The sequence below is a fragment of the Leopardus geoffroyi genome, chromosome B1 (genome assembly GCF_018350155.1).
Source record: "Leopardus geoffroyi isolate Oge1 chromosome B1, O.geoffroyi_Oge1_pat1.0, whole genome shotgun sequence".
Classification (NCBI taxonomy): domain Eukaryota; kingdom Metazoa; phylum Chordata; class Mammalia; order Carnivora; family Felidae; genus Leopardus; species Leopardus geoffroyi.
Window position 1 is genome coordinate 81340402 of NC_059327.1, and position 144179 is coordinate 81484580.

At 39.4% G+C, this 144179-nt stretch overlaps 1 protein-coding gene across 1 annotated transcript; it reads right to left on the minus strand.

Annotated features, from left to right (window-relative positions):
• Positions 1-19764: 19764 nt before the first annotated feature.
• On the minus strand, positions 19765-98257 carry SMAD1 (SMAD family member 1). The gene is made up of 7 exons (XM_045466511.1): positions 98242-98257; positions 66644-67226; positions 36921-37178; positions 34285-34401; positions 30911-31132; positions 25203-25459; positions 19765-21146 (listed from the first exon to the last, which is right to left on the minus strand). Exons 2-7 carry the CDS (start codon positions 67041-67043, stop codon positions 21003-21005), a joined length of 1398 nt encoding a protein of 465 aa, XP_045322467.1. The 5' UTR covers positions 67044-67226; positions 98242-98257; the 3' UTR covers positions 19765-21002.
• Between the last annotated feature and the right edge of the window lie 45922 nt (positions 98258-144179).

Consider the following 144179-nt stretch of genomic DNA (forward strand, 5'->3'; position numbering starts at 1 on the left):
TTATGCATTGACTGTCATCTCATTGCATACTCTGGACTACCAATGGTAGTTAGCAACAGAAAAGCAAAGTTTAAGTTAGGGAATGGGAAAAATGGAAACTTTCTTCTAGGAAAGGAATTTGGCTTTTGAATTGAAATCTATAGAGAAATCACCATCTTTTCCAAAGATGATGCTACCTAAGTATTTCCATGTGCCACCCAAAACCTTACGTGTAATTATGTTCATATTTCAAAGGCCCTCGGAGATCAAAAGGGATTGAGGACTGCATTCTGCTGGCGGAGCCACTGTTTTCAGGAAGGAAAGGATATGTCGGTGAAAGGGATAGCCTTTTTCAACAACTCCAGTAAGGCCCCTCCCCACCATGTCCTCATGTCTCCTTTCTGACTGCCTCAACACCACCCAAAGAAGTCATAGTACAGCAAAGTTTTCTGTGAGCTTAACTATCCCACACCTGAGTTCCCTGTCTATGATGAGAAGGACTGGTTCTCTGGTGAAATAAGAAACTCTCTTAAATCTGAGGACCAAGTGGGTCACTGACTTGAAGATCCTGAATGCTAGAGGTTTACTCCAAAGTAAGAATCAAAATTATGAACACAATCAGGGACACTTTGAAATTAAATTCAAAGATGGAAGTGTAGATCTTTATTTTAAAAATACATGAAATTATTGTTTCTAAACCATAAGAAATTTTTTTTAATGTTCATTTTTCATGTTTGAGAAAAAGAGAGAGAGAGAGACAGCACGAGTAGGGGAGGGGAAGAGAGAAGGGGGACAGAGGGTCCAAAGTGGGTTCTGTGCTGACAGCAGAGTGTGGAACGTAGGGCTCCAACTCACGTATTGTGAGATCATGACCTGAGCCTTAGTGGGACACTCAACCGACTGAGTCACCCAAGCGCCCCTGAACCATAAACATTTCTAATCAAGTATAAGAATAAGCACAAACTAATAAGAGAATTAAAGATCACACCCTTGGTTTATTGATCACATACAAGTATTCCCTTTCAATTTGCCAAATCACTCAGGCCATTTCTAAGGATATTTCTATGGACCTAGAAAATAGATCTTGTGTTTCTGCCAAGGAGGGCTTTTATTACCAATAAATAAACTACGTACACATGCACACATGCACATGGACCAAGCTTCCATCTAGTTTCATAAATAATATTTCAAGAGCAGTAAACACTATTGTATATTAGTGTTTATATATTATATAACATATATAAGATACTACTGTATATTAGTTCTAGAAACTTTTTCAATTTAAAATGAAGCCAGGAGCAAAGTCCCAAAGAATCCTTAATTAATGCTCAAAAAATAATTGTTGATTGAAACTCTGTTCAGTCAACATGCCTCTAAGAAAGAAAATATATATTTGCTGACATAGAAATATATTTCTATTTTCACTTAAAATGACTCATCTTACTTGCCTGTGCTTAGTTTTTCTCTTGTCTTTTCTCTACACACACACACGCACACACACACACAATTAGATAATAAGTACTCAAAAGATATTTCTTGAACCAATGATCCTTAGAATTGGAAAGTATATGTAGATGACCTGAGCAGAATTATTTGTTAAGTCAAGACACTCAAGGGAGACAAAACTCTTAATGAAATGTATATATTTTGAGAGACTTTTAGATCTGAAAATGACCTAACAGATCTTTCCATCCAACCCCTTTATTTTACTGATAAAGGGACTCCCACCCTGGGAAGTGAGGTCCAGCCATCCAAGGCCAGAGAGCCATCTGTTGGCAAAGCTGATCGTCAAAGACGCCAGGACTCCCAGGTCTCCCGATACTTAGGCCAAATACTTTTCACTCCTACTGTATCATTTCTCACCTGGTGTGTACTTGATGAAATCTACACATGTAATAATAATATACATACATGTTTATAAACTATACACTGGCATTTATTGAAAGTTATGCTACTCATAAATCAATTCCTCACAGAAACCTTCACCTATCCCTCAGACTTGTCAAAGCCCCCATTCACTCTCATAGACTAATGTCCCACTCATTCAAAGCACTAACTCCAGGCATAATCTTACGTTTACTTGTGTGATCACAAGACTGTTAACTCTGTGAGGGTAGGAAATACATCTATTTTTGCTCACTGTCATATCCCAAGCATCTAGCACAGCGTCTGGCACTAAACAGATGCTTAGTTAAGGGGCACCTGGATGGCTCAGTCGGTTAAGCGTCCGACTTTGGCTCAGGCCATGATCTCACCCTTTGTGGGTTTGAGCCCTGTGTCGGGATCTGTGCTGACAGCTCAGAGCCTGGAGCCTGCTTCAGATTCTGTGTCTCTGTCTCTCCCTGCCCCTCCCCTGCTTGCACTCCGTCTCTCAAAAATAAATAAATAAATGTTAAAAAAAAAAAAAACACCAGATGTTTAATTAACTACTTATTGAGTGAATGGTGATCATTGGTGCTAATGACTGAAAAAAATGGGGAGTTAGTGTACATATGCATGTGAGTGTGTGTATATATATATACACACACACACACAATTATATATCTACCTATATGTATATAATTTATTATAGGAATTGGGTGACATTGTGGAGGTCGAGAAGAGAGATGTGAGATGGAGAACCAGGAAAGCCAGGGATATGATTTGGTCCAAATCCAAAGGCCTGAGAACCAGGAGCACCAGTGTCAGGCAGGAGAAAATGGAGGTCCTACATCAGGCAAAACAAACAAATTCATCCTGTTGTTGTTGTTGTTGTTGTCGTTGTATTTAGGTCCTCAACACATTGGATGGTGCCCACCCACATTGGTGAGGATGATCTTCTTTACTTAGTCTATGGATTCAAACAATAACCTCTTCTGGAAACATCCTCACAGACACACCCTGAAATAATGTTTTACCAGCTCTCTGGGCATCCTTTAGTCCAGTCAAGATAACACATAAAACAAACCATGATCATGATGCATGTCAACACGGGGGGTGCTTCTAACTCCCTTGTCATTCATGGGCCACTTAAAACTGTTCTTTTATTTTAAGTTAATTCATTTATTTTGAAAGAGAGGCAGAGAGAAAGGGAGAGAGAATTCCAAGCAGGCTCTATGCTGTCAGCGCAGAGCCCAGTGCAGGGCTCAGTCTCATGAACCGTGAGATCATGACCTGAAGTAAAATCAAGACCCAGACGCTCAACTGACTGAGCCACCCAGGTGCCCCAAAACTGTTCTTAATATTTCATATGTATAGGAACCTCATGTTATTTTGTCTGTGGTTATATTTCCTGTCCTTCAAGGCACAATCAAGCCCATTTGCCTCAAGTTATGCTTTTGTGGATTTTCCTTTGACCACATTCTGGCCCACTTTTTGATGTGTGAGAATTCCACAGGAGACCTTATTCAAGATGGCAGACCAAAGCACACACATGGAGCTCCACTCTCCCTTCAGATACCATTAATATTGTCATAAAGTAACCTAGAATTAAAAATAAAATCTCAGCAATAAAAAAACAAATGCAAGGGATCCATCAGCAGATAAGAGAGCTCAACCCATTTCTGGAATTTGTGGGAGAGGATGAAGACGGTGACCATGAGGCTGAGAGGAAGCAGCAGCTGCCTAGAACATAAAAGGTGAGAGAGCTGTAGCTATGGGAAGAGACTGGCAATGACAGACATCACAGCACAAGGAAGAGAAGTGAGGTAGAGAACAGAAGGACTAATATTTAGAAGAGTTCTGTCATCTCCCTCTCCAACTTTTGCTTGCAGAACTGCTTCAGCCTGGCCATTACTCTAAGACAAAGAAATTGGAAGATTGTTCCCCCAGCAAACTCTCTGGGAAGAACTGGGGTAGCCACTATGGTCTTGGACTCCAGAATAAAACCCTGCTAATTTTGGCATTTAGGATGCTGCTAACATACAGCTATGAAGGATACCTGCTGAGCAACAAGCCCCTTGCTAACACTCAGAGGGTGTTAGGCTTCTAATTGGCCTTTTTATTGCCTTTTTCGTCAGGATGAATGGAGAATAAGAGGTCAACATTCATTGGAGAAAAGCAAGCACCATGATGTAGAGAGTCCAAGATTAAAAATCCACAGCAACAACAATGAAAACCCAGAAAAATCTATAGCAGGAAAACATTAAACAAGATATTTAAAATTTTTTCAGAAAAAAAAAAAAGATATTTTGGAAAATAAAAGGTATTTCAGATTCACTTTGAGATAATCTACATGAAAAAAGATACATGTTCTTAAAATAAAAGTATATCCATAAAATAAGAATAGGATCCTAGTGAAGAGAAACAATCAAGAAACAATAGGTCTTGAGGGGCGCCTAGGTGGCTCAGTCTGTTAAGCGTCCAACTTCGGCTCAGGTCATGATCTCACGGTCTGTGAGTTCGAGCCCCGCGTCGGGCTCTGTGCTGACATCTCAGAGCCTGGAGCCTGCTTCCGATTGTGTGCCTCTATCTCTCTCTCCCTTCCCCACTCATGTTCTGTCTCTTTCTCTCTCTCAAAAATAAATAAACATTAAAAAAAAAAAAGAAATTTATGGTCCAAATAAAAAGTACGCTAAAATCAAATGTTATTTTGATTACACAAAAGGAGAACCCATTTGAAGTTGACTCTAGAAACATTTCCCTCCAAGGGATGAGGTTGTTGTGATGTTAGAACCACAAAGTCACTTGGCTCTGGATGGATACTTTCTATGCAGTTATGATAATGTTAATGCTGTTTATTGGTTTGGAACATTTAGAATCAACCTGTGTGCAAATCACAGCAGACTTGACTCTGTTTAAGGAACACAGTGTAAACGCCATCAACCTTGACATTGTACAAATAGAGGTTCTGGTTACAAAGCCAGGAGGAGAAGCTGAGGGCAAAATGAAGGAAACAAGAATCATGAAATTGCTACCCTGGGCGGAGGCAGGAAGGGGATGTGGGAGCCGTAGAAGCTAGCTACGTCATCTATCACAGGGCAGAATCAATAAAAGAGGTCTAGAATCGATAAATCAAGAAATAGAAGTAGAAGCTTATTATTTAGAGCTGCAGAGATGGCAACCAAAAGAAAAACAATAGCAGATGACAATGGGTGCCTCAGGGCAGCCCAACCGAGAAAGGGGAGAGCAGAGGGGATTGTTGTTTTGCAAGAAGTCTTCTGTACTATTTGTTAATTAATCACAGGAACGTCACCTTTATGAAAAATTTAAACAATCATATTTGTAAACAAAATCTCAAACAAAAACGAAAGGCTGCATGAGCTACGTAAAAGATGCAAGTTGGACAGAGGGCACTGTAGTAATCGTATTTACAACAGAAATTCAAGATTACAATCCAGCCTCCTTCTCCTGCCTACGGCCTCAGTAAGGCCTCCTGAGATTTGTGTTTGGGGGTCAACATTCAGCACCGCGCACACAGCTGGCCTGGCGACTGGGGAAGAATGCTGGAGGACAAGTCAAGTATCATGTGGTAATAACATCTGACCCCTAATCAATAGCACAGGGCATTTCTCCAACTTGCCTGACTTCTCAGGCCATCTGCCTTTTGGCCACTCACACGTAGTCAGCTCCCATCAAACAGTGGCTTGGCCACTATGTGAAGGAACCCGGAGGGAGGAGACTGTTCTGCCAGTGACCCCAATTCTATTAGAGTGTCACCACACACTGCAGGTGATTAAGGCTTGTGTTGGAACTGTCCCAGGTTTTTTTACTTCCTCGTCGCAATTTCCTGGCAGCTGTGCTCCAAGGCTAGATGAAATCTTGACTCTTACCAGAAGCCACTCTCAATAAACATTTGCTGAATAAATGCTTGCATACATGAATGAATGATTAGAAGCCAGAGGAAAAAGCCTCCAAGAGAGGCTTGGGGCGAGCAGGACAGCAAGCGGGTACTCGGGATCTTTGCAGGTGGGGAAGAGGGGTGGGCATGCCAGGTGGCATGTGGGGGATGTGGGGGCGAGAGCAGACCACGGACAGCTGGCTTTTCCTATTAGCTTTCTCTTTGTGCCGTTTGCTCTGAACTCTTCTTTCTCTCCTGCCTTGTGCCACTTGACCCCGGGACCTGGGCTTTCATGTGTCCTCCTGGCCACCCTTTGGTTCTGTTCAGCATCTGCAATGCGCAATAGAATTATGCACATAATTCTAATACTTGGCTTCTCCACATTCACAGAATGTTCCTATCATTTCCCTTCTTGCGTTTCTTCCTGCATAGTGTCTAGCCTTTTTTAGGAACTACAACAGAGGGAGGACAGGTTACCCCCTACACACCACTCGCCCCCCAGCTGACTCTTTCATGCTAGATGCACCTCATTGAGCTGTTCTGCATTTGGGAGCCTTCTCTCCCTCCCTCCCCCGGTAAGCAACTCTGAATGAGACTTTTTCAGCAGTAGTTCCAAGCTTCAAGGATAATCACCACAGGCAGTCGTGCAACCTGGGAAAGACCTCCTGTTCTTCAGTATTTAAAAGCCGGGAAAATGGATACACCATAATAGACTGTTCTTGTCACTCTCCACAGCCATTGCATCAAGGCAATAATACTTTCTTTTTTTAAATTTTAAAGCTTGTTTATTTTTTAGAGAGAGAAGGAGAGAGACAGAGTGCAAGCAAGGTTAAGGACAGGGAGACACAGAATCCAAAGCAGTTTCCAGGCTTCGAGCTATCAGCATAGAGCCCGACACGGGGCTCGAGCGCACGAACCGTGAGGACGCTTAACTGACTGAGCCACAGGCGCCCCAAGGCAGTAATTCTAAAGAATTTTCCATGAGAAAAAAATAATCTTTTTTAAAAATTTTTTTACCATTCCAAACCAAAGTCCTGTAATGCTTCTCTTCTAAAAGCACAAAAATGGAGTTGAAACCATAATTTTCAAGGGAACTTCTAGTTGTCATTCCCTATAGGGAACGCGAAGTAACAAAACATTGTCCCTGTAAAATATTTAAATAACTTGGCCCATGTATAAATAAAGCAAGGCATCACAATTTTAGAAACTAAGAGCCTATGAAACTGCAATTTCAGGAGCTCCAACACAGCTCAGTAATTTTATTATAGAATTTGCATTCTGACCTGCAGTACCAATTTGAACAAAATTTAAAAGTATCTCCAAAGGGTGTGTGTTGCGGGGGACAAATGAAAGTATCAAATAGAGCTCAGTCGTAGTAGTTACACAATCTGGTGTAAAACAGAGATCAAGTGCAGTAAGTATATGCCTTAGCCCTAGTTTTAAAGTGGTACCCACCGATATTGCATTCAATTTAGGACAACTGGGATACTGCCATCAGTTTAAGAAGCCTTTCTAAGAAAACTGCCGGAAGCATCAGCCCTCTCTGATGGGAAGGCAACATGGGCAAGCAATGGAAACTTGCATGGGCAAGCAGTGGAAACAAGCAGTGGAGACTGGGTTCCAGGCACAGCTAGGACACTGAGGTGCCACGTAGCCTTGGACAACTCACCCAACCTCCCAGGCCGGAGTTTTCTTTATTGAGGGAGGAAAGTTCATATTGGGCTACTTTTATTTTATTTTATTTTATTTTATTTTAATTCTATTTTATATTTTATCTTACTGTAGTTTTGTTTTTAAGTGAGCTCTCTATGCCCCCCCCATGACCCCAAGATCAAGAGTCATATGCTCTACCGACTGAGCCAGCCAGACACCCCAATATTGGGCTAGATCTTAACCTTTCATTGGTCACAGATGGTTTTGAGAATGGAGTGGGCCCATCCACCCACAGGGAAAATATACCTCGCTACATACACAAAACATTTTACATGCAGTTTTAGGGGCTCATCGCACCCCCAACCTCTCCATCCCCCTGCCCCATGCACATGGATGTATGAGGGCATGTGGGCTATATGTTCTCCCTGGTTCTTCAAGCTCTCTCCTTCTTGAGGCTGCTGTGCTGCCTCCCCTTAGTTATTCACCAAGCTGGGCCACATCTTCCACTCTTAGAACCCCCTATTGTAGTCTTACAGTTAACAAATGCCCTTGATGAAAGACTATTGAATTTCACATCTGTAAATATTCACCTGCCTTCCTGAATCCCCTGTGTTGCTACTGAACACTATTCTGAAGAGGTAGAATATAAGAATCCCAAGGAAAGGAAGCTCAGATCTCACATTCAGACTCAGGGTGAGCCTTCCCTATGGAAAGAGCAAATCATGTTCAACTGTGAAAAGATAAAAATCATATTTAGAATAGCAGTTTCTGAAATATCAGATCATTATCAGCTTATTCCACCAAAAGATCATTAAATTTTTAGGTAAATTCATTGTTTTTTTTTCAGACCAAAGTACACTGTCTATCGTGCTCCGAGCCTCGGGTAGTGCGGGAGAGACTAAGATAAGTGAGATACAGTCCTGCATTCAAACAGCAGCTAGTCCAGTGGAAGAATAGGAAGAGAAAATTACACTAGGAACATGCATCACTCTAAATGGGAATAAGATGAGGGTGCTACGGTAGCATAATGGCGGAGATGGGGGGGTTCCACCACTGCCCAGGGTGAGGACAACAAATTTTCCAGAGTGACTGGAGCTTAGGGCCTGCGAGGGGACAGGCTAGCAGGTGGGAGCAGTCAGACTATGCTCTGCAAGTAGGTGGCACTTCTCTGATCTCATTATTATACATGCCATATATGGTGATAAAAACTTACCAGAGGATTTTCATCAGAGTAGAGTGATAACCCTGGAATTTTAGCAAGCGCGTGTAGTGGATGGATTAAAGATGGGGGAACCTGAGGCAGGTTAGTTAACGCTCTTTACACACATCTCTCTTTGGATGCTTTCCTGATGAGAGTTTTATTCGCCTAAGCCCCATGCTTATATGCCAGTTTTTGGTAAACATTTCTCCTTGCTCAATTGGTCATCAAGGTTTGCTGGGAGACGTTTGACCCCATGTTCCTCCATCATGATTTTGTTTTTAACCTCAGTTTGAACAAGAAATCACTTATATGGGCTCGTATACCCTGCATATGTGACCACAGATATATTTTAACTGAGAAATACCACACCTAAGTAGAAAGAGCTCACAAATCTATTGTGAATGTACTTGCAGTTGGCACTAATTTGCAGTCTTTGAAACGGTGAGCATGGGTGCCGGCAATGCCACCGTATTGGTTCAGATGTCTTAACATTTTCTTTTAGAATGCAAACATTTACAGTTTTATATGTTCAGAATTATGAATGCTATTCATATGTTACCACCAAGATGCTTTACCTTGCCTCCCTCTACTCATGCTTTAATTCTACAAACATTTTCTAGGCCCCTACCATATTCTCAGGTAATGTTCAATGTTCTGTTGTGTAAGACAGAGAAGGTCCCCGATCAGGTGGTGATCTCTGGCGATGTGATGGAGAGTGCCTCGGGCCAGCAAGGATCCAAGGAGGTAATACCCAAGCAGAAGCCATTGTGCAAACAGCAGGGAGAGGAGCACTGGAGGGAGGGAGAATTAGTGGCTGGTGCAGAGGTGCTCAGACGGGTAAGAACTTGGTGTGTCTGAGAATTTGGATTGGGGTGGGAGGAGGTCAGACAGGAGAGGTAAGCCAGAACCAGAGAGCATGGGACACCGACCGAATCTCAAACCTAAGACCCAATGCCTCTTTAAAAAAGAATTGTAGTGCCCCTCCTGCGGCTCAAAAAAGAAATTCTTTTCTATGTTAATTTCACCTTCACTGTTTTAAAATTTAAAAACATATTAAGACTACAAAAGCTATCAAATTTCCCTAGGAACAATAAGAATGGTATTAAACCATGAATTCCTGCCCCTAGTTTGTAGGTGGCCAATGAATTGATGGACCTCATCTGCAATTTTTCCCATGAGAAGAGTGAGACCTCTCCTCCATGGCCCATGTTGATTATTACTTATTTTGTTGTAAGATTGTCATGGTAACCATAGCCTATCATTGGGAAATAATTTTTGCTTCGTATAGAAGTTCCCTCATCTCATCTTTCAACAGATGAGTATCATTAGTTCAAAATTTTTGCTCGTAAGTCCAAACTGGTATCATCAATCAACCATTAATTCCTGTTAAAGGAGTAATTTTAAAAAGCAATTTATAATAAAGTGCTTTACATTTCAACATGTAAATGTTTAGGCACAACTCTGCTGGAAGATAGAAGAAGCAGATAACGGCCCACTTAGGGCGAATCAACGTGCATGTGAAGGGATGTTGCAGTAATGATTCAAACATGGTCAGTGGCTCCTTCAGCAGTGAGGGGATCTTCCAAAATGGTGAACATTTCTAGATAAAATTTGGAACAAAACACAGCACATCCTTTTCTATTTTGTACTTAATATGTAATATCAAGCCTGGATCCAGGCTCAGGTAATGATCAACAGGCAGAATGAAGGCTCATCCTGGGGTGCCTGGGGGGCTGAATCAGTTAAGGGTGGGACTCTTGGTTTCAGTTCAGGTCATTGATCTCCTGGTTCCTGAGTTTAAGTCTTGTGTCGGGCTCCATACTGGCAATGCAGAGCCTGCTTGGGATTCTCTCTCCCTCCCCCGCTCATTCTCTCTCTCTTAAAATACATAAATAAGTTAAAAAAGAAAGAAGAAAGAAAGAAAGGAAGAAAGAAGGCTCATCCTGTAGCTGCAGGACATCTAGCATTCCTCACCACGCCCACTAAATGCCAGTCGCAGCACCCCCTCCCAATCACTATGATATCATAATCCCATAAAACTCTAATCACCCCCTAGGAATGAGAACCACTGAGGCAGTGCCTCATGAGCCACAGGAGGGTTTGAAATTGATGCTAAGCACCTGTGGGAACTCAGTGAAAGCTTTTGTGCTAGGAAGTGACATAAACTGATTTGCATGTTTATTTTATCTCTTTAATTTTTTTAACGTTTATTTATTTTTTTTTTTAAATTTTTTTTTTTTCAACGTTTATTTATTTTTGGGACAGAGAGAGACAGAGCACGAACGGGGGAGGGGCAGAGAGAGAGGGAGACACAGAATCGGAAACAGGCTCCAGGCTCTGAGCCATCAGCCCAGAGCCTGACGTGGGGCTCGAACTCACGGACCGCAAGATCGTGACCTGGCTGAAGTCGGACGCTTAACCGACTGCGCCACCCAGGCGCCCCTAACGTTTATTTATTTTTGAGACAGAAACAGAGCATGAACAGGGGAGGGACAGAGAGAGAGGGAGACACAGAATCTGAAACGGGCTCCAGGCTCTGAGCTGTCAGCACAGAGCCCGACACGGGGCTCGAACTCACGGACCGTGAGATCATGACCTGAGCCAAAGTCTGACGCTTAAGCGACTGAGCCACCCAGGCGCCCCCGATTTGCATTTTTAAAGGTTTTCCCTGGTGCCATGTGGAGAGTCAATTGTAGCAAGAGCAAGGTTAGTGACCCGGGAGACCAACCAGAAAGTGATGGTTGTGGTCCAGGCAAGAGATGATGGTGCCTTAGGCTAGGAAGGAAGGAGCAGAGATGGAAAGAAGTGGAGAAAGATGTGTTTTGAGGGTAGAGGCAATGGGATCTATGGATGGGATGGATGTGGGATGAGAAAAGATTTGTGGCTTTAGCAACTGCGTGAATGATGGTGGTCTTTACCAAGAAGGGGAAGAGCATGTGGGGGTGTGGCATGGGATCAAGTTCAGTTTTGGCCATGTTAAGTTTGAGATGACACCCATGTGGAGATGTCAAGCAGGCACTTGGATGTCTGAGTTCCCAAGGGATGCCCCGGCTGGAGACACATCTGTGAATCAATGGTATACAGAAGGTAATCAAAGCCATGGGATTGGAGAGTGGAAGAAGTCACCTTGGGAGGGAGGTGTATAAAGAGGAGAAGGACAGCTAGGACAGAGCCTTGGGGCCCTCCAACACCATTAAATGAGGCCTCTACTCTATTAATTATTCCATTAAGAGCAACACTGAAGTTTTTACATTAATTTTAATGGGAATATTTAATGATTAATGACACCAGTTTTGGCTTATGAACAAAAATTTTGGAACTAATTATACTCATTTATCAAAGCATGGAGATGTACTTCTTCATGAATTTCAAATTATTTCCCAATGCATAGAGTATGATTATCATAACAGTCTTGTGATACAAAAGTAGTAATTAATGTTTGGATTAAGGGCAGTCTACATAAGGGAGAACTTGGGCTTGCCTTCTCATGAAAAACTACAGATGAAGTCTATTAATCAATATTTATTGGCCCCCTACAGAATAGGCACTGAGGTTTTTCAGCTTAAAAATCACTTATATATTCTCTAAGGGAATTTGATGGATTCCTTTTTTTTTAATTTTAAAAATCTTCCTTTTTTATAGCTTTATTAAGATATAACTTTCATATCATGCAACTTTATCGTTTTTTAATTTGAAGGCAGTGAAGGTGAACTTTCAAATAGACACATATAGATTAAAAAATAAATCACCCTGGCAGCCTAACCAAACATAAGTATGGCAACTCCTGTTTATTGGGCACCAACTCAGGTACCGATATGACAAGCAGACTTGTCCCTCTTCTTCACACATTCACTGAAGGGTGTGACTCCCATTTTACAGAGAGAAACCCAGGGTCAAAGGACTGGAGAACTTCACAAGGATCACCAGAGATCACCAAGAGCCAGAGTCTGGATATAGGTCTCTGACTTGGACCCTTTCTCTCTCCCTTACTTCCTCTTGCTCCAGTCTCCCAAAAGACAGAAGCTCCAGTCTGGAATATATATGGGAACCCTCCATCCATTTTAAAGATAGATCAGGACGCCTGGGTGGCTCAGTCAGTTAAGCATCTGACTCTTGACTTCTGCTCAGGGCATGATCTCAAAGTTCATGAGTTCAAGCCCCATTTGGGCTCTGTGCTTGAGATTCTCTCTCTTCCTGCCCCCCCCCACTCCGCTGCTGCACCCCTGCTTGAACTTTCTCTCTCAAAATAAATAAATGAACTTAAAAAAAAAAATAAAGGTTGACCAGTGTCACAACCCATTTGGATTGGTGTCTCAATCATTGAAATTTTAAAGCATTTTACTGTCACATAGGGGCACCTGGGTGTTTCAGTTGGTTAAGCGTCTGACTTTGGCTCAGGTCATGATCTCATGGCTCATGAGTTTGAGCCCCGTGTCAGGCTCTGTGCTGACAGCTCAGAGCCTGAAACCTGCTTTGGATTCTGTCTCCCTCTCTCTCTGCCCCTCTCCCACTCATTCTCTCTCTCTCTCTCTCTCTCTCTCAAAAATAAACATAAAAAAAAAAATAAAGGCTCTTTACTGTCACATGAGGATTAGCTTTAGAGACATTTCTTAGTGGTGTTACAGTTAATGCCTTATGCTTAAGTAGAATTACATATCCTATAAAGGTTAAATGGGTTTATCTTGTCTCCTTCCTCTCAAAAGGACCTATGCAAATTTAAATTTCTAAATATACTTAGTCAAGTGAGGGGATGGAGCTGGAAAATTGGTAGGAACATGAGTTAATGGATTTTACTAGATACGAGTGGGTTATTAATATACGATGACTGGTAACTGGTAGAATCTGCTGTGTATTTAGGCAGACACCCAGGGCACAGTGACTGCCAGTTCACCCAGTTAGGAATCATACGCTTCCAGAAGTAGAATAGGAGGCTTCCATGTCCTGACCAGAGGAGACAGAATTACACTACCAAAATAAATCCTTGCCTACACAGGGATAAACAAGAATTTGGAATGTTGGAACGACACAGAAAAAGAATGGCTAAGGTTGTGGGGAAGGCATACGCTGGATGTAAATTTCCAGTGGGGTGGCCTCTCAGCAGATGGAGGAGACTCTGGGTCAGAACTCTAGCTGGGGCGCCTGGGTGGCTCAGCCGGTTAAGCGGCCGACTTCAGCCCAGGTCACGATCTCGAGGTCCGTGAGTTCGAGCCCGCGTCGGGCTCTGTGCTGATGGCTCAGAGCTCAGAGCCCGAAGCCTGCTTCCGATTCTGTGTCTCCCTCTCTCTCTGCCCCTCCCCCGTTCATGCTCTGTCTCTCTCTGTCTCAAAAATAAATAAACGTAAAAAAAAAAAAAAAAAAAAAAGAACTCTAGAGAAGCCCGAATCCTTTGGGATTAGTGACACTCTAAAGCGGGTGGCGGGAGTTACGATTCTGAGACTGGGTTTGGCAAATATTCAAGGTAGAATAACCTAGGATGGAACCAGGAATAAAGACATTATTTTAATACTGGAAAACACAAGGGTAAGAGGTATCCTAATAAGTGGCTAGTCTATAAATTAAGGGTGGATTAAGGAGTAATGTAAATCAATATTTGTAAGTACTCTGAAAGCAGTTATTTAGTAAATAGAATAAAACTGGCAATAGTGTTACATCAAGAATCTTCTGTCAAGAATCTATAGGTGGGATTCTCGTTGGAAGCAGCAGGAGAAAATGGACAAGATTTATGTTTTTTTTTTTTTTTTAATTTTTTTTTTTTTCAACGTTTATTTATTTTTGGGACAGAGAGAGAGACAGAGCATGAACGGGGGAGGGGCAGAGAGAGAGGGAGACACAGAATCGGAAACAGGCTCCAGGCTCTGAGCCATCAGCCCAGAGCCTGACGCGGGGCTCGAACTCACGGACCGCGAGATCGTGACCTGGCTGAAGTCGGACGCTTAACCGACTGCGCCACCCAGGCGCCCCAAGATTTATGTTTTATTAACATTAGCTGTGCTATCACACTGGCCACTGCTTTTTTTTTTTTCTTTAATGTTTATTATTGTTGTGGGGATTTAAAAAATTCTTAATGGGTTTCAAATCATCTACGATATCCCAGAGATAAGAGTTCATTCATTAGGCCTGGGGCACATGGGTGGCTCAGTTGGTTAAGCATCTGACTTTGGCTCAGGTCACGATCTCACGGTTTGTGAGTTTGAGCCCCGTGTCAGGCTCTGTGCTGACAGCTCCGAGCTTGGAGCCTGCTTCGGATTCTGTGTCTCCCTCTCTCTCTGACCCTCCCCACTCATGCTATGTCTCTGTATATTTATTTTTATTTTTTTTTAACATTTATTTTTGAGAGAGAGAAAGAGAGAGAGAGAGAGACAGAGTATGAGCAAGTGAGGGGCAGAAAGAGAGGGAGAATCAGAATTCGAAGTAGGCTCCAGGCTCCAAGCTGTCAGCACAGAGCCCAATACAGGGCTCGAACCCACTAACTGCGAGATCATGACCTGAGCCGAAGTCAGACCCTCAACTGACTGGGCTACCCAGGTGCCCCAAACATTAAAAATTAAAAAAAAAAAAAAAAAAAAAGGAGTTTATTAGGCCTGTATTGATGAAGCCCTCTAGGTCATCGTCACCATTGTACCCAAGCCACTATTCAGAGCTTACTGTGTGCCTGCTTCTGTGCCAAGTATTTAGTGCACATCACAGCATCACACAACCTGTGAGAGTGTGACTATTATTCTTCCATTTACAGATGATGAGACTGAAGCTCATACATTAATTCGCTTGCCTGAGATGACACAGCTGGAAGGTGACAGAGTCAGCATTAAAAAAAAATGTCTATAATAATTCATGTGCCCAGACTCTTTATCACATCTGCAACATAACTATACATCCATGCAATGGAAATCCATGCAATGGAAATATGGTGGAGGTGAATTTATTCTTTTGTCTCCATCTGACCCAAGACTAGAGGAAAAAACAAAATTTTCTCTCATGTTCTCACAAAATATCTAGTCTTAAGGAATAACAGCAGCTTGATTTCAATGTTTTTTTTTAACCTTTTAAAAACTTACTCTCCAAGGCTATCTTACTTTGATTTACTTGTCTTTGAGATCAAGGCAGGGGAGGGGGTAATTTACACATTGTCAGCTTTTCACAAAGTCTTCCTTAAAGCCATTCCTAAGCTTTTAAATATAACAGGACCCTGCCTTTTAAACTGCGAATTGCATCTCGGTGAGAATGTATTATGGCTTTTCAGTTGCTAGCACTGAGCTTCCAGATCTTCCGTGAAGAGATTTTCAGTTCCAGTGCTTGGAAACTGTAGGCCTGAGAATTCCCTCCAGCACCATCCTTGGGGACCACTGCCTTAAAAACCACTTAAGAATTGTGCGGATTTTAAAATTACAGTCAACAGACTCAATTAAAAAAAAGAGTTTCCAGTAAACTGCCTACAATCCCAATTCTCCCAGAAAAATAAGAAATGTGTATGTAACAAAGAAATCATGGCACATTGAGACCAAACAGCTCGTCTTCTGCGTTGGGTGAAGCCTGAGTTATGAGATCTAAATCTGGTACGGTAATGTGCCGGGCATTTAGCACCGTCCCCTCTGAGAAGTCTTCCCTGAGTCTTCTGGTCCAGTTTATATTCCCTTCTGTGCCCTCTGCTGTCACAGCACAATGTTACTGTGTCACTTATCTTCCTTTCTCATTAGAGTGCAAGCTGCGCAGGTAGGGCGGGGGATTTATTCGCTTTTATCACTCAGCACAATGGTTGGCACAGGGTTGGTGCCGATAACTGCTTAACAAATGGAGCCAATCACCTGGATGCTAGTGACTAACCTTTAGACCTGAATTTCCTATAGCATGCCGAATATCTCTATGCCGGGTTGTCATAACCACCTGGTTCAAGGATAAAGTAATTTAATCACCAACGGTTAGTACAGGTGATTTTCAGTTTCTTCCTTTTGTTTTTCTTAGACTTTAAAAATCTTTAGCGAACCAGTATTGTTTGGTTAAAAGAAAATTACCTATAGAAATGGTGTATCTTTAAAAAAGTCAGGTATGGGGCTCCTGGGTAGCTCAGTTGGTTAAGTGTCTGACTCTTGATTTCAGCTCAGATCATGATCTCATGGTCCTGCAGAGCCTGCTTGGGATTCTCTCTCTCTCTCTCTCTCTCTCTCTCTCTGCTCCTCTGCCACTCCTGCTTACTTGCACTCTCTTTCTCAAAATAAATAAGCAAGCATTTTTTAAAAAGTCAAGTATGTTCAGGGTGCCTGGGTGGCCCAGTCGGTTGAGCGTCCGACTTCAGCCCAGGTCATGATCTCGTGGTCTGTGGGCTCGAGCCCTGCATCCGGCTCTGTGCTGAGAGCTCAGAGCCTGGAGCCTGCTTCGGATTCTGTGTCTCCCTCCCTCTGTCCCTCCCCCGCTCACGCTTGGTCTCCCTCTCTCTGTCAAAAATAAACATTAAAAAATATAAAAATAAAATTTTAAAAATAAAAAAATAAAAATTCAAGTATGTTCATACCATATTGCTTAAACCACGTATTCTTGCAGGCTGACAAAAACTCAAACTACATGAAGCGAAAGAGCGGATTAGCCATAAAGATTCTGGTGTCGCAGGATAACCATTAACAGGAATGTGGCAGCGCTTGGTAAGTCCTACACCCTACAGTCTGGATGCCCTTAAAACTCTCTCTTATGTTCTCATCCCCAGCCCATAGAGCCAAAGAGATGGTAGGGACAATCCCAAGGTTTACCTTAGCTTCAGCCAGACACAGAAAAACTCTTCTAGTCTCAGCATTCCTACAGAACAGGTCCCTACGGAGACCACCTAATAGTGGCCAGAAGGACTGTTTGATAAATCCCACGGTAATCCTGTAGGTTGGAGGAATGTCTTCAGAAACTGGTGGGCAGATGCCGGGGTGGACCAAGCAACAGGTTATCTGTCACGTATATTTCTACTCAGACTGTTCTCTTGCCCAGAAGTTTCTCCAATTATGAAAATGCTTCCAACCTTCAAAGCTCAACCTTAAATACCACTTCCTCTGTAAAACCTTTATGGATCTCTTTACTCACTGAAGTCTGAACTGTATCTTCTTTCCTTTGTGCTTTTCCTTCTGCCTTATTTTATACTGTTTATGTCTGCAAAACAACAACAGAAACATATATAATGGAATTAACTCTAAATTTTTAAGTCCTACCCGAATTGAAATTCTGATTCCCAGACTAACTAGCTAGGTGACTTTGGGCAAGTTATTTAGCTTCTGGGCTAGTTTCCTCATTTATAAGAAAAATGACAGGAGTTGAGGATAGAGTATTCTCTCTTATGTTCTTGTGTGGAAACTGCTTCACAGTGCTTGGCGTGGGAAGCCTTCACAGATCGCTAGCTTTCCTCCGTTGGGTTTCTCTTATCACTAGACTACATACTCCCTGAGGTCAGTCAGGATTCCCCACCGTGCTTCTTACATATTTTAAAGGTAAGTAGTCTTCATCAAATGTTTGTTGATTTGAACTCTTTTCTGATTGCTTTCCCAGACAGTGTGAATTGGTCGTATTAATATCTATTGAGAAGTTCTAAGTGCTTTGCGTGTATTGACTTAATTTCCATGGTAACTCCATGAGATAGGCTTTGTTGCTTCTATTTTATGGGTGATTAAACAGGTGCAGGAAACTTAAGGAACTCACTGGATGTCGGAAACGAGGGAGTGAGGAGCTCTAGGCCCTCCACTTCTAATCATCCCCGTTCGTGGTTTCTTGGTGGCAGGAAATAGGTCTACTGTGAAACAGCTCGCATTGCTTTTTGTTTGAATTTGTTGAATTTAAAGTAATCCTAACAGTTGCTCTTTTTCCCCTTAATCCGAAACTTCCAGGAGACTCAATAGTCTCCTATGACGACAATGACCTCTATCAAGATTTTACCAAAAACACAAATGATTGCACTTGAGCAGGAAGGACTCATTTACCATGCCGCAAATTCCTAGGGTCCCCCCTTCCAGTAGGTTTCAATCTTCTGGATTATTTTGGAGTTTGACCCAGTCTATCTCCAAGCTGCCTACTAGAGTGCTACACCCAGTTAACAATTTGCATAACTGTACCAGCAAGCAGCCATGGGAACTGGGGGAAAGCAAAAAATAGCTAACTGCTAGGAAGAGGGTGAGAAATCCTGACCCTGGCTCTTTATTGTTGGACAATTTTCAGCGACACTTCGTTGTTGAAGCTCAATAGTTTTAATTTATTCATCTTCTCTAACTTTATTGTATCACACTAATCCCCATCATCACTCCTGATCACCCGTGAGAGGAATGACTTAGGGAAATGGGAAAATAGCACACAGGGGAGGGTTTAACAGTGACTCCCGTACTCACATGCAGTAATGTTTCCAGGGCATTTTCACACCTTTTTCTTCCAAAAGAGCTTCACCTCAACTTTGTGATAAGGAAACAGTGTCTCCTTTTTACAAGTGAGGGACCAGAGGTTCACTGAAGTTAAGTGACCCAGCAGATGCCCATAAACGTGTGCACTAATATAGGTATTCTATCCAGGGCTTTCTCTACTGGCACAATGTTTTTGGAGACAGCAAGATGCAGCAGAAGTTTCTATTTGGTCACAGTTCGGGGCAGAAACGGGGCCATGGTAAACAACTGTGGGAAGGACGTATCAAAAGAAGAAGGGGTGGCATCGATGTGGCCAAGGGAAGAATCTAAGTCTTCTCAAGTCTGTGTCCTTCATGGGCAAACTGTCTGGGGTTGGGGTGGGGGATGGGAGAGAGGACAGAGGATTCCCATAGGAGGTGGATGGGCAAGCGAACACCGTCTGGCTGCAGTTTTGAGCTCTCCTTCCGGGCCAACGTTACACTTGCTTTTTTGTGTGAAGCTGAGATGCTGTAAAGTGTTGTCCATCTAGAACTGTTGGTGCTGCAATTCCTCACATAAACGAGTTTATACGGTTAGGTCTAAAATTCCAAATTTTGCTCCTTTTTTCTTAATTTCCAAAGTTCCACACGTCCTTTTCTGATTTATAGGGATGCTGCCCTCTTCATGATTCAGTTTCCCTGTCTCTGTATTAGTAACTTAGTTTGTTATGTTTGGCAAAGAATTATTTGAGAGAAATCGCTCCGAAGATTCAGAAGTAAATCTGATTGATCCTAAAATCTAGCAAGTAAAATAAGGAAACGACAAATTTTTAATCAAAGTAAGCAATAATGACAGGTTTATTTAAAATTTCCAGTAGAGAAAACCCACTAGTTTTGGAATAAAAGTACTCAATGTACGAGAGCATAAGTGAATATAAAAGATTAGCAGAAGAAAAATAAAACCAAACACAGTACAAAAAAAATCCTTAAAAGTTTGAAATGGATTTAAACAGGGATGTTCTTTAAATCCTCCAAATATTTAACAGTTGGTGAACAATTCACTTGAAAATTAAAGCCAGTTTCTGTAAACTCCATAAAAAACTGCTTATCAAATTGAAGCACTCCATACAGTTGGTATTGAGACATATAGGCAGTCGATTTCAGAGTAGCAGGAATTACTCATTTGCTCTCACAGTTACATGAATTAACCAGCTGCACAACTGTTTTTTGGAGAGGCTGGGATAGAAGGCGCCCAAAAAAAAAAAAAAAAAGAAAAGAAAAGAAAAGAAAAGGATAAAATGTCTAAAAAATGGAAACACAGCAAAATTCAGGCATCAGTTTGTTTCCTGAAAGTCACAAACTGACTTTTTACAGTATATTCTACATTTGCAGTTGTCATTTCCCTCTCCCCCACCCCCTCAAATACTAAGTCCACTAGTCTAATCCATTCTTAACTTCCAAATATTCTGTACATATATATTTAGCAAAGAGCATATACCTAACATTATTCTGACAGCAGTATGGTCAGAATTTTAGAAAGATTACTATGTATATCATCAGATTAAACTTTACTTAAAAAACAAACAAAACCCATTACTAAACAAATAGTTTTAAAATATTATGAAAACCCATGAAAATAAGACTCAACATGGGTTCTAAACCTGATAAAAACACACTTCAGAAAGACTATTAATGCTAAACTTCTGCCAAACGATGACCTTAAAGTGCCAAACACAAAAGAATCTCTTAGGACCATTTCTCTTAGGACCAAATAGATAATTTGTCCCTGGCTTGGCCATCTCTCCTTTAACTATACACGAAGTCCTGCTAAAAGTATGCATTTTAGTTGATTTTACAATAGAATGTTACAATGTAAACTAAACAGGTTCTTGATATCGACAGTATGTTACCAAGGTTTTTGTTTTTTTTTATTTTTTTAATTTCTGAATCCAACAGTTGGTCACAGAGGTCAAGTATTATCAAGGCTCCTTTGTCAGTTCTTGATCGTGTCTGACTCATCCATCCTTCAAGTACATGCAAGGCTCAATAGTTTTCAAGAGGCAGAAGCCTGAGGCTGTTTAAGACACAGATGAAATAGGATTGTGAGGTGAACCCATCTGAGTAAGAACTTTATCCAGCCACTGGAGGGGGCCATGCAGGTGGATCTCAATCCAGCAGGGGGTGCTAGTAACATCCTGGCGGTGATATTCTGCTCCCCAACCCTAGAAGACACAGTGGAGGTCATTTAACTTGCTTCACTCCGTGATTAAACTTTTTAAGTAAGAAGAATTCAAGTAATCAGACACTCTTGATTAAAGACACAGATGCCTTCCATAAGACAGATGCTTGTGTGCACAAACACATACAGTATGGCAGGCAGTTTCAGGTGATGGGTGTGTTCTAGGCTCCCTAAGTTTCCTCCACAGAATCAAAGTTAAGAAGCACTGGTCTTGGGGAATGAAAGTTTCAAATATATTATAAGGCTGTTTCATTTAACGAAGGCACCTTTTAACTTTTTATCATCAAGAAAATAAAGAAAAAGTCATGTTAGCCAAACTGACTTTCTGCTTCTTCCCTCCTCAGCCACTGAAGGTCCTACTACCAACAAAGAGCTCTTGATCTTTCAGTCTCTAAGCAAACGGGCAGAGGCACATACATATCCAGAAAGCTATTACGGACACCGAAGCATTGCTTTGAATCAATAGATTCCATTATACATTTGTACAAGAAAGTAGTCTGCCAGACATCTTCAGTATGACTGAATCGGGACACTAAAGTTGCAAAAGACAAAGGTAATTTTGCAACTGCAATGATCAAAAACTCACTAGTGTGGTGGGCAATGGAATATAAAGCTCTCATAAACCCTTGTTTCATGAGGAATGTCAGAGAAGGCTGGGTTCTATTTATCTGATACCTATCTACTCCAGGAATTTCAAGAATTACATATAAATATCAGAACTCTCAGGAAGAAGGTGTGATATATGAAGTGCATATGTATATACATTCATACATTTGTACAAATATCAATACACTGCTATGTTTAATTTAAAGGTATGTGTGCCTGTTTCCCCCATTAGACAGTAAGTTCTTTGAAGGCAGGGATCAGATCTTATTTATCTCCATCTCAAACATCTAGCACAGTGATTGGCACAAAGCAGAAGCTCTAGAAATACGTGTTCAGCTGAATGGACTTGGATTTTTCAGATATATGGGGAATTTACTGTGCAAATAATTTAGAAAATGTATGTTTTAAAGTCCAAGATGATCATCTTCAAAATGGCAAGAAGACTGGCTATTAAAATTAGCAAAATGACCTATATAATTTCTCTAAGATGCTAAGTGTGCAAGGGCAAGGTATAAAACCCTTATGGTTTTAATAAAGAACAATACCATATAAACACTATGCAAACTTGTTGTTGCAAATGTATGATAAGCAGCTGCCCTTCATCATGTCAGCAGTTTTAAAACAAAATTTGTTCACCCTTAGCTTTCCAAATCCAGCTTCCCAGCTATGTCTATTATATCTTATATTACCCTCCATTCCAGTATATATCACGTTATTTTATAATTAAGCATATACTAGGCTGTAAGCATTTGTGAAGCTAGAAACTTTAAGGTGCTTTTTTTCATCTTTGTATTAATTCTCTGGAATAGTGCTAAAAATATTTGCCGAATGAATGAAATCCAATACATTTTTAATGCATATCCTCGTATCATAAACACTTTTTATTAGTGTAAAGTTTGCTTTTACTTGTGTGTAAATAATTAAAAATCTATAAAAGTAAAACAATTAAAAGTGACAGGGTAAACAATATGAAATGAGTTTGAAGAGAAATTCAACCGGAGCAGTAGAGTCATAGATTCTTCTTGAGTGGCCCTTCAAGAATAATAGACTCATCAAGGGAACTCTGTAATGATTACCACAGTTCCCAACTCTATCCACCCATTTTAAAGATGAACATGAGGAAGGGCAAAAGATCCCTGTGCCTTAATCACACAGTTAAAATGGCAGCTAAGGGGCGCCTGGGTGGCTCAGTTGGTTAAACGTCCGACTTCAGCTCCTGTCATGATGTCACGGTTCGGGAGTTTGAGTCCCGAGTGGGGCTCTATGCTGACAGCTCAGAGCCTGGAGCTGCTTTGGATTCTAGGTCTCCCTCTCTCTCCGCCCCTCCCCTCACTCATGCTCTTTCTCGCTCTCTCAAAAATAAATAAATGTTAAAAAATAAATAAAATAAAATAAAATAAAATAAAATAAAATAAAATGGCAGATAAAACTAGAACCTGGGTTTCCTGACTCTTAATAGTTATTCTTGGGCGCCTGGGTGGCTAAGTTGGCTAAATGCCAGACTTCAGCTGAGGTCATGATCTCATGATTCGTGCCCTGTGTCGGGCTCTGTGCTGACAGCTCAGAGCCTGGAGCCTGCTTCAGATTCTGTGTCTCCCTCTCTCTGTCCTTCCCTCGCTCACACTTTGTCTCTCTCTCTTTCAAAAATAAATAAACATTAAAAAAAAAATAGGTATTCTTTCCTCAATACCAATAAAACAACAAATAAGGGGCACCTTGGTGGCTCAGTCAGTTAAGGGTCCAACTCTTGATCTCAGCTCAGGGCACGATCTCATGGTTTGTGAGACAGAGCCCTGAGCTGGGCTCTGTGGTGACAGCGCAAAGCCTGTTCGGGATTCTCTCTCTGCCTCTTCCCGGCTTGTGCGAGCACACACCCTCTCTCCCTCAAAATAAATCAACTGTAAAAAAAAAATTAAAAAAAAAAAAAAAAACCCAACAAACAAAAACCATCGTTGGCAAGTCAGAGTCTTCATTTTAAAATTCATTTTAGCCAGGGGCGCCTGGGTGGCTCAGTCGGTTAAGCGGCTGACTTCGGCTCAAGTCATGATCTCACGGTCCATGAGTTCAAGCCCCGCATCGGGCTCTGTGCTGACAGCTCAGAGCCCGGAGCCTGTTTCAGATTCTGTGTCTCCCTCTCTCTCTGACCGTCCCCCGTTCATGCTCTGTCTCTCCCTGTCTCAAAAATAAATAAACGTTAAAAAATAAATAAATAAATAAAATAAAATTCATTTTAGCCAAATGCAAAGTCAAAAATTAAACCGTGAATGTTCATAGTGCATGAGAAAGATCTTTCCAGTCCCATAGGTACACAGCATATTGGTAAACTTCTTTAAAAGGTAAAAACCCTCCTTTAATACTAACAAGGTACCATACTCACCCACACACACACATCACAAAACTGGTGAATTATGTTTCAAGAAAACCAACACCAGGAGAAAAAACTCAGAATCTGCTAATATGATTCAAGAAGTAAGAAAAAAATGATATTCAGGGAAAGGCATCTTTGATCTAAAGGATGATTAACAAAGTAAGGTTCCAAAATTACCCTCTGTAATACATACATTACAAAACAGGTTTCACAACAAGTTGGGTGAGCTTCTGAAGAGAGGACATAAAAGGTGATTGCCTCACCCAAATATATAATTAGTTTTGTTTCTCAAGGTAACAGAGGATGAAAATTTATCTTTGAGTATTTAGAGACAAGTCAGTTACTAGAATAAGTTATAACTCATGAAATCTAGTCAGATATTTGATATTTAATTTTGACATCTTAAAATTTTTTTATTTCTTGGAGGTGGAAGAGAAGGGAGAAAGAGATCAATTATTGTGAGCAATGTCTTTAACCTTCTCCATCCTCAACCCTAACAACAGTCTTAGAACAAAGGTATCTACTGATCTTTGGGCAAGGGTCTTACTAACTTCTGAATTATAGGAAAATCATGAGGTTTTACTGGAACCATTAAAAAAACCTGACCTATCACAAATAAACCCCAGCATGGTGAACTTTTATTTAAAAAAGATCACTCATTTATTGCTGAAACAAAAGCAACAAATGTTATCATCATAAAGGTACTAAAAACGCAGAATGAAAAGGAAGGGGGGTTTGTTTACTGAATTAATCTTTTAAGAAAATCGTGCATTTAAATTATATATGTTAAATATGCAACAAAACATACTCTTATGGTATTACAGTAGCTAAAATAGTGCTTATTTGAAGAGGAAAAAGTTATTAAAGCCTGCTACACTGTTGACATTTAAATACAAACACTCCTATATTCTAATTGTATCCTAATAACCGACATCCTCACTAAAGTTTAAAAAATGCCTAGGTAATAATGTTGGCTTCTGTGGACATATATCAAGAGGATATAGATTTATATACTGCGAGAAAGCACAGCAAACATGGTAAAGCCTAAGCAGAGGACTTACTTACTTTTACAAAGCTCATGCGGATAGTACACATTTTAGTGAGCTCATAGACTGTCTCGAAGCCATGGTTCACAGACTGTGCCAATAACTGAGCAAATTCTTGGTTATTAAAAATTTTCAAACTACACCCACTAGGGATCTTGCAAACAGTAGTGGGGTGAAATCCATGATGGTAGTTGCAGTTCCGACTTTGCACAAAGATGCTGCTGTCGCTGAGGCATTCGGCATACACTTCCCCTCCCACATAGTAAAGATGCACTCCTGTAGGAAGACAAGGGACGTATCATATTCATTATCATTTCTCACAGCTGAAAGGCATCTGTGTCTCATCAATATATGAATTCGCATGGATTTAAACTTTGGTTTTTCTCTAAATCTTGTACAGCTGATAAAATCTTAGTTAACCATATTAGCTAATACAATGTCCTTTTGTTAACGTGTATGTCTAAGAGGTTTCTAAGAAATAATATAACAACACAGTCTCGTAAAAATTAGTAGTGAGATACAGCAAGTTCATTTTGATAAGAGTCTAATGCCCTATTTGGCCATGGATTGAAAGCATATTCTCACTCTAAAAATACAGCACAATAAAGCCGGACTTATTGGATTCTACATATACTCATCATATGAGCTCTCTTTCCTGCATTTATTTTGTAGCTCAGCTCTTTGAAAATGTTAGGGTAGGAGAAGGGAGAATCAAAAGTAAAAGGGCTAGAAAACCACATGGAGGAAGTAGTGCTGAGAGCTAGAAGATGAAGGTCTGGGGGGTGGGGGGGGGAACTATAAAAATAATTCATACTGTGTGGAATCTGATCTCCCTGAACTACCATCTGCTCCAAACTTCTTCCTGTGACATCTTAGAGTGCCAGGAGTGTAGGAAATTGATCCTACCCAGCCTTTAAAAGAAGGAAACGTGGGGGGGGGGGGGGGGGGGGGGAGGGGGGGACACGTTCTGACAAAGCCCTACACCATTAAGGGAGATTATTATAGGCCACGCAGCAAACAGAGTCCCATGCCATGTGGCTTTAAACAATCCACCTTGCAGGCAACTCCAGCATGGCTCAGCCAATGCTAAAACTACGGTCTCCAATCCAATCCAAAATATTATGTGTTGTGTTTACATGTACACACAACGTCTACGACTTCTGTGGCAATTAAATAGCTGCTGGAGCAGAAGTCCATTTTCCTGCTTGATGTAGAGAAAACAATTTGAGAGAGAGAGAGAGAGAGAGAGCGCACGCACGAGAAACTGTGTGTGTGTGCGTACACACACGTGTTTACTTTTTCTCCTGATTATAAAAATGAGGAATTTTCATTTTCAAAAATTTAGAACGTAAAACAAAATATAAAGAATAAGAAAATATCATCACTTGTTTAGTGATGTAGAGGCAAAAATTAATAGTTTGATGTGTTGTATTTGGTTCTGACTATTACTAAACTTTCTCTGTAAACATTTAAAGTTATCTACACGATTATATGGATACAACAATTTACTTTAGCGATTCTCCCGTTACTGGACCATAGTGTTGACACTAATTTTCTTCTGTTGTAACAATGCCAGGATAAATGTCTCTGGATAATTTTTGATAATATCCTTAGGAGAGATTCCTGGAAGTTAAATCACTGGATCGAAAGCTCTTGATTCACTTTGCCAAACGACTTTCCAGAATGCTTATATCAATTTACACCCTACCGGCAGTATATGAGTGACTTTATCATTTTGCCCATGCCAGTATTGAGTGAGTTTAAGACAAAAACAAATAAATTAAAATAAATTTTCGCTGAAAAACAATATTGTTTTCATTTACATGTGAGACTGGATATGCTCTCATATGTTTATTAGCCATCTGTGTTTCTCTTACGAACTTACTGTTCATATTTCTTACCTATGTATCCTACTGGGGTTCTAATATTTTTATTATTTTTTTATGAGCTGCAAGTAAGAAATAAATAATTTATTTCCTATTTGTTTCCCTATCAGTCCTTTGTCTTTTAATTTTGTTCTTGGTGTTTGGTTTTTTTTTTAACCTACAGAAGTTTGAAAGCTTTGAGTAGTCAAATTCTCTTGTGATCTTTTCTATTGCTTTTTATGCTTAGAAAATTTCTGTCTCCGATAAAATGTATTTTTCTTGCTTTTTACCAGCTTGCCATTAAAAAAAACCCCTCAATTCACTAATCTATTTGCATATGTGAAATGAGGTCAGGGTTCCTCCCTACAGCCTCAACTAAAAACTAACTTTGTTACTGCAGGACCATTAGAAGACTACTGATTTGTTATGCTTCACTTAACATACATTAATTTTGAAATACAACATAGTCTGAGTTTAATTTATTCTACCATTTTGTCTATACCCTGACTTAACTGTAGTTTCATAATTAACCTAACATCAAGAATTTTTTCTTTACTCTTCCATTAAAAAAATCAGCTATTTTCACTTGTTTAACCTGCCAGGTAATATTCAGATCATATTTTCCGACTTTCAAAAAATAACACATTGTGATTCTGGCATGGATTATTTTAAACCATAAACTGAATTAGGAAGAAAGGATATCCTTAAAATATTCTCACAATATTAAGCCTTCTCTTTAAGGAACACAGACTGCTTATTTACATATCTAAATTTTCTCTCTCAGTAAAATTTGGTTTTCTTTACCTAATTCTCATGTATTGCTCATTCATATTATTTCCAAAATTTTACGTTTTCTGTTGATATTAGAAGCATGATTTTCCTCTACATTATATTTTCTAACTGGTTATTGCCAGATTAAAGAAAACTGACATAAAATCTCTAAAACTAAATTCTTTAAAGGTTTCTAGATAAACAACCATAACTTCTGAATAAACACAACGACCACGAGTATTACTATGTCAGTAATACCTACATCAGTGAAAGAAGAAAGGCACTCATCCGTAGACTTATGGTATAAGTGGAAATTAATAAAAGCTTTCTGGAAAGTAATTGGCATAATATATCAAGACCCTTGACCTACTAACTTCAGTTCAAGAATCTCTCCCAAAAATATTATCAATTAATCATATCATCTGCAATAATTACAATTTTGGCTTATTTCCATTATCAATAATTCTACATTTGAATACGCTAGTCAAGATATCTGGAACAATGTTAAGTATCAGCATTCCCAGAATCCGTATTTTCTTCCTAATTTTTAATAGAAATATTCTAGAGTGCAATGGCTTTTTACTACTTTGGGGTAACGGTCAACTTTAGAACTTAATGAAAAATTTCTCCCTTGATCCCAAATATATGCAATATTGTGTTTATGTACAATTTTTAGGGTTTACAGATCATGGAAAGAGATCTATATGTTATGAACCTAGGTTCAAGCATTTCATCATTAAATGCGGAGTTTAGGATTTGGTTTTTTTCCCCCTTAATCACATTAAGGAACTATCAAGTCCTGTTTTAGGAGGTTTTTTTTTGTTTGTTTGTTTGTTTTTTCCAGGATCGAGTATTGAACTTTACCTCAAATGCCTTTTAAGCATTTACTAAATGACCTCTTAATTTGGTCCACTGTTCTAAATTTTATAGTAGGTCATTTAAAAAAAAATGTTTACTCTGGAAATAATTTCAAATGTACAGAAACAGAACAAACAGCCAAGAAAAACAAAAGAAGACCCACGTACCCACTATCCTGATTCATTTATTGTGACAATTCTGTATTTTTTATCATTCGCACCTCCTTCCCCTCTATTTTTTTCACACACACTCTTATATGCATATATGTGTATACGTATATACATACATATGTGTATATGTATACATACACATATACACACATATACATCCATATATATATTCTGACACAGATTTGTTTTAGATGGATAGACATTTGTATATATGCATATATGTGTGTATTTCCTAAGAACAGGCATACTCTCTTACATAGTGACAATATAGTTAGCAATGCCAGTATATGTAACATTGATATAATACTCTCATCCAATCTACCACTCATATTTTAACTTTGCCTGCTGATCCCAATAAGGTCCTCTGTGGTATTTTTCCTGTCTGGCACAGATCATGCCCAGGGTCAGCTTATTACCTAGTTGTCATATCACTTTAATCTCTTTTAATTTGGAACATTTCACACCTTTGTCTCTTGACATTGATATTTTAGAAGAATACAGTTCCTCTTCACCCTTTTTAATAGAATGTTCCTCATTTTGGATTTGTCTGAAGTTTCCCCATGATTAGATTCAGATTTGCATTCTCAACTGGAATTCTGCACAGGTAATGTTACTTCTTTCTCAGGGCATCACATCTGGTGGTATATGGGATCCATCTGTCTCTCACTGGTGACGATAATTTTGATCTCCCAGTCAAGATGCTGTCCAATGTCTCCACTGTATAACTACTCATTTCTATTCTCTCTTGTTACTAATAGGCAGTCTGTGAGGAGACACTGTAAGACCATGCAAATATCCTGATTCTTGCAAAAAAATTCTCTCTTTAGTATTCACTGAGGATTCTTGCCTGATGGCTGCAAAATGATGACTTTCAAACTCTAGCACTCACTGCATATTTGTGAACCAGCTTTCCCCATTCATTCCTTATCCTTATCTATGTATTATTGGCACGAGCTTATAAATTACTATGGTTTTTCAGTGGCTTAAAATCCATGACCATACTTCATTATTTTGTTACTCAAACTGTCCCAGAAGTGGCCAGGGGAAGCACCTCCAAGATGGCTCCTGTGACACGCCCCCATCACTTTCATTGGCATCTCTTCACTTTCTGATATAACAAAATGTTCCAGGCTCAACTCTGTCTACCTGGTCCGGACTTGGGAGTCAGCCCTTTCCCTGAGGAGTCCTGACTCCTCTCAGTGGGAAATGGTGTTAGAGACGATGAGCTGAGAACCAGACGTGTTTATGGCTCCTGGGCATCTTTGCCTGCTGGCCCTTTCAGCAGACAGATCAGAAACTACATGCATGTATGAGCACATCTAAATATGCATACGCATACACACACACATCCACGTGTACACACATACGTACATGTATTATTAAGTCATGATTTCACCCTGATACCTCCACAGGGTGAATTTTTTGCCCTCCTCCATACTTGTATGTTTCTTACTCCACAGTGAAAATCCAGGCTCCCGGAAACATCCACATTCAGTCATTTGCTTAATCTTATAACTAAAAGTTCCATAACTTTTATTCATACTGCTACTAAGCAATCAAAGCCTACTAAAATGAGCTCGGGATTTGTTTACAAGCACTCTACCCTACCTGGCCCAGACTGAAGAAACATAGCCAAATACTATATTCCTAAGTTATTCTGGACTGGTTCTTTCTTTATTTTTCCCAGTGAGTTATGGTACTCATTTGAAACATATTAGGTTTACTTGTTTTAACATGCATTTAGTTTTAGGTTGTAAGTCACTCTTTAACAGCTATTTTATTCTGCAGCAAAACACAAGATGGAAGAGTGCCCCCCCTCCCCTCCCAGATCAATATTTCAGCTGGTTAATATCAATTCCTATGAGGTGGCAGGACACAAACACTGCTGACTGAAAAGTGAGTAGCGTCCTGATAATACAAACTGAAAAGCTATTTACAAACCGGAGCCAGTGTTTATTACCTGGTGTTTGCCCTGGTAGGCTGCTCCAGGAACAACTGCGTCAGTTCTAGGGGAACAGGGGCAAACAGACACACATGTGAAAGAGGTTCAAGTGAAAACTCACCTTTTCCAATATGCCGCCTGGTGTTTTCAATAGTGGAATTCCGGTTAACGTTGGAGAGCAGCCCAAGGCAGAAACGGTTCTTATTGTTGGAAGGATCGGTGAAACCATCCACCAACACACTTGTGGAGGAGGCATGGAACGCTTCGCCCACACGATTATTGAGCTCATAGTAGACAATAGAGCACCAGTGTTTTGGTTCCTCATAAGCGACCGCCTGAACATCTGTAAGAAAGAAAACCTTACAGTCAACCGCAGCGAGTGCCTCGGGCTCTCAAACACTGAAGCTGTGTTGTCAAACTGGCTCAGGACCCTGGAATGCAGGTACGGGACGGCAACTGCTATTAGAATGTATACGGTTTCTCTAGGATATCTGAAACAGGTACTCCTCACCTCACAAAGTGTGACGTCCTCCTTCAACTGGAAAATAATTTTCTCCAATTACTATCAGATAACCAAAACGCCAGCTAAGCAAGCATACCAACAGCATTTGCTGCACACTCACAATATGCTACTTGCTCCGTAATATGCCAAAATGGAAATTACCCCCACCACAGATGCTGGCTCACCATCTAAAGAAACACAAGTGGCAAGTGAAAAACAAATGGAAAGAGAACAATCGAGGACAGGAAATGTGCCAAAGGTGCTGGCAGAAAAAGGGTGACTTTCAACAAAGCCTTAGTAGGCCTATGCTTTTTCAAAGCAATGAAAATCGGTTTCTAATTATTGATAAGAAGTTCCCTTACTTCACATTAAGCTGCCAATAACTATCACAGCCACAGCTTTGCTCCAGTCCTTAAACTCAGGAAGAAATCTTGCCAGCTGGCCATTTTTACAGAATGAATCATATCTCTCTCATCCAGATTTCATGCTAACTTCCTTATATTTGCTTTAAGTCATGCAGAGCAGGTGTGTTTTGTCTCTCCATTCCCAGAATGGGCCAACAATGGAAATTACCCAACTTTACTGACAGGATGCAGCTTGTTAAGTCAAATCTCTTAAGACTAACAAATCTCCAAACAGAACATGCTTCTAAACATTTGCAACTAAAAGGTTCTAAAGATAAGTTCCTTCTGTAGTAAAACCTCTTTTACCACTGCTTTAGAGATTCCAGGAATATAAACCACGTATGCCCACTGTGCCAATATGTAATGATCTGAGGTTTATGAGGTCCTGAGCATACAAATGTACAAAGAGAAAGAATATCCACATTAGAAGCATAAACTGGACTGTTTAGGAAAAAGTACTTCTGTGTTCGTTTAACAACAACCTCCACAAATATCATAATGCACTTTATTTTAGAATTTGGTAAGGAAAACAGAACAATCCTTAAAAAAATCCACACACACATTAGCTGCTCTATATACTGGATCAGGTGAGCCAAAAACAAGCATACACTATCTTCCCTGCTAAGCAACTATCCCACATCAATTTACTGTATTTCAAAGAATGAAATTTTAGTGATTTACATAGTGCTAAATCTTAAAAGAAGACTGTAACATCATTATAGAAGGCTTTTATCAGCTATCAGGATTGTCCAAAATACTACTCATTTAGGTCAGAAGATGACAACATTTTTCTATAAAAGACCAGAAAGATTTTGTGGGGCATATGGTCTCTACTGTAACTATTCAACTGTGCCCTCGTAGTGCTAAAACTGCCACAGATAATGTGTAATGGCCATAGCTGTGTTCCCATAAAAATTTATTTACAAAAAACAGGCAGCAGGCTGAATTGGCCTGTGGGCTGTAGTGTGCTGACTCCTGCTTTAGGAAAACCACCAATGGTAAAACAGTAACAGAAAGGCCAACATTCTTTCCTCATGAAGATATTAACTGTGAACTTATTTCTAATGGGGAAATTTTTAAAAGCTATGTAAAGGAAAAATTTTAAAGCAATTTAAAGGCCTGTTTCCTGAAATCAGACATTTTAGGCTTAACAACAATAGCTACAGGGTCCACACGCTCATAGCTGTAGAGCAGTCCTGTGTCCATTCTCTCCTGCGATCCTTGTTCCCCAAATACCTATTCCAAAGATGTGTGAGACACAAGTCACTTTCCCCAACCAGAAGCTTTATCTGTTGGTTCATAATTATGTTTGGGAAGATGTTCTAGAGATTATCAGGAACCATCAGATGCAGAGCCAATAAAGATGTAAAAATATTTTACAGATGAAAAAGGTGTACATTCAGGGACACCTGGGTGGCTCAATCAGTTGAGCGTCAGACCTTGGCTCAGGTCGTGATCTCATGGTTTGTGGGTTTGAGCCCCGCATCGGGCTCCACGCTGACAGCACAGAGCCTGATTCAGATCCTCTGTCTCCTTCTCTCTCTCTACTTCTCCTCCCCTCCCCAAAATAAATAAACTTTAACAATAAACAAATAAAATAGGAAGGTGTACATTCCAGTTTACTACACTGCACATCTAAAAAAGGTTCTTTCATCATCAGATTTTAAGAACTTAAAAGATGTAAGCAACTCTGACAAAGTCTGAGATATCTCCAATTTTAATAAAGTCAGAATGAAATGAGACCTACACCTAGTAACTAGATTGCCTTAAAACTTCAATTTGCATAAAATTTACACAGTGAAGTTTCATGCCACGTGTTGAGTGCACCAGTGAAGCATCTTCCTCCACAAGAGGTTGTCTGAGAACAGTTTTCTTCCACCATTTGGTCATGACTTCCTACAGGTGTTCAGGGATTCTCCCGACACTCACTGCTCTCAGTTCTCTGCTCCATTAGGCCTACCCCGCTAGCCACTGCAGACCTCGAAACACACCCATCCTCCACCAGAAAGGGAAAGGAATGACCCGACCTGCTTATAGGTTCTGCTTCTAAGTTCTTCCAGGTGAGAACAGGAAAAACACATGCCTCAACCCCTTTCTGTAACAAGGTTAGAAACAAGTAAATATAGCAAGAAAAAAATGTTAGTAGTTCTTTCCAGTTGCAGCTGTGTATGGCTGAGGGCTAAGACTCTACCAACAAAGGAACCTTTGGGAAGCCTTGTTATATGAACTTCCAATTTTGGACATCACCAGTGACAGCCCCACTTCAGTAAAGTTATGCTCACTGTTTCTCAATACCTACCTTTGTCCTTCACTTAAAAATATTCTTTTATTGCCAATTTAAAATTATTAAGTATTGTGCTCAAAACAGATGACCACACAATTATACACAGGCCTTCATTAGTCAAATCAGTGTGTTTGTTCTTCATATAAAAGACTTACTTGTAATCCAAAAAATTCTATCCAGCTTCTCTTATTGTGCTTTCTCCAATAGCTATCTTTTTACAGACTAATAAACATTTGTGAGAGAAAGTAACATTTGGACAGATAAACTTTAGACACTAAAAAGGGATAAACAGCAATTCATTTTACCTCCTCTGTTGATTTCTGAGGGCAGTGAAGGTGCCATCATATTTGTGTCCATTGGCTGGGAGCCATCCTGGGTCATGGGGTCCTCAGGAGGCAGGTAAGCAGGCGGGGGCGTATCAGCTACAAAGTTTAAGAAAAAGAAAAGATTTCTTTATCTTTAAATAACCACACACACTTAAAACATAAATTCTGTGAAATTCCTGAGATTAAACTGCCATTTCAACCTCATCAGAAAATGGACGCTAGACACTGAACTCGGTGTCCACTTCCTGAAAATGACCGGCATCTCGTGATTTTGTACAACCGTAGAGAAGATTCAGGGGGAGGAAAAGCACTATATGCCAGTTCCAGAAGTCGTCTGCCTTTCCAGGATCATGCTGTCTTAAAACAATCAGGAGAGCATTTAAACATGTTTCATACAGTCCACTTTAAGAGGACCTCTGCATTTCATAGTTTCACTGGTGGATGGAAAACCTTTGAAAGCTACGTAGGATCTCTTAAGAAAAAGAGCTTCAGGGTTTCTTACTTTAAACCCACAGGCTTTTAGGAATTTACCAACGGAGTTTCATTATTGCCAATTAGTTTACGGATTTAAACTGTTAATTTCCCATGACTTCAAGCAATCTGTTAGGACTACCTTACCCCTACCTGCTTAAATAATCACTAGTTTTAAAACCCCTAGTAGCAGAATAACAGGAAATAAATCAGTTTATCACAGCCATCTTCTATTTCAGAATTTACATATGCTTCTTCTAGAAAGCTCAAAGTCAGCTGGCAATAAGAGGCAAACAACATGACTTGAAACAAAGAACACTAATATAGGTCTTTTGTGTTTTCTTAAATAAAATAAGGGGTATGGGTTCCCCACAAATAATCCTTTGTGATGAAAAAACAAGTTCCTCACTGGCTATTGTGAGCCCATCTAGCACACCAGACAGGGCAGGGAACAAAGTTTTACCTTAGGGAACCATGAATAACTTGGAGAAGTAGCCCAGATCACTCAGGGCAACTGCTGAACACAAATAGCTAATACTGCTGCTCCTTCACAGCTTTTCAGAGATTTCCAAAGACTGACTCTCCAGCTGACTTGCAACCCAGTAACTTCCACCATCCAGCGGCTAACAAGCAAGGACTCACGACACAACGACAGGACTATGGAGACCTTATCTGGATGCCTTTTTCACCCTTTCCTCCAGCTTATTTTAATTCAGCTTCTTCCCTGCAGCTATAACACTGACTCCGCTTTGCTTCCAGCCAGGAATGAAGACCTAGAGCATCCTCTGAGACCAAATCCGATAAATTTCCACAAACGAGCTGGTGAAAATGTCCTCAGCAGCCTGTGGCACCAGCAGCACTGAGAAAGTGCTACCAGCTACCTATGGGTGATGCTCTACTATGCCCACAAGTGCCTCCTCCCACCCTTGGTGGCTTTCTCTTTTCCACATCACCTTTGCTTGGCCTGCGTCTTAATCCCTGACAGCTGGGAACAAAGTGTAAACTCAAGCAATAATCTTCCCGTTTTTCACTCCGGGGGCCCACCCTGGGTTTGCTGCTGCTCCCAAGCTTCTGAAACCATCTCTTCACCACTAACCTCTTTATCAAACCCAACAGTTCCGGGTGAGGGTGGGGGCAATAGGAAATAACCAGATGATACTTAGTGTGATTTCTAAACTAATCTATATTTCCCCCTCCCCTGCCCTTCCCACACACCCACACTGCCCTGTTCTAAGGAGTTTTGGATTGCAAAACAAAACGATGCAAAAATAAAAGCCTGAAAACAAAAAAAGTAATAAAAGACAGCACTATCAAATGTGGACGCTTTTCAATTTTTGAGGACATAACCAGCCTGTTGTCAAATTCCCATTCACTTAAACCCATTTCAAGTTGCCTAATAAACTTGCTTGCCCACCCATTTTCCTTTCTTGAAATGTTAATCGATGTTAAGTACATCTTTGTTTACAGTATCCTCCTTGAGGTCTACTGGCAAGGAATTTGGCAGTCATCATTTTTTGTGAGATGCTTGCTTCCTAACCTATAATTTGAAAAATATAATGTCCTAATTAATCATTTATTTTGATAAACATTACACCATCAGTTAAGTCTAAAAAAGAAGGATAATTGTTTTTGTCTTTGCTAAGTTAAACAAGCAGATGGTCTCCAGTACTTCTGTTGCATTTCCTTTGTTGCTAAAGTATATGTTTCTTGGGATTACATCACCACTTAAATGAATTTAATTAAGTGTGGGGGGGTGTGATCCCTCAGGAAATATCTTTTCTGAGGCTGCACTTATAACAGTTTTTTTTTCACGGACAGCAAATGTGCGCAGCACATTATTTTTCTCTTCCTCTTTTATCAAGAGCGAAGACTGTAACAATTATGCCACTCCCAGAAGGATGCAGCTGTTTCAAAAACCCTTCAAAATCAGAAATAAAACTTATTCAAGCATCTGCGCCTGACAAACAGGACATTTGCTTCCTTGACTGTGAGGTCTCCCTTCGCCCAGGGCGGTACCCCCTTCTGAGAGCCAAGTGCCAGGTACCAGAGCCGAAGAGCTCTCTGCGCACAGGTCCGCTCAGAGTTCCCCCGACTCCGCAGCAGCAGGGCTACTTGCCAGAACATCACTGAACTTTCCGACCTACCTGGCATCTGGAAAGGGCTTCCTGGGTCTGAGCTGGTGGGGGAGCGCGGGTAGGTGCCACTGCTACTTCCAGGAGAGTTGGGGTAGCTGCTGCTGGGGGAGTGAGGGAACGGATGGCTATTGGGTTGCTGGAAAGAATCCGGAAAAGTTGCGTTGAGTGGCATGTGAGGCTCATTTTGTCCTAAGTTACGGAACTGAGCTAATAGGCTGTGTTGAGGATTATATTCACTGTGTCTTGGAACCAGCACTGGAGGAAGAACTAGAAAAGGGGGAAGAAAAGAGAGAGACGAAAATGAAAATGATGAAAATCTGTAATCACATCACAATGAAGTAGAAACATAATCTGTAAGTAACAACAAATTATCTGAACCCTGCCCCGCTGCCAACTCAAAAGCATCATGCAAATGAAGAGCCATTTTTCACTGAGGAATAAATGCAGTAACAAGTGGTCTCTTTAGAATCTGCCGTGACTTATGCCCCAGACCTGTAGCATTGACATACTGCCCAAGGAAAGTCTGCGAAACACCTTTTATGTTAAAAATGTCCACAAGGTTTCCCCATTCTTAATGTTTTCATTCACTAAAAACCAAAGCACAATTATGAACATGTACCACCACTGACAATTCCACTTTTCCAGCCCTGGTTGATAAGATGTTCCATTTAAGAGTTAATACTTATTGAATGGTATGAATTATTCACCATAAATGTTTTAAATGGACACATTAACTCACTGTGAAACAAAAGAAGGCACAGTAAATAACGTTCAGAGGATAAATACGGTGAGCAGCATAAAATCCAAATGCCATTAAAAGTAGTTAATTAGACAAAATATGATGTTTTGTGGGACAGACTTTATGTTGTGTCCAAGTCGTCCTACTTCACAAAACTCTGTTCTCTGATGATCTTCCTGCATTTAACCCACTTTTCAGTAATCCATATTTTGCCTGACAGGCAAAGGAGGAAACAGGTCATATAAACCACATTTTGCTGATTGGATACTCAAGGTTTAAAAGCCAAAAACATACACACCACTAGAGAATGAAAGAAAACAGCTCAGGTCATGCCTGAAAGCTCCATTAGGTACCTAAGGAGTTAATAATTAGCATGGTGTGCAACCTCCAGAAACCTCTAGAGGCAAAGCCACTATAAATTATGTTGCTAATCGAAGCGAAGGACTGGGTAGTAAACCCTAACAGGGTTAGATCCTCAACTTCCCACCATAGTCCCCAGACACCTCCTCTCCGGTAACACGGGCCCTTGGAACCCCTACTATGCTCACAGCCTTGGCTAGAAAAACCACCCATTTGGAAATCTGCTTGGAGGAGAGAGGAGGAGATTTAAAATCTTCTATTGTTGGGAGTTAGAACTCAAAATATATTCTCCCAAAGAAAATATTTAGTGGTATTAGGAATTAAGTAGATTTTTGAGGACTTTCCAGGGACTCTATCTATAATGTATACCATTTTTGCAGGAAAATGTGCCATGAACACTTGCATTATCACTTACTTATTCATAAGCTAAAAACTGTTTAAGTAAAAATAGGTTTCTGAAGGTCTTAAATGGTCTCTTATGCTATGATCTTAAATTGCTAATCTGTAGAAATAAGATCTACTAGTTTCTCGAAGCTGATCCCTTAGAAACAAGTCTTTTTAGTATAATAAACGTATTTCCTTTTCTGCACAGCGATGGAATCTGCCCAAATTAAGTCCCCAAAAGCATAATTCCTCCTTCTACCTTTCAATAGTCATCTGAAATGTAAATTATTTTGCTAAAGAAAAAGTTCCCAGTTGTCATAAGGCTCCACCAACGTCAACAGAAATCTATATTGCAAAATAAACAAAGGCTCTGAAATAGCACAATACCTTTGAATTACCTATGCAATCATTCTTTTTCTTTTAGCTGCTGCGGCTTGAGTTACTACTTCCCAACTTGCCTTTCATGGTCATCTAGCGATAGCCTCATTTCTGACTGGTGCCTTAAAAGGGGGGCAAATACTGGCCTCTAAACCCTGCCCCCAAAATGCAGCACCAGACATAGCACCTTGAATCAATCCTCCGTCTCAACCCTTTGGAGGACCCACCCCCTGCCCTGCCCCTCCCACACTCTCCTTAACCGAGTCCCTGTTTCAGCACCTCTCATTGTCTGTAATTTTATAACAGAGAATTTGTGGGGCGCCTGGGTGGCTCAGTCAGTTAAGCCTCCAACTTCGGCTCACATCATTGTCTCATGGTTCGTGGGTCTGAACCCCACATCAGGCTCTGTGCTGACAGCTCAGAGCCTGGAACCTGCTTTGGATTCTGTGTCTCCTTCTCTCTCTGCCCCTTCTCCGCTCCTGCTCTCTCTCTCTCTCTCTCTCTCTCAAAAATAATCATTAAAAAGAAAAATAACTTTTTCTTCACCTCTGATTATCAAGATAAGATGAATTCTGCCACTGCTGACATACGCACAAGTATCTTTTAATAAACTTAAAAAATTGTATTGAGTATCACACATCTATAATAAAATGCACAAGTCTTCATATACATGATATAATATGTACTCTTGTGCCTGGTTTCTTTAGTTCAACACTATGTGTGTAGGATTCATCCAATGTTATGTATACCATATACATATATATATATATGTGTATATATATATATATATGTATATATATATATATATGTATATGTATATATATGTATATATATATATATATATATATATATATATATATATATATAAAGATGTTTACTCAGTCCCCCCACCTAACCTCCTCAGAGGATAATCAATTTCTTTTGTTCCTCTGGTTTATCCTTGTATTTCTTCTTGAAAAAATTAAGCTGATAAATATGTGCTTTCTTACTTTGTCTTTATTACTAAAAAGGAAAGTAGCCCACTCTATAGACTCTCTTGCACTTTGTACAGCACCATAGTTTATTCAACCAATCTCTTATGTCTGAGTAGTTTACACTATTTTACCATCACATATAATACTGCAATGAATAACTCCATGTATATACACTACAGTATTGTTAAAGGATTATCTTCGGGGTAAATTCCTAGAAGTAGAGATACTGGGTTTTGAAAATGCAGATACAACTTTGTTATTGTCAAGTACGCATCATGTAAGAGAGCGATTTTCCCCCCACAACCCCACAACTATTTTGTCAAAGTTTTGATTTTTTGGACAACTGGATGGGTGAGAAATGATATTTTGGTGCAATTTTTTTTTAATGTTTATTTGAGAGAGTGAGAACGTGAACATGCAAGCGAGCAGGGGAGGGGAAGAGACAGCGGGAGACACAGAATCTGAAGCAGGCTCCAGGCTCCCAGCTGTGAGCACAGAGCCCTACCAGGGGCCTGAACTCACAGACCGCCAGATCATGACTTGAGCCAAAGTCGGACGCTTAACCGACTGAGCCATCCAGGCACCCTTCTGGTGCAATTTCAATTTATATTTCTCTTATTACGGTGAAAGTCCATCATTTTTTCATGTACTTCAGGGGACATTTTAATGTATTTTTCTGTAAATGGTCTTCTTGTGCCTTTTGCCCATTTTTTGGTCTTTTCATTATATATAGGGACTCCTGGGTGGCTTAGTCGGTTGAGCATCCGACTCTTGGTTTCTGCTCAGGTCATGATCTCACAGTTCCTGGGATTGAACCCTGCGTCAGGCTCTGTGCTGACAGCGGGGAGCCTGCTTGGGATTCTCTCTATCGCTCTCTCTCTGCCCCTCCACTGCTTGTAATGTCTCTCTCTCAAAATAAATATTTTAAAAAATATTTAAAATAACATTAAAAAGAAAAACATATATATTAGAGATATTAGCCTGTGTGACATTTTATATGTTACAAATATTTTATTGCAATGTGTCATTTGTCTTTTGACTTTCCTTATGTGAAGAAGCTTATTTTTTTATGTTTGGTAGTCAAATTTACCAATATTTTCCTTTATTGCGTATGCAGTTTGATCATAAAAAGGTTTCTCCTACACCCATAAGGAGGAATTCATCCATGCATTCTTCTAGTACATATAAAGTTTCCTATTTTATTTAGATCTCTGATCTGTTTGTAGCTCAGTTTTATTTATACTACAAGGAATAGATCTAATTTTATCTTTTTCCAAATGGTTGGCCAGTTGCCCCAACACCATTTATTAAAAAGCTCTTCTTTGTTCTAGTGATTGGATATACCACCTTTCTCATAAAGTTCCATATATGTTAGAGTCTATTTTTAGACATTCCATCCGATTCTATTCTAGTCTGTGCCCTGCTACCACTGTTTTAATTATAGAGGCTTTATGTTTTAATATCTGATAGGGCTAGTCCCCTCTCACAGTTGTTCTTTTTCAGTGTTCTGCTTGCATGCTTACTCCTCCATATGAACTTTAGTTATTATCTTGTCTACCTCCAGAATAAAGAGATTTGGTACCTTTACTGAGGGTCACATTATATTTACAAATTAACTTAGTAAGAAAATCTTGATGATGTCAGATGTCCTATTTAAAACCCAGGAAAGTTTCTTCAAGGCTACTTTTGCATCTTTTCAGAGTGTTCCATAGTTCTTGTATTAGCTCAGACCGCCATAAAAAAATATCACAGACTGGGTGGCTTCAACAACAGACATTTATTTACTCAAAGCTCTGGTGGCTGGAAGTCTGAGCTCAAGGTGTTGGCGGGCTCATGTCTCCTGAAGCTTCTCTTCTTACCTTGCAGATGGCTATTTTCTTGTGTTTTCTAACATCGCTTATTTCCCTGGTGTCTCTCTGTATGTCCTTATCCCTTCTTATAAGGACACCAGTCAGACTGGATCAGGGCCCTCCTCAATGGCCTTACTTAAAGGCCTATCTCCAAATTCAGTCATATTCTGAAGGACTTATGATTAGGGCTTTGACATACAAATTTGGGGTGGGGGTGGTGAACAATTCAATCTAAAACACTGCACTTGGTTTTATACATTTATTACATTTATAAGTATTTTATTTTTTCTGTTCCTATTTTAAATGAAAGTTTTCTCTTCCATTGTATCTTCTAGCTGGTAACTGTTTTTATATATGAAGGTTATTGATATTGCCATGCTTTTATATACTGCTACCTGGCTGGATTCTTTTGTTGTCTGAGTTAGTTTTATCATTGATCCTTACAGAGTTCTCCAGGTAAATGATCATGTCACTGAACAGTTAAAACACAATTTTCCTTTCCAATTGTTTTCTCTTGTCTAGTTGCATTGGCTAATAGTGCTAATATAATGTTAAAAAGTACTAGAGACCGTGAACTTTCTTGACTTATTCTTGACCTTAGTGGAAATGCCTCTAGTGTTTGCTTCCCCATTAAGATGCTGACTTTAAAACTCTGATACATATATATATTAATTAAGGACGTATTCATCCATTCCTGTAGTTCAGTGTTGTTATTAGGAACAGGTGTTAAATTTTCATTAGAGGATTTTATAGCATTTCTTAAGATAGTATTGATTTTTCTTCTTAGACCTAATTAATATGATTAATTATTATTCTTGCATTCCTGGCATAAAGCCTGCTTGGTCATGATATATTATTTTCTTAACGAGGGGTGTTTATAGTAATATTTAGGAATTTGAGGCCAATATTCATAAGTGATCGTGATCTAAGTTTCTTGGTATGTTATTTTTATCAGGTTTCGATGTCAATGTTGTACTTGTTTCATAACTGTTTCTGTGCTCAGAAGAGTTTATGTTGCTAACTAGTCTCTAAATGTTAGGTAGACTTCCCATTAAAATTATCTGGGCTTGCTGCTTTCTTGTGGAGCAGTTCCTTACTTTCTCTATTCATTGCATAGAAATAAATTTAAGCTTTCTATGCCTACTGAGGTTAATTCTGGTAAATTATACTCTCCCTCGAAAATATCCATTTTATGTGGTTTTAAAATTTACTTGCATAAAGTATGCAAAATAATCTTACAGTTAAGTTTCATATCTTCTGTATCAATAAGTATATCCCTCTTATTTCTTATTTTTTTATATTTGTGCTTTCTCCCCAGCTGACTTTTTTTTCTTTATTCAATTACCTGATCCTTGGCCTTTTTTCCCCCCTCCAAACCAGGAAAGATTTGTTGATCTTTTTTTTTTTTTTTTTTTACTTCATTATTTTTTGCTTTATTATCTCCTTCCTCATACTTCCTTTGATTTACTTTGTTGTTCTTTTCCTAGCCTTTTTGACTGGAAGTTTAAAATTAATCTGTTTTTATTCTTTCATTTTTACTGATATAAGTGTTCAAGGCTATGAATTTTCCTCTGGTCACTGGTTTAAATATATCCCATAGGTTGATATGTAGATTGTGATCGTTATTTTCCAAAAGTCATGTGATTTTTGTTTATATTTGCCCATCCACTTATGCGTAATTTTTTTTTTAAGTTTATTTATCCACCTTTTGAGAGAAAGAAAGACACAGAAATCCCAGGCAAGCTCTGTGCACTGTCAGCGCTCATGGGGCTCAAACTCATGAGTGAACTGTGAAATCATGACCTGAGCAAAAACCAAGAGTCGGATGTTCAACCTACTGAGCCACCGGGTGCTCCTCACCTATGAGTCACTTAATAGAATAGTTTTAAAGTTCCCAGGTAAAAGAGCTTATTTGCTTTCAATTTCTAGGTTTATGGTATTGTGATAAGACTGTCGGGGCGCCTGGGTGGCGCAGTCGGTTAAGCGTCCGACTTCAGCCAGGTCACGATCTCGCGGTCCGTGAGTTCGAGCCCCGCGTCAGGCTCTGGGCTGATGGCTCAGAGCCTGGAGCCTGTTTCTGATTCTGTGTCTCCCTCTCTCTCTGCCCCTCCCCCGTTCATGCTCTGTCTCTCTCTGTCCCAAAAAAAAAAAAAAAAAAAAAAAAATTAAAAAAAAAAAAAAAAAAGACTGCTGATTACACTATTTCTAACTTTTGTAACTTGATATTTTCTTTGCAACCTACAACAGAATACATTTTTGTGAATGTTCTTTGCACTAGAAAAGAAGATATGTTTTCTATCAATGTACACTGTTAAAAAGTATCTTTAAGAGCTAGGTTATTAATAATGCTGTTTAGGTCTCCTGTAAAAGGTCAGCAACCTTCCTCTACAAAGGATTAGAAAGTAAATATTTTAGGTTTTGTGGGCTATATGGCCTCTGTCACAGCTATTCGACTCCACTGTTGCAACAAGAAAGCCATAGATAATATGTAAAAAAAAACCAAAACTGGATGTAGCCGAGTTAGAAAGCTTCACATTTTTGGTTTCTTCACAGAAACAGGGAGAAGGGATTTGGCCTGTGGGCAGAGTCTGCATACCTCTTCTGACATCATTACTTATGTTTTTTTCTTCATGACCAGTCTTGTATTTAGACTGGTATGTTAAACTTCCTATTATTAGTGTGCTTCTATTTGTTTTTGCTGCCATATCCTATAGTTTCTGCTTTATACAGGAGGTTGCTATGTTGTTTGGTACATGTATGTTCATTATGAAGTGTTCTTTGTGTCAATACTTTCTGGTCTGAATTCTATTTTTTCTGATATCAGACTCACAACTCCTACTTCTTGTTTCAATCTGCCTGATATACCTTTGCCAATCCTTTATTTTTAGACTTTTTAATCACTTTTCTTATCTTTTGAAGAGATGGGTCTCTTGAATACAGCACTGACTTCTGCTTTATGAACCAATTTGAAAATCTCTTTAATTGTTCAGTTAAGCCCATTTGTTGATATGACTGATATGCTTGGTCTCAACTCTTGTCAGGTTATTGTATACAATAGTTACCGTCATATATTTACCATATTTCTCTATGTGATCTAATCCTTTGTCTTCTAGATTTTTACTTTTTAAATGTTTGTTTATTTTTGAGAGAGATAGAGGGAGACACAGAATCTGAAGCAGGTTCCAGGCTCTGAGCTGCTGGCAGAGCCTTATGCAGGGCCTGAACCTGAGCCACCCAGGTACCCCTGTCTTCTATATTTTTAAAGAAAGTTCTAAAGATGGCCTTGTATTTCTGTCGTAGGATTATTTTTGTATTTGTATTTCTGGTGTCTTCAACCTTTGTTCTTTCCTTACTTAACCATGTATTTTCTAGTTGGTCAGTTTTAAATGGTTATCTTTTGGTTCTCATCTATTATCTATACAATCAATGATCTTATTCTACTTTCCCTTTTTTCTATTCTTCTATTCCATTTTTAAAAAAATGCTTATTTATGTATTTTGAGAGCAAGTGAGGACGCAGGGAAGGGGCAGAGAGAGAGAATCCCAAGCAGTCTCCATGTTGTCAGCACAGAGCCCCATGTTGGCTCGAACCCACAAACCATGAGATCATGACCAGAGTCAAAACCAAGAGTCACATGCTTAACTGACTGAGCCACCCAGGTGCCCCATCTTCTATTCCGTTTTTAAATTTGCACTCTTTCTACTTCATCAGAACATCTTAGGTTTACATACTATCACCATTCTTACTTTTGCCTTATCTCTACAATTTCATTGACAATTTTTTTCCCAGTCATCTCTTAGTTGAATAAGGTTACTCCATTAGATTTCTCAGGAAAAGCTCACTGTAACAGTATTCCCTCTTGCATATTTAAAACTTTCTGTAGCTTTTTTTTTTTAATGTTTATTTATTTTTGAGAGAGAGAAAGGATGTGAGCAGGGGAGAAGCTGAAAGAGAAGGAGACACAGAATCTGAAGCAGGCTCTAGGCTCTGAGTTGTCACCACAGAGCTCAATGTGAGGGTTGAACTCACAAACTGCAAGATCATGACCAGCCGGTCAGACGCTTAACCTACTGAGCCACCTAGGCACCCCAAAACTTTCTGTAGTCTTGATACCTGAAGGAAAGCTTGGCTTGCCCTGGAATTCCTTAAGTTTTCTGAACTTTTTCCACTGTTGCCAATTTCTGTATGATGTTTTTGAGAAGTCTGAGTTCAGGACATTCTTGCCTTTACAAGCTATGTGCTCTTCTTATCTAGAAGCCCAGGGGACTTTTGTTTTGAAAGTCTAATATAGTTTTACTAAGGTATGTCTCAAAAGTTCATCATTCTAGGTGAATTTTCCCAAGTAGTTGGTGGGACCTTTCTATATATAAATTTAGGTTTTCTCTAATTTCTGTTCCATGGTCTCTGGGAACTTAGGAGATCCAATTATACATATATTGAATCTTCTTTGTTTTCCATTCCAATCGCTTTCTTTCAGACCTTTTTTACCTCTTTTCAAATCTCCCATTCATTATTTTCCTGCTTTCTTCAGTGAGTCTTATTACATTTTTAAAATTTTTGTTTATTTTTTTGAGAGAGCAAGTATGAGTGGGGGAGAGGTAGAGACAGAGAGGGAGAGAGAGAAAATCCCAAGCAGGTTCTGTGATGTCGGGGCAGAGTCCAACATAGAGCTCGATCTCAAGAACCATGAGATCACGACCTGAGCCCAAACTGATTAACTGCACCACCCAGGCACCCCTTATTACATTTTAATAAGAATCTATTCTCCCTTTGGCACACTATAATTTATTCTTTACTTATGAAATGTTTTTGTTTTAAAATTTATTTTCTGAGTTCTAGCAACTGTCATTGACTTTCTTCCAATTTTTGTCCATTTCTGTAGTTCCCAAATTTCTGATTTTTCCCCCAAATGCTTGTTGGAGGATATTTATTTTGAAGTGTTGTCTTATACATTCAAGCCACAGACTGAAAGAAAATATCTGCAAGTCACATAGGTGATAAAAGATTTTGTCCTGAATATATAAAGAACCTCAAAACTCATTAATAAAAAACCAAATAATCCAATTAAAAATTAGGCAAAAGATGTGAAAAGACTCTACACCAAAGAAGATGACCTTAAAATCATCATGTTTAGTGAAACAGGCCAGACACAAAAGGGCAAATATTTTGATTCTATTTATATGAGGGACTTAGAATAGGCAAATTCATAGATACAAAAAGTAGAACAGAGGATTACCAGGGGCATGGAGAAAGAAGGAAAAAGGAGTTATTGCTTAATGAGTATAGAGTTTTTGTTAGGATGAGAAAGTTTTGGGTATGGATAATGGTAACAGTTATACAACACTGTGACTTTATTTAATGCCATGGAATTGTAAATTTACGAATGGTTAAAGTAGTAAGTACTGTGTTATACACGACTTACCACAATACAGTTTTTTTTTTTTAAATAGGATCGACATACCAAGTGTTGGCAATAGGGATTCTCACACATTGCTAGCTGGAACGTAAAGTGGTATAACCACTTTCGTTAATATTTTGGCAGTTTCTTATAAAGTGAAACACACCTACCATATGACCCAGCCATTTTCCTTCTTGGTTTTTACCCAAGAAAAATGAAATACAGATGTGTGTGTTTTATTTGTGATAGCCAAAAACTGGCAACAAATGTCCACTGACAAACAAATGAAAAAACAAATTATGGTATATCAACACAGAATACTACTCAGCAATAAGAAGGTATGAAATACTGATTCATACAACATGGATGAATCTCCAAATATGCTGAGAGAGAGCAGACAGAAAAAGAGTGCATACCATATAATTCCATGCATATAAAATCTAGAATACGCAAGCCAATGTATGGTGACAGAATGGGATCACAGTAACGGCTGACGGGAGAGATTGCAAAGGTGCAGGAGTAAATTTTTGGAGGTGATGTGTATGTTCCTTGACTATCGTGATACTCTCATAGGTATATGTCAAAACTAATTATATCGTACTTTTTAAACATGTACAGTTTATTCTATGAGAATTATTCCTCAATAAAACTGTTCAAAAAGTAAATGTGAAGAGGCAATTTTAAATTGTCTTTTACCAATTTTTAAACATGGCTAAAATGTTCCATTATCTATTCCTTTTCCAATCCCATCTTCAAAGTTTGGAAACTATTAATCTAAGCTCTCAATAGTATATTAATACCCAACTAAAATGGCTTTACCCTAATATCTTTATTTCTTGAGACTATATAATGTGTATCTCCCAATGCAGAATCCTCATCCAGGAAAGGGATTCCAGTTGGTTATCACAGACATACCAGCTCTTACAGTGAAAACCAACTGAAGATATCAAAGGTAAGGAGCTGCAAGGAAGTTCCATGTTAAAGCGGTGATAACATTTAAGACATTCAATGTCTTGTATGGTCTGTTAGAAGTTAGTAAGAACTGCAAGGTAAAAAGTAAATGGATATCCTACGTACTCTTGAAAGATAACTTTTCTATCAAATTTATCTAAAGTTCCATTTAACTCTCTAACTAATGGCTGCCACCAGTGTTCCAGACTCTCTCACATTACCCTCAGAATCTCTGAGAGACATTTTCCCAGTGTTTCTTATTACCTTTCACCAAAGTAAACAGCAGTGACAGACAATGAATTCATCAGGGGTCCTGGCAGCTTCACTGGGATTGTGAAATTTCACTGAAAATTTTATCTTACCAAATTCAAACATATTTTATGCTCTACTCCTTAATACTTACCAAACATAAAGGTGATATTTTAAGTAATTTGGAATCAAGTAAAACTGATACTCCATGAAGATGTGCAGTTTAACCTCTGGCTCAGAGTGCCTGGAATGGCACACTGTGCTGGGGTGGGTTGTAGTACCTTACTTTGAACGTATAGATTTCCTCTTTACTCAGTGTGACAATTCTAACAAGTTATTAACTTCTCAGAAAACTTCAGCCAAAAAGTGACTGGTAACAGCAAGAAGGGAGACAAATAATGTACAAAATAGATTCCAGAACTAAGAGCATTTATGTAGAAACAAAGAGACACTCCTCAAATCAATTTTAGGTGATCACCATATACCACAGAATTTACATTAACACACCACTATCACCACAAATATTTGTTCTAAGCCTGGACCAATGCTGAGCATGTTCTATCCACTTTGGAAATAAGAGTGCTTAGAGGGGTAACTTACCTAAGGTCACACAAGAAGTATCAAGAATTAGGAAGGCACAGAGCACCCTCAACTATGATATTCTACTGCCTCAGTGAACCTAAGTCTCCAAGAATGTTAAATTATGTTCTATATAGTTTAAGAGATGGATAAGTAGAATAAATTCCAGAAGTGTTTCTGGACAAATTAAGGTCAATTTAAAGGGGAAAACTCTAGTCTAATTTAACAAGTTCAGTTATGGGAGACTTCTAACTCCCTGATGGTGCATAATAGATGATTATCAAACCCGATTTGTAGAGTTTGAAGACTTAGAAGTAGGATGTCTATATGTCCTGGCTTGCCTGGGACAAGTCCTGATTTGTATGGGCTTTCCAGTGGAATTATAATAGGTGACCCATGTCACTCTCAAAAGTGTCCTGCTTTGGACAACAAATTCTATGGGCATCCAAAGTATAAACAATAACTACTGAAATGCAGGAGGAGAAAGAGCTGGGTCTGGGATCTGAACAGGTGCTACCCCTAGGAAGAAGTGTTAATGGGGAAGAGACACGTGGGGGCTAGTGAGGCAGGGTCACGTCTACATGCACAAGCTCCTCTAGGATAACCAGGCCCAAGCCTCTGTGGCCTGGGTGGGCCCTAAAAGGATAATGCTGCTGCTCTTCTCTCTGATGTCTCTTCACTCCGCCACCCCCAGTCCTTGTTGCCTTCAGTCAGTAGTATTTCAGGTAAGGAATGATTAAGATATCAGTTTTCTTCTTCTTTTTTTTTTTAGTGTTTATTTTTGTGAGGGGGGAGGGAGAGGGAGAGGGAGAGAGAGAGAGAGAGAGAGAGAGAAAGAAAGAGGGAACGAGCAGGGAGGGGCAGAGAGAGAGGGGGACAGAGAATGCTAAGCAGACTCCTCGCTGACAGAAGGGAGCCCAGTGTAGGGCTGGAACCCATGAACTATGAGATCATGACCTGAGCTGAAGTCGAACGCTCAACCGACTGAGCCGCCCAGGTGCTACGTGATCTCTGTTTTCTATTGGGAGAAAAAGGAAAGAATGAACATGCAGGTGAATTATCCATGTGTAAAGGCCCCTTCTATGTACAATTTCTATTTCTTAGGTGAAGGCTGATCAACTAGCTGAAAGAACTAGGATTTGCAAACTCTAGGCCTGACTCAGGTCAGGAACAGGAAGGGAGACAATGAGGAGGGTCTTCCTTTTAATATTTCTTTCCATGTTTCAGGCTACTTCTATTTTATGGGAAACAAATATGCGAGCTCTGACTCTTCTGGGGAACCAAAGTTCTCTTCGGTGTACCAAAAAGGTTACTCCTACTTGGCATCTTCAAACAATGACTCACGTTTGCGGCTTCCCATCAAGAGCTGCTCCTTTGGCTAATTTGAATTTCAAGAATCTCCTTGGAAAGAGGAGCCCAATGGTAAAACACCCTTCCTTACACACACTAATTTTTGATTTGAATAATTTAAAAATCAGACTGTGTTGTGTCATTCCTATAACCCTTGTAAAAACCCTGCCTGGCTCCACACCACCTCCTCAGGTGCATTCGGGGTGGGGAGTAGGGGTGGGGGGAGATGCCTAGGCAATTTCACAATGCCTCCTTCCACCCACTTGAAAATCTCTAATTGCTGTAGATCTTTAAAAGAAGGAAGCTCTCTTCCCTTCTTTTCCTGACTAATCAAGGCGGAGAAAAGTCAGATTGCTGCCTTTTCTTAGAGATGTACCTCTGCTCTTCAAATTTTTAGATCTCTCCTTCAGTTAAAACCATAAAATCCCTTTCTCAGTCAACAGGGAAACCAAACTAAGAAAGTTTCAGGAGATATTTTCGTTTCGGGAGACAACTGTGATTCTGCTACTGGATTCAGCTTTTCTGTGTTGCCAAGACACAAGGAAAAGGAATAAGAAACACTAAAATTGGAAAAGAGGAGCTGAGCTCTGCTAAGCATTCATGCACACCCTCTAGATTTGTGAGCTTTTTCAAGATTTTGAAGTACTGTTTGAAATTCTATCATCAAATCAGTGGTAGCCTAGTAATGAGACTAAGGCTGACAAATCACTACCAAAGTTGTGACCCACTAAATGCTGGTGGTGAGTTTTTTTTAAAAACACAAAAGTTCTGGTAACAAAGCTGCCAGGCCCTTGCCTACATCTCTTCACATACACATAATGGCTAATAAGCTAGATGCTACCCAGTGGTATATAAACGTTTTTTTAGTTCTGAGGACTTGGAAAAGGCATTCAGGTAACAGTCAAGACATCCGAGTTCAGCCCTGGCTATGATAATAACTACTTTTGTGACTTTGAGCAAATCATTTAAACTTTTCAGAGTCTCAATTTCCTCATTCAAAGGCGCAAGGGATTTGAATTCCAAGGGATCTTCTGGCCCTAAATTCTGCAAGTCTTCTGACTGAAGATAATGCTGCTTTTTATATATCTGGAGCTTCACATGTATAACATTCAGTGCCAGACCCCATCTCAGTTGGGTCTCAGGACGCCTCAGTGAGGTCACCTAAGGGCAGGAAGGTGGCCCAGAGCTAATGGAAGAATGGCCCAAGAGCAAGTTCAGTGGCTGCAGCTCTCCTGTGAAAATGAGGGACAGCCAGGCTGCTGAAGCAGCTGTGCCCGCTATAATATCTATACTAGACAGATGTCCCTAGATACAGTGTGTGTTCAGTGACCTTCTAAACAGAAACATTTCAAGTAGACAGTGGCAGAGAGGGTAAGACCACTTAAAAGTTAATAGTGTATGCATTTATGAAATAGAATTCCTTACTTCAGGATGTGTCAGGGAAACTCTACACTGAAGAAAAGATTCTGAGAATCTTTAATCGAGGTTGAATTTTAATGAAAATATAGCTCCAAATCCCTGAGTGCTGACATTTTATCTTTGCTCAGTGGTAGACAGGCAACAGGAAGGAGGGTCTGAAACAATATTAATGTTCACCTAGCACTACATATATACCCAATACAAGCAAGCATACAAGCAAGGCCCTGCGTACGGTACTGTGGGTGCAGAAGTCAACAGGACAGCCACTGTCCCTGCGTATGTGGACTTCATGAGAGCTCACCGAGTCTTCACAACTGATGAGGGAGCAGGCTCAGCCTAGTTCAGTAATACATACAAGGTCACACCAGCTGCTAAATGGAGGGCCAGGCTTTGAATCAAGGCCTACTCATCACTACCAGACTGCATTGCTCAGTCCCATAAAGCTGGAAAGAGATCCTGGAAGTTGTTTCCGTTCTTCTGTTTAGTTTTTTGGGAGAACATTTTTTTCTAAAGTTACTATACTTTTACCTAAAAGTAGTAACTTGACAGTATTTATTTTCCAGGAATATATCAATTACCCTAAAGTACAAATACATTAACAGAAAACAAGTAGGTGAACACAATTTGAATATAAGCAGAGAAATGAATTGCATTCAATAACAGTATCCTCAAGCTTAAAACAAAACAAAACAAAAAAACAGGCTCAGGTGGTTGAGCATCTGACTCTTGATTTCAGCTCAGGTCATGATCCAGGGATTGTGAGATGGAGCCCTGTGTCAGGCTCCACACTGAGCGTGGAGAACCTGCGTAAGATTAAATTTACTTAAAAGTAGCCTAAATCTAACTCAACTTCTGAGAATGAAATTTCCCAGGTAATTCCAGGCCAGTGATTCCTTTTGTACACTACAGCTGCTTTCCTTGAAAGACATCTTCTCTGTGAGATTATGCACCCAGAATATATCTCCAGTAACCCCATGACCTAGTCCAGATTCCCGTTCCAACCTGTCTTTGGGGGTAGGTGTCCTCCCACACTCTCTTCGCCTAGCTGCCTCATGCTTCTTGCCATTTCCATCTGCTAGTTTCATACTTCTGTACCTTTTGTTTTTTTAAGTTCATTTATTTTGAGAGGGTGTGCGTGTGCACAAGTAGAGGAGGGGCAGAGAGAGGAAGAGAGAGTCCCAAACAGGTGCTGCCAGAGTGGAGGCATGAGATCATGGAGCTGTGAGATGATGACCTGAGCCAAAAACAAGAGTGGATGCTTAACCGACTGAGCCACCCGGGCGCCCCCATACCTCTGCACCTTGGCTCACTTGACCATATTTCCAAGTTTCAGTTCTCAGTGTCCTCTCCTTTATGGGGCCCTTCTTGGTTTTTCTACTCACCCCCAATAAAAATGAATTCCTCTTTTCTTTGTGCCCCACTGCTGCCTACGCAGACTTCCATCATAAGCATCTGTAACACTGTATTGCTAATTTGACTTTACCTCACTCAGACCCTAAAACCCTAGAGGATAGAACTAAGTTTTCTTTTCCTTCTGTATTATTCAGTGCACAGCATGTAATAGATTCTTAATAATTAATGTGTTTATGAATTACTATTCTTGGACTGTTTATTATGAGTTGATTAATACAGACCGACCTTTCTCCAAGTCCTCAGACTACCTGCATCTTGAATTAGCAAGACACTTATTTAAAAAGGCAGATTCTTGTGCCTCATCTCACATACATAAAGTCAGAAAGTCTGGAGTTTGGGTGCAGACTCCCTATGTCTCTAAGTAGCTGTGAAACTTGAACTTCAGTTTTCTCGTTTTATATCAAATTTCTAGAGATTATTCCTCTTACCCCTAAAAACTCTATATAGTATCAGTTCTAATTCTCAGCTATACAGATTAAAATGACAATGATATGGAAGAGACCAGCAGGGCATTACAGTAAGCTGACAGGAAAATTTATGAAGTGTCCAAAGTTTTGGCCAGGTGGCATGGTATGACAGAACAAGTGTTGGCTTTGGATCAAGACTGCCAAGAGTGCTGGGTGTTGAAGTAGACAGTGTAAGTTCTCACCAGTGTCTGTAGGGATAACAAAACAAGCCCCCCAACAGCTCTGTGGGGCTCCGGTGCTGCAGCACAGGGCAGGCTCTCAAATGCTGGCTCTCTCCCTGTCTCCTCTCTTCCCACCCTTACCCCAGGTACCATTCCGCTGCTGAATGTTTATTTAACTACCACAGAAGGAAGGTGCTATGTTATTAGAGCTTCAGAGCTTGTTAGAGGAGGAAAAACTTCAGAATGTAAACTAAAAATAACAGGAGAAAAAAAAAATCCTTCATAAGGTGTAATCGGAGGAGAACAACAATTAGAGGTGGGTTTTAGTTTTAGACTTCTGAAACTGGAACCCCTGCTCAGCTATTTACTATCCAATTATCAGAACTTCACTTCTTACAAGAAAATGGGAATAGCAGTACTTCTCACAGATTTTCTCTTTAACATTTATATGGTGCTTATCTAGGCCAAGTGATGTAAGATCATTTGATCCTCCTAACTCTGACCTACATAGTCATTACCTCCACTTTATACAGATGGATACACAGGTATGGAGATTAACTTGCCTACGAGAATATAACCAGCCACAATGGAGACAGGATACAGACCTAGGCATCTGGCTCCAGAATCTAGGCTCCTAACCACTGTGCCATAGTGTCTCTCTGTGTGGCACAAGTAAGTTCCTGGGCTATGGAAGGCATTCAGTGAAGGGCAGTTACAATTACACAAGCAGCTGGTGGGTCATCGATTAGACACTATTGATATGTAAATGACCATCCCTAGGGGTCACACCAGGCTGTGTGGCTTAATTTGTAATTGCAGCTGAATGTAATTAGTTCTCATTATGAGTTCAAATTTGATTCCATTAAATATACTCCATGAAACAGATACTTGTTATCTAATGATGATTACTGACCAATGGGAGATAAACATAAATAAAGCCTCTATACACACCTGAAACACGGGGGTGGACTCTCACTTTACCATTATGGACCCCAACTTCATGCAGCTGGTAAACAGCTAAGATTACATACTCTACTATTAAAAACATTAGATACCCCTCACCTTCGTTATATCGGTTAAAGGGGAAAAAGCTACTTCTTTTGGAAAGCAGTGCAGTGTAGTGTAGTGGTTCGACCATGGATCTTGGAGTTAGACTTCAGTGTGAATCCCCAGATGGCCTGTTACAAGTTGTGTGACAACTTACTTAAAAGGCATCTCGGTAGCCCAGCTGGCACCTCCACAGCTTACAGCTGTGGTCAGTATTAAATGAGAATACATGTGATGTGCCAGCACGGAGTCTGGCACAGAGCAAACATAAAAAGTTACTAATTTAATTTTCACTGTTACTATTATTATTACTGTAACTACAAGCATTAATTTTCCAAAGATGTGTTTAATGAAAATGTACTTACATTACAAATTTCATTTTTATTCTCAAAATGTACACGGAAATTATGTTCCTTACTTCAGCCAATGTTATGTTTCAAGAATGCATACAGCCTTTTCACATTCATTATTTAATTCAATCCTTGCCACAACCCTGGAAAGTAGATACAATCACACCCTATCTCACAGGTGAGCAAACACCAATTCAAAGAGGACAACTAACTGGCCCAAGGTCAAAGATATCAAGTGTCAAAATTTTAGTCCAGGCCTTGTGACCCAAGACTCCTCCTGACCATATTTTAACTTTATAACTAAAGAGAAATAAATATCTGCTTTAAATGGTCTTATTTGTCCTGAATATCCTAAGGAACTCCACTCCACATTTACCAGTCAGCAATTGGCATTCTACCATGAATAAGAGCCCCTCCCTTTCCCCTCGATTTATTTATCATCAGCGTGGATTCCTGTTTTTATCCCTAAATGGTTTATAATTATTTTCAGTCCATAATTATTTTGTTAATCAATTTATCTCTGATTGAGCCAGGGGGCAGCCCCTTCAGACTGACCCCTGTGTCCTTATGACATGCTCCCATCAGGTTGTTGGGGTTTTTTTGTTTTACATAGCTCATTTTAAAATTAGCACTTCCTTTTCCAATTTAAAAGTTGCAGGTGATACTGTTTCAAAAGCATTTACCCAAAACTGTTCCCTAACTTGACCATCATACTTAAATATCTGTCCGGCACACCACCATACCCTGGATAAACTTCTTAGACACTCCAAGAAAGTGTCACAGAAAAAATACTGCTGAATCTGTTACAGGGCTAGCTAGACATAACTGTCAGCGAAATGACAGGGAAACATAACGGAAAAAACATACAAGGCAACCCCACTCTGTTGTCTTACATAGGTTTACTTTTACTTTACTAAAAGCTGCCCCCAAACCATTTACAACAATCACAGGCTCTCCTTTTGCCTTACTGTAAGTGAAGATCCCAGACAGACAAGCAGGCAGGAGGTGGTCAGGGAAAAGTGATGTGTGACTCTATAATCCAGACCACTACTTGGATAAGAAATGCCTCCTTTGTGTGGAAGGGTTAAGAACTATGAAGACATCTCTTTGAGAGGGATGTTAGAACTGAGGTGGTGAGGCAGAACGTAAACCTGACCTTCTTCCATTGTAAGGTCTCCTAAGATTCCAGGGCATAAAATTGATGATACAAAGAACTGGGGGAAATGGACACCTGGGTGGCTCAGTCAGTTAAGCTCCAACTCTTGATTTCAGATCAGGTCATGATCTCATGACTAGTGAGTTCAAGCCCCACGTCAGGCTCTATGCTGAGCACAGAGCCTGCTTGGGATTCTCTCTCTCCCTCTGTCTCTTTCTCCCTCTCTCTCTCATAATAAATAAATAAAAATTAAAAACCAAAACAATACAAAGAGCTTGGAGGAAAATCTGACAAACAGTCCTTTGTTGCCCTAAATCTTTTTAGTTAAACATGGCCTGTGTTTCCAGACTCTAGATCTTTTATCATGGAAGTTACAGTTACTTCTAGTTATACAACCCACGTCACTTACAACAGTTTTATGAAAAGCTGACTCACATTAGAGTATTACAGGCAGGCTTCGGTGCTAAGGTCACAGGAATGGAGAAATCCTGTTGAGGGCACTGATAATTAGGAATGTGGAAAGGGTGAGCAGCAAGTGAAATGTTTATCTGCCCACCTCCCACACATGGGGAAGAATCACTATTGACACAGTGGAAGCCCAGACCAGACTAAACTCAGGGGAAACAGAAGTCTGCAGCCTTTCAAACCAGTCCTAACACCGTATCTAAGAACTACACTAATCCCCTGCCAAGCTGGCAAATTAACAACATTGGGTGTTGGTTTTTCATTTTTTGTGTTTTTTTGCTTTCCTATTCTTCAGACCCTCTGAGATTTTTTTTTTTTTTTAAAAAACGTTTATTTATTTTTGAGTGAGAGAGAGACAACGCATGAGCAGGAGAGGGGCAGAGAGAGAGGGAGACACAGAATCTGAAGCAGGCTCCAGGCTCTGAGCCATCAGCACAGAGCCTGATGCAGGGCTCTAACCCACGAACAGCGAGATCATGACCTGAGCCAAAGTCAGACGCTTAACTGAGTGAACCACCCAGGAGCCTCTAGACCCTCTTAGATTTTTCACACTGTGTTCAAGTCTATGGTTGCCCAAAGTACCCCAGCTCTGCTCTTTAAAATAAACATCTTCTCTTTCCTTCCCAATATCTTCCCCAAAGAAACTCGCTTTCCTAACTACTAGGACAGAGGTCTAATCATTTGGCTAATTCAAGATTATTAGGCATGATGTTGAGTTTTTCAGGAGAATATTTCCATTTTGAAGTAGAAAAAGACAAAGTGATGAGACATACATTTTGGGGAAAGAAATCTCCAGCCTTCTTTGAGCCTCTGGATATCTAATACCAAGGAGGCTAGAAGTTAACACTGAGATAATCAGCCTAGGCATTAAATAAGCCAATCTTCCCTTCTGATTCTCTCATGTTTGCAAGTATCCATCAAGAGCAAGAGCACAGGGCACTCCAACATGGGGCAAATCACCTGTCACTCCTGTACCCAACCACATAAAACATTCACAATCCTACAAAAAAAAAAAAAAAAAAAATCACCATTTGAAGATGTTCCACATGTGGGGATAAGAAGCCAAAAAGCACAACTCACAGGTCTCATTTTATTTCACCCAAAGCTAGCTAGCCTTCCTTGGAAGCCAAGGTTTTCCTTTTAATTTAAAATATTATTTTCACACAATTGCAATTACTGTATAACTACATCTTTCACTTATTATGACAAACTTTTTATGGCTTTCAAAACTGTTTTTTCTTCATCAGCCATGCTTTTTGTGTTTTGTTTTTAACAACTGCTAGTGGGCGAGTGTTCCTTTGGCCCTATAAACTAGCAATGGCGGATGGGAGAGTGCCAGAATCTGAATGAATCAGAAAGATGTGAAAATACCTTCTCTTGCCCACATAATGTTGCAGAGACAGAAAAAGGATGAAGTGGAAGATAATGGTCAGGAAAGCAAAAGGATGAGGAAGATACTTTGTATAATCTGTATAGTCGTAATTATTTCTAATTGAAGTGTATTTGTCAACAGAAAATCCCATCTAGAAACAAATCACATAATTGTCCAGTTATCTACCTCAATTTATGTAGTTTTACAATTTTTGTAAAAGTAACCTATTGTAACTGCTCTTTCTTATGTTCATCAATTATTAAATAGCACAATACCAATGCCCCCAAATAATGCACTAAAAACAGTTGCTCAGGAAAAAAAAAGAATTAGATTAAACTTCACATTTTGCCTTTAAGAATATGGAATCTGCTAAAAGATTTGGGTATAAAATCCTATGCATAATTATACTACTTCATCTGTTTCTAGTAAGATGGTAGATGCCAATGATAAAATTACCAAACACAAGTCAAAGGCCAATGATAATACCTTGGAGAAAAATTCATCATCTAAACTCCATGCCCCCTTAGTTGTGTACTGAGCTTGTACAGAAGCAGAATTTTCAAAAGAGAACTTCCACATGGACAAAAGAATGGAACCCTGAGTAGACTCTGAAAGAGCAACTGCAAAGGCCAGGGACATTCTCCTTGCCCCAAGGTAGACATTCTCCTTGTCCCAAGGTATCCTTCCTGCACGCAGCCTCTGCTAAGGGCCTCAAAGTCTCTTCCCCAACACCCCCCTTCACAGGTACAAATGCTTTGATATGTTCCTCTTACAGCTTTCAAAGCATTCTTCTTTCACCTAAGTATTGTATACATCTCTCTCCTACACCAAAAGTATTACAGAACCACCCAGACTAAGACACAAACATATAGAAGCTATATATAGCTGTATATCAATCATAGCAACTCTTACGGAATGCATGTGTGCTTATTTTCCTCTTAGTCTTGACCTTCCATTTTATTTTGTTTTCACTGGTCTAATACTTTCTACTTTAGTGTATGTCTTCTTATAAGCTGATTTAAATCCTGGGTACAATGAAATATACATATATATCTGCATATATATCTACACTACCACATAGTCTGGAACACAATGTCAAGATGTGTTAGAGATGAATGAGCTTTTTTATGACCACTCTCAGCCTTTTAAGAGTTAACTGCATCCCCCTGCCCGACTTATACTATTTGATTTAGCAACCTGTGCTATCATCACATACCAGCCTTTCTTGGGCAAACACGGTTCATGAGGAGTTGTAGATGTGCCATAAATGTTTAAATGAAGAGAAATTTAGATGCAGATAATTATAGGGGAAGATGGTTAATTTTAGGTGTCAGCGTGCCTGGGCTACAGGATGCCCAGATAGCTGTGAAACATTTTTCTGGCTGTGTATGTGAGTGTGTCCCCAGAGGAGATTAGCATTTCAATCAGCAGACTGGGTAAAGATGGTTGCTCTCACTAATGCAAGGGGGACATCCTCCAATCTGTTTAGTGCCTGAATAGAACAAAAAGGCAGGGGAAAGGCAAGTGTGTGTGTGTGTGTGTGTGTGTGTGTGTTTTAGTGTAAGCTGGGACACTCATCTTCTGCCCTCAAACAATCAATGTTTCCGGTTCTCAGACCTTTGGACTAGGATTGAGACTTCTACCACCCACTTCCTGGCTCTTCAGCTTACAGACAGCAGATCACGGGACTTTATGGCCTCTATACTTGTGTATGTCAATTCCTATAATAAATCACTTCTTATATGCATATATCTATATATATCCTAGTGGTTCCATTACTCTGGAGAACCTTAATACACACGTCATAATGCTTTATTTTAATTTTTAGACTTAATTTTGTTAATTAATCCAAAATCTTCAGGATGGATGATTATATCTTGATATCTGGCTTACAACTTCAGTTATCAGACTCCTATGTATCACCATTCAGATAAACTTGAAGGAAAAGTCAATACTTCTCCTCCACTCCAATCTTACAAATGAATGTACTAACACAACCTTAAAAAGGAAAAATTTTTACTTGTATGTAAGTTTTTGTCATCATTGGCTCAAGTAAAACCACGTTTGCAGTATGAAGAGACACAATTAAAAAAATTTTTTCATTTTGGTTTTTTAAAATATTAATTTTATTAAATCTCAATCCTTAAGTATATGTCTTTTTAATAATCTGTGTGTAAAATAACAAGTACACATAAACATCTTTGCTGCACTTACCAAAGTAGAATGGTTTCTTTTTTTTTTTTATTTTTTTAAAAAATTTTTTTTTAACGTTTATTTATCTTTGAGACAGAGAGAGACAGAGCATGAACCGGGGAGGGGCAGAGAGAGAGGGAGACACAGAATTGGAAGCAGGCTCCAGGCTCTGAGCCATCAGCCCAGAGCCCGACGCGGGGCTCGAACTCACGGACCGCGAGATCGTGACCTGGCTGAAGTCGGACGCTTAACCGACTGCGCCACCCAGGCGCCCCAGTAGAATGGTTTCTTGAGGAAAACCAGTAGTGTGATTGAGTCCTGAGGTGAATTAGGAGCTTTTTCACAGTTCACTATTTTTTATTTTATTTAATTTTTTTAAATGTTTATTTATTTTTGAGAGAGAGAGAGAGAAAGAGAGAGAGAGCGCACGCGAGCGGGGAATAGGCAGAGAGGGAGACACAAAATGTGAGGCAAGCTCCAGGCTCTGCACTGTCAGCACAGGGCCCGAAGCGGGGCTCAAACTCAGGAACCACGAGATAATGACCTGAGCCGAAGTCAGACGCTTAACCGACTCAGCTTAACCGACCGTAACCCAGTTACATTGAAGTAACTGTAGACTCATTCACATGCAGTTGTAAGAAATAATTCAGAGAAATCCTAACCTTTATCCAGTTTCATCCAATGGTAACATCTTGCAAAACTATAGAATAAAACAATTTCAATATAGACATCAATACCATTAAGACGCAGAAAATTTCCATCAACCCAAGGATCCCTCATGTTTTCACCCTTTTACAGTGACACCCACTTCCCTCCTGCCCACCCCCTTCTCAGACCCTGGCAAACACTAAATTCATTCTCCATTCCTAGAATTTTAAGACTTTCTGAGATAAAATTTACCAAGCCACGAATTACATGGTGACTGAGGCAGATAAAGAGTCAAAACTCGCATTCAGCCAACAGGTGAAGAGGCTTTTAGGTACATTTCAACAGCTGGGAGCCATTTTACCAAAAATGGAAGCACCAGAAGGTTAACTCCAGGGTGTTAAAGACTGAAATAGAAATCTCAGAATTTCAAATTCAGGTTTAATACGGCCTTTCAAGTTGATTAAGTTTAAAGTACAGAAAACAGTTTTCAAGAACGATGTGAAAAACATAAAAAACAAATAAGGCTAATGACAGGAAGTCTCCATAAAGGCATGTTAATATCCACAGATAGCAACTGAATGGTCTTCTTAATACCACAGTTAGATGACTTACTTTACGACTGTCAGCATTTAGTTGGGTAAAGAAAAGGAAAACCTATATTTAACCTAACCACTAATAACTAGCCTTAATTCTAAAGGCTACTAAAAGTCCAAATAAACAGTCACCTGTTACATCATCAAGAGGGTCACGGTCAGAAACTGCATGAACTTTCTTTCCTATAACTGTTCACACACTGTAGAAAAAGAAATCCTTAATATTTTTTTACTTTCCCAAAGATAAATTTTTCAGTGATGGTCAAGGTAGTACCTTTCACCAACAGAAAGGTTCTTCCCCATTTCACACTCTTCACCACTGTTAACTATGATGAATACAAGTTACTGCACAGTGCTTGTGTAACTTCTGGTTTTCCCCCCACTGTAATTTTTAGACTTCTTTATTATTTATAACAAAATAAATGACATAGGTTAAAGAAAAAACACAATTCCTTAAATCCATGAAAGTATTTTTGGGGGCGCCTGGGTGGCTCAGTCAGTTAAGTGCCCAACTTCGGCTTGGGTCATGATCTCATGGTTCGCGGGTTCGAGCCCTGCGTCAGGCTCTGTGTCTCCCTCTGTCTCTGCCCCTCCCCTGCTCCTGCTCTGTGTCTCTCTCTTTCAAAAATAAATAAACATTCAAAAAAATTAAAGAAAGTATTTTTGGTCAAAGGAACATTAAAAGGACAATTCTAAAACCTGCACTGAGCCAAAAACAAAGCATTCACAATTCTAAAACCTGCATTGGGCCAAAAACAAAGCATTCCTTTCTCCTTGACTCCTCCACCTCCTTAAATACACCTTATGACATTTTATCAGAGTGCTGATCTTAATGAATATCAGAGAGAAGGGAAGTCCTGGAAGATCGGGTCAATTTTATATCTGTAACAAAACATGCAAAGTTCAAAATGATGAACGAATAACTTCAAAGACAAACCCATTAGCATCTCTTTTCGATAAAAGACAACTTCATCTAGTCAACTGGACTTGACTTGTCTAGGTACCTTAAACCAGTGGTTCTCAAACTGTAGCCTGCATCAGAACCACCCAGAGAGCTTGTCAAAACACGGATTCCTGGCCCCATCCCCAGAGTTCAGTTCAGTAGGTCTGTGCAAGGGTCTAAAACTTTGCATTTCTAAAAAGGTCCCGAGTGATGCTGATGCTGCTGGTCTGGGGAACACATACTTTGAAAACCACTCCTTTAAACTAGAGACACCCAGTTTTTGTTGAATGTTTCTCCAGAGATCTCAACAGGAATCTCTGCAGAAAATACCAAGTCTGGGAGACCTAACTAATGCTTAAACTGCTAAACTACTCTTTGAAATAATTTATCTGAGCTAAGTTGTTACACAGTTCAAAGTAATTCCGTGTAGAGCTGTGTATCTGTAGCTTAGAATTCCAGACCCCTTGAGGTGCCTGGGTGGCTCAGTTGAGCCTTCTACTTCAGCTCAGGTCATGATCTTACTGGAGTTCAAGCCCCACATTGGGCTCACTGCTGTCATCACAAAGCCTGCTTCAGATCCTCTGTCTCCCTCTCTCTGTCTCTCTCTCTCTGCTCCTCCCCCCACAAGGTGCAGGGGCTGCTTCATAGTGGTCTCTGGAAAAAGGCCATTTGTTCTTATTCCCACATTAGTCACTTTATAATATGAAAAATATAAGCTAAATCCTGATGTGTTCAAGTTCAACAGATCTTGGCCTCAGCCTCAAAGTTTTCTAGAACTATTCTATGCATGCCTCACAAGATTTTTGGCTAACAGTTGGGGGGGAGGGGGACGACAAAATGTCACCTGTAGTCTCAAATGTCTTATTTTAGCTGGTTTTCCACCCAGCCCACCCCTGCCCCAACAAACCTTCTATAAGTAAGTTACTAAGAGCAAGAAAATCATCTCAGCATTAATTTTTAACCTAAAGAAAAACTGTTCGTCGTGTCAGAAGTGTTAGTAATAGTGTTATTTCATTGTTAGTAGTGAAATAAACGAACAAGGGAAGATGATGTTCAGAGGGCATAGGCAAGCTGAAAACTCATTTCCAAAAAAATGGACAAATGACCATACAAAGATATTACAACCAAAAAAATTTATTGAACTGTGCTAGCTGCTTAAAGTAGAAATGCTAATAATACATATGGGCCCTACCCTCACAGTTTTATTTATTTACTATCTTGCCAGGAAGACTAACAAAAAGACAAGTGTAAGTGTGAGGAACATTATTTAGAAATTCAGATTGCTACAGGAAACAGAGACTACCCTATCAGGAGGGTAGCAAAAGAGGAATCAAGAGAGACTTCTCAGCAAAGCTGAAACCCATTAAGCTTAGAACTGAAGGATAAATAAGAGTGAGCTAGACAAAGAGGGAGGAGAAACGAGTTACAGACAGAGGAAAAGAACGGAGCGTTCCCATATGACTCAAACACACAAAATATGGAAGAACGGGCAAAGAAGCTGGAACAGCAGGCAGGCAGGACCAGAACGTGCAGAGCTCTGTGTACTAGCAATGGGAAACAGGAAGATAACAGTATCATAACATGCATCTTAAAGAACTCTCTCTGTAGTGCAGATATTGGCCTGAAGCGAGTGATGGGTCAGGAGGCACAAGACGAATTGCTGGAAGGGTGGAGAAGAGTGGCAGGAGTGTGGATGGAGAAGACATAGTGAACCTTAATTGTCTGACACACAGGTTACTTAAATTTATAGGGACCTCAGTTTCATCATTAATGAAGTAGGATTAGAATCTTCCCTGTATACCTCCTTAAAGTTACTATGGTGAATCAAAAAAAAATCACACACCTAAATAATCTCGTTTGTACATATTACTTGTATACACTGTTTATTTCTTCTCCAAAACTCTTAACTCCATCTCAATTTCTGGCTAAAAGCCCATGTATCTCTGTGTTGACTTTCTGCTTTTTAATTTACTTCACAGCACATACAATAGTTAGTAAAGAATGTCTGCATTAGAATAAGAATTCAGCAGGGGCGCCTGGGTGGCTCAGTTGGTTAAGCATCTGACTTTGTCTCAGGTCACGATCTTTAGGTTTGTGGGTTCGAGCCCCGCATTGGGCTCTGTGCTGACAGCTCAGAGCCTGGAGCCTGCTTCAGATTCTGTGTCTCCGTCTCTCTCGGCCCTTCCCATGCTAACCATCTATCTCTGTCTCTCGATAATAAATAAATGTTAAAAAAAAAATTTTAGAATAAGAATTCAGCAAAGTTGGTGGAAAAAAGCAAATGCAGTCTTAGCAAAGATCAAGTCTAACAAAATGTAACTTTTAAATGGATACAATAAAAACCAACTAGTTATCTAGACATAAATTTAAAGAAAGATCTACAAGAATTATATGGAGGAAACTTAAAGAAAAAGACCTAAATAAATGTAGGAAATGCAAAATTAAGTCAATCCTTTGCAAATGAAACCAATGAAATTCCAAAAAAATTTCCAGAGGATTTTTCACAGAACTTGACAAGGTAATCCAAAAGAATATAATACAGAAACCACAAAAATATAATGTTGAATGAACATAACAAGTTGTGGAAGGATGTTCCAATATCGGTAACTCTTCTAAACATATAAAAAATAATATTATGTGTTGTCATGGATTCAGACATACATAATAACAGTATAAAAATACACATGGGAATGATGACATCAAATTTTAAGCAAAAAATTCAGAATAGTTACCGAAGGGAAAAAACTGAATCAGAGAGGCCAAACCTAGAGTTTGGGTTTTATTTGTAATCTTTTATTTCTTAGGCTAAGTGGATACAGAGGTGTTTATTATTATACTATTCCCTAGTCTTTAAACTCTTTTTGTAGGTCTTAAATATTCCATGAAAAACCAAAAACTTTTTTTTTAAAAAACCCACAAAAACAGAATGCCTTTTATTTGAGAATGTTACTACATGATTTAGCATAGTAGTTTCCAACACCAGTCCAATAGCTACTCGACACCATCTGAAATATTTGTTAAAAACATGGATTACAAGGCTGTGCCAGAATCAGAATGTCTGGGAGGGGAGCCATGTGATTCTAATGCACAGCTTCATTCAGGAACACTTGGTAACCACAAATCATTAATAACTAATCCATCAACAAAATGGGTTCCAATCTGACAATGAGATATTTAAGTGCTTAAAACTGCCTAATTACTTTCCAGTTGATGCAAACTGTCTAGAATGGGGATTCTAATTTGAGGGCAAAACCATACAGATTTTAACGCATATTATACCCTCAAAAAAGGTCATACACGTAAAAACTAGGAATATCCTCTTAAGTAATAGCATCTAATGATTCCACAGCAGATAGAATTCCCTCATATCCTCCACAGGGAGCAAAATTCCACCAGAGATGATAAAAGATGCTATCTTTTTTTTAATTTTTTTTTTTTTAACGTTTATTTATTTTTGAGACAGAGAGAGATAGAGCATGAACAGGGGAGGGTCAGAGAGAGAGGGAGACACAGAATCCGAAGCAGGCTCCAGTCTCTGAGCCGTCAGCACAGAGCCCGATGCGGGGCTCAAACCCACGAACTGCGAGATCATGACCTGAGCTGAAGTCGGACGCCCAACCGACTGAGCCACCCAGGTGCCCCAAAAGATGCTATCTTTAAAAATAAAGTGGTACAAGTCATTAGCAATTGCACTAAGGATGCATTTCCCTCAAGTACACAGATGGCAACCCCATGTTTCTTTTCTGAATTTTATTCCTTTGTAATAAAATCACAGCTAAGTTTATCTAGAGAAATTCAGAGGACCAATGAGAAACATAAAAAATAAATTTAGAAAGAAAACCATTCATTCATTCATAATTAGAGTTGTCAGTACTGCTATGACAATTTTGCCTCGCTCCTAAGACACAAAATTAACCAGAGAGGACTAAGTCGTTAAAAAAGTACAAAATCTTCAAGGGCTGGCACATTTTCCCCTAATATTTAAAAATCACAACTGGGGCGCCTGGGGGGCTCAGTCAGTTAAGCATCCCACTCTTGGTTTCAGCTCGGGTCATGATCTCACGGTTTCATTCAAGCCCTGTATCGGACTCTGCACTGGCAGCGCAGACCCTGCTTGGGATTCTCTCTCTCTGCCCCTCCCACATGCGCTCTCTCCCTCTCAAAATAAATACATAAACTTTTGTAAAAAAAAAAAGTCATAAAAATCACAACTAAAAACATGGAAAGGGATTCTTTTCGTATTTTAAACAACACGAATCTGCTAAATACATCAATATAAAAGGACTCACTTACCAGGACTTTCTACTCGCTTATAGTGGTAGGGATTGATGCACACTTCCTTCTGCTTGGAACCAAAAGGAAACTCACAGCATTCCAGTGGTTTTAGTTCATGGTGGCTCTGAAGATCGGGCCAACGCCACACTCGGCAGTAAATGACATGAGGCAGTCCCTTCCGGTGGGAAACTTGCAGCCTGCCGTCCAGAGAGCGGGGGATGGTGACACAGTTACTTGGCTGCCCTGGGCAGCTCAAGGCCTTTTCCAGTTCCTCCATGGCACCTTTCTTTTTCTTCAGTTTTTTCACCAAAGCATCAACAGCTTTCTCTGCCCATTTTTCTTCTTCATCACCCTGTTTCCACCCAAGAAGTCTCTTCACAGCTGGACTTGTGAAGGAAAATAAACTTGTCACGTTCATAATGACCACACTAGTTCTACACTCCTTGTGTACGGGGAAATACAGGAGTCTCCAAATGCAAAAGCACAACAGAAGAGATTTCACTTTATTGACATAGGATTCTCTGTAGCTTCTTGGTTTTGAGGTCCCAAAAAGTAGAAATTACCATGCCTAGTGCTTTAAAAAGTAATCCAAAGTCAGCACCTAGAAAAGAAAAAAGGGGAAAAAAATGTTTAAAGTACTCGCTACTACAAAACCACAATTCACTGCACAATTACTATGGGCCAGGTACTATTTTAAGTACTTTTATGTATTACAATATGTTATGGACTGAATCATGTCCTCCCTAAAATTCATGTTGAAGCCATAACCCCCACTGCAACTGTATTTGGAGATGGAGCCTCTAAGGAAGTAACTAAGGTTAAATGAGGTCATAAGAGAGGGGCCATGATCTGGTAAGACTGGTGGCTCTACAAGAGGAAGGGCTCCCCCACTTTGCACACACACTGAGGAGAGGCTATGTGAAGACTCAGAGAGAAGACAGCCGTCTACAAGCCTGTGGCAGAGCTCTCACCAGAAATCAAACTGACCGGACCCTTGATCTTGGTATTCCCAGCCTCCAGAACTGTGAGAATAAATTTCTACTGTTTAAGCCACCCAGTCTGAGGTATTCTGTTGCGGCGGCCCAAGCAGACTAACACTTAGTTTTTTTTAAACAGTCTTCACAGTGAGGTAATACTGTCGTTACCATTTTATAGAGACACAGTTTAAAAAGTAGTAAGTTACTGTTCTGAGATAAAAGCAGTAGACACCTTCGTGCAAAAAAGTCCAAGTTATCAACAATATTGTAATGCTTTACACTCAGATTCATTGAGAAGCTCTAAAAATGTATTTCAAAACAGACCTCAAGCAACAAAAACTGAAAGTGACAGAAAAACATACAGTGGTCTTAACATCTGTTTTTGGTTTATTCTTCTAGTATCTTTATGCTAAAAGAAAAAGTAGTTCTATTTCTACTATGTAAACATTATAAGATTTTAGGGTATTTATTCAGTAAACAAGCCTATGCCTATGGGCCATAGGGCAAGTAAAGTAGGAAATTTGGTTTTTATTGATAGGAAAGGAATGGAGCACATGAACACATACTGTACCAAATTCTTTAGTCCAGCTGTCTCAATCAAGCCTTCCAGTTACTCCTCACCAGACAAAAACAGAAAAGGTGAGAAAGCTTAAAGAGGGAAACTTTGCACAAATTCCAGCTAAGATATAGTAGAGCATGTATCATACCAACCTCCTCCCAAGAATCACTCTAAAAGCTAATAAAATATAAACAAACAAAAACGCCCCACTTTAATTTTAAATATATCAAAGAGCAACCAAGGTCCTCAGGACTAGAGGGCCAAGATGCTTAGAATAAAAAAGCAATGAAGTGAGCAGAACATTCTCTTCTGCTCCTTTTCTCAGGGCCCTTACCAATGCCTGCACTGAAAGTAGCAAGAGGCCTGGTAGCTGAGCTGAAGGGGGCTCAAGAATGAAGCAGAGATTTCAGTGGCCTCATAGGGGGAGACCCCAAAGGGGCATGCTCTAGTGTAAGGGCAAAAAATGAAATGGACCAGTTTTTATACTGAAACATGGCCTGAATTCATCTTTTTTTTTTTTTTTTAAATCATCTTAATTGGTGGGAATAGAGGAGAGAAAACTGTTGCAGAGGCAGTATTTGTAGATACTGGCCAAGGATTTTCCAAAACTGACAACAGACATCTAGACACAGATCCATGAAGCCCTACAAATCCCAACAAGGATAAATATAAAGAAACCCACAAGTTTTGATGGATCATATCACAGTAAAATTGCTGAAAACCTGTAATAAAAAACTTTAAAAGGACACCTTATTATTCTATAGTAAGTACAATAAGGCTGACAGCTGACATTCCAACAGAAACAATGGAAACAAGAAGGCAATCATTAGCGTGCAAATGTAAACAAACAACTAGTAACTTAGAATTCTATACTTAGTGGAAAAATCATGCAATAGTGATTGTAAAATAAATGTGTTTTACAACATACAAAATCTGAGAGAACTGACTTCTGACAGGAATTTGTGAAACAGAAGGAAAAAGATCCCAGAAAGAAGCAAGGAATGGAGGAAAGAATGAAGAGCTCCAGAAGGAAAAATAAAGGTAAGTCTAAATGAGTACTAACTTTACAAAACAATAATAGGAATCTCTTGTGGTATTTAAAAAATAGAATTAAAATGCATGGAAAAAACAAAACAAAACAGAAAGGAGTAAATGAAGTTAGTGTTCTATGGTCCCTGTATTATCCAGGTTGTGATAAAGCACTGAATTATTTTTGATAAGTCTTGTCATAATAATAATTTAAAAAACTAATGATAGGATAATTTAAAAAACTATAAAAAGGTAATAGAGAACTTATACAATATAGAATTCTTTTTAAAAATATGATTCATCCAGAGAAGTTAAAAAATACGGATTTTTAAAAAAAATATTACTGCAAAGAACTTAAGAGAAAAAAACAGAGCAAATACGTGGGACAAACAGAAAACAATAGGTTTAGATCTAATTCCAAAAGTATCATTAATTATTTAAATATCAACAGACTAAATATGCAAGTAAAAGATGGGTAGGAATAGATGGGGATCATACCTAACTCTACTATGTACTTACAAGAGGCACATATTAAATATAAAGGACAGAGAAAGGTTGAAAGAAAAAGGATGGAAAAAGATATACTATGCATATTTTAACCAAAAAAGCCGCTGTAACTATCCAATAAGAAAGAACAGACTTCAGGGGCGCCTGGGTGGCGCAGTCGGTTAAGCGTCCGACTTCAGCCAGGTCACGATCTCACGGTCCATGAGTTCGAGCCCCGCGTCAGGCTCTGGGTTGATGGCTCAGAGCCTGGAGCCTGTTTCCGATTCTGTGTCTCCCTCTCTCTCTGCCCCTCCCCCGTTCATGCTCTGTCTCTCTCTGTCCCAAAAATAAATAAACGTTGAAAAAAAAAATTAAAAAAAAAAGAAAAAGAAAAGAAAGAACAGACTTCAAAAATAAGAAGCATCACCGGATATTTAAAAAAGGGATATTTCATAACATTAAAAGAGTTGATCTAGGGGTGCCTGGGTGGCTCAGGTGGTTAAGCCTCCGACTTCAGCTCAGGTCATGATATCACCGTTTGTGAGTTCAAGCCCCACGTCAGGCTCTGTGCTGACAGCTCAGAGCCTGGAGCCTGCTTCTGATTCTGTGTCTCCCTCTCTCTCTGTCCCACCCCCACCTGCACTGTCTGTCTCCCAAAAATGAATAAACATTAAAAAAGAAATAAAAAAGAGTTGATCTACCATGAATATAGCATAACCTCAAATTTTCATGTAAAAAGTGTCAAAATACATTAAGCATAAGCTGACAGAATTAAAATGACAAACAGACAAACCCATAATCTTAGTGGAAGATTAAAACAATAACTGATATAACAAGTCAACAAGAATCAACAGACATTGAAGATTAACAACATTTGTAAAAAAACTTGATCCAATTCATGTACATAGATCACTGTACCCAATGACTGTAGAATATACTTTCAAATATACATAGAATACTTACCCAAATTGACCATATAAAGAGCTATAAAGCAAATCTCTATACATATCAAAACCAAACAATATGCCTTTGAGCACAGTATAAGAAATCAGTAACAAAAATATCGTTCTCTAAAATAATTACACTTAAATAACTCATGGGTCAAAGAAGAAACTACAGTGAAAACTGAAAAACATATTTAACTTAATGATTATAAAAATATGACACATCAAAACTTGCAGGATGTGGCTCAAGCCATGCTTAAAGGAAAATTTATAGTCTGAAATGCATATATTAGAAAAAAAAAGATGAAAACTAATGGTCTATGTATCTACCACAAGAAAAAGGAAAGGAACAGTAAATTAAACTCAAAGAAAGTAGAAATGATAAGAAATTGGGAAAAAAAAAGCATAACAGAAAACTTACAAAATCAAAGTTGCTTCTCAAGAAATACTAATAAAATTGGACAAACCTCTAGCAAAACTGGTCAGTAAAAGTGAAGGCACAAATTAGTAACAATAGGAATAAAAGGGGAAATCACTACTGATCCTCGGAAGTTAAAAGGAGGATTACTAACTGCTGTCACAGCAATCTGCACATCTAGAGTTACTTTGTGGTAGTCTACATGCATTCCTCACTACAGCAAAGTGACTGAGGAATTCAATCTTAGTATCTTCCTATCCTCAGAGCCCAGCACTGTACCTGGCACCCAGCAGATTCTCAATAAATGTTTAATAAATAATTTAGCTCCCTGAACAAATCAGAAGGCCAAGCGTGGAACTCCAACTTTACTCAATAAACTATGAGTAAATATTACTAAATAAAAATATTACTCAATGGGCTGTAGAGAATCAGTTATTTCCTTTTTCAAAGTAAAGAGTTTTACCCAAATTTGCCAGTTCTATTGAAGTTGGTATTAATTTCATTTAACAGAAAAGGAAAGAGAAAACAAAGCCATGCTGCTATCAAAAGTCACACTTGGTCAGAGTGTACCTACTGAAATAATCATTTACTTTTAGATTAGCTTTGCAAAAGAACAAGGACAACTTCTTTCTAGTCTTCTCATAACAAATTACGAAGGGAATGTATTTCTTCTTATTTTATATTGCCTTTTCGGGGCGCCTGGGTGGCGCAGTCGGTTAAGTGTCTGACTTCACCAGGTCACGATCTCGCGGTCCACGAGTTTGAGCCCCGAGTCAGGCTCTGGGCTGATGGCTCAGAGCCTGGAGCCTGTTTCCGATTCTGTGTCTCCCTCTCTCTCTGCCCCTCCCCCGTTCATGCTCTGTCTCTCTCTGTCCCAAAAATAAATAAACGTTGAAAAAAAAAAAAAATTATATATTGCCTTTTCTTCTACTCCAATAACCGCTTTTTTGTATTTTAGCCAATGATTTTCAAATAGAACGGGGTGAGTTTATATCAAAATCACCAGGGGCTATTTCAAACACTGTCAGTGATGGGTTATACAAGGCAAGTATGTTGCGGGGTGAGATTAAGAACCACCATTTAAGACCTTTGTTTTAACTATTCAAACTGACATTCATTCAACAAAGCTATACTGAGTGCCTGCTAAGTGTTTGGCACTGTGCTATAGATACACAGGGACAGGGGCAAAAATGTCTGCATCCTAAAGGGGCTCACAAGCTGAGAAAAGAACCAGGAAGTCAACAACGCTCTCTGCTCTCTGCGGCAAGTTGGTGTCCATGCTAACACTAAAGGATTGGGTTGAGAAGTGTTAGGCCACCTCCAGGGAGTCATCCAGAAGGATCACACTGTGACTACATACCAAGGTAGAACATGAGCACAGGAGTAGAAGTGGAGGCCCATGTACTGTACATTTGCCCACCAGGAACTAACTAGAACACTGTCCGAGGAAAGCTCTAAAATGAGTGTAAACAATAATATATAAGAGAAGAAAACAATTAATTCCAAGGATTTCAGGAAGTTTTCCCAAAGAGGTCTTAAAGGATGAGTAGAATTTTATGAAACAACAGAGCTAACATTTTGAGCTATTGCCACCTGACAGACACTGTTCCGACAGTTTGGATCTACTAACTAGTGTAACCTTTACAACAAACCCTCTGAGTAAACACTATCATTTCCCTCTTTTTACAGGTAAGGGAAGTGAAATACAGAAAAGTGAAATAAGTTGCCCAAAGTTTACAGACACAGCTGTTATGCCAGAGCCAGGGTCTGAATCTGTGCTCTCTAGAGCCTCAATATTTTAGCCACTTGTCTAAACTGCTGGTTTGAGGGGAGAAAAAAAAAAGTTACAAACAGAGAGGGAGGGAGGCAAACCATAAGAGACTCTTAAATACAGAGAACAAACTGAGGGTTGATGGGGGGTGCGGGAGAGAGGAAAGTGGGTGATGGGCACTGAGGTGGGCACTTGTTGGGATGAGCACTAGGTGTTGCATGGAAGCCAATTTGACAATAAATTATATTAAAAAAATAAAACAAAGAAACTGCTAGTTCTAACAGACACAAAATAGAAATGCAGGGCTCAAGGTGGCTGGCGATGACACACAGCTGATAAGAAGGGCAGGGGCAAGACTATGAAGGGCCTGTGATACATCTTATCCCGTAGACAAGTGGAAGGTTTTCTATCACAGCAATGCTGTGATTAGACCTACAGATCTAATCTGTGTTTCACAGAGACAGCCAAGGTGATAGCCTTAATACAGGAAGACTTCTCCATACAGAGAACAAAAAACAAACCGCTACCTCTAAACACTGCAGGAGCCAACTGGAGGGACTGTCCCAATGCCACTTCACAAAAAATTAAAAGTGGCAAGATCACAAACCTTTACATATAAATGTGCGTAGATGAAACAAAATGCCAGCCGATGACTAATATCTGTCTACTTGAGTTAAGTATTTTTTTAATATACAAGTCAAACAAGTCACCTACCAATGAGTCCATGATACTGTGGCCTTGGCAAGACAGCTCATTTTTTTTCTGCCCGTTTTTGTACTTCCTGCTTTAGTTTATGTCAAAAGCTAAGTGGCCTTATCAGTTTAAAGTGCAAAATAAAAACATGAGTCAGCAAACAGAGATTTCCTTCCCTCTTCTCCAAATACAAACATTTCACACTGACAAAAAAAAAAAAAAAAAAAAAAAAAAATCATTCACTCACTTAGTAAAGAACCTCTAAAAGCCTTAAAAATACTATCTTTTGTTCCAGCAACTTCACTTTTCGAAACTTACTCTAAGGAAATATTCTGAACTAGAAAGGTAAAATGTTTTTGCACAAAGATTTTCATCAAAGCATTATCTTTTTTAGAGGAAAAAGAGAAAAGCTAATAACTAGAAAACAGGTAAGTAAGCTATGGTACAATCCACTCAATAGAATATTACGTAGCCCTTAAAAATTATGTTCATAAAAGCTATGTAATAACTTGGAAAAAACCTTAAGCACAAAATAAAATGGGTTATGTAGCATGAACGACTATGAAATACATCAAAATATTAACAGTGGCTGGATTTGGAAGGTTAGTAATATGTCTCTCCTACTTTTCTACACTTTTCAAACATTTAATGAAAAACTTTAACTTCTGAATTAAAAAAAAGCCTCCATATGCAAATATTTGCAAATTACAAAAAAAAAAAAAATCAATTTTATGAGGTCAAGCCACATACAAACTGCTTTTAAAGCCAGGTTGGACTCAGACTGTGATCTGATTTTGGAAATAATAAATATACGTTTTTTTAAACCCTGTTTAAAACAGGGTTCTAAATTCAGATTTTTTCCCTATGGAGTGTTGCCCATGAGAAGGATTTCTATTAGCACTGCCAGAAGTCAAATGAGAAAAATACTCTTCTCATACTCCTTTTGACTTGGCTATTTAATTTTGCAACCCATGTACTATTCCTTAATGTTAAAAGGAAAAAAGCAAAAAAAAATTAAAACACCTTTAACTGCTGTGTAACTTGCTTTCTATTTAAAGGAAACCTAATTAGCCAATTGCACAATGGACATTTTCTTTATCTTGGCCTCATCTAGTAAAGAAGCATGTAATTATCCAACTGTGTGAATATAAACAAAATACATTATCTACTATTCAATACCTTTCAGATCCCAGATTCCCACACAAAGTCTTAAAATAATTATTCTAATTTGTATCTGAAAATACAATTAAAAAAGGGAAGAGGGAGAGTAGCTGCCAAGTGGTACAAAACAAGTACCTTTATAAAAGGATGGAGGAGGGAGGAGACCGATCATGACCAAATTAAATCCCTCTGTAGCTTCAGACTAGTGTGGTTTATAATTCTTGCACTTGCATGGAATTCAATGAAGTAGACAAAATAAATGGCTCCATTAAATATTGAGGGAATAATTAAATTATACGATAAAATAAATATAAAATATAGGCTGCAAAAAGTGACTGGGGAAAAAAAACAAAGACTCCTATCCTAGTACCTTGAAAAAAAAAAAAAAAGGAACTAAAGAAAGATAAATGGTCTATTGTCAATGAAGCAAGCAACTTTTTTTTTTTTCACTTCTCATTCTCTGGTTCATTACTTTGTCTTAACTCTAATGGTAAAACAGCATGGCATAAAGATCAAAGGAATTAAGGAACTAAAAGCACAGGGTATTGATTAACTTCACTTTGAAACTGTTTAACAGTTGGATAAGTTATTTAGGAAAAAAAGACAACTTTACAAAAATTACCTTTCTATAAAAATGCTTGAACCATTTTTTTTAGGAAACCAATTATTTCCAAGTAACAAACTGTGTGCACTATTTCCTGACTTACACCACTAAGCTTTCTTCTTAAGCAGATGATCTTGTGAATAAGCAGAAAAAGTTAAGACTTGAGCTCCCAAAGAAGAGCCACAATGGGGCTTCAGAGAAATCATAAGCCAACTGTATGATTTTTGTAGTGCACTAGTTTTTATACCTAAGATGTTTCACTATATACCTCATTAGAATGCCATGGAGAAGTAAAATACCTCAGAGATGTGTTGTACAAGTACTATGGAAAGGTACGTGTCATCTATCCTTGCATCCAACTTTAAATAGGATTTAAGGCCTAGTAAGAATTCTTGCCTCCTCTGAGGTGCTTGACTAAATTAAGACATCATAAAGGGCTAAAAAGTGAACATGCCAGAGGATCTGTAATGTAACTTTCACTACTCCATTTTTTTTAGTCTACCTGATTTCATTTGGGTACCCAAGTCAACTGCATACTCCTACCAAAGGCAGTATTGGCAAAACAGATCATGACTCTCAAGAAGGATAAAACAGATACCCTAAAAATTCCCGACACTCAAAGAAACCACAGAATCACAGAAGAGTAGACACAACAGATTACGGTTAAAAATACTTAAAAAACATGAAGGCTGCACAGAAAAATACTCCAGAGATTCAATGCCAGTAAATATTTTAATTATAAAGAGCAATTCATCATTAAGCCAAGAATTGCAATGAGCTTTGTTGATGGAAGAGTAAGACAGAAAATTCACAAAATGGCACAAGGGCCGGTGGGGGGGGGGGGGGTGCGGTGAATAGAAGGGGATCACAACCATATTCATCAGACCTAAGTAAAATTAGGCTACAGAGTCAAAAGTCCTGAGGAATAAAGAACTTCTAACTTTTGGTAAAACTAAATTACCTGTTACCTAAGAAAGTAGAACAGCAGACAATCCGCATACTGGCTTAGCACTGAAGGAGAAGAAGGACATACACTCACATTTCCAGGTGGAAAAACAATCCTATGAACAGTATCTGTGAAAAAGTTATGAACGCAGGTAGAGACAGTGCTCTGGAACAAGTAAAATACAACCACAAACAGCATCAACTCTAAACAGTGCCTAACAAAAGCACAAAGACTATTATACTGCTCATTAAGATAAATGATACATCCTTATCCACTGTTAAGGCAGACCAGGAAAAAAACAAGTTAAAATTTGCTATAGAAGTATAATGTCATTACAATGAATATAAAAACAAAGATGGGTTTTCTCCATCTATTTTGGTCTCAAACAAATACCTCAAAGTTATAAAGCTCTGTGATCTGGTTCCAAACAAAGATTTCTTTTCCCCAGCTACTTCATTAGGAACTAACTTCGTTTTGAGATATTACACCTGTAGAAAAAAACAGGTGAGGTGCCCCTGGATTTATTTTTCCTGTTTTAAAATAGCAGTTAGCCCTCGATGTTCAGTTTCAAATGGGTCAAATGTAGCTAAATAAAACTCACACTAACCAAAATAATCCTAGAACAAAAAGAAAGTGAGGATGAACAAAATCTCTCTCTAACTTTTGTAGGTTTGAAAACACTTTTTAAACTACCTACTCTGCTGCCAGGAACTCTACTTCAACTGAATCCTCAGAAAACGTATTTAAACAAATTCCTACACAAGAAAGTGACATGAAGATCCACTGGAGACCACGGAAGAATTCTGCTGGTATTAGATCAAAGCATCAAAGTCCTGCCATTACAAACATCCAGAAGTCAAATTTCACCTTAGTGAGCCTCTTATTATTAAGCCTTGTTTTTGGTTACTTCCAAACACTTCGCAACTTTCTAAGCATGTTAATTAATGACTCTGAATAGTTACGGCTGCCATTTTTTCATTAAAAATCTTTTTTCAGAGATTAATTTTCCAAATCCGGGCAACCGGTGTGTGACAGTGGGAGGGAGGATGAGCTCTCAAAAACCTATTTTTAGTAGTAATGCAATTACGACTACCTTAAAACACAGATGCTAACAGCCCAGTCTCTCAGGTGCGACTTAGGAGACATGCAAGCAAGAGCTGCCATGTGGTCTGTCACCAGTGTTAACTGAGTGGGAAACTCCGGAATCTAAAAGGACAGGAATAACACACAGACTGAAGAGCAGCTTACCACTTACCACTCGTAAGTTCATTGCAAGCTGTGACACTGCGGCCAGATAATTTCAAAAGTAGCATCCCTTGGATGAAAGTGAAGCAAGGAATTTACAGATGTCACAATTACATGAGACTCTAAAGAGGACAGCACTCTGGTTTACATATTTAGGTGTGCCAAATATACTATCCGATACATCTCCACTGTGTTGGAAAATTCTTTAAGACAAGAACGCTTTCTGGTTCTGCTCTGCATGCACAAGTCCTTCCATCCTGACAAACCTAGGCTGCTTATAAGACAAGCGGTCAATTATTCTTAGTCACAGACACTCCCTAGAGAATAGCAAGTGTCAGCTCTGTTTTGTTTCATTAGATGATTACTTGTTAAGTAGACTGAAGGCACTTAGGAGTTTTCTTACCAGCCTCAACTTCCACAAACAAAACTGTCTTATTTGTACATCTCCTTGCCACTTCCTCCAGAAGTTGTACCGCTTTCTTTAATCCCACTGAATCCCTGTTCTCCAATTTGTGCTTGTAATGGAAAACTGTCCTTCGGTTCATAGTAACTTTTCAAGACATCCAGGTCCTAATGACCTCTCACTGATAAATTTCATCTGTATTCACCTCGACTCAAAAACCAGAGTCATCTGGCCTGCAAGTGCTCACTCCTTGAACACAGGAGACTGAAGACTGGAGGCATTTTAAACTTTCATTTCATTGACAAGAAGAAAAACTCTACCACAGTTGTCTCTTAGAAAAAAAAATATTCTGAGTCACCGTTAACGGAGAAGAGCAGTTTCACGGATTGCAAAAAATGCCAATCGTGGTAAATTCCCACAACTGGTCAGTTATGAATGATTCACCACCAACAAATGAACAAAATTATTCTAACTGCATTATTACCTTATGCAAGCATTGTATTGGTTGTGTTTACAAACATTATCTTATTGATTCCTGCAGCAATTCTTCAAGGTATGTATCAGTATCTCAATTTTACTAAGAAACCCAAGAATCAGAGGTCAAGTAACTTTCTCATATTCTAATAAGTGGTAGATCTACATTTTAAGAAGATAACTAAAACAGAATAGGTGTGTTAAAAGTCCATTAATCAGGTTTAAAAAAAAAAAAAGTAATTCACAAGTCAAATTCAGATGAAAATGGAATAGGCCAGAGGAGGAAAAACACTGCCCTTTTATTAAAAAAAAAATCCTGCTGTATTTCATTTTTTTGGAACATATTTCTCCTTCCCCACTGATCTCACAGGTGCGGTTTATGACAACAAACACACATCTGTAGGGGTGAGCTGACACACACAAGGCAGGACAGCCTGAACCCTCTTCCCTATATTTAGAACCTTCTGCTCAGCTCTTAATTGAATAATTTAATCAGGACCCTCTAAAAGGGAAACACATCCATATTCATCACAGGCATCAAAGGAAACATCTTTACAAGCTATATCCTTTTACAAACCAACATATGGTCTCACGCCATTCTCTCAATTGTTGAACTCCTCCTCTGGGAAGAGCATGGAATTTTATTTCTTTTTATCACTTGAAAAAATCACTTCCCCCCTAATTCAGTAAAACTGGGTGGAGGCCACTTCCTCCACAGGTGAGAGAAATAAAACTTGTTGATCTGTCATTGTCAGGAATTTTAAAGTTAACTATTTATTCTGTGTACTTTTAAAATAGAAACAAAAGGCAGACCAAACCCAAAATAAGAAATCAGGGCACATATCCCACACTTTCAAATAAAGCCTCTACAATTTTTCTGTCGTCTTAAGCTGCTTCTAAATGAGAAAACAAGAGCCCTTCACTTGGAAAGAAAACAGCTAGGCTTGAATGGTAGCACCCACTCAGGAGGTGCCCTCTGAACAAAACACCTCTCTGAGCTTCCATTTGCTTTTCCACAAAACTTTGATTCTACCACCTATCCCGCTGGGTTAAGTATGAATACATAAAACTGCTCTGAAAATCACAACATGCTGAAAAATGTAATATATTTTATTAACACAAGTTTCACAAACAAGGAACCTAACTTAACACCTTGTATATACAAAAAAAGAGTTTCTGTCCTAGCTGTGTCAGTTCTATGAAGTTCTAACTGTGTAAAGGGAGAGAGAGAAAGGGGGATAAAGAAAGAGAGAGAAGGCTATATAACTGCACTCAGAACACAGCACTGAACGAGACAAAAAATAGATTTTTAAAAGCTCATGCCTTTATGAGACCTGCATTCCAGTGGTCAGGTAAGGCCTCCCTGAGAAAGTAATATTTATTTTTTTAAGTTTATTTATTTATTTATTTAGAGCATGTGGGAGGGGCAGGGAGAGACAGATAGAGAATCCCAAGCAGGCTCTGTGCCATCAGTGCAGAGCCCGACACAGGGCTCGAACTGAGGAATCAGGAGATCACAACCTGAGCTGAATCTAAGAGTTGGATGTTCAACTGACTGAGCCGCCCAGGCACCCCATGATATTTGAACAGAAGCCTAAAAAGGTGGGAGGCTGAGCCCTGTGGGTAAGGGGGGAAGCACACTGCAAGCACAGGAAAGAGCAAGTGCAAAGGCCACCAGGTAAGGGACAGTAGTGAGAGAGAAGATGGGACAGGTAAGGGAGCCAATCCATAGGGACTTCATAGGGATTTCACTCTGAACTGAGCCAGGAAGCCTGGGGTGGGGGGAGGAGAGGGGGGAGGGACGGATGTGACCAGAGTTTGAAAGGATTACCATGGGCTGGCCCACTGAAAGAATGGAAGTAGGAAGCAGGAGCAGCGACATAGTGGTAGTGGCAGCAGTAAGAACTTAGGAGACAGATTGGGACGCCATAGCAATTGTTGTGGTTTTGAGAGGGACAAAGGTTTGGATCAGTGTAGCGGAAGAGTCAGATCCTGGATATATTCTAAAGGTATGGCCATGAACAAACACGTTTTATTGCTAAAGTAAAGGAAATAACCATAAGGTTGGAGAAATCAGTTTAATTTTTAGACATGCAAAATCCCACATTATAGAACTATGAGACTGAGTCTCTGAGGTGGAGTCCAAGGTTACTGGAGAAGTAGTCCAGGAATGATCACAGAAGCAGTAGGGAGGGAATAACGACTAGAAGCTGAACTCTTTTCGGAATTAGGGGGAATGATGGGGACTGGGAGTAAATCACTAACAAGGAAGGGAAGGGAGTGGTATAATCTGACATGATAGTCAAAGCTGGGTGTCTCTATGGAGGATGGTGGAAGAATGGTCTGACGGCAATGAACAGGGCACCCACTTCCAGGCACTGCGATATGAGGGTTATGAGAGAAAACATCCACGCCTTGAGACCGTTACAAAGGAAGCAACATCCTCAGATGAACATACACAAAGACATTCATGTTCTAAATAACCCAGATGTCTAACAATAATGGAATGATTAAATAAATTATGGTACATCCGACAATGATGTAACTGTTAAAAAAGACAAAAAAAAAAGACAGACTTTCATGTCTAACGGGAATAAAGCCATACTGTAACCGTTCAGTTTGAAAAAAGTTGCAGAACAATATACACAGTATGGTTCCATTTTAAAAACACAAATAAAAACAAAAACTGTACAGGTACAACATATGTGCATTTTTAAAGGCCTGGAAGGAAGAAACAAAACAGAACAAGTGGTTCCCTCTAGGAGTGAGCTGGAAGGAGAACATTTTTACTTATAACCAACTACTGTTTTCAATTTTAAAACCCCAATAATAAAGATAAGTAAAAACTGAAGAGGGTAACATTTATTCCACATGGCTCTATAAGACAGTATTATGAACAAGAGGTGGCAAGATTTATCTTTTTATAAAGAAAAAAATAATTGAAAGTGTTTCTGCACAGGGGTGCCTGGGTGGCCCAGTCGGTTGAGTGTCCGACTTCGGCTCAGGTCAGGATCTCACAGTTTGTGAGTTCAAGCCCCGCGTCGGGCTCTGTGCTGACAGCTCAGAGCCTGAAGCCTGTTTCAGATTCTGCGTCTCCCTCTCTCTGCCCCTTCCCTGCTCATGCTCTGTCTCTCTCTGTCTCTCAAAAATGAATGAATGTTAAAAAAAAAAAAAAAAAAAAAAGTGTTTCTGCACAGAGTGGAAATATCACTGAAGTGGGATTTCAAGAGAAATCTATTCCTGTGTACAGTGTTGGAATAGATGACTTACCTCTGGTGGGAATATGATTTTTTTATTAAGCAATTCAGCCACATGATCAAAAAGTTCAATTTTACAAAACACGTATTATAACAAAAAATAATTTACCTTCTAATTCTAGTCCTTGAATCCTCTTTCCATTAGCAATTCAAATATCCTTCAAACCTTTCAACGCATAAATTTCTTACCAAAAAAAGTTTTGTATTACTCAAGTATCTTCAAAAGCAATTTGGTCCTGTCACTTTTCCAGCATATAAATCTGTTACTTGGGAGAATGAAATGATTTCTAAAACTCAAAGTTTACACAATCCCTGAAACACTCACTCTCTTCCACATGACAATCAATGACAGCAGCCTGTTATCCATCTGCCAAAAACAGGACTGGACTTACATGTTTGCCTGGCTACCTCAGAGAAGAAACTGAATAAAACAAGAGCAGCCCCCTTCCAGAACAGTAACAGCTCCCAACAGTTAACAGCTAAAAGAAACAAATGCAATATCTCTCACTAGGTCATGGAAAAAATGCTTTGGATAAAGGCAAGCATAACCTACAAAATTAGGTGATGTACTTTAAGTCCGGACTTGTTCAGTCCAGTCCTATCTATTAACTTTTCCACAGTGATTTACTTACCAGTCAGAATGCAAACACCTAGTAGAGTTCTTAGAAGGTTTCAGAACCCAAAATCTGCTCCTTTATACATCCAACTACTAAGAGAATGTTAGTCTTCATTAATTCACAACTTAACTGAACAAATTCCTTAATCCCTTACCACCAACATAAAAGTACAGTAGAAAGAACACGGGCATGATACAGTTCCCACCACGACCAAGCTTAGAGTTATGAAGTGTGTCAGTGAGAGATGGGAGAACGATGACGGTGGTAAGAGCCACACAATATGTTCAGGCTGTTTATCTAAGGAGAACACAGGGTGAACAACCAACAATCTATGCTGTTTTCTTGCCACAACTACATGTTACATGCATCCTGGGCTTTGTTACTTACCATGCAATAAAAATACAAATTGAGTTCAACTGACTGTCAACCAGTCACATCAGTATGAACAATAAATGGATAATCCAAAGCAGCCTTAATAAAAAGTAACCATTGTAGGGGCGCCTGGGTGGCTCAGTCGGTTACACATCTGACTCTTGATTTCGGATCACATCACGATCTCACCTTTCATGGGATTGAAACTCGCACTGGGCTCTATGCTGACAAAACGGAGCCTGCTTGGGATTCTCTCTCTCCCTCTCTCTCTCTGCCCTCTCCCCAGCACACGTGTGCTCTCTAAATAAATAAATAAATAAGTAAATAAATAAATAAATAAATATTAACCATTGTAGGCATTTTTCCAAAGAAGACGTACAGATGGTGAACAGGCACATAAAAAGATGCTCAACATCACTAAGCATCAGGGGAATGCAAGTCAAACCACAATGAGATGTCCCTAACACCAGTTAAAATGGTTTTTATCAAAAAATTGTCAAAAAGACAAGAAATAACAAGTGTTGGTGAGGATATGGAGAAAGAGAAACCCTTGTGCATTGTTGGTGAGAATGTTAATTGGTGCAGCCACCGTGGAAAACAGTATGCAGGCACCTAAAAAAAAATTCCACATGATCCAGCAATTCTACTACTGAGTACCTACCTGAAGAAAATGAAAATGCTAATTCAAAAAGATATATGCATCCCTATGTTCATTATTTACATTGTAATTTACAATACCCAAGATACGGAAGCAACCTGTGTCCAACTATGGATGAATGGATAAGAAAGATGTGATACACACACACACACACACACACACACACACACACACACAGATACTATTCAGCCATAAGAGAAGAATGAAATCTTGCCATGTGTGACAACATGGATGGACCCTGACAGTATTATCCTAAGTGAAATAAGCCAGATGGAGAAAGACAAATACTACAAGATGTCACTTATATATGTAATCTAAAAAACAAACAAACAAACAAACAAAACAAAACCACAAAAAACACAGACTCACGACACAGAGAACAGACTGGTAGTTGCCAAAGGTGAGAAAAATTGGGAGAGAGGGGCAAAATACGTGGAAGAGAGTAAGAAGTACAAACTTCCACTTAAAAAATAAATAAACCATGAGGATGTAATATACAGCATGAGAGATACAGTCAATAATATTGTACTAACATTGTAAGGTGACAGATGATATCTAGACTTATTGTGGTGACCATTTCACAATGTAAATAAATGTCCAATCACTATGCTATACACCTGAAAATAATATACTGTATATCAATTACACCTCAATGAATTAAAAAAAAATTAACCAGTTTTTGGAATGTATTATGCTTTATCAAGAAAGGTTTTAACTCCTTTCTACATGTTGTTTACACTAATAATAAAGCTATTATATATACCCTGAGAATACAGTAAATTCTAAAAATAATTTTTTTTACATTTATTTATTTTTGAGAGAGAAATAGAGCATGAGTGGGGGAGGGGTAGAGAGAGGGAGACACAGAATCTGAAGCAGGTTCCAGGCTCTCAACCGTCAGCACAGAGCCCGACGTGGGGCCTGAACCCACAAGCCGTGAGATCATGACCTGAGCCGGTTGGACGCTTAGCCAACTGAGCCACCCAGGTACCCCTTAGAACACAGTAAATTCTAAAGAAAGGCTTGTGCAAGACTCAAATATTGCTGTGGAAAATCTCTAAGTGGATGACACAGTTAACCAGAATGGTTTTATTCTGTATTATATATTATAAATTATATATGAAATATATATATCTATATTATAAAATTTACCAAGGCAAAACATATTTTATCATATAAATCTCCCCACCCTCCTCTTGAAGTTCTGACTGTAGGCAAGAAACAGCCTTAACAGAACATCTGAAACACACCAATTTGAAGATTCAACAAACTCTCATTACCATCACTACCAACTGCAAAGGGAGGGAGTGGTCATGCACATGGTTTGAGGGGTGACATCATACAGAGTGCATCCATGGTCTCCATCAATTTTCAGCACGGCTCAAGTATTCAAAAAGAATCAAAAATTATCCTCTTATCACCACCACCACTACCACCCCACAATGAAGCACCAAGCACTGTTTGGACACTTTATACCTATTAACTCCCGTAATCCTTACAGGAATCCTATAAGGACTATTTTAGAGATGATGAAACAGGTACACAAATGTTCAGGAGCTTGCCAAGGCAACCTGCTCCTCTTAAATAACCTCCTCCTGTGTCTCATGCATAAAGCAGAAGCCTGGTAATCAAGGATTTGCTTATGGTTTTATTTTAGTCCCTCTAATTCCTTCCCTTCCCAACTTATTTGTTTTCATTGTTCTTTCCTTCTTGATACTTGATACACTTTCCTAGAACACAGGAAAAACCAAGAGTTTTATCAGGGCAGCAATGAGAAAATGAAGTTCATTTTAATCTAAAGAGTCCAAAATAGGCATAAGAAATCATAAGCTGTAACTCAACAAGACATAAGGAACCTGCACGAGGGCTTCACACCAACAGACCATATATGTGTTCAACTCTTAATATTCTTTTTTTAAATTATTTTTTTAAATGTTTGTTTATTTTTCAGAGAGACAGAGACAGAATGCGAGTGGGTTAGGGGCAGAGAGAGAGGGAGACACAAAATCCGAAGCAGGCTCCAGGCTCTGAGCTATCAGCACACAGCCCGATGTAGGGCTTGAATTCATGAGCTGTGAGATCATGACCTGAGCCAAAGTTGGACACTCAACCGACTGAGCCACCCAGGTGCCCCTTTAATATTCTTTTCTTATGATAAGTCTGTGGAACATTAAAATTAAACTCCTTTTACGAAATGCATTTTCTTTACATTTCCATTGGTTATTCTTAAGAGTCCTTCATGGAAAACAAAACAAATCAAAACTACTGGCTCATTTTTTTAAAGGTAATACTTTTCCATTCAAGCAAATGTAGAGATGGAGAAAATTTAAGTATAGGTAAAATATTCATCTTAATGGCTAGCACACAGCTGACAATCACAATGCTATCTATAGATACTGGCAAAAAATACTACTCTACACTCTGGAGGGTGTGGGGGAAGGAAGGAGCAGCAGACGGGAAGATCAAGCAAACCGTGTCTCTGTATGGCAGAAACATCGGCTGGTGGCACTAACACTTCAATTCTTATGTGCCTCCTAATCCCCGCCTTTTCATGCTCTACTGCAGGGTTTCTTAGCATTATGGGACATTAAGCAGCATCCCTGCCCTCTACCCACTTGATGCTGTTGAATCACTCATGCCCTGCCTCCCCCAGTTGTGACAACCCAAAATTTCTCCAGCTCCTGGCAGAGGAACCACTGCTGTACTCAGCTATGCTTTTCTCTCCTTTCCTCCTTGTTATCTAAGTGCCTTGGGCCTCAACAGTTTTATATGACTCTACTTCTAGACACTAAGACACAAGGAATTGCTGATCTCTTCAAGAAGGGAAAAGAGAAAGAAGTTAAACATACACATTCTTTCTTCCTCTTTTTCTCCTCAAACAAGAAAAGCAGGAACAAAACAATCATTCCTCAGAATTAACTGGTATGTCTTCAGCTCTTACAACAGGTACCACCCAGGGTCAAGTGCTGCTGGGTATAAAAGACTTAGTTCATACCCACAATGAACTTACATCAAAATGAAAAAATTCATCAAGTACCTACTGTGTGTCAGGCCAATAGTTCTTAATGCTGGTGTACATTACACTTACCTGTAACGCTTTTATAAAAACTCCCCGCCATAACCCTTGAATAGAATCCCCTAGAGGCAGGTCCATGCACTTCTGTGGTGGTTGCTGAAGTGATTCTGATGTGCAGACAAGGTGAGAACAATTGTGCTAACACAAAGATCATAAAGACACTGCCTGTGTACCTCCAAGTAACTCAGTCTAAAGAGTTAATAGATAACTGTAATAAAAGCTATTAAAACAAAAGCTAGACTAGACAAGCTGGCTTGTACTTTTCCTCAAAGTTACAAGATTTTTAGTGCAAGCCTAACATTTATGACCACCGACTCCAATTTTATCAACTGTGTAGGGCACACCCTATGAAGTATAAATACAGACACAAAAACTACTGAAGGGCAGGATGCAAGAGCTATCAACTAAGTCTTCAGCTTTCTTTCTCAATCTCTTCATTTTGAAAGGTTATCCCAATTGTAAGAGAAATACTTTCAAATTAAAAATACGCAACACTAACTAACTAATGACTTGTTATTTAACTTTCTTATTTTTGTAGTCTCTTACTAATAAGACTGCTCCTTCAAGTCAGAAACTGACTTATACAGTCCTCATTCCCTCCCCAAACACAGTGGACAGGCAGCAGGAGGGTATGAACTGCTTGCTGAATTGGTTAATATGGATGCCACAACAGACAGAAGCCCAGTGAGGATGCACCTTCTTAAAGGAGCCTTTCCCCAAATAGAGGTCAACATCTCAGCCTGCACAATTTGACAAAACTCCTCAATGTCTGAATGCAAATAAATGCTATAAATAGTTTGTGTGCCAATCATCTGAATGTTAATCAGGTTAATTTTGTTCACAGTTAAGAGGAAAACGTTTAAAACCAATCAAACATTCCCTGAAGCTTGAACAAATTTCATAAAAACCCTAAGCACACAAACAAAAACACAGGAAAATAAAGAGGTGGTTATTAATCATGCCAGACTGCAAAGCCAGCAATGGGCAAAAAGCAAAACAGGAAGCTGTAATAGAGGGGACGGCAAGCCATATACAACCTGCCATCCTGGGTTTCAACAGGGGCTAAGTGCTAATGCAACATGCACTGCATTATTATTCCCTTTCACGGAAAAGCTACAGTCTCTGCTAAAATTAAGACCCATTTTGCAGTTCATCCTCCCTTCTCCCTAGCTCAGCTTTTAAAGAGTCTAAGTCTGACCAAGGCATATCAGCTCAGGGTTCTCACACATGCTCACTCAGAACAAGGAGGGGATAGGATAGGGCCAAGTGGTAAGCTTTTAGGTGAGATTTCAGTCTGTTTTGGGGCACCTGGGTGGCTCAGTCGGTTAAGCATCTGACTTCGGCTCAGGTCATGATCTCATTGTCTGTGAGACTGAGCCCCACAACGGGCTCTGTGCTGACAGCTCAGGGCCTGGAGCCTGCTTCAGATTCTGTGTCTCCCTCTCTCTCTGCCCCTCCCCTGTTCACACTCTGTCTCTCTCTCTCTCTCAAAAATAAATAAAGGCCCCAAAAAAAAAAAAAAAAAAAAAAGTCCTTCTTCCCCCCTAACTTTGAAATCTTTTCAGGTCATTTAAAAGAAAGAAGATGGTGAGGCAGAAGATGCTAACAAATTAATTCTATTCTGTCTAGCCCCTAGGGAAGAACTCAATGCTGAGTAAGACTGTACTTCAGTTAGGTAAGGATCTAACCAACAAGCAACAGATGTTTCCTTTACAGGCAGTGTATGAAAGCCTTTTTTTCCCCTTAACACCTCTGATCACTATTATCCTTAGGAGAAAATCTGAGAAATTAAATGCTGATGCCTAACTCTAAATGTTTTTCATCTTATAAGAACTCCTACTACATGGGAGAACTTTTCTCACTTTAATACCTTATAAACTAATCCATCTCAACAATCAAAACCATATTCCAAGACCACCGGTGTGTCTCCCAGGAGTAAGAAAATGCCAGTACAAATAAAACTAATCCTGCAACCCAGGTAGGAGAGAAAGAGGCCCATTTTCACGTACTCTGTGAAGCAATGGTGTCTTTAAGGTTCATCAATCCCATCAGTTGACTGAGAAACTGCATATAATGGATAACCCCTAAAGGGCTGGAACACCTCACATTCCTAGGAGACTCTGACCCCAAATCATGTCATGGAGAGGAGCAGGGTATTATCAAGGAAACAGGACAGAGAAGGCCTGTCTCTTGTAACTCCAGCTTACATATATTGGGTACCTCCAAATAACTGCAGCTTTGCATTGGCAGCTGGGAAATATTGGCTTCAATAAGAAAAACCCAGTTTTCCCAGACGGATACCTCCTGGCACACAAAGAATAACACAATGATATAAAAGACATCATTCCTATTTCAGTGAGGAATCTGACCAGGACACAGGAGAACATTTTTTGTTTCTTAATAGTTAGCATTTTATTATTTGTTTTTGTCCTTTGCCAATTTTGTTTTTTACTGGGGGTGTCTTCCTATTGATTTTAGAAGTTTCTTACATAGAATGGTAACTTGCTGCAAATATATTACCTAAAAGGTTGTTTGTGTGAGTCCATGTTTAGTCATTTGTAAGTGTGTATTTGGTCATATAAATGCTGTCACATCTATCAAATCTTCCTTTATGGCTTTTGCCTTTTACATTTAAAAGGTCTCAAGAGTACTTCAGCTCAGGTCATGATCTCATGGTTTGTGGGTTCAAGCCCTGCATTGGGCTCTGTTCTGACAGCTCAGAGCCTGGAGTCTGCTTCACATTCTGTTTCCCTCATTCTCTGCCCCTCCCCTGCTCACACTCTGTCTCTCTCTCTCAAAAATAAAATAAACATTAAAAAATTAAAAGGGGGGAGGCTCTAGAGCTAGCTATTAATTACTCCGTCCTATCTCTTGATGAAATGGCACAACCACCTCCCTCTCTCCTTCTGTCATTATGGCAAGAATCCATGCCAGAATCTTTCTACACTGAGCATGTATTACTCCACCGGAAAAAAAAAAAAAAAAAAGAAAAAAAAAATTAACACTAATGAATGCTATAAAAAAACCACAGATAAATTCGAAATACTTATCTTTAAAAGCTCTGGGCAATTTAAGTAACTTCTTTAAATCATTAAAGGGCATTCTTCTCTTAACTCAATTACTATAGTTTTCTCAAAAGCCTTTATCTACAATTGTCAGGGAAATGCTCCATCTACAAATTCCCAAACTTGATATTTCACAACGTCATCACCAGGATTCCCACTGCTTAACTCTTCTCAATTCATTTAAGTCCATTAGACTCCTTGTAACCCATGACCTCTTATCTAGATTGGACTCAATACTGCTCTCATTAACATTCTAGACTCTAAAAATCACATTGATTTTTATAAACAGCTAATGTTTTCTGAATGCTTACTGTGCACTGGATCCTATGCTCAGTGTAAAATGCACCCCCCCCCCACCGCCCCCATTTTAACACCTCTGAAACCAGGAACTCTACAATCAATGGTATGTCTAACTGACACTGTCCTCAAGTAGTACATGAAATAATGCAATGAAATAATTAGCAGCATCTTAGATTAGATGAAATATGGAAGTGTAACTCATTTCATCTTACTATCAATCTTGAGGCTGATACTATCATCTCAATTTTTCACCAAAGTGAATGGTAGCCTCCCCCAAAGTTACAAAAAGCAAGTAAGTGTGGGGCTTAGACTTTAAACCCAGGCAATCTGCCTCTAGAGCCTCATCTCTTAACTGATTTGCCAACCACTGGCCAGAATCATCTTTACCGACATTTCTCTCTAATCTTGCTATCAGGCCATCAAGTTATCCCAGAAAGTAACAATTACCTAGTCTACAGCCACATCACCCTTCCCATCAGGCTTTGTCCCTGCTGGTTAGATTTTGAATTCTCCATAGATTTCCTGGCACACTACCTACGATAGTTCTTTCAAAACTTTTCCATTATTTTTAAACTTCCAATACCATCTGCTGGTCTGCCCACCTCACCAACCCAGTGAAGGGACCTGCCTCCCATACTACTGGGAAAATCAGCACACGCTCTGCCATCTCCTTTCTTCCAACTTGGACTCCATTGTGCTTCTGTCTCAGACAACTCTCCCTCCTTACCATGGTTATATTTTGTCACCTGCACTTCAGATCACTAACTCCATTATCTTTAATTGCTCTCTGTCCATTAACTTCTTTCCTTCAACCTTTGGAATCAAAACAATCTCATCAATTTTGAAATATAAGTCACTTGAGGGCATCTGAGAATCTATTTCTCATTTCTCGATCTGCTGTGTCTCTTCACAACTACATTTACTTGATTACCCAGGCTTATCCTTCACCATAAACCATACAACATTTTCCCACCCTGAACCTACTTCTGGAATCTCTCTTCCCTAGGCTTTGTTTCACTGCTCCTCTGAGCTCACATGTTTCTTCCAGTTTCTTCCTCTATCCACTTTATTTTTATCTTTTATTTTTTTAAGTAGGCTCTATGACCAGCATGGAGCCCAACACGGGGCTTGAACTCACGACCCTGAGATTAAGGCCTGAGCTGAGATCGAGTCAGATGCTTACCTGACTGAACCACCCAGGCACCCCTCATTCACTTTAAATATGCCTCTCCCTTCTATTAATTTCCAATTGTGCACTTCAGTGGAAGACTCAACTTACTGGCTCTCTTTCATGGTTCTCTCAGAATACCTATCCACCCTTAGAAGTCCAACCATCATTTCCAGGAGATGACTCTGGATTCATCACTCTCCTTAGCTACCCCACCTTACCTCAACATGTCAATTCTAATTTATCATTCATACAATCTTTATTCCTTCCACAACCAGTTCTTCCCTAATTTTTAAGTTTATTTATTTATTTTGAGAGAAAAAGAAAGCTTGTGTACACGTAAGCACAAGAGGGGGAGGGGCAGAGAGAGAGAGAGAGAGAGAGAGAATGAATGAATCCCAAGCAAGCTCCACACTACCAGCACAGAGCCCCACGAGGGGCTCAAACCCATGAACCATGAGATCACGACCAGAGCACAGATCAAGAGTCGGACACTTACCTGACTGAGCCACCCAGGTGCCCCAGTTCGTACCTATTCTTAAGAAAAGGTTTTATTAATTTTCCAGCCACTCGAGTTGGAAACTTAAGAACACTCTCTGACCCCCCTTCCCATTACGCTATAGCCAAATAACCACCAGTTGGTTTTTTTGCTCACAAAACCCATCTCATATATCACACAGATAATTCAAATACTTTCCTATTAATCTGCTGGCATCACTGCATGTTCACCTTCAGTGATTCCCGATGCTTCCTTATTCTGGCACTGTAAGGTCTCAAATTCTCACTCCAACTTAACCTTTCTGAACGTGTCTCCCACCTGACCACACTGAGCCCTATCAGGAATACCCACAGTGGTGAGGGAGAGCTGCTCACCAGCCTGTGGGTCTGTGCTGTCCAACACGACAGCCGCAGGATAAACACAGCTATGTCTAAACATAACTTAATTAAAATTAAAAAATGCAACTCCCCTCAGTTGCACTGGCCACATTTTAAGTGCTCAGTAGCCACTTATGGCTGGTGACTTTTATACTGGACAGTGTAGATACAAAACATCTCCATCACTCCAGAAAGTTCTGTTGGACAGTGCTATACAGATCCTCAGCATACATGCTTACCTCTCCGGTCTTCCATACCACCTCTCTGCCTAGAATACATGTCTCCTCTCCCTATGCAAATTCACATGTCCTTCCATACCACAGTGGTCCTCATGCAAGTTGTCTGCTCAACCTCCTCCTGTATTACCCTGCAACAATTCTTGCAGTGTTGCTGCATTTAATTTTTCATTTTTGTGTGTCTTTTAATTATTGAGCCACTCAGAACTAATAAATATTCAATGGAATAAATGAAGTACATACGGACTATAATACTGCATCAAAATTATCAAATAATGGTATATGTAATACCCCCTCTCTATTAAAAAGACATGTTTTCTTTCAATTTAAACAAAAGATCTTGCATTTAGCTAACTAAATGACTTAATTTAATGCCTAATTATAATACTTGAAAGATAATTAGTTCCCCTTTTTTTTCCTTGTGGTGTTTGACTCTGAAAGAAAAAAAACCTTAAAGGTCTGAAATACTTCCACTTTGCATAAGCACACCGCAAAGAAACCACTAAAGATAGACAGGGAAAAGAAAATGAATGAACAGTTTGAGTAACTATACCCTAACTATCTGAGATTATAGGAAAAAATATCTATAGTACAGCCACCCTAAAATTAAGGAGAAACTACAAATAGAGCATTTAAAAATTATAAAAATTATGTATATAAATGTTTTTGAATCAATAGCTAAGACCCCTCTATCTTTCAAACGTGAAATCATGAATATTTGAATTCTGAGCTCAAAAACGATACAGATGCATAATTAACTGCTATATATGTATGTGTTCCTTCTTTATATTCAGGATTATTGTCTTAAGAAAATTAGTTCAGAAATGGATCCACACTATAGTTCTGGGTTCTTAACAAGGGAACAAGTTTCCTTATCTGAATACTGGAAACTGAGCAGAGAGTTGGAGGAAATTGCCAGGTTAAGGATTCACTCAGACCATAAAGAGTTACTTTAAGAGGGAGTCTCCCCTAAAGTTCTGATTTGAGCTTATAACAAAAACTACAAAGATGTAAAACTCCTCAGATACTGTAGTTCCCAGTACCTTCCTAAAAACTCTGATATAATCGCTGTAGTTGAACTATTTGTGAAAGTTTTGACTTTTTTTCTCTTACATAAATGAATGTTCTACAGAGCCTGGTCATTTTGCAAATCAGCCAGCAATAGCTGTGTTACTGTTTTTACCTAATAGCACTTGTACATCTCTAAAATTGACATCTCTAAAAATTTTTAAAGTTATTATTTATTTTGAGAGAGAGACAGTGAGCAAGCAGGGAAGAGGCAGAGAGAGAGGGAGAGACAGAGAATCCCAAGCAGGGTCCGCACTATCAGTGTGTAGAGTTCGATGCAGGGCTCAAACCCGTGAACCCGTGAGATCATTACCTGAGCCAAAATTAAGAGTCAGACGCTTAACTGACTTAGCCACCCAGGAGCCCCTAAAACTGACATCATCTTAATTAATGCACAGCAAAATCATTTTAATTTAGATTTTAAGTAATTACATTCATGCTACTTAGTTTTGCTTTTTTTTAAAATAAGAAAGTTACTCCAGAGTATGTGTTAAAAATACTTCAGTATTTTTGCTGCAAATCAGATGACAGATCACCAAACTGGACTGAATATGTGCACTACTAGGTAACAGCAGAAAAGGAATATAAAGAGCCAAGAGATTTCACTTCAGAGAGAAAAGGTGATGCCCCTATTTGTTATCAAAGCATACCCTGCTAATCTTGGCACAAAAAGTAAAACCAGAGCTTCCAGTTGCTGAACACAAAGTGCTAGGAGAGTGGCATGCCCGGAGAGGACACGGGAGCTCTGCGCCCCTTCCTCTGTACCCTGCCCTGTGTACTTCCTCCATCTGGCTGGTCCTGAGTTGAATCCTTTATAATAAACCGGTAATCTGTTGGTAAAAGGGAGAAAGTAAGGGTGAAAGAGACGGAGAAAGAGAGAGAGGAAGACAGAGAGAAAGAAAGGGAGAGAAAACAGTAAAACCACACACAGAAAACACTGAAACGACATACCATTATAGAGAACACTTCATCAGCCTCACTTTATGACTTAATATCAAGTTTCTCTACTTCTCTGTATGTAAACTATCCTTTTTCTTTTCAGATCTTTCCAATTCTCTCCCTAATACCCCTTAGCACCTTCCTTAAATACCCCAAACTTTGGCTTTTGGTTAAAAATGTGATTTGTTTTTGAGAGTCAAGACAGAAAATTCATACAGAACTGTCTGAGTTAACTTGAACTTTGTACAATCTTGGATCTCTCATTTTCTAGTAAGGTCCCATTGATTGAGACACAGGGCTTTTCTTTTCCATTTCTAAAATGAAAAAAAGAAAAATCGATTTTAATCTGTAAAAAAAACATCTCTCTGAGGTTGTCAGACTTGATTCCTACTCAGCTCAAATGATGTTAGGTACAAAAAGTCAATACCATGCCAAAAATTATCCTTTCCTTCCCTCCCCAAATTACAGTGGATTTATTCAGACCACAGCCTTAGGAAACAGTGAGCATGGCAGCAAAGGATAAACAAATGAAAACTCAACAGCAAAAAGAGTGACCTGGGTTCTGGCTTTGCCTCTTCTAGTCACTTAGAAGAGTGGCTCTAGGCAAGTCAGCTGTCTTCTCTGAGCCTCAGATTGCTCAGCCTGATACGAGCCAACTGGATGAGAAAAATCTTCAAAGCAGCTTTTAACACTAAATATCTCTATTCTCTGCAGAGGAAATTACAAATCTTAATGTTTATGAATGCACTTGGCAAGGCTGTCCCATCATGTCCTTCACCTGAAATATCATGCAATTTGGGTACTTGTGTGTATACAAGCTCACCAGGGCATATAAACATCTTTGGATTAGAGGATGGGAATGAGCAGACGTTGGATCCATGGTATCATCAGATTCTTAAACAGCCTCACCATTAAAAAAAAAAAAAAAAAAAAATCACTGCAAGACTACCCAAAAGTAGACAAATGTGGAAAAAAATTCCAGAATTTGCAATGAACTATTTTCATTTCAAAGTGTAGTGTTTAACAGCTAAGAGAAGGCTAATTTTGATGTCATTAAACTACTAGAACTTTTCACTACCATCAGCTTGTGATATTACAAGAAAAACACAAGGGGAAAGTGACAGGAATTATCTGAAAAACAGAGAGGACAACAATTCAGCTTTGAAATGCATTGCTTTTTTGGTCATATTTATTCTTCCAATTATGTTCTGCTTAGATATGTATAATATAAACATTATATGTCTTCTTAAGTACTCAAAAGAAGACAGCCCAGAAAAGCAAAATAGAGGGCAAATTTGTCTAAAAGTAAAGTCATGTCTATACTGGAATAGCAAATCAGAGCAGAACAAGGATTATTCAAATATTCCAAGCAAAAAAAGTATACATATAAATTGAAACTAAAATATATAAAATATATAGTCAAACTAAATATATACAATATATATTATATAATAAATATATTACAGAATATTTGTATTTTATATATTTAATGCATATATAGTTAAAAATGAGGCTCCAGAGTCAAACTGCCTGTTCATATCCCAGCTAAGATTATAAATCATAATCACTCACTAGTTATGTAGCCTGAGGCAAGACAGTGAATCACTCTGAACTCAAGTTTCTTTGCCTGTAAAATGTGGTAACAACAGTACTTAGGTAAGTTTTGGGGTTTAAATGAGGTATGAGTATTAAAACTAAGCATACAGTAAAAACTCAGAAAATATTAGCTACCACTATTTATCTTATCCAAAGCTCTAAATCAAATTAGGGTCTATGATAAACATGATCCATAGAAAAGTCAACCTCATTTTATCCAGTACTTGTTACTTCCAAACTGCGTTTATCTTATCAAGAGCCAACTAGAAAGTAGAAAAATTAATGATACATCTCTTTCTTTTTTGACCCCACAAACTGACTAGTAGAAGTAAAAAGCAGAAAAGTAGCTGAAAGAAGGAAAAGGAGAAGCAAAGGTGCTACAGCAGCACTATCCAGCAGAACCTTCTGCGATAACGGAAATGTTCTACATACACTATCCAATATGGTAGCCACCGCCATATGGTCATCCTCAGACGACCCATAAACTGAATACGACTGCCAGAAATTTAAGTAAAAAAACAAAGGTCTTCTCTTCCTGAATTGTTCATATGTTCAATTCAAGTATCTTTGTTTTCAGAGGAGACCTGATAACCCTGACTAGTTAAAGAAATAACATGCCAGCTGATACATCAATACGGTGCAACTTAGTGTTAATGAAAGGATCAGAGATAAGAAGTATGTGGTCCTCTGATATTTTAGAAGGTCCCTAAGGCCAAGTTAAATTCAAGCTCACATGAAGCATGATTCAGTACACAGATCAGAGCTGCAAAGGTCCTTATCAGCAACCCCAATGCATTTGTTCCTCCACTACCAAATGGAAAGCTACTTAGGCAAGGCAGACTGAACATCCCTGCATTTATCTTCAATTTCTTTGGAAATTCAGAGTTTGGTAAGCCTTTCCCTCTTTTAGAAACACTAGCGTTCCTGGGCTGCTCAGCTTTTCCACTATAAACAAAATCCATGAACCACCCATATCTGAAGTATAACGCCAGACTACTGCTTAGCTGCCCCTGTAATATGGTTTAATTATGATGACTGAACTAATAGGCTGACATCATAGACTTTTACAGGCTGACCCCATGTCATCCTGATGTATCATTTTGCACCAGTTCAGTGCTGTAAATCAATTTAAGATCTCAAGCAGGTTGAAAAGGCTGGTAATGATGCTTTCTCTGCTGTCTCTGGAGACTCTACATTATACACAACTTACATTATTTATAAAGCCTCAATGATGCCTCCATTAGCCTTGTAAGACTACACAAATGAGATCTTTTATACACACACAACTTGGCCTTGATTATGTAGGCGACTACAGCTTAAATATACTCATCTAATTACACTCTAGTTTCTTCTTTTTCCGATCTAACCGAGTCATTAAATTTTCTTTAGCCCAGAATTACTATAAATCAAAATCACAAACTGAAATTTAGTTTTTTTAACTAATAAATGTATATGGGGAAAATGGGACTTACTTAATGCTTTAATGAACTTAGTAGGAAAAAAATTACTTAAATTCCAAGAGATGTAAGAGGTTAACATTTTTAATTGCTTAAGAACGGTCATTTCTCTAAAACGCAAAGGTCATCAGCTCTTCAAGGATATAAAACCAATGGATACTGCAAAAAGGAAAAATGTATTTGGTTACATACCTATGGTTGTAGGGGTCAAAACTAAATCAAGGACAAATCCCTACCCTCAGAAGAAACCCGATCCTGCCTGGATCCTCCAGAGAGGCTCTGGCATCACCCACCTCTAGAAAATCATCTCTCACGACCCTGGTTACAGTTTCCTAAGAATTGCAATATCACACAAATGTACGCCACCTGCAGAGAAATATCAAATAACTGCAAATGGGAAAGAGGGAGGGAGAGAGGAGGACAAACACTTTAATCAGTTCAGCATACTCAGGCCTGGCACCTACATCAGAACAGCAATGATGCAAAATATTTATACTCCTTGAAAATGCGGAGGCCGTGAACATTGGTCCTGCCTCGACTTTTTTGAAATAGTGGTTCCAATACAACTCACCTACCTCCAATAAAACGTAAAGTGGTAATTATAAACAAGATCAAAAATCAGCATGGGCAGAGAACAGTTTTCTCATTGTGTTACTGAATGCAGGCATGTTATCCACACACGCAATTAGAGCAAACGTTCTGAAATAAAGGCATTCTGTGATCTAGGTGCTAAGAGTTCCAGCAACAGGATGGCACACTGCAATCGTGCAACTTCTCTACCATTCCACATACTCTGAAACTTCAGATGCCAAGAAGAGAACAGGAGGAGAAAGGCAAAGGCCGGTTGCCACAGCACTCACGGAAACGATGGTTTCTCAAGGAGATGGTTCTGAGACGCGCCTCAATTTTCAGAAGGGAAGCGTCTTACTGGCTATCTTGCACAGTCTATTTAAAAGTCGTACGCACCTCAAAATAAACAAAAGCCGCAGCTACTGGAGTTGTAAGATCCGGCAGGCATTTGTTCCTCCTCCCTTCCTAAAGTACATCAAGGAAACGTTCTCTCTTTAAGCCTACATGTATATTAAGCAACTAGAAAAACAAGCCCACGTCTGTCTCTCTCACACCCACTACCCCCCCCACCTTACTACAGCAGCAACCCCGAGAAACACTAACAAAGACAGAGAGCGGAGTAAATGAACAGTTGTTCAACAGCGAACTCACAAATACACATGCAGTGAGGCAATCGAATCCGGTAAAGGGAAAGGAATGAGACGACACTTGGGAGACGCACGGGGTGTAGGCGGAAGAGGGGAAAAAAAAAAATTACGCGCCGCCGCCAAGCCTTTGAATAAATTAGAGGGAATTTCGGTGCGAACTTTCCTTGACCTCGACCCCCAAGAGGCTCGTCGGGGCAGAGAAAGGAGCCCGTCCGGGATGCGGAGGGGAGCAGGGCACCGGGAGTCCTCCTCGCGCCAGACCCGCTCCGCGAGGCGCCGACCGCGTAGAGGGCAGCGCCTGCGGCTGCCCAACTCCCGCAAGGGTCGCTCGGGCCGGCGCGGGACACAATGGGCCCGCGGGCCGCGCGGACGGGCCTCGGCCCGGCTGCGGAAAGGGAAAGAGAAACGGGGAGCGGGCGGAGGGAGAGGGTGGAATGGGAGGTCCCGCCGCGGCCGGGGCCGGGGGCGAGGCTCGGGGCCGAGGAGCGCGGCTTCCCCACCGCAGACCCAACAAAGACGCGAGGAGAACCCCGGCCGAGCCCTGCCTGCCTGGCCGCCTGGGCGCCAGGACAGGAGGAGGTGGCAGGTTCGCTCCTCGGAACGGCCGGGAGGCGCCATCATGGGGGGGGGGGGGTCCCCGGTCCGCCCCACGCGGGGAAGAGCCCCCTCCCCGCCGCGGCCCGCGTCACCGGCCCCGCACGACCGCGGCAGCCCGGCGGGCCCGCGCCTGCCCCACAAGAGGCGGCGGCGGCGCTGGAAAGCCCAGGGAGCCGAAGGAGGGCGGGGACGCGGCAAAGGAGAAAGTTGGGCTCAGGTCTGTTTCGTTTTACCGGGTTGGCGGCGCGCCCGTCCGCGCGGGCGCACGAGTGGCCGGGCGAGCGGGGTCCCGCGGCCCCGGTCCGGCCGGCGGGGCGCTGCCCTCGCAGGGTCCCTCCCCGCGCCTCGGCCCGGGCTGAGCCGCTCGGCCTCTCCTTCCTCCTCCCGCCCGCCCGCTCGCTCCCGGAGCCTGGATTGATCTGGTCGCGCTGGCGTCAGGGAGTCGGAGCCGCCCAGCCTCCACTCCTCGGCTGCCAATACCCGGCGCACTCGCCCGCCCGCCCGCACGCTCGCTCGCTCGCCTGCTCACACGCGCACCCGCGCGCCGCCGCCGCCGCCGCCGCCGCCGCCGCGCGACCAGGGATCCTCTCCAAATTCCCCGCCGGTTAGCGCGAGCGCCGGGCCAGCCACCTCCCCCCGCCTCCGGCCCCACGCCCCATTTATTCCGAGGAGAAAAAACAACTTTCCTCCTCCTGCTTCCTTTAGTCCGGGTGGAGCGGACTTGGTGCATTATCCTCAAATGAAGTTTGGTGTTCAGCATTTATTTCCTGAAATGTTCATCACCCGTCCACCGCGCCCTCCGAACGGTACCGTAAACGTGGAGTGCATTTTTGACAATTATCTTTCAAGGCTGTCCTTTTCCTGTCTAGTTTCCATTGCCCTTCACTAACTTTCCTGTTTTGCAAGCCCCAGAAGTTGCTTGTACCCAGAATTGGATAGCCTAGTTCTGTTGCGTGTGCTTACACCAAACCCGGAATCGGTAGTGTTTTGTGCCAGTTCGGGATCTAATGATTCCAGTAGCTAACCTAATTGTTTGACAGCTGCCACAATGGAACTCAACTTTTGATCCAATTTCTACAATCTTTTAGATGACTCCAACCCCCTAAAATAAAAACAAACTGGCTCTCATCTACCTGATCTGCAAAGACGTTGAACATATCTTTTTGTAACGATTAATTTTTCCCTTGGCTAGCTCTCTGGAAGCTGGCATGAAATCTTGGATAATCACCATAATGTTGAGTTATGTTTAGAGAGGAGTAATTACTCTGAGGAATAAACTGCACATGAACCAAAAGAATCGCTACCACCAATATAAGGAAAATATCGGAGACCGAAATAATGGTACTCTCCAATTGCTCATGTGCGATTACATGTCCACATTTTATTTAAAATTCTTACTTTTTTATTTGTTTCTGCATCCCATGTGTAATTATTCAAAGGATATGCAATAAATCCCATGAAACACATAAAATACCGTTTATAAATTATAGATCACAATGTTCCAGCTAATTTCTTTGTTAAACTATTTGAGCACTTTCTGGTCAGTTCTTGGGCCTCATCTCATTTTCCCTAAAAGCAGCATTTGACACAGTTCATCATTCTCCACTCCTTGGAACAACAGCTGGAATGAGCCTTGTCAAATGCCACTCAGATCAGGTCACTCCTCTGCTCAAAACCCTTCCTTGATAAATAGGATGTGCTATACATACAATGGAACATTATTCAGTCATTAAAAAGAATGAAACACTGACACATTCTACATGGATGAAACTTGAAAATACTCTATGTGAAAGAAATCAGACACAAAAGAGCATACATTGTAAGCTTCCATTTATATGAAATATCCAGAATAGGAATATCTATAGAGACAGAAAGTAGAATGGTAGTTGCCTGTGTTTGGGGAAATAGGTTGTGGAGGAGTGATAGCTAAAAGTTCTGGAGTTTCTTTTGGGAGCATGCGTGTGTGAAAAATGCTCTAAAATTAGTTTGTAATGATAATTATACAACTCTGTGGATATACTAAAAGTTATTGAATTGTACACTTTAAGTAGGTAAATTATGGGAATTTTATTCAATAAAGCTATTTAAAAAGCCATGACAACTAAGGGCAGTGTATGCTCCTTGACTGGATCCAGGATTAGGGAAGAAGCTACAAAATGACATGATAAAACTTAGTTTTTATATTATAAAAATTATAGAATTATTAAATTTTAAGCTATAGATGACCTTTCCTCCTGCAGTCCTACCTGGTAGCTGAAAATCATAATTATTAATTCTATACATGCCACGCAATTTGATTTTGCCCTTTATGCAAGTTCTTTCTTTAAATGGTAATAAAAAATTAGATACTTTTTTTTTAAAGGACATTATTGGGACAATTGTCAAAGCTTGAATATGGCTTGTGTATTAATATCATTGTATCAAAAAAAAAAAACCTTCCCGTGGCTCCCCATTTCACTCAAAATAAGGGTTCTCACAATGTGCACAAACCCCTACCTAATCTGCCCTCTTGGCTCCCCTTTACCGCTCCCTCTGGTCTCCTCTCAGTTGCTTACTTCCTCAAGTCAACTTAACCTCCTCACACGTCCTGGAACAACAACCCGGGTGCAATCCACCCCAGGGCCTCTGCACTAGCTGTTTCCTCCTTGGAAAGCCCTTTCCACCATGGGCTGCTCCCTCACCCCACTCAGGTCTTCACCCAAGTGTTTCCCTCTCAATGAGACCCACCCTGGTCACTCTAAAATTTTGCCCACCTCTCCCAAACACACACATCCTATAATGCTCTTTCCCTGCTTGGCCGTGGATGTTTCATTTATCACTACCTAACTACTTGCTTAGCCAAAAAAAACAGGATTTTTTTTCCTGTTCTGTTCATTGCTATTGTCTCAGAGCCTAGAGCAGTACCTGTGCCCTAATAGAAGCTTATTAAACACCTGTTGAATGAATGAATGAACAAATGAGTGGAGCACTGTTCTAATTACAGGGCATATAATGGCAAACTATGCAGATTAAAATCCGTGCTCTCATCAAAGAAGACAAATAATGAATAAACACACAAATACGCTAGCGGGGTTGGGGGTGGAGGGTGGAGGATGGTACACGGGATGGAAGAAACAGGGTAGGAAGGGATTAGGAATGGGGAAGGTTGCTATTTCTAGGGCTAGGGCAAACTCCCTAACAAGAGGTCTTGTAGGAAAAGACAGGGCATGCCACTGAGCTAGGAGGAGGGTCTCCAGACTCCCAAGCAGAGTGAAGAGCAAGTGAAGGGCACCTGAACCTGAGTCTACTTCACCCATTCACAGAAGAGCCAGGAGGCCAGTGTGCTGACCAAAGGAGAAGCTAGACATAGGAGGAAAGACAGTGTGTGTGCCCAGATGTACCTGGGCTGGTGGCTGTGGAGGTGGGAACATAGGGAAGTTCTCTTCTACTGCTTCTCTTATCCTAGTGAAATAGCCACAGACCCTACTTCCTGACAATGGAGAGGGCGGGAGAGACTATGGAGTTTGGACAGAGCAGCAGATATGAGTTATCTTCTGGGAGAGTTTGAGAGCAAATGAACTACGGAAATGTGGTAGGATTGCCAGGCAGTGCTATTAAGTGCCCATTTGAGGTTAGTGGTCATGAATTTAAAGCAGGACCAGTCAGCGTGGCTGTGGATTTTTTCCCAGCCTTGTCAGCCTAAGGGGCAAAGCTAGGATTTTGCAGGTGGGTGTGATGGAGGGAAAAAGGGTTAGAGAGAAGAGGGTGTGGGAAGGAAGGAGGTGAGGACATACAGGAGTAAAGGACAATGGAAAAGTAACAGGATCAATGGATTGGAGGTCCCAGTGGAATCTTAAGAATTCCTGAAGTTGGGAACCACTCCCAAATGCTGGAGAACAGTCTGAGAATGGGATGCTTGAAATGATGGAGCTGGAGCAGTTTGGGTAATGCCGAGGTCTAGCAGTGTGACCAGAGACAGTGGGTGGCTGAGGAGGATAAGCTCCTCAGAGAAAAGGAGGTATCGAGGAACTGAAGGCAAATTAATTATGCTATTGAACTAGCTTGTTTAAAATAAAAAACAACTACTAATTTACAATAAGGGAGAGCCCTGAAAATTGGCTGCAAATACTAAATATACAAAATATGAACCCCAAAATTTATTTTAAAAGATATGACTCTACTCAATATAAAAAATGTAATGTGGGTTTTGTGTCACAGACCTTAAGTGAATTTGAATGAATCAATTTCCCTGGAATGAGCCCGCCAAAGATCCCTGGTGTGGTATATTACACATTAAAAAGGAAAGTTCCAGTGATAGGTATAGTTGGGGGGAAAAGTGAAAATTATGAATTAAAAAAAATTTTTTTTTAACGTTTATTGATTTTTGAAAGAGAGAGAGAGAGAGAGCACAAAGCAGTGGAGAGGCAGGGAAAGAAAGAGACACAGAATCCGAAGCAGGCTCCAGGCTCTGAGCTGTCAGCACAGAGCCCGATGCAGGGCTCGAAGCCACGAACTGTGAGATCGTGACCTCAACAGAAGTCAGATGCTTAACTGACTGAGCCACCCAGATGCCCGCAAATTATGAATTTTTGATGTTGAAATCCCTCTATTCTCTCATCGCACCTTTTCCTCCAGAGAGTTTTTGGCTGCTTATAATTAGGAATGTGTTAAGGCATGCTGTTGAATATCCGTGGGAAGACCCTACTTGCCTTTCTAAGTACTATGAGGGTGAGAACTATGTCTAGTTGTTTCCCCACTGCATGCCCAAAGTTTGCACAGACCTATCACAGTAGACACTCAAATATTTGCTGAAGGAATAAATATCTAATTGAACTGCTGTGAAAATTCCAATTGGTGTTTTTCTTAAAGGACAGCATATTTTTGCAGTAATGGTTCTTTCTCATGATTGCCTTCACTCTCAAGTCTGAATTTCTAATTTATTTATTTAAATAAATATTTATTTTACTTATTTAAATTTCTAATTTCTAATTATAAATTCCAGGAATTTGCAAAACGCTGTTAGCCCCTTTCTAAGAGTTTCATAACAGTCTATACACTATGAGTTCTATGTCAACATTTTATAATAATTATTATCGTGACAGTAGAATTTTATATGAATTCCCACAGTTTCTGAAGTTTGTGGGATGTTCTGTAAGCTTTGCTTAGCAGAATTGTTCTCTGGGGCCCCATTTCCAGGCAGGGTAGTGCAGTATTTATAGCATCTAGACACAAGCCTTGAAACGCTATTTCTTCCTCCATTTGCCTGCCACAAAGAACTTCAATGTTGTTATTCCCCCAAACCTCACAGTGAGTATCAGTGCTACTGAATTCCTAAAATGTAATATATCTACAGCATTTTCTGCTTATCTGACGTCTATTAACTCAACCATTATTAACCAAGACTGATCCTAATGTTATGAGTTTACGACCTATTGTTCAAGCTATTGTTTCTAAATTCACCTAACAAATGTTCAGCCCCAAGCTTGTGCCTCGCGCTAAACTGCTGAATTGTCACATCTACTCCTTGCCAGTTAAATCATACGGGGAGAAGTTTCCATGGGTTCATTCCTTTCCTAAGATGTTCACATGTTTCTTCAAACTCGCTCACATCCTTCCTTTTCCATGCCCCCAGGTACTTGGATCTCATGCCTAGACCTCTGTGGTGGTCTCCAACTCTCCTCCATGCATTGAGTGAAACTCATATCATTCTAATTGGTGAATAATCTCCCAAAAGGAGTTGTTTGTCCATGTCATTCCCCCCAACCAAAAAGTTCAATGGGTCAGCAGTGCCTCCCAATAGACTTCTAACTCTGAGGCCTGGTACCCAAGGTTCCTTGAAGTATGACCCTGACCCATGTTTCCTGCCTGGTCTTCTTCATTCTCCCACACGAGATGCCTGAGAGGCATCATTTTCCAGCTTGAGAACCTCCCCATGAGATAGATACCATTCTTCTCATCTGCTGGTAATATCGGTGCCTACTGAATAGGGTTAGTTGGGGGATAAGAATAAGAATAAAGGTGATAGCTAATACTTATTTAGTGTTTACAATTTTCCAGGCATTGTTTTCATCACCTTACATATATGTTTTTAACTCCTTTATCCTTCAAAAATTCCAGCGATATAGCTATTATATTATCTCCATTTTATAGATGAAGAAAATGAAGTGCAAGATGTTAAGTGACTTGCCTAAGGTCACACAGCAAGTATGCTGATGCCTTGAATGTGCTTAACTTGGTATCTGGTATATTGTCTATGTTCAGTAAAAGTAGCAATTTTCTTTTCACGGTGTTCACAGTGCCTGGTGTGTGTTGGGCACAACTTCTGGCTCCAAAGTCAAGTGTTTTAGGTAGACTCATACCAACAAAATATTTAGTGGACTGGTCAGCTTTTAAGTTATAACGACTATCTGATTTCCAAAAAGAAAAAAATTCTTTTTTTTTTTCATGTTTATTTATTTTTGAGAGAGAGAACAGGGAAGGAGCAGAGAGAGAGAGAGAGAGAGAGAGAGAGACAGAAGGACAGAGCATCCGAAGAAGGCTCCGCACTGACAGCAGAGAGTCCAACGTGGGGCTTGAACCCATGAACTGTGAGGTCATGACCTGAGCTGAAGTCAGATGCTTAACCAACTGAGCCACCCTAGCACCCCCAAAAGAAAAAAACTCTTAAATAGTTTTTCTTCTGTTGGCAATTTCTCTTCACTAAGCCGGCATCCATTGACAAATTTAATTGAAAGACTAAAATGGTTGCCTTTAACACAAAAGCTAAATGACAGTGGCTTAAGCAATAAAGGAGCTTACTTTATCTCTTGTTAAGAGAAGATCAAAAATAGGAATTCCAGGGGTGGTGAGGCAAGTCAAAGATGTCAGAGCCAAGATCTCTGTGATTTCCTTGTCCTCTCCCTCATTGGTGATTATAAAATGACTGTTGGAGCTCTAGTCATGATGTTTGCATTCCAGGCTGGAAAAAGAGAAGGACAAGGACAAAAGGGGTAAACTGAGTCTGAAGTCCTTTAAGGAACACACACTACCACCACCATCTGTGATAGGCCATTACTACTACCATGATATGTGTCTACTTCTCCTTAGTAAATATTGTCATCTGGCCTCCTCTCTTTGCAAAGATGGCTGGCAAGTGTCAATTCTTTTGTTCTTAATCCTAGAAAATTGCCACAACAGATGGTATTTCTGCTGGTGATGGAGAAGGAGAGGGTGAATGCAGTGATGTGCTCCGAATGGCTCTGCCTGGCTTGTGAGAGCCGATAGGTAAATTTTCAAGATTTTTACAAGCTGGTTGTTAAACACCTTGGTAGCCTGAAATTGGTCACAGTGGGAGTCTTTACACCACAAAAATTGGCAAACACCACAAATTAAGGCCCTTTAAAAAAAAAAAAAGCCAGTTGTCAAACATTGACCAGCATACCACTGAATATTGGATAGGTGACTAGGAGTTCCAGGAAGTTTTTTATTTTGCCTTATTATATTTGTCACTTATTTCCAACTAGAACAGTTGAGACCCATGAACCCTTAGGCAGGCAATCTTTTGAAGATCTTGGTATATTAATACTCCCCTTCTCTTTATTCCATAAAAATGTTAGGCATATGCATTTATATTGTGTTTTGATATTTCCTCAGAGAATGTACAAGTTGTTCTTTGGTAGTAAGTGAGGCATGTCATGAAAATCTTATAAATGTCTATTCAGGAACTTAATAAGCTTTGTGTAAAAAATCATCTGTTCTAGTAAGAAGTGTAGAAATACGTGTAGAAACAGCCTCTGTGTTTGTAGTTGAGGCAATTGTTAAATCAGGTCATGCCTAAGACAGAGCAGCTTTTCCAAACTAAGGTATATGACCTTACTGAGGCACAAATAATCCTTTAAAATAATTTCTTCTTCCAAACTTTCTTCCTGGGAAAAGAGTAAAGTGGGAACATTTTCTCCGGATGGTTATGAGAAAGAATCCATAGTTTTTCACTCTTAAGGAGTCAACTCCCTAGGTAGGTCTTTTTTGCTTTTTAATTTTTTTTATTTTTTTTTAACATTTATTTATTATTGAGAGACAGAGAGACACAGAGCATGAGCAGGGGAGGGGCCGAGAGATGGAGAGACACAGAATCCGAAGCAGACTCCAGGCTCTGAGCTGTCAGCACAGGGCCTGATACGGGGCTCGAACTCACAAACTGAGATCGTGACCTGAGCCTAAGTTGGACGCTTAACCAGCTGAGCCACCCAGGCGCCCCATTTTTTTTTTTTAAACACAAACAGGCACTTAAAAACATAGCACTGATAGGGACAAAGAATGCATTCCCTTTGGCTTGGAGGGAGGCAATAAGAAACATGATTTCAGGAGCTGAGCCAAAAAATGAGAAGAAAACCTCAGGGGCTTGTGAACATGACCCCACCCAAGGGCTGTTACCTGCAAAATAGAATTTAGGTTATCTAAAGATGAATACCAGAAACAAAGTCACATATGATTTGGAGTTGCAAAATATATCTTAGCTTTTTCTTTTTCTCTTATTATGATAAATGGACAAGAAAAAGCCTTTGAAATTTTGCATTAAACTTTAAGTTTTTATCTCTTTGGATACTTCCTTCTAGGACAGGAATTTTTAGTGTTGTTTTGTTACCTCTAAAGTCCATTACATAACTGAAGATAGTAAATTTTTTTTTGTTGTTTAAAATATTTCCTCTTGGGGCACCCGGGTGGCTCAGTTGGTTGAGCGTCCCACTTCCGCTCAGGTCATGATCTCACGGTTTGTGAGTTCGAGCCCCACATCGGGCTCTGTGCTGCCGGCTCGGAGCCTGGAGCCTGCTTTGGATTCTGTGTCTCCCTCTCTCTCTGCCCCTTTCCTGCTCATGCTCTGTCTCTCTCTGTGTCTCAAAAATGAATAAACGTTAAAAAAATAATAATAATAATAAAATAAAACATTTTCTCTTTTAAAAAACTTGCTGTGTAGGATTTACCTTAGTGAATGTTATCCAACCGTAGCGGTTGTGATGAGGAATCTAATTTGAAAATAAAAACAATGATCAGTAGTGATTAATCTAGAAGGCTAGGGTATCCAACTGAGCCAACCACATTTGAGCTCTGTCTGTTCAGGAATTTTTGGAAGATAGTCAGTAAATAACGCCTGCTTCCTGTCCTGAGTATGGAGGCAAACCAGAACGAAATCCAGAAGTCAGACAGATGGAACTCAAAATATGATCTTTGCTAATTAGAAAGTATATGGTAACATGTAGCCATAGAGCTGTGGCCAAACTGACTTGCTAATATTTTACCTCCAAATTAGAAAGTCTCATGCATTAGCATAGTAGAACAGCCACAGACTGCAATTTATTTGTACAACTGTGGATCAAAAGGGTCATTCCCTCACAGAGAATCCTCTTCTGGTTTCCTAGAGGATTCTTCCACTCTGCATATGCCCAGTTAGCTCGTTTTTCAAAAGAAAGCATAACGTTGCCCTTTTCCACCTGAGACCAGGTGATCAGGGTTTTTTTGTTGTTGTTGCTTATTGTTTTCTTTTGTTTTCCTGATTAACCCAAGAATACTCCACTTTGCCTAAATAAAGTTGCCTGAAGTTTGCAGTTTGTTTTTATGGAGTCCAAACCCAAATGTTATCCATTTCAAAGTTTCTGGAGTTGTATTGGCCCCCAAAACTGTAACTGCTAACCTGAAATGCCTTGTGTAAAACCAAAGGCAAGAAAATAATAGGTAAAAGATGGGAAGATTACAAAGAACAATATTAGTTCAGTCATGAAATGTTTATTGAGTGCCTACTATGCGCCAGGTATAGTTTTAGGCACAAGGTCATAATAGTGAACAAGTAGCTTTTACTTTTGGTTGGCACATATTTTAATTGGAGAGACAGACAATGAACAAGGGAAGACTAGGTAAGTTATGATATGATCATTTAAGCTGTGAGGACATGAAACAAGGTAATGTGATAGTGACCTTCAGGGAGTGGGCAGGGTTCTATTTTAGATAGGGTGGACAGAGAAGGCCTACCTGAGAGGAAAATTTTAAGCTGAGATGTGGACAATGCGAAGGAAGCTGGGAAGAAGTTACAGAGCCTTTGTAGCCCCTCATAAGGATTTAGGATTTTATCCAAAGTGCAACAGGAAGTCATTGAATAGTTTCAAGCGGGGAAGAGACAGGATTTGGCTTACATTTTCCTGGCTTCTCTATAGAAAAGTAGGAACAACAGAAGAATCAAAAGGGAAATCAGGTAGGCCATGTAGGATGCTGCGACAGTGGTCATAAGAGAAAACAAACAGTAGTTTGGACTAGGAGTTAGTGACAGTGATGGACCAGAAGAGAGAACACTGTGAAAAGGATAAACACTTCTTGTACTATGAGCTTCAAGAGGACAAGGATTGGGCCAGGGAGATATATATATATAATGCTGGTCACACATTTATATTTTCCAACCACACTCTCAACAACCTCAAGAGTCTTCTCTTCACAGATAAAGAATTCTAGAATTTCTCCACCAGCAATATCTTTTTTCCCTCTTGTTTTAACTTTTCTTCTTCATGGCCCCTTCCCCCAAGTAATAAACATGCTCTAATACCTGCTGTCCTAAAAATACAACTACACAAACATTCATAAACATACAAAAGAGAGCCACTAAAATAAAACCAATCCTGTTCCCAAATATTTCTCTAGTTATATCTATTCTATGTCCCTTCTCATTCAAACTTCCTGAGAAAGCAGTTTATATTTCCTGCTGTCTCTTATTTCTTATATCACATTCACTCTGTGACCCGCTAAGATCCGATTTCAGTTTGCACCATGGCATTGAAACTATTCTTGCTCAGCTAGGGCCACTGCACATTGCTGGGTTAGTTGTTCATATATTACACAGTCCTCATTAAGATTTCATTGACCTTCATATTGCCAAATCCATTGAATGCTTGTCTGTCTTCTGTTGGATGGTTCAGATTCGTTGGACACTACTTATCATCTGTTCATTCTCAAAAACTTCGGCTTTGTGAAAGCCTGGAAATGATGCTAACATCCATTCCTGGAGAACTAGTTGAATTAATATGACGGAGTACTTTGGAACAGTAATAAGGAGTTAGGATTGTTTTCTATATTCTATATGAATGTATCACCAAGATATATTGTTAAGTGAAAAAAAGTAAGGTGGAGAAAAGTGTGTATAGTTTTCATCTATGTAGGTATGTTATCATTTATTTTAAGAAAACAGAGGGATAGGGGCACCTGGGTGGCTAGTCTGTTGTCTAGTAGTCTAGTAGTAGTGCCCTACTCTAGATTTTGGCTCAGGTCATGATCTCATGGTTCATGAGATTGAGCCCCGTGTTGGGCTCTGCACTAACAGCACAGAGCCTGCTTGGGATACTCTCTCCTCTCTCTACCCCTTCCCTGCTTGCTCTCTCTCTCTCTCTCTCTCACACACACACAATAAATAAACTTAAAAAAAAAAAAAGAAAATGGAGGGATATGAATATATCTCTCTATATATTTGCTCATATCAAACAAAAATGGAAGGATAAACCAAACCTTTTTTTAACAAGTTATATACAGGGGAGAAAGAGAATAAAGTAAACAGAGATGGAAACTAGATTTCTCTGAATATATCATGTTTGTGGATTTGACTTTAGAACCCTTAAAATGTTTTACCTAATTATAAAGCAAAGGTAATTTTTAAAAAGAAACAAAAAACAAAAATCAAAATGAACAAATGAACTGAACTGGAAATCAAGCCTGTAATATAAAAAAGGGAAATATTTCAAATGACAAAAAATACAGCAATCTGACTGTAAATACCTAGTGGGATATAATCTAAGGACAAAAAGAAATTTAAAAAAATCAAACTGTTTTCACAAGTCACATTGTTAGTAATAACATTTGGCATTTTTTTTCTGAAGTTGTAATAAAAATATATAATAAAAATAATTATTTAAACATTGTTGCAAACCAAGACTTTCAGCACAGGAGAAAAAGCAATACAAATATAGGTAAAAATGCTTTAATCTTATTTTTGAATTGGAAATATCAGTATGAACTCATGATGTATTTTGTCTAAAAAAGGCTCTTTGGAGGAAAAAGTTCTACAAATAATTACCAATGTAATAGCAATGAGCACCTTCAGCTCCCAAACTGTGGTCTCTGAATACCATGCCCCATTAAGGAAACCAGAACTTTTTTGAGAAATAACTGATTGTGGATCTGGACTAAGAAAAACATAAGATGACTATGAATCATCCTATCATACTAGAAAGCAAAGGAAGCTAGCAATGGTTACTGGAGTTATTTCAGAAAACTCAGAAATGGACTCAAAGAAGCCGCTGTAGGGGCGCCTAGATGGCTCAAGAGTTAAGCATTTGACTTCATTCAGCTCAGGTCATGATCTCATGGCTCCTGAGTTCGAGCCTCACAATTGACTCTGTACTGACAGTGTGGAGCCTGCTTGGGATCCTCTCTCCCTCTATCTCTGCTCCTCCCCCATTCACTCTCTTAAAATAAATAAATAAACTTAAAAACAAAAAGAAGGGAGGACGGAGGGAAGATGGCGGCGTAGGAGGGTGCTGGGCTCACCGCGCGTCCTACTGATCAATTAGATTCCACCTACACCTGCCTAAATAACCCAGAAAACCGCCAGAGGATTAGCAGAACGGAGTCGCCGGAGCCAAGCGCAGACGAGAGGCCCACGGAAGAGGGTAGGAAGGGCAGCGAGGCGGTGCATGCTCCACGGACTGGCGGGAGGGAGCCGGGGCGGAGGGGTGGCTCGCCGGCCAAGCAGAGCCCCGGAGTCTGGCTTGCAAAAGCGGAGGGGCCTGACGGACTGTGTTCTGACAGCAAGCGCGACTTAGCATCTGGGAGGTCATAAGTTAACAGCTCTGCTCGGAAAGCGGGAAGGCTGGAGGACAAAGGGAGGGAGAGCTGCTGAGCCCCCGGACGACAGAGCTCAGTTTGGTGGGGAACAAAGGCGCTCGCCAGCGCCATCTCCCCCGCCCATCCCCCAGCCAAAATCCCAAAGAGAACCAGTTCCTGCCAGGGAACTTCCTCGCTCCGCGCAAACACCCAACTCTGTGCTTCTGCGGAGCCAAACCTCCGGCAGCGGATCTGACTCCCTCCCGCTGCCACAGGGCCCCTCCTGAAGTGGATCACCTAAGGAGAAGCGAGCTAAGCCTGCCCCTCCTGCCCCTGTGCACCTTGCCTACCCACCCCAGCTAATACGCCAGATCCCCAGCATCACAAGCCTGCCAGTGTGCAAGTAGCCCAGACGAGCCACGCCACCCCACAGTGGATCCCGCCCCTAGGAGAGGGGAAGAGAAGGCACACACCAGTTTGACTGTGGCCCCAGCGGTGGGCTGGGGGCAGACATCAGGTCGGACTGTGGCCCCGCCCACCAACTCCAGTTATACACCACAGCACAGGGGAAGTGCCCTGCAGGTCCTCGCCACGCCAGGGACTATCCAAAATGACCAAGCGGAAGAATTCCCCTCAGAAGAATCTCCAGGAAATAACAACAGCTAATGAGCTGATCAAAAAGGATTTAAATGATATAACAGAAAGTGTAATAGTCATAAAATTAATCACCGGGCTTGAAAACAGTATACAGGACAGCAGAGAATCCCTTGCTACAGAGATCAAGGGACTAAGGAACAGTCACGAGGAGTTGAAAAACGCTTTAAATGAAATGCAAAACAAAATGGAAACCACCACAGCTCGGATTGAAGAGGCAGAGGAGAGAATAGGTGAACTAGAAGATAAAGTTATGGAAAAAGAGGAAGCTGAGAGAAAGAGAGATAAAAAAATCCAGGAGTATGAGGGGAAAATTAGAGAACTAAGTGATATACTAAAAAGAAATAATATACGCATAATTGGTATCCCAGAGGAGGAAGAGAGAGGGAAAGGTGCTGAAGGGGTACTTGAAGAAATAATAGCTGAGAACTTCCCTGAACTGAGGAAGGAAAAAGGCATTGAAATCCAAGAGGCACAGAGAACTCCCTTCAGACATAACTTGAATCAATCTTGTGCACGACATATAGTGAAACTGGCAAAATACAAGGATAAAGAGAAAATTCTGAAAGCAGCAAGGGGTAAATGTGCCCTCACATATAAAGGGAGACCTATAAGACTCGTGACTGATCTCTCTTTTGAAACTTGGCAGGCCAGAAAGAATTGGCACGAGATTTTCAGTGTGCTAGACAGAAAAAATATGCAGCCGAGAATCCTTTATCCAGCAAGTCTGTCATTTAGAATAGAAGGAGAGATAAAGGTCTTCCCAAACAAACAAAAACTGAAGGAATTTGTCACCACTAAACCAGCCCTACAAGAGATCCTAAGGGGGACCCTGTGAGACAAAATACCAGAGACATCACTACAAGCATAAAACATACAGACATCACAATGACTCTAAACCCGTATCTTTCTATAATAACACTGAATGTAAATGGATTAAATGCGCCAACCAAAAGACATAGGGTATCAGAATGGATAAAAAAACAAGACCCATCTATTTGCTGTCTACAAGAGACTCATTTTAGACCTGAGGACACCTTTAGATTGAGAGTGAGGGGATGGAGAACTATTTATCATGCCACTGGAAGCCAAAAGAAAGCTGGAGTAGCCATACTTATATCAGACAAACTAGACTTTAAATTAAAGGCTGTAACAAGAGATGAAGAAGGACATTATATAATAGTTACAGGGTCTATCCATCAGGAAGAGCTAACAATTATAAACGTCTATGCGCCGAATACCGGAGCCCCCAAATATATAAAACAACTACTCATAAACATAAGCAACCTTATTGATAAGAATGTGGTAATTGCAGGGGACTTTAACACCCCACTTACAGAAATGGATAGATCATCTAGACACACGATCAATAAAGAAACAAGGGCCCTGAATGAGACATTGGATCAGATGGACTTGACAGATATATTTAGAACTCTGCATCCCAAAGCAACAGAATATACTTTCTTCTTGAGTGCACATGGAACATTCTCCAAGATAGATCATACACTGGGTCACAAAACAGCCCTCCATAAGTTTACCAGAATTGAAATTATACCATGCATACTTTCAGACCACAATGCTATGAAGCTTGAAATCAATCACAGAAAAAAGTCTGGAAAACCTCCAAAAGCATGGAGGTTAAAGAACACCCTACTAAAGAATGAGTGGGTCAACCAGGCAATTAGAGAAGAAATTTAAAAATATATGGAAACAAACGAAAATGAAAATACAACAATCCAAACGCTTTGGGACGCAGCGAAGGCAGTCCTGAGAGGAAAATACATTGCAATCCAGGCCTATCTCAAGAAACAAGAAAAATCCCAAATACAAAATCTAACAGCACACCTAAAGGAAATAGAAGCAGAACAGCAAAGGCAGCCTAAACGCAGCAGAAGAAGAGAAATAATAAAGATCAGAGCAGAAATAAACAATATAGAGTCTAAAAAAACTGTAGAGCAGATCAACGAAACCAAGAGTTGGTTTTTTGAAAAAATAAACAAAATTGACAAACCTCTAGCCAGGCTTCTCAAAAAGAAAAGGGAGATGACCCAAATAGATAAAATCATGAATGAAAATGGAATTATTACAACCAATCCCTCAGAGATACAAACAATTAGGGAATACTATGAAAAATTATATGCCAACAAAGTGGACAACCTGGAAGAAATGGACAAATTCCTGAACACCCACACTCTTCCAAAACTCAATCAGGAGGAAATAGAAAGCTTGAACAGACCCATAACCAGCGAAGAAATTGAATCGGTTATCAAAAATCTCCCAACAAATAAGAGTCCGGGACCAGATGGCTTCCCAGGGGAGTTCTACCAGACGTTTAAAGCAGAGATAATACCTATCCTTCTCAAGCTATTCCAAGAAATAGAAAGGGAAGGAAAACTCCCAGACTCATTCTATGAAGCCAGTATTACTTTGATTCCTAAACCAGACAGAGACCCAGCAAAAAAAGAGAACTACCGGCCAATATCCCTGATGAATATGGATGCAAAAATTCTCAATAAGATACTAGCAAATCGAATTCAACGGCATATAAAAAGAATTATTCACCATGATCAAGTGGGATTCATTCCTGGGATGCAGGGCTGGTTCAACATTCGCAAATCAATCAACGTGATACATCACATTAACAAAAAAAAAGAGAAGAACCATATGATCCTGTCAATCAATGCAGAAAAGGCCTTTGACAAAATCCAGCACCCTTTCTTAATAAAAACCCTTGAGAAAGTCGGGATAGAAGGAACATACTTAAAGATCATAAAAGCCATTTATGAAAAGCCCACAGCTAACATCATCCTCAACGGGGAAAAACTGAGAGCTTTTTCCCTGAGATCAGGAACACGACAGGGATGCCCACTCTCACCGGTGTTGTTTAATGTAGTGCTGGAAGTTCTAGCATCAGCAATCAGACAACAAAAGGAAATCAAAGCCATCAAAATTGGCAAAGATGAAGTCAAGCTTTCGCTTTTTGCAGATGACATGATATTATACATGGAAAATCCGATAGACTCCACCAAAAGTCTGCTAGAATTGATACATGAATTCAGCAAAGTCGCAGGATACAAAATCAATATACAGAAATCAGTTGCATTCTTATACACTAACAATGAAGCAACAGAAAGACAAATAAAGAAACTGATCCCATTCACAATTGCACCAAGAAGCATAAAATACCTAGGAATAAATCTAACCAAAGATGTAAAGGATCTGTATGCTGAAAACTATAGAAAGCTTACGAAGGAAATTGAAGAAGATTTAAAGAAATGGAAAGACATTCCCTGCTCATGGATTGGAAAAATAAATATTGTCAAAATGTCAATACTACCCAAAGCTATCTACACATTCAATGCAATCCCAATCAAAATTGCACCAGCATTCTTCTCGAAACTAGAGCAAGCAATCCTAAAATTCATATGGAACCACAAAAGGCCCCGAATAGCCAAAGGAATTTTGAAAAAGAAGACCAAAGCAGGAGGCATCACAATCCCAGACTTTAGCCTCTACTACAAAGCTGTCATCATCAAGACAGCATGGTATTGGCACAAAAACAGACACATAGACCAATGGAATAGAATAGAAACCCCAGAACTAGACCCACAAACGTATGGTCAGCTCATCTTTGACAAAGCAGGAAAGAACATCCAATGGAAAAAAGACAGCCTCTTTAACAAATGGTGCTGGGAGAACTGGACAGCAACATGCAGAAGGTTGAAACTAGACCACTTTCTCACACCATTCACAAAAATAAACTCAAAATGGATAAAGGACCTGAATGTGAGACAGGAAACCATCAAAACCTTAGAGGAGAAAGCAGGAAAAGACCTCTCTGACCTCAGCCGTAGCAATCTCTTACTCGACACATCCCCAAAGGCAAGGGAATTAAAAGCAAAAGTGAATTACTGGGACCTTATGAAGATAAAAAGCTTCTGCACAGCAAAGGAAACAACCAACAAAACTAAAAGGCAACCAACGGAATGGGAAAAGATATTTGCAAATGACATATCGGACAAAGGGCTAGTATCCAGAATCTATAAAGAGCTCACCAAACTCCACACCCGAAAAACAAATAACCCAGTGAAGAAATGGGCAGAAAACATGAATAGACACTTCTCTAAAGAAGACATCCGGATGGCCAACAGGCACATGAAAAGATGTTCAGCGTCGCTCCTTATCAGGGAAATACAAATCAAAACCACACTCAGGTATCACCTCACGCCAGTCAGAGTGGCCAAAATGAACAAATCAGGAGACTCTAGATGCTGGCGAGGATGTGGAGAAACGGGAACCCTCTTGCACTGTTGGTGGGAATGCAAATTGGTGCAGCCGCTCTGGAAAGCAGTGTGGAGGTTCCTCAGAAAATTAAAAATAGACCTACCCTAAGACCCAGCAATAGCACTGCTAGGAATTTATCCAAGGGATACAGGAGTACTGATGCATAGGGGCACTTGTACCCCAATGTTCATAGCAGCACTCTCAACAATAGCCAAATTATGGAAAGAGCCTAAATGTCCATCAACTGATGAATGGATAAAGAAATTGTGGTTTATATACACAATGGAATACTACGTGGCAATGAGAAAGAATGAAATATGGCCTTTTGTAGCAACATGGATGGAACTGGAGAGTGTGATGCTAAGTGAAATAAGCCATACAAAGAAAGACAGATACCATATGGTTTCACTCTTATGTGGATCCTGAGAAACCTAACAGGAACCCATGGGGGAGGGGGAGGAAAAAAAGAAAAAAAAAAAAAAAAAAGAGGTTAGAGTGGGAGAGAGCCAAAGCATAAGAGACTGTTAAAAACTGAGAACAAACTGAGGGTTGATGGGGGGTGGGAGGGAGGAGAGGGTGGGTGATGGGTATTGAGGAGGGCACCTTTTGGGATGAGCACTGGGTGTTTTATGGAAACCAATTTGACAATAAATTTCATATATTATAAAAAATAAATAAATAAATAAATAAATAAATAAATAAATAAATATAAAAAATAAATAAATAAAAAAAAAAAGAAGCTCCTGTACCCAAAGATGGGACAATTTGTGTATCAATAAAATAGTTGCATAGATTGAAATACACAAAAATATTTAAATAAATGACTTTATGATAATGATTTGAAAACATCCATTTGATCACATTGGTTGCTAGGGAACCAACTTATATTGAACACTGGTAAATAAAAAGAAAGGATGATGCATTATTTCTTATATGACTATACTTCCAGGTAACCAAATAAGTGATAGGGGGATTTCTCTTTATAATGTATTTGCATTAACAAATGAAAAAGTGATACATGAAAAAGAATGATAGAATCATACTACTACTATAATTTCTAGTCAAATAATAGATCTGGGTAATAATCATCAATGACTGCCCTATCACCAAAAGAAAGATAACCAGAAGTGCACAATACCTCCTGTGAGGGTATTCTTGCCAAAAAATGGAACATAAATTGGTCAAGCCTTGCCTCTAGATCTAAATTACCAAAATATGGGAAATACAGTAGATAAAGAATATATTAAATGACACAATGGAGGCATTCAGCAAAGTCCAGAATGTGGGAAATTCTACAGAACCCAGTTTCTTTAATAAATAAATAGCCAAGAAAAAAAGAAAGAAAGATAGGAAGGAGGGGGGGGGAGGAACTGTCAGAAGAGATATAAGAGACATATTAACTAATTGCATTGTGCAGATCTTATCTGGCGCCTGCTTCAACCAAACCAAATCAAACCAAACTGTAAAACCAAGAGACAATTAGAAAAATTTGGATATTAACTAAATATTTAATGATATTATGGAATTGTTATTTTTTTTTGTTGATATAATGATATTGTTGTGACATTTTCAGAAGAGCTCTTATCTTTCAGAGATGTCTACTGAAATATTTGCTAATGAACCAATATGACACCTACTTTGTTTCAAAAATAATGCAATTTAGTTGGTAGAAAGGCGTGGTAGAGATACAAATAAAATAAGATTGAAAAAAAAAAATAAGTAAAATAAGATTGGCCATGAGTTGACCATTATTGATGGCTCTATGGGGAAATATCATACTATTCTTTCTACTCTTTGTGTTTCAAATTTTATATAATAAAACATAAAACAATTAAATAAAAACCCTTGGCTCCCATGGCACTGCACTCCCCAGTTCTCTTCTACCTCTCTGACCATTTTCTTTTTCCTCCTTTCATGTGTTCCTTCTTCTTTGCCTGTCTCATAAAATATCGTGTTTCATTTTTAGCTCATTGCTCTTCGGACCCCACCTACCCCCCCTTGAGTGATTTCATTCAGAAATCTCCTAGCTCTGAGTACCACCTATCTGTTTACCAGAGGGTTCCAAACTGGTATCTCTGGCCCAGATCTCTCGCTCTCTAATCTTCCGATTCTCATATCCAACCATTTAATGATTATGTTCTCCTGAAAATCTTGCACATCCTTTAAATGCAACATATCTCAAGCTGATCATCATCCTCACCCCAAACCTGCCCTTTACTCTCTAGTTTCTGCCACTGTCAATGACATCACTCATGGTCACGTAAACCAGAAATGCGGACGCCAGTCTTGACGTGTTTTCTATCTTACCTCCCATATCATCAGGTAGTATTGATTTTCTCTCCTGAGTATTTATTAAACGTATTATTCTTTTGTTTTTTTTTTAAGAGTTTTCTTTTCTTTTTATTTTTTTAAGATTTTATTTTATTTTATTTTATTTTATTTTATTTTATTTTATTTTATTTTATTTTTTTCAACGTTTATTTATTTTTGGGACAGAGAGAGAGACAGAGCATGAACGGGGGAGGGGCAGAGAGAGAGGGAGACACAGAATCGGAAACAGGCTCCAGGCTCTGAGCCATCAGCCCAGAGCCCGAGGCGGGGCTCGAACTCACGGACCGCGAGATCGTGACCTGGCTGAAGTCGGACGCTTAACCGACTGCGCCACCCAGGCGCCGCAAGATTTTATTTTTAAGTAATCTCTACACCCAAGTTGGGGCTCAACTTCACAAGCCCAAGATTAAGAGTTGCATGCTCTTCTGACTAACCAAGCTATGCACCCCTATTATTCCTTTGTTTATTCAGTAAGTGTTTATTGAGCACTACCACATGCAAGGCGCTTTCTAGGTGTTGGAAATACAAAATTAAATAAAACAGACAACAAGCCCTGCTCTCACAGGATTTGACTTTAGTTGTTCCTTTTCTCTTTCCTAGACTAGCGATATAGCCTACTGGGTAGTCTCCAGTCAAGCCCCCTTCAGAAGCGTCCTTCACAACAGGGGTTCTCAAAACGTGGTCCCTGAAGCCACAGACCATCACCTGGAACTTGTTAGGAATGCAAATCCTCAGGCCTCACACCAAGCCCACTGAGTGAGAAAGTCAGGGAGGAGGGCCCAGACATCTGTTTTAAAAGCCCTTAGGGTGATGCTGACATGCGTGCTAGTGTTTGAAATTCACTGCCCTAAAACACCATCAGAGAGATTTGTCTAAAATGCAAGTCTGGCCATGCTGTTTCCCACTTAAAACCCCTTGGTAGAATTTTCCTGAATAAGGAAAATTTCCCAGCCCCATGGAAAGGTACACATGACTCTCCATGATCTGGCTCCAGCCTGCCTCATTGCAACCATCAACTCAACACACCCTCATCTTTTCAGGCTAAATTCTGGCCTGACTTCCTCTAACAAAACTTCCCTCACTATTATCTCTGCCTCAGCCAAAAGCCCTACTCTGTGTTTTTTTGTTGTTGTTTTTTGTTTGTTTTTGAGAGAGAGAAAGAGAGTGCATAAGTAGGGGGGTGACAGAGAGAGAAGGAGAAAGAATCCCAAGCAGGCTCTGTGCTCAGAGCAGAGCCTGATGCAGGGCTTGATCTCACGAACTATGAGATCATGACCTAAGCTGAGATCAAGGGTTGGTTGCTTAACTGACTGAGCCACCCAGGCGGCCCCCTACTTCTCTGTTTTTATATTAGCGCATGTATGGCCATCATTGTACATACCACATATAAGCAGAAGAATATTTCCAGGGCTCTGGAGCCAGATAAGCAGTGTGAAATTGGGCAAGAAACTCATGGTCTTCACTTCTTCATCTGTAAAATGGATTAATAGGTCCTATATTGTAAGATTATGAGAACTGTGTATAGTGCTGGCTGACACTTGGTAAGAGCTCTGTTACTTATTAAAAAAAAAAAACTTTTTAAAAAAGTTTATTTATTTTGAGAGAGAGAGAGAGAGAGAGCACGGCAGAAAGAGAGAGGGACAGAGAGAGAATCCCAAGCAGGCTCTGCACTGTCAGCAAGGAGCCTGATCCAGAGCTTGAACACATGAAATGTGAGATCATGACCTGAGCCAAGTAGGACACTCCACCGACTGAGCCACCCAGGTGCCCCTGTGTTACCTATTTTTATGAATTCTCTTTGTGTGGGCATCTCCTAGGTAGATTATGAGCTGCTTAGGGCAAATGCCTGGGAGTTATTCAGCAATGTGTTCAAAACACCTAGCATAGGATCTGCCACATAATAAGTGCTCAATACATATTTGTAAATGAATTCATTTCCTTGGTATTAATTTCAATTCAGACAGAAGACTCAATGAATGGGCTCTGTCTAAGTCTCTGCTGCTGAGTGATCAGTATAGTGTTTTCGGTGAAACATTTATTAATAGAGCAGTACACCAAGTCAAAACTGGAAAGTATGACAAATACATGTTATAATTCAGTTGACTTTATTATAAATACGTTTTTTTTAAATGTCAGTAATGCTAATTGTGCAAAACAATCTCACCACCAGTGTATTCTTTTGGAAAAATTGCTTTCAAACATTTAAATCGTCCTTTCCCTAACAAGGAAATGGATTATGAATTATAAAATGCTATTGCCTACTAAATTTTACCTCTACTTTCCCAGTAGTGAGAATCCAAGCCTGCATGAGCCCTGAATGTGTGTTTTCCTGCTAAGATTTCTGAAGCCTGTTGTCCTTCAAGGCTTTCAGACTCCTACACTTTGACATTCCCAACTTTGTAGAAAGCCTTTCCATTTTGTCTGAATGAGGTATAAACTTTTCAGGCCAGAGAGATCCTGTGCCTTTGCAAGATTCTACCTTTCAAAAACTCTTCCTACACTAAAAACAGCAAGATACAGTTGATTTACTAGATCATTCTCAATAGTAGCATAGAGAAAAAAATATTGTACAAAGTCCCAGAAGAACTGCAGCAATAGAGTTTTCCAACAGTGTAACAATTTTTTTTTTTTTTATCAAAGATAAAATCTTCTTTCCCGGGAAGTAGAGGCTATCCTGACCCTTTCAGTTACTCTTGAAGAAATCAGCTATTATTAGTACGTGCTTAGCCATAAGAATCCTTGGATAAGGTATGTCTTCTCATCTTCTCATTTCTTCTCACTTAGTTTGGGCGTTGCAGTCTGCCTTAAGACCTCAAGCCTCCCTGACGGTGTGGCTCCTAAAATTACAGAGAAAGAAACTTCTTTCCCCACATCCTCTATTACTTCCCGGACACACATTACTCAACGCTGCCTAACCCACAGAGGGAGGGAAATACACAACTTGGAATAGGTGTTGTTTCCTTTGTCTGTCATATTTAGTGTGCTAGAATATCTGGCATCAGGCCCAGAAAATCAAGATTTACTTCCCCTTCCCTGAAGCAATTTCCTCTAGGTAGGGATACTGTTCAGTAAGGAAATGGTCTCTGGCTCAATTTGGCTTAAAGGAACCTGGGCTGAAGCCCTCCATCACACAGGGTTTCTCACCAATGTATTTGTATTAATGTGTTTCTTCCTCTCTCTCCAATCATCTCCCAGGAAATGTCTCCCTTCCTAGGAATGTTTTCAATGGACAAAAATTAACCCTCATTAATCTTCAGCCCTACGTTGTAATGTTTGGATGTTTTCATGTCTGTTAGCTTACTAGATACATTTGCTTGTCCACTGAATATTTCCTGAGCATCTACCAGGCCCCCCTGCAGGTCAATAAGCAATACAGAACTTTTGGTTCCATGGAACAGTTGTCATAGTGGATCCTGCAAATGTCCTGTGAGGTGCCTTCCAACAGGCGACATGCTAGTATATAAGAAGAGGCACAAAGAACCAGACTAGTACATGCTGATTTCCTGTTCTCAAAGCTCTCACTGTTACCCTGCAGGTCCATTTTTCTCATAGATAGACTGCCTGCCTTGCTTCTTATATTCCCAGAAACATTGAGTTTAACCGCAGGTGTTGTGGGAATACACTGAAGAAATTTAAGAAAGACCATAAGGGAAATGACTCATTTTGCAGAAATTCATGTCAAGTAGTGTATCTGGAATGATCATTTTTATTGGCTTAGAGTACAAACACAACTGCCTCACTTTTATTTATTCAATTTATTGCTTGAGCACCCACCTGCCCTTCATGATGGAAGTCCACTTATTTCCCAAGGCCTCCTCCAACCACCTTACTTGAGCAGGAACACTAGGAACTAACTCAGTTCAAAAGAGATGGGTCCTGCGGCAAAAAGCCAGGAAGAAGGAGAAAACCAGGAAGTGTGAGTGGCTTGGGTCACAGGTGGGTCCTGCACATTCTGATGTCAGGAAATTTGTTTGTGGTTGCTACAATATGCCTATTGATTCAGCTCTTTTCTTCCCATCACCCAGTAGTGTCCTCCGCACCCCCCCCTGCCCCCGAGCTCCAAGGCCACATCTCTTGTAGATCATACTCACACGCTCAGCCATTTCCCCCTAATGCTTAGCACAGTGTCCTGTGGGCCATGGCTGGGGGACCCTGCCTCAGCCTCCTGTCATACTGGAAAGGTCTTCCCCAGGAAGCCTTGTTCAGTCTGCTGTGGCATCATTCCCTGCCTTGGGACCACATCAGCATCTCCCAACAAGGGATCTCCCTGTTGCGCATAAAAAGGAAAGACAGATGTTGTTAAACAACAAAAACATAGGTGTTTAGCACACACACTTCACACACAAACTTTCACAAACAAGGATTGCCTATTTGCCTTGTGTTTTCATAACTTGGAGGGTCTTTTAAATCATTCGCTATGATGAAGCAATATCCTGCAAGGGACTGTTCTTGGCCATATGGCAGAAAGGGACCTCATTATAATACTAACTTTGCATTAAAAATGTCTGTTTCTAGGACTATGGCTATAGAAAGGATCCCCTGGCCCCCTGATTGTGTATTGAGAACCACCACTAAGCCCCTCTCTCTCAGTGCTCCTCAACCAAGTCTCATATTGCCATTAAACTAGACTATTCTTTATCTCCAAAACATAGGCTGGGACTTAGGTCCTAGAAGTTACTTTACATTATGTCCTACATCTTTCCTTTCCAAGGGCATGTATCCTCATTCCCAGTGCTAAACTTTGAACATCATAGAATACAACACCAAACATTTGTTTTTCTTCTTTGTGAAAATATTTAGAAACTCTTAAATTTTTTTAATTAAAAAAAGGTTATGCACAATAAGAAATTCTGAAGTATAAATATGTAGAGTAATGAGTGAGAGACACCTGTTTGTTTTTTTCCTCCTGTTCCACAGGGACAGATTGTTTACAATTTTGACCTTGACACAAATTGTTTAAAATCATGACTATTTTTAATTATAAAAGAAATACAGGCTCATGATGCTAAAAATCGAAAACTTCAATTCTACAGCAGAATAAATACAAAAATAAAATCTCCTTAAGTCCTACTTTTTGGAAGAAACTGCTCTTGAAAGTTTAATATTTTAACACCTCCAGAAAGTTTCTAAACCTGTAACTTTTTGTGTTTTGCTTTTGTTTTTGAGGGAATAGAGTCCTGGCTCACCACGCTGTGACCCTGACCTTCCCCCGGTCCAGGTGTTACTAGACTTCTGTCTTTGAAACTGTTACCCATTCTTCTTTTTCTGCCCTAGCCACTCTCATTTTCTAGACACTGGCTAATCCTATTGCTCTTTCTGACTCTAACAGTGCATTTATCTGGGATGTCTGTTCTTTCTCCAAATACCTTCACCCTCTGAGAGTTTATCCATTCCTACTTGTTCCTAACCTTCAAACTCCAGAACCACTTTGGTCTGGATCACATATTTAGAACATGGTGTATGGCTGACCTGTATTGCTATGTATTTTTTTCTGTGTTGCTTGCCAGTTAGCATTTAAGGAAAAGATAACAACTCATTCATCTCCTTATCCCTGGCACATGTGCAGGCATTGTGTTTTCAATAAACATTTATTAGTAATGAATTTGTATATTCATGTTATATTACCATTAACATACATAATTGGGAGTACACTGTAAATATTAATTGAATTCTCAGAGGCCCAAGGTTACTATTCATATTCATATTTCATAATATAATAGATAGAAATGTAACTTGATGAGCAATAATAACACCTAATATTTATTGAGTGCCAGCCATATACCTGGCTCCCTGCTAAACACTTTACATGCAGCATCATAATTAATCCTCATGAAACTTTACGTGGCAAATGCTATAGTCAGCCCCATTCAAGGTTAAGTAATTTGCCTAAGACAATACAACGTGAGAGACGGAGCCAGGACTCACACCCAAACATTCGGGCTCCAGAGCACATGTCCCCAACCACCTCACTATAAAGTGCTTTCTGTCCCAGTGATGATTTTGCATGAGTAGTCTACACTTGGTGCCTCCTCTTTGTCACCACTTAGTCTTTCCTTCTAAAATCGGGGGTCCCCAGTAGCCCACTGACACTGTTCCTGAAGGTTTCAAATTACTTTTTCTTATCAGTTCCAGTGACCTTCTACAATTTTACCTCAGGGTTAACCTGTCAGAGCGTAAAGTCAAACCACCCTAAAATACTCCCCCTGCCTCACTTCCCTATTCCCCTTTAATGGCATGACCACTCTCGAGTCAACTATGGAACTTACTGATCATTTTCTTCTCCCCTGCACCTTGGGTCCCCTCAGTTGCTTCTCCCACAAATTCTACTGCTGTATCTTTTTTTGTTTGTTTGTTTTACTTATTTATTTTGAGAGAGAGTGCATGAGTGGGGGAAGGGCAGAGAGAAAGAGAGAAAGAAAGAGAATCCCAAGTAGGCTCTGTGTGGCGAGCACAGAGCCATGCTGGGCTTGAACTCACAAACCATGAGATCATGACCTGAGCCGAAACCAGAAGTCAGTTGCTTAGTTGACTGAGCCACTCAGGTGCCCCTCTACTGCTGTATCTTTTAACTTGCTTCTCCTTTCTAGTCCTACCATCTCACTGCTTCTCAACTGCACTAGCACAGCCTTTGATTGTTTTATCTTCACTTCCCCCCATGGTTGTCTATCTTGCCACCAGTTGCCAGGTTAAGTCTTTCCAAAAGCCTGACTCCAATCTTGCACCTCCTTGCTCAAAACTCCTCAGTGACAAGTCACTACATGTGAGTGGAAGACAAATTCTTCAACATAGTTTCAGAAATCCTCCTTAACAGGGGTGCCTGGGTGGCTCAGTCAGTTGAACATCAGGCTCTTGATTTCGGCTCAGGTCATGATCTTGTGGTTTGTGAGATTGAGCCCTGCATCGGATTCTGCGCTGACAATGCAAAGACTGTTTGGGATTCTCTCTCTCCCTCTCTCTCTTTCTAAGTAAATTAACATGAAAGAAAGAAAGAAAGAAAGAAAGAAAGAAAGAAAGAAAGAAAGAAAGAAACTCCTCCGTAACAGTGATTCTCAAACATTTTTGTTTTAGAATTCCTTTTCATCCATAAAAATGCTCAAGGACACCAAAGAACTTTCATTTATATGGGCTATATCACTATTCACTGTAATAGAAATTAAGACTGAAGAAATTTTTTAAATATTTATATATTTTAAATGACAATAATAAGCTTATCACAGATTAACATAGAGACCACACTTTATGAAAAATAACTATTTTCTAAAACAAAAAAGGAGCAGCATTATTTCACATTTTAGTAAATCTCTCGAATTTTGGACTTAATAGCAGACAGCTGTATTCTTTTCGCTTTTGCAGTCAATCTATTGTGATATTACAGGTCATGGAGCCTCTGGACAATTCCATTATATACCTAGGAGAGTGAAAAGGCAAATAACATCTCAGTATGGATGGGGAAATAGCTTTGACTTCTCAGACCCTTTGAAAGTGTTGCAGGTCTCCAGATGGTGCATTGAGAACCACTACTGTTGCGTCTCTATCACTGTTCTTCAACCAACCCTCATATTCCCATTAAACCAGACTATTCTTTATCCCCTAAGCACAGCCACATTTCCAGAGATATTCTCTGAAGTAAGTATTGTGATTAAACAATTTGTTTCTTATTAAATAAGAAAGATTATTAAATAGTTTGGGAGGGTACAGGGATTTAGAGAAGAAAAAACCATGGTATTTTTCATCTGATTTACTGGAAAGCACTCTACACTGTGAACGAAGGAACTTAAATGCTAGTGACAATTCTGTAACAGTTTATGTCACCTTGGGCAAGTCATTTAACTTAGTTACCTTCTTCGCTCTCAGTTCAAGCATTTATAAACACAGGAAATGGATAAAGGTGGACTGTGGTTCCAGTTCTAAAATCATCAGTCATTTGGAATTAAGTCACCAATGTCTACTCTGAGAAAGTAGGAAACTTCCAATATTTTGTATACTTCTCTCTCTTTCTCTCTCAACTACAAACTGATGTCTTTTATGACAGCATAAAAACAATCTCTGTGTGTGAGGTTTCTAATGACTGGAAGGGTTTCAAGAAAGAACCCCTTGGAAACTTTGTTGAATTTCTTTTGTTTTTAATCGAGATATAATTGACATGTAACATTATATTAGTTTCAGATGTATAACATAATGATTCAATATTTATGTATATTGCGAAATGGTCACCACAGTAAGTCTGGGTGACATCCACCATCACATATAGTTACAGTTTTTCTTTCTTGTGCTGAGAACTTTAAAAAAATTTTTTTTTGAGAGAGAAAGAGTGGGGAGAGACAGAAAGAGACAGAGACAGAGAGAGAGAGAGAGAGAGAGAGAGAGAGAGAATCTAAAGCAGTCTCCATGTTCAGCACAGAGACTGATGTGGGCTCAATCTCACAACCATGAGATCATGATCTGAGTGAAATCAAGAGTCAGATGCTCAATAGACTGAGTCACCCAGGCACCCCTCTTGTGATAAGAACTTTTAAGATTTACTCTCTTAGCAACTTTCAGATACACAATACAGTATTACTAACTATAGTCACCATGCTGTATGTTCCATCCCCAGGACTTACTTATTTTGTAACTGGAAGTTTGTACTTCTTGACCATCTTCACCCATTTTGTGTGCCACCCTCCCCTCAAGCCCTGGCAACCACCAATCTGTTCTATGTAACAAACTCATAGGAGTTTGGGTTTTGTTTGTTTGTTTTAGATTCCACATGTGAGTGTATCATATGGTGTTCATCTTTCTCTGTCTGACTTATCTTGCTTAGCATAGTGCTTTTAAGGTCCATCCGTGTTACAAATGGCATGACTTGCTTTTTTTTTTATGGCCGAACAGTATTCCAGTGTGTGTGCGTGTACACTATATTTTCGTTATCATTCATCCATCGATGGATACCTAGTGAGTGTCTTGAATTGCTGATAGTTTTTTACCATGTTTTCTTATTTTTCTATTTGTTATGTACGTATGTATGTTTGTATGTATTCATTTATTTTAAATTCAAGTTAGTTAACATACAGTGTTGTCATGGCGTCAGAAGTGGAACCCAGTGACTCATCTCTTGCATATGACATCCAGTGCTCATCACAGCAAGTGCCCTCCTTAATGCCCATCACCCATTTAGCCCATCCCCCCACCCACTTTCCCTCCAGCAACCTTCAGTTTGTTCTCTGTATCTAAGAGTCTTATAAAAGACTTATAAAAGTCTTCTAAAAGCCTTGCCTCCCTCTGCGCTTTTATCATATTTTTCCTTTCCTTCCCCTATATTCAACTGTTGTGTTTCTCAAATTCCACATATGAGTGAAATCATATGATATCTTTCTTTCTCTGGCTGAGTATTTCACATAGCATAATACACTCTAGTCCCATCCACATTGTTGCAAATGGCAAGATTTCATTCTTTTTCATTGCCAAGTAGTATTACATTATATATATATATGAAATATATATGAAATATATATATATATGATATATATATATATCATATATATATATATATATGAAAAGGTGCTCAACATCACTCATCATCAGGGAAATACAAATCAAATACCACCTCACACCTGTCAGAATGGCTAAAATTAACAACACAAGAAACAACAGATGTTGGCGAGGATGTGGAGAAAGGGAAATGCTTTTGCACTGTTGGTGGAATGCCACTCTGGAAAACAATATGGAGGTCCCTCAAAAAATTAAAAACAGAACTATCCTATGACCCAGCAACTGCACTACAAAGTATTTACCTAAAGGATACAAAAATGCTGATTTGAAGGGGCATGTGCACCCCAATGTTTATAGCAGCACTATCAACAATAGCCAAATTATGGAAAGAACCCAAATGTCCATCAACTGATGAATGGAGAAAGAAGATGTGGTATCTATCTATCTATCTATCTATCTATCTATCTATCTATCTATCTATCTATCTATCTATCCACAATGGAATTTAACTAGTTTTAATTAAAATCGGGATGAATTTCTAATACATTTCATAAAATCTGGAACAATTTCAGCCATTATTTCTTCAATTCCTTTTTGTGTTCCCTTTTCTCTCCTCTCCTATCCTGTAGGGACTCCAATTACACATTGTCATACCCCCATGATGATCTGGCCTTTTCTCTCCCTCTTTTTTTCCTTCCTTTTCTCTCTTTGTTTCATTTTGGATAGTTTCTATTGCTATGTCTTTAAATGTCTTCAATTTTACCAGTTTTTTTCTTAAAATAGTGTCTACTCTCTTGAACCCAATCTAGTGTATCTTTTATCTCAGATACTATATTTTCCATCTCTAGCAGTTTTATTTGGTCTTTTAAAAATCTCTTTCATGTCTCTTCTTTTTTTTTTTTTTTTCAACGTTTATTTATTTTTGGGACAGAGAGAGACAGAGCATGAACGGGGGAGGGGCAGAGACAGAGGGAGACACAGAATCGGAAACAGGCTCCAGGCTCTGAGCCATCAGCCCAGAGCCCGACGCGGGGCTCGAACTCACAGACCGCGAGATCGTGACCTGGCTGAAGTCGGACGCTTAACCGACTGCGCCACCCAGGCGCCCCTCATGTCTCTTCTTAACATGCTCATGTTTTCCTCTACCTTCTAGAACATATGAAGTATATTTATGATAGCTATTTTAACATCCTTATTCACTAGTTCTATAATTCATTTCATTAAGTCTGTTTTTGTTTATTGATTTTCCACCTCATCAAAGATCACATTTTCCTCCTTCTTTGACATATTGTGTTTCTTCTTTGAATGCCTGGAAATTTCGATTGGATGCCAGGCATTGTGAATCTCATATTGTGCATTCTGGATGTCTTTATTCCTTTAAGTATTCTTGAACTTTGTTCTGGGATGCAGTTAAGCTACTTGGAATCAGTTTGGTCTTTTCAAAGCTTGCTTTTAAGCTTGTTTATGTAGGACAAGAGCAGCCTTTAGTCTAGGGCTAATTTGGCCCCATTCCTGAAGAAATACCTTTCAGAGAACTCTGTTGCTCTGTGTAGTATGAGGTTTTTCCACTCCAGCTACATTAGACTTGTGTGATCTCTGGGGATTTTTCCAACTGCTCTTTTTTGGTGATTCTTTCCCAGGCTCTCAGCACATACATGAACAAATCAATAATCATCTGAAGATTCAAGGGGGAAACCTCTGCAAATTTCTAGAACTCTTTTTATGTAGGTCTTTCTTCTCTTTGCAGCAATCTTTCTGGTATTTATTTCCATTCCCTCAGGGACTGCTGTCCTGTGCTGCCTGATGGCCAGTGTCTGAAAACTGTTGCTCAATATCTTATGTTCACTTTCAGTAAGTTTTAAACTCTTGTCCTTTGTGTTTAAGTCCTTGATCATCTGGAATTGTGTCCTCTTCAGATTAGTATGTTAAAGCCCTAACCCCCCAATATGACCGTATTTGGAGATAGATCTTAAAGTGGATAATTAAGGTTAAATGAAGTTATAAGGTGAGGCCCTAATCCGATAGGATTAATGTCCTCATAAGTGGAGGAAGGAACACCAGGAAAGCATGCACACACGGAGAAAAGGCTATGTGAAAATCCAGGGAGATGGCATCCTCTGCAAGCCAAAGAGGGTGGTCTCATCAGAAACCCACTCTACCAACACCTTGATTTTGAACTTCCAAAACTGTCAGGAAGATAAATCTCTGTTGCTTAAGCCACCTGGTTTGGAGTATTTTTTATGGCAGGCTGAGACGACAAATCCCGTAGAAGATAAGCAGTTATGCTAATATGTTTACCAAGGGTCTTATCTTTTCCCCACAGAACTGCTGTATGGTCTCTGCCATACAACACATGTCTACTTTCTGGGCTCTCTATCCTATTCTACTCATCAGCTTGTCTCTTCTTGCACCAAGACAATACCATCTTAATTATTAGAGTTTTAAATTATTTTAATAGCTGATGAGCAAATACACCCACCTTGTTTCTCTTCATCAGGAGTATTGGTGATTCCTAGCACATAGGCATTTTGGAAACGTTTCATCAAGTTCCACCAAAAGCGTTATAGGGATTCTAATTGTGCTGCGTTTAAACAGTTTATCAGCTTGAAGACTCTTCACATATTTAGAGAATCAAGTTTTCCTATTCGTGAATATGGGATCTTTCTTATTTATTTAGTACTTTAGTGTTTTTCAATAGCATTTTGTAATTTATCCATAAGGGTCTTGCATATTTTTTTGGCGAGATTTGTTCTTAAGTACATATTTGTTGTTATTGCCATTGCAAGTGAAAGTTTTAGGGTCTATTTGCTCTTCGCGGCTGTCACATATAAAAGCAACTAATTTTGTATATTGATTTCTGGCCAAACACCTTGACAAATTGCAATAATTTGTCTATAGTGTCATTTGAGTTTTTTATGCTTGTATATCAAATGTGGAAAATGGCGGTTTTCCCCCCTTCCTTTCCATTCCTTGTATCTCTCATCTCTTTCTCTAGACCTATTGAGCTGGCTTAGAGTATCTCACACAATGTTCAATGACAGTGGGCCTTTTTGTATTGTTCCTGATTTGAAAGGGAATGTTTTCTTTAAAAAAAATTTTTTTTAATGTTTATTTATTTTTGAGAGAGAGAAAGAGCACGAGCAGGGTAAGGGCAGAGAGAGAGGGAGACACAGAAACTGAAGCAGGTTCCAGGCTCTGAGGTATCAACACAGAGTCTGACATGGGACTCGAACTCATGAACTGCACGATCATGGCCTGAGTCAAAGCCAAACGCTTAACGACTGAGCCACCAAGGCGCCCCTGAAAGGGAATATTTTCAATGTTTCCCATCTAAAATGATGGTTTATATAAGTTTTTGGTAGTTAGCCTTTATCAGGATGAGAAAATTCTCTTCTGTTTCTATTTTTGATAGGGATTTTAAAAATTTGATAGACACTTTTTTTTTGTCAAAAATGATTGATACATTTATATGATTTTAATTCTAGGTCTGTTGCAATTATCTCATGGTTCTTTTCCTTTATTATATTTATGTGGTAACTGCCATGCATAGATTTTTTAAATACCAAACCACTCTTGCATTCTTAGAATAAATGCAACTTAATTGTGTGTTTTGTTTTTCTCTGCATGCTAGATTCAGTTTAGTAATACTTTATTTAAAATTTTTTCATTATGTTCCTAATTCAGATTGACCAGTGCCACTCTTTTCTAGTTTTAGAATCAAAGTTAAAATTCCTCAGAATATGCATTCCTGATTTTTTCCTCTTTTTACATCTCTGTGTAAGTTTGTATGAGACTAGAATTATTAATTTCATGAAGTTTGGCAAGGTTTGCCTATTACATACACACAATAAATAAATATTTTTTGAGTCAGTTTGGGGATATATTTTTCTAAGAATTTATGCATTCTACCTTTATTTTCAAGTTTATATTGACATAAGCTTGTCCATAGTACCCTTGGTATTATAACCATGGATACAATAGAGTTTCCGCTTCCCATTTCTATTCTAGGAATTGATTACTTGCACTCCCTCTCTCTTCCTTGATCAATCTTACAAGAAAGAGATTGACTTTTCATTAAGTATTTTCAAGGAACCAACTTTGATTTTAGTGCTTTTTTCTTTTGCAATCATTTTTCTAATTTAAGTTCTGCTCTTAGCTTTTTAAAAATTTTTTAAATGTTTATTTATTTATTTTTATTTTTTAAAATAGCTGGATGCTATTCTTTTTTTTTTAATTTTTAATGTTTATTTTTGAGAGAGAGAGAGAGTGTGCGAGTAGAGGAAGGGAGGAGAGGGAGACACAGAATCCAAAGCAGGGTCCAGACTCCAAGCTGTCAGCCCAGAGCCCTATGAGGGGCTTGAACCCATGAGCTGTGAGATCATGACCTGAGCTGAAGTCAGACGCTTAGCCAACTGAGCCACCCAGTGCCCCAAATGTTTATTTATTTTTGAGAGAGAGAGAGAGAGAGAGAGAGAGAGAGAGAGAGAGGCAAGTGGGGGAGGTGCAGAGAGAGAGAGGGAGACACAGAACTGGAAGCAGGCTCCAGGCTCTGAGCTGTCAGCACAGAGCCCGATGCGGGGCTCGAACCCACGAACTGCCAGATCATGACCTGAGTTGAAGTTGGAGGCTCAACCAACTGAGCCACCCAGGTACCCCAAGTTCTGCTCTTATCTTTATTATTTCTTTCCTGCAGGATTACACTATTTCTTACCCCTTAACTTACTAGTGGGACATTTATCACATTAGTTGTCAATCTCTGTTCTTTTATATAACACTCCCTCAGAGTGCCATTTACACCTCATTCCACAAGTTTTGAAATGTTCACGTTTCACTTATTTCTAAGTGTTTTTAAAAGTGATTTTTTTGAACCACGACTTAGTCTATTTTTAATTTCTATGTATGTATGTGGATTTTATTTATTTTTAATTTTTGATGCTTTCTCAAATTTCTAGGGTTGTTGTCTAATTTGGGAAAACCTCAATCCAGTTTCTTTTATGTATGGGCTATAAGGTTTCAGGACATTTCAAGTTTTCTACTGTAGGACTAATTTGATTTTATTTTGTTTTTTATTTTTAAATTTTTAATTTAATTTCTAGTTAGTTAACATACAGTGCAATATTGGTTTCAGGAGTAGTATCCAGTGATTCATCACTTACATACAAAACACCCAGTGGTCATCATAACAGGTACCCTCCTTATGACCCATCACCCATCTAGGCCATCCCCCACCCAACTCCCTCCCTCAACCTTCATTTTGTTCTCTATCGTTAAGAGTCTTTTATAGTGGCACCTGGGTAGCTCAGTCAGTTAAGTGTCTGACTCTTGATCTCAGCTCAGGTCTTGATCTTAGGGTCATGTGTTCAAGCTCTGTGCTGGGCTCTGCACTGGGCATGAGGCCTACATTAAAAAAAATAAGAAAAGAGTCTATTATGGTGTGTTTCCCTGTCTTTTTTCCCTCCTTCCCATATATTCATCTGTTTTGTTTCTTAAATTCCACATATGAGTGGAAACATATAGTATTTGTCTTTCTCTTACTGATTTATTTTGGTTGGCATAATATACTCTAGATCCATTCGTGATATTGCAAATGGCAAGATTTCATTTCTTTTCATGGCAGAGTAATATTCCATTGTGTCTATATACCATATCTTCTTTATCCATTCATCAGTCAATAGACATTAGGGCCCTTTCCATAGTTTGGCTATTGTTGATAATGCCTATAAATATCAGAGTGCATGTTCTCCTTCAAATCTGTATTTTTGTATCCTTTGGGTACAATGCAATTGCTGGATTATGGGGCAGTTCTATTTTTAACTTTTTGAAGAATCTCCATACTGTTTTCCTGAGTGGCTGCACTAGTTTGCATTCCTCCCAACAGTGCAAGAGTGTTCTCCTTTCTCACATCCTCACCAACACCTGTTGTTTCTTGTGTTGTTAATTTTAACTATTCTGACAGGTGTGAGGTGGTATCTCATCATTGTTTTGGTTTGTATTTCTCTGATGATGAGTGATGTTGAGCATCCTTTCCTGTGTCTGTCAGCCATCTGGATGTTTTCTTTGGAAAAACGTCTATTCATGTCTTCTGCCCATTTTTAACTAGATTATTTGTTTTTTTAGGTTTGAATTTGATAAGTTTTTTATAGATTTTGAACACTAACCTTTTGTCAGATGTGTCATCTGCAAATTATCTGCTCTCACTCTGTTGGCTGCCTTTTAGTTTTGTTGATTGTTTCCTTTGCTGTGCGGAAGATATTTATGTTGATGAAGTTCCAATAGTTCATTTTTGCTTTTGTTTCCCTTGCTTCCTGTAATGTGTCTAGTAAGAAGTTGCTATGTCCAAGATCAAAGAGGTTGCTGCTTGTGTTCTCTTCTACCTCACGTTGAGGACTTTCATCCATTTTGAATTTATTTTTGTGTTTGGTGTGAGAAAGTGGTCCAGTTTCATTGTTTTGGAATGAAACATCATTTGTTTGCCCAGCATCATTTGTTGAAGAGATTTTTTCCATTGGATATTCTTTTTTGTTTTTTCAAAGATTAGTTGACCATATGGTTGTGGGTCCGTTTCTGGGTTTTCTGTTCTGTTACATTGATCTATATGTCTGTTTTTGTGCCAGTATCATACAGGCTTGAGCACTACAGCTTTGTAATATAGCTTGAAGTCTGGAATTGTGATGTCTGGAATTGTGATACAAATTTTAGGATTGATTTTTCTAGCTCTGTGAAAAATGCTGGTGGTATTTTGATAGGGATTACATTAAATGTGTATATGCCTTTGGGTAGTCTAAACATTTTAACAAGTTGTTTCAATCCATGAGCGTGGAATGTTTTTCCATGTCTTTGTGTCTTCAATTCCTTTCATAAGTGTTTTATAGTTTTCAGAGTACAGGTCTTTTACCTCTTTACTTAGGTCTATTCCTAGGTTTCTTATGTTTTTTGGTGCAATGTAAATGGGATCAATTTCTTGATTTCTTTTTCTGCTGCTTTGTTATTAGTATATAGAAATGCAATAGCTTTCTGTATGTTGATTTTATATCCTGCAACTTTGCTGAATTGGTGTATGTATTGGTTCTAACAGTTTTTTTGGTGAAGACTTTCAGCTTTTCTACATAGAGTATCATGCTGTCTGCAAATAGTGAAAGTTTGACTTCTTCCTTGCCAATTTGGATGCCTTTTATCTATTTTTGTTGTCTGATTGCTGAGACTAAGATCTCCAGTAGTATTTTAAATAGTAATGGTGAGAGTGGATATCCCTATCTTATTCCTGACAATACAGGAAAAGCTCTCTGTTTTTCCCCATTGAGAATGATATTAGCTGTGGGTCTCTCATATATGGCCTTTATGATGTTGAGGTATGTTCCATCTATCCCTACTTTGTTGAGAGTTTTTATCAAGAATAGATTCTGTATTTTGTCAAATGCATTTTTTCTGCATCTATTGAGAGGATCACATGGTACCTATCCTTTCTTTTATTAATGCGGTATATTAAATTGTGAATTGTGATTCACAATTTGTGATTTGTGAATAATGAACCACCCCTGCTGCCCAGAAATAAATCCCACTTGATTGTGGTAAATAATTCTTTCAATGTACTGTTGGGTTCAATTTGCTGGTATCTTGCTGAGAATTTTTGCATCCCTGTTCATCAGGAATATTGGCCTGTATTTCTCCTTTTTAGTGGGGTCTTTGTCTGGTTTTGGAATCAAGGTTATTCTGGTCTTGCAGAGTGAGTGTGGAAGTTTTCCTTTCATTTCTATTTTTTGGATAAATTTGAGAATAATAGGTAATTCTTCTTTAAATGTCTGGTAGAATTCCCCTGGGAAGGCATCTGGCCCTTGACTTTTGTTTGTTGGGAGCTTTTTGATTACTGATTCAATTTCTTTGCTGGTTAGAGGTCTGTTCAAATTTTCATTTCTTCCTGTTTCAGTTTTGGTAGTTTGTAGGTTTCTAGGAATTTGTCCATTTCTTCCAGATTGCCCAGTTTGTTGGCATATCATTTCTCATAATATTCTTTTATAATTGTTTGTATTTCTGTGGTGTTGTGATTTCTCCTCTTTCATTTGTGATTTCATTTATTTGTGTCCTTTCTATTTTCTTTTTGGTAAGTCTGACTAAGGGCTTGTCAATTTTATTAATTCTGTCAAAGAACCAGCTCTTAATTTCATTGTTCTACTGTTTTTTGTTTGTTTCTGTATCATTTATTTCTGCTTGAATCTTTATTAATTCCCTTCTTCTGCTTGCTTTAGGCTTTATTTGCTGTTCCTTTTCTAGCTCCTTTAGGTGTAAGGTCAGGTTGTGTGTTTGAGATTTTTCTTGCTTCTTGAACTAGGCTTGTATTGCAATATACTTTACTCTTAGGACTGCCTTCGCTGCATCCCAAAGGTTTTGAATGTTCATGTTTTCATTTTCATTTGCTTCCATGTACTTTTTTGTTTCTTCTCTAATCCTGGTTAACCCATTCATTCTTTAGTAGGATATTCTTTAACCTCCATGTATTTCTGGTCTTTCCAAATGTTTTCTTGTGGTTGACTTCAAGTTTCTTAGTGTTTGGTCTGAAAATATGCATGGTATGATATCAATCTTTTTGTACCTATTGAAGGCTGATTTGTGACTCAGTATGAGATCTATTCTGGAAAATGTTCTGTGTGCACTTGAAAAGAATGTGTATTGTGCTGCTTAAGGATGAAATGTTCTCAATATATCTGTTATGTCCATCTGGTCCAGTGTGTCATTCAAAGCTAATGTTTTCTTGTTGATTTTCTGCTTGTTGATGATCTGCGCATTATTGTAAATGGGGTGTTAAAGTCCCCACTACTATTACTGTATTATTATCAATAAGTTTCTTTATTTTTGTTATTAATTGATTTGTATATTTAGGTGTTCCAAGTTGGGGGCATCAATATTTACAATTGTTAGATCTTTTTGATGGATAGACCCCTTAATTATAATGTAATACCCTTCTTCATCTCTTGTTACAGTCTTTGGTTTAAAATCTAGTTTGTCTGATATAAGTATGGCTACACCAGCTTTCTTTTGACATCCATGAGTATGATAGATGGTTCTCCATTCCTTGACTTTCAATTTGCAGGTGTCTTTAGGTCTAAAATGAGTCTCTTATAGGCAGCATATAGATGGGTCTTGGTTTTTGTTTTTGTTTTTTAAATCCATTCTGATACCCTACATCTTTTGATTGGAACATTTAGTCCATTTACATTACAGTGATTATTGATAGGTATGAACTTAGTGCCATTGTGTTACCTGTTGAGCTGGTGTATCTGGTGATGTTCTCTGTTCCTTTCTAGTCTTTGTTGCTTTTGGTCTTTTTATCCCCACTCAAAGAGTCCCTTTTAATATTTCTTGCAGGCCTAGTTTAGCAGTCACAAACTCCTTTGTTTTTGCTTGTCTGGGTAATTCTTTATCTCTCCTTCTATTCTGAATGACAGTCTCGCTGAATAAAATATTCTTAACTACAGATTTTCCCCATTCAGCACATTGAATATAACATGCTACTCCCTTCTGACCTGCCAAGTTTCTGTGAACAGATCTGCTGTGAACCTGATCTCTGTTCCCTTGTAGGTTAAGGACTTGTTTCCCTTGCTGCTTTCTGGATTCTTTCCTTGTCTGTGCATTTTGTGAATTTGTCTGTGATATGTCTTGATGATGGCTGGCTTTCATTGAATTTAATGGGAGTTCCTGTGCTTCTTGGATTTCCATGTCTGTTTCCTCTCCCAGATTAGGGAAGTTTTCAGCTATACTTTGCTCAAATAAACCTTCTTTCCCTTTTTCTCTCTCTTCGTCTTCTGAGACTCCTATAATACGAATGTTACTATGTTTTAAGGAGTTGCTGAGTTCCCTAAGTGTACATTTGTGATCCAATACCTTTTTCCCTCTACTTTTGAGCTTCATTATTTTCCATAATTTTATCTTTTATGTCACTGATTCGTTGCTCTGATTCATCCATCCTCATTGTTATTGCATAATTCAGGTTTACATCTCAGTTGTAGCATTTTAAATTTCAGCCCAACTAGTTTTTAGTTCTTTTATCTCCGCAGTAGGAAATTCTCTAGTGTCTTCTATGCTTTTTTAAATCCTAGCTAGTATGCTTATAATCATTGTTTTAAATTCTAGTTCAGAAATCTTACTTATAACTGTATTAATTAAATCTCTGGCCATGACTTCTTCCTGTTCTTTTTGGGGGGGATGACTTTCTCCATCTTGTCCTTTTGGAGATAAAAAGAAAAAAAAAAAGGAAGCTAGATACTAGGTGTGTTTTGGCCTGCTTGTTAAGAGAAGTTTGATCCAAAAAAATAAAATAATTAAAAATTTAAAAATATTAAAATTAAAACTAAAAAGTTAAATTTAAAAAATTGCTTTTTCTGTATCTAAAACAAACCCAAAGGAAGCTAAATCTTGTTTCTGCTAGAGCTGAAGGTTTGCAAGACTCTATGATCAGTAGACTAATATACTTGGTATGTGCAAGGGGTTTGTACTGGTCTTCTGGGTAAGGGGCCTGCTGCTCTGATTCTCCGGCTGACTTGCCCTAGTGGAAATGCACCTGAAGGGCACAGAGGCACAGGGCTTGGTGTAAGAAGCCATGGCTTCTACTTGGTGGCACTGTTTTTCTCACCAAAGTGGGTCAATGTTGATGAAGCAGGGGTGGAAATGGCACGGCCTCCCTCTCTAGTCTCCAGCTCAGGGAGTTTGGGCCCACTGCTCTTCAGGAAGCCCTCACAGAAGAGAAAACAATCACCCCTCCTTTGTCCCTGGCTTCTGTCAGAACCCTGAATGTTCCTTGTCTGTCCGCAGGCTGTCCTCTTGCTCTGCAGCAAAGTACTCCCATGTTTTATCTTAGGCGTGGCTGGGTTTCAAAACTCCAAACTTCAGAGAACCCTGTAGTGTAGACCCACACTGATCCTCTGGGAAGGGTGTTGCTGTGCTGTGGCAGGGTGCCAGTTTGTTCCAGAAAATGGTTGTGTGACTGCTCAGTGGCTTGGAGTTTATTGTAAAATGCAGCAGAAAGCTGGGACCAAGGCTAGGCTGTATTCTGCTGGCATCTTTATTCCTATGCAGGTGAATGGGCCAGCTCAATGGTTACTGAATGGTCTTTTGTTTACAGAGAGGCCATGCCACCTCTCCCAAATGCATTCCACGCAGAGGAACTGCTTTTCCCTGTGTGACCCAGGGGATCCTCACACCATGCTGCTCACTTCTGGGTCTCTGCTCTCCTTCCCCACAGGAGCACTGCTAATCCTGCCAGGTGCAATCTTGGCAATGGCATGGACCTCTAAAACTTCAGACTTTGCTCTCTGCTACTTATAAAAAACTTGTGGTATTTAACCCCTCTCTTTTTCCCAGTCAATGGTTTGGGATAGAAGTTTTCTTGTGCAATTCCTTGTGTGTGTTTTCACTCGTTTTTGTTTGTTTGTTTGTTTGTTTGTTTGTTTTTTACTGTTTCTCTCTTACTCCTCTCTGTGATCAAGGCTCCCTTCCTTCTGCAGTGACCATGGCTCTTTTCTCTCCCAAATCAACTCTCTGCAGCTCTTACCTTCCACAAGGTGGTCGTTTTTCTACTTGTAGAACTGCAGCTTTGTTCTCTCAGTCTTCAGATCTATTTCTTGGGTGTTCAGAATGATTTGATATTTATCTAGCTGTGAGTGAGAGAGGAGGCAAGTTTAGGATTGCCCTACTCCTCCACCATCTTAACTGCTCTCCTCCTGTAGGAGTTATTTTAAGTAGTCTTTGAACTGACAACACTCAATGAATAGTTTGTCATGGAAGATTGATGTACTTGTTTATCAGAACATTATGAATTTATGTCATCTTGGATGATATCAAAATTTTGCCAATTCAACTAGGAATTTCTATTTTTCCTACATATTTGCATGTATCCTTCTTTCCATTAATTGCATTACTGAACAATTGAAGAAACTATTCATTATTTCTGTTTGAAATGGATCTATTTTTCTTAATGATTTATGGGTTTTGGTGAGACCTGAAAAGGTTTTTTGCTGTTGTTGTTACAGTTTGCTTTACACCAAAATAATTCCTATTGATTTCATCAATCAGCATTATCACGTTCACATTGTAGTAATTTTAATAGAGTTTTCCTTCTGTTGTTGAATATGTAAAGTTAAAGATGACAAAAGAAAATAACCTTTATATATGTTCAGAGTGGCTATTGTTAATATTCCAAACATCTGTGCAAATTGCAGTTAAAATGGCATAATTTGCTGTATTAATTTTTTGAATAAACATTTTTCAGAAATTAAAATGGATTTATATTTAGGTTCCTCTTTCAAATCTTTGAAAACATAACTTATCCTTAAAATGGAAGACTTGAATAGATTTATTTAGGGTGGACCATCTGAATACATTTAGTTTTTTTTTTTTTTTAATTTTTTTTTTCAACATTTATTTATTTTTGAGACAGAGAAAGATAGAGCATGAACGGGGGAGGGGCAGAGAGAGAGGGAGACACAGAATCAGAAACAGGCTCCAGGCTCTGAGCCATCAGCCCAGAGCCTGACGCGGGGCTCGAACTCACTGACCGCGAGATCGTGACCTGGCTGAAGTCGGACGCTTAACCAACTGCGCCACCCAGGTGCCCCTACATTTAGTTTTTTTAAAGAAAAACCCAGTTAGCCAGTGTGTTAGTTTTCTAGGGCTACCATCACAAAATACCACAGACCAGGTAGCTTAAACAATAGAAATTTATTTTCTCACATTCTGGAGTCCAACATTAAGGGGCTGGCAGGTTGTTTCTTCTCAGACCTCTCTCCTTGGCTTGCAAATGGCTGTCTTCTCTCTGTGTCCTCACATGATCTCTTACCTGTGCATATCTTTATATCTCTTTTTATGTGCTAATCTTTTCTTGTAACTAACTAACTAACTATAACCATCCTAACTAACAGCCTCATTTTAACTTTGTCACCTCCTTAAAGGCCCAACCTCCAGTAGAGTCCCATTCTGAGGTACTGGGGGTTAGGGTTTTAACACATAAATTTTTGGGGCCCACAATTCAGCCCATGACAGCCTATATATTTAAAACAGTCCGTCAATGGGCAAACTGGAAAGACACATAACTTTGCAAAACTTAGATGAGATGAAAGGAGTGACCCTTACATAGCACATATGCAAACTCATTAATATTTTAAGATATGCTTGTACTCCTTTGTCCTCAAGATCACACAGGAGTGTTATTCTAAGATTTATCATGACTGTTATTCAATGGCAGATTATAACCATCCAGAACTTCACTTTGCTGAATAAAATAACAGAAGGATGAAAGATGATTTTTGGTTGGCAAAAAGAAACAAAAAAAGTTTTTTAATGTTGATTTATTTTTGAGAGAGAGAGAGAGAGAGAGAGAGAGAGAGAGAGAGAAACTGAGTGGGGGGGGGAGGGGCAGAGAGAGAGGAAGACACAGAATCCTTAGCAGGCTCCAGGCTCTGAGCTATCAGCACAGAGCCTGACACAGGGCTCAACACAGGGTTTGAACCCACAAACCGTGAGATCATGACCTGAGCTGAAGTCGGACATTTAACCAACTGAGCCACCCAGGCACCCCAGCAAAAAGAAGTTAAAAATAACTCTTAGAATTCCCTGTGTCAGACAATAATTATCATCTGGTTAGTATTTGTTATATCTGGTGTGTAGCATCAACAAGAACAGAATAGTATCTATTGTCTGGTTTATTATATACATATTTTCCACATTGTTTTTATCAATTTTTCATAAACTATCCTGGATAAATAAGTCACATTGAGTCTTTTATTTTCACATATTTCCATGTACTTATGGAATAAAAAAAAAAAAGATCAGATTTAGCAATTGGTTTGATACAGTCCATGAAATTTCCACTGCCTGAAGTGCACCACATTACACTGTGATCCCTGAAAGGCAGACTCCTTTCACTTAAATAACCATGGGATGCTTGGTGGCTCAGTCAGTTAAGTGTCTGACTTCGGCTCAGGTCATGATCTCACAGGATCATGGGTCTGAGCCTGCATCGGGATCTGTGCTGTCAGTGTGGAGCCTGCCTCAGATCCTGTGTCTCCCTCTCTCTCTCTGTCCCTCCCCACTCTCAAAAATAAATACACATTAAAAAAAGAAAAATCCTAGGGCACCTGGGTGTCTCAGTCAGTTAGGCCTTGGTTTCAGCTCAGGTTATGATGTCATGATCTTGTGGTTTTTGAGTTCAGGCCCCACATCAAGCTCTGCGCTGACAGTGCAGAGCTTGCTTGGATTCTCTCTCTCTTCTCTCTACCCCTGCCCTGATCGTGTGCTCTGTCCCCCTCTCTCTCAAAATAAATAAATAACCTTAAAATATCTTTACAAATAAATAGATAGGTATATAGATAATAAAAAAAGAAAAATCTTTAAAAAAAATTAAATAAGCAGACTACTGTTTTTACTTTCAAATAAAACTGGATATTCTTCCTGGTTTACTATCTGTCCAGCGCACCTTTATTTGATTTATGTGTAATTCAGGTAAACTTGCTTTCTTTTGCTCTGGGGGACCCAAATGACCTTTGAAGAGGATTTCAATATAACATTCAGTCAGAAAATCGATTTGATATAAGTACATCCATTTCACTGAAAAAAATTTGCAAACAAAACAAAATATGTAATTTTCAGCCTTAGAGTAAGCCAGGATCTCAAAACAGTTTTACCACTTCTTGGGCAGTGTGATTGTCCTTAAAGCTAATAGACAAGTGGAGCAAAGTTAAAGTCTTTCCTATTATGCTGAACTGTTTCTGTTGAAACAAACTGATCCACGCACCCCTCCACTTAACGCCACACAGGAGGGATCTTTCCCATGAGTGAAAGGAGAGCTTTGAGAAGTATTATTTCTGGAAGCTTAAATGGATTATATTCTTTTTTTTTATTATATTAAATTTATTGTCAAATTAGTTTCCATACAACACCCAGTGCTCATCCCAAAAGGATTATATTCTTGTTATATAGTTGGGTATGAATGTATTTATTTTCATTGTGATAAGGGTTCTCCCCTCTCTCTTTCCCAGGTCCCTTCTCAGATTTTTTTCTGTGTTGTAAAATCAAACCTAAAATCATTAGAATACAAGTTTATGTATTCTAATGCATGTTAGAAAATTGGACATGTAGGAAACACAAGGCTGTATGAAGAAAAGTACATTGTTACTGTGCGGTTAAAATTTCAGCTTCTGGCTTCCTTTAGTTTGAACACACTTCTTGTCTACACTGATAGTCACAGATGTCATCTCTCCAACAGAAACAGCAGTGGTGGCAAAATTTCTAGAATGTAAAAGAAGAGCAAACAAGAGCAAAGCACACTCATGCGCCTTTTCAAAACCAACTAAACTTCTATAAAGCGTCTCTGGTTCTTTCGAAGTTTTGTTGTAAGCAGCAATGTAGGCGATGCTACAGTACTTTATGTTTTTGCTTATAATGGCAACTAGCAAATCTTTTTCTTGGTAACTTAAGTTAGGTTGAGAAATTTAATTTAATGGCAACTGAAGGGAAAAAAGAGAAACATCATTTAAAAATTAATGTACTTAAAATAAAGTACAGAGAAAAACATGTATATAACATATCAGGCTTTGTTTTGAATGATTTTTTCCCCCTGATCCTTAATGTAAAGATCTTGTGCTATAACTTTTAAAGCCATACAAATAAGAGTGCTAAACATGGACTTAAAAGTAGGTGTGTAAATATTTCTAATCAGTATTCTTTGGAAAAGAAAATACAACAACCACATTAACTAAACCAGTATGGTATTTTCTTTATCTGTTAACTATTGGGAGATATTTACAT

Coding starts and splice junctions, on each gene's coding strand:
- SMAD1 (XM_045466511.1), bottom strand. CDS start 67,043: ATGAACGTGACAAGTTTATTTTCCTTCACAAGTCCAGCTGTGAAGAGA. Junction 31,133..34,284: donor CTCAGAAATCAACAGAGGAG/GTAAAATGAATT, acceptor TCTTTCTTACAG/ATGTTCAGGCGGTCGCTTAT. Junction 21,147..25,202: donor TCCGCATGAGCTTTGTAAAA/GTAAGTAAGTCC, acceptor TGTGTCTTCTAG/GGTTGGGGAGCAGAATATCA.